Source organism: Lissotriton helveticus, chromosome 3_1, assembly GCF_964261635.1.
Source record: "Lissotriton helveticus chromosome 3_1, aLisHel1.1, whole genome shotgun sequence".
Lineage (NCBI taxonomy): Eukaryota > Metazoa > Chordata > Amphibia > Caudata > Salamandridae > Lissotriton > Lissotriton helveticus.
In genome coordinates this window covers 217,839,064-217,983,242 of record NC_136061.1, presented here as the reverse complement: position 1 = coordinate 217,983,242, position 144,179 = coordinate 217,839,064, and positions in this window count along the sequence as shown.

Genomic DNA, 144,179 nt, shown 5'->3' with positions numbered 1-144,179 from the left:
GTACTCCAAAACGGGGCGACTGTGCCACTGCAACCAAGCTGCATGCCACCTACTGCCTGGGCCCAAATAGGCCACAACAATCTCATGTCCCTTTGCGGTGCAATAGGCCATGTATTAATGATTTGCACAAACCGCTGATGAAGTTATTCTTCGAAACGTTTTGGGGATTCGTAAAATTCAAAAGCATTAAGGAATACGTGTATTGAGGAAATGAAATTACTTGAGAGTAAAATGTAAAAAAAGTATGCGCGCCTCGTGCTGAAAAAGGAGGTGGCAGGAGGGGGAGGGAAGAGAGGAGGGGGCCCGCGCTTGTTTCCCTTGCGGGAGCGAGCAGGAAACATCTGTTTGTAATTATTAACAGATGGTTCCTGCTCGCTCCCACAAGGGAATCTCCAAACGTGCACGCGTTGCCATGGAAAGCAATGCAACGCGTGCACGTTTTTGTCAGAAAGAGGGAATCGATTGCTAAAGGTTTTTTTCCTATGCAGCGCATGCACACTGCGTAGGTGAGACCTAAAAAAGAGACAAACGCCAGGGAGAGAGGGTGGAGCAGCGGCAGTGGCGAAAAATTGGTGCAATCATCCAAGCAAGCACAACATCAAGTGACAAGAGCACAACCGGGTACTTTCATGAGGGTACTGAACACACAAGATGATGGACGGAATGTTGCACAATGGCAAAACATTCACCCCCAGTCACAGATCTGGGTGTAATCCATCGTTATTTTGCTCACCAAGCCACCCCAGTTATGACACGGCCATATGCAAATCAGTCTTGACCCTGTGCCTCATGGGAACAGTCCAGACCGAACTGCCAAGCCATGTCTTCCCTGGACCGGAATCAAGCATCCTAGGACCGGTTTCTGGCTATCAGCCGTCTTCAGCCAGGATAGCTTGACTCCAGTGGCTTAGTGAGCACGGGACCCACATCTGGGCATAGCCTTCCCACATAGGGTGAACAGCAAAACACACAAGATGATGGACGGAATGTTGCACAATGGCAAAACATTCACCCCCAGTCACAGATCTGGGTTTAATCCATCGTTATTTTGCTCACCAAGCCACCCCAGTTCAGACATGGCCATATGCAAATCAGTCTTGACACTGTGCCTCATGGGAACAGTCCAGACCGAACTGCCAAGCCATGTCTTCCCTGGACCGGAATCAAGCATCCTAGGACCGGGTTCTGGCTATGAGCACGGGACCCACTTCTGGGCATACCCTTCCCACATAGGGCGAACAGCAAAACACACGATGATGGACGGAATGTTGCACAATGGCAAAACATTCACCCCCAGTCACAGATCTGGATTTAATCCATCGTTATTTGGCTCACCAAGCCACCCCAGTTCAGACATGGCCATATGCAAATCAGTCTTGACCATGTGCCTCATGGGAACAGTCCAGACCGAACTGCCAAGCCATGTCTTCCCTGGACCGAATCAAGCATCCTAGGACCGGTTTCTGGCTATCAGCCGTCTTCAGCCAGGATAGCTTGACTCCAGTGGCTTAGTGAGCACGGGACCCACGTCTGGGCATACCCTTCCCACATAGGGTGAACAGCAAAACACACAAGATGATGGACGGAATGTTGCACAATGGCAAAACATTCACCCCCAGTCACAGATCTGGGTTTAATCCATCGTTATTTTGCTCACCAAGCCACCCCAGTTCAGACATGGCCATATGCAAATCAGTCTTGACCCTGTGCCTCATGGGAACATTCCAGACCGAACTGCCATCACACAGATCATGAAAGGAGCAGGGTGAAGAGTTGCTAAACTGCTCACAAAGCATACTTTATATACACTGTCACAAAGCCAATTAAAAAACTGGATATTGAAGAACAAGTCTAACTCCTTGAAAGCTAGTGATATAATAAATAAATAAACTGGTGGGACTCTAAGCTTATGTATGTCAACATACCTACATAGACAATGACTTCTGTATTGAGCATGACACTGCGAATGTGATGATACTGTGTGATTCTTTTCCGACCACTATTCTGTTATCTGTTGCCATGTCATGAGTTTCACCGTCACCATATTTGAAGTGTATTCTTTAGTCTGAGTTGCCAGTTGGACTGGCGACAACTTCTACCGCGAGCCAGATATCAAGTTCACTTTTTGTATCCAAGGTGTTGCAGTATCAGGAACTTTCCATCATCACTAAAATAAATTGCTCTTAGGCAACTTATTTTTCAATCAGTCAAAGTAAGCTTGCTGGGATTTATATATTTACTGTCATGAACTCCAAGTGTTAGCATGCAGATTGTGCGATAAATGAAGACTAGCTGAAAATCTCTCTCATAACTTTGAGTAAGTTGCTAGTTCTCCACCTTCCTTGAATCAGCGGTCCTTTCTAGACTATCAGAACAGAAAATGTGCTAAAACGTGCCACAATAGTGACACTCCCATACATTTTTCTCAGTTAGGCATCTTGGCAAACAATTGGATAAGGGATATGTAGAGAACCCAGGCAGCCTAGATGGATCCAGAGACACAGGTTAAACCCTGGATATCTATCATCTCGCTAAACTGGCTTCTACTTCATTCCAAGGTATTAGTGTGTCTCCGGAAGCCTGGCGCTTAATTCACAGCCCCTCACCCAATGGTCTGTACAGTGGCCGCAGCTTCTTGGCTCTAGGTAATGCTAACGGAGCACTGATTGCACAAACTGACCGGAAATTAGCCTGCTTCCGCCTTATTACAGTTAGGTTAGGCAACTGGCAGCCATCTACATCAATTTTCTTGAGGTTAATACAGTCAACATAGACTTTAAAAACCTATATTTGTTTTTCTAGACTCAGTCAAGATGCCCTATGCCAAGGAGCCTCAGGAATTGAGGTACTCTGTTGGCACAGTAATGGTCACTGGGAATATTACCAACATCTCTAATCCTAATGATCATCGTGAAAACAAAATCCAAAAGCTACCAGATTCTGGGGGCCACGAGCATCGGATGAACAAGAGATAAATGTCTCTGACTAAGGTAAGGCTTTGGGTTTCTGTTGACAGGAGAAATTCAGACATCTGGATGGGACCACACTGGACCTTAGTTAGCAAAAGAGGTAGAAGAGGAGTGACAGATTGTAGCTCAAGGTCAAAAGGGTAGAAAAGTGTCCTGTGGATCTCTGGTAATGAAGTAGTACAATGAAGGTGCAGATTGAGATAGCCCATACAGGATCAGTCCTCAAAGATCCTTAAGTGAAGGTAGTGACTGTTGTCGGTCAGTCATTGACTTTGTTGACCTCAAGCCCCATTTCCCTGTTCGCCCCACGGTGCACCTTCAAACATGTGCACTGTGTGCAAACAGGGACCATTTGCCCTGTTAGATTGAAGTGATTGCCCTCATGGCAGCTGCGAACTCGTGCTGTCCAGGGTGCAGTGCATTCAAGTGAAATATGGAGCGACTGCTCCTAAGCCGCTCTGTGCATTACTGTGCAGGCGGCACCCCCCTGCACTTTTAAGAGGGGAGAGAGATCTCCTTGCAGGCGGGTGGAGTGAATGACTGCACCTGCCTGCAAGGGGATGTTTAAGGGTCCATAGGACCGCTTGCCCCCACCAAAGGTTTGCCACCAGGGGGCGAACTGACCGTGCGCACAGTCAGTGCACCTCCTGACAGCTTCTTTACCTCTGCACCTGTGTCCATAATATGGCGCCATTGCAGAGGTAAAGAGATTCCCTCATTCGTATGGGCCACGCCTCCATGCAAATTAGGGGACACCCTCTTGAGGTAGCATTGGCGGAAAATGTGCACCAGCGCCATCTGTATTACAGCAGAGGGCGCACAATCTTCTGCAGCACCTTCTGTAATACTAAAGTGCCCAAGGGGCGCACAAAGCGGGCACAAACGCCTGTTCTGCCCCCGGAGCGCTTCAGTAATATGGGCCCTGGCCTACTCCACAGATTACTTGCTAAGCAGGCAAGCTGATCTTTACTGCTAGCTTAGTGTCTTCCCAGGTCAGGCCTTCAGACTAGCTTTTCTCGCTCATACGATAGGGCAAAGCTTTCTGCAGGACAATCATTCAGGCTTAGTCCTATCCTAGTTAAAATAATTGACCAAGTCTTCTTTCCAGAATCATAGTATTCACATTTGATATGTGGAGTCTCTTCCTGAGTTCAAACCTCCTTTCAAGTACTGGCTGTTGGTAGTCCAATATTTGTACAAAGGGGGGCCATGGCTGATTCCACCTGTATTACTGGGTGGCCCAACTACAAGTCATAAATACATGGTTGTGCAGGGGTGGGGGATTCAACATACCAGGGAGAACTGTCGCTACTTTTCCTAAACCGGGTGGTGGGGATCCTTTATGGGGCATTGGCTGGCACAGGTAGCATCTCTGTAAGACTTCCAGGGGTGGGACTATATCGGGATCTCTGGCCTACGATATGTTTGGGGGCGTGATCACCTTAGGTCCTTTCAGGACCTTTGTGCAGACTTCCAAATGCCCTCTTTGCAATTTGTTTGCTACCTATAATTTCGACATGCACTCCTAGGATACAAAGGAGAGGTGGAGGAAGTCCTCTAATATTGTCCACTCATGGGTCGCCTGCTTATGGGCCATGTGGGGAAAGGTGCTATCGCCCTGATTTACAAAACCCTGGTTTTACATTCTCCATAGTTGATGGGCTCACTGCGAAAGAAGTCGGAGTGCTGGGTGCGGGGAAGCTGATTGGAGGGATGATTGAATGGCCCCTCGCACACAGGCGATTTCGGCAAGGCTCTGGCCCGTACAATTTAAATTTCTTCAGCAGGTCTACTTACTACTCCTCTAGTTGTGGATGATGGGGACTCGCGCCTTGCCAGACTATGGTAGGTGTTGCGACCCTAGAGGTGACTTTGTCCACATGGTATGATTGTGTCTGGTTATCCAGGCTTACTGGAACAGTAGCATATTCACTAGCCAAGGTAGTGGCGATGCACCGGGAAACCCACTGCGGGTAGCTGTTGCGCGTTACAAGTTAAATAAAATATTGAAGTGTATCCTAGAAAGGCGCTAGAAAGGTGCTATTGGACATAATGGAGGAACTGGGGATTTACTGAGGGGATAGGATACTGATGAGCCGGGGTATGTCGTTGGTTAAACACAATATAACTAAAGAGTAGTTGTCTCCTGTCGCGCCAATGATAATGGCATGGAAATGTGGCATGGACTGGTATGTCAATATGGAAAAATCTATATATACAGGCTGGGCGTGTCCTCGTAAATATGAGAAGTTTTAGGTAGTCTTACCATGGACTAAATGGATAAAACAGGTGGGGTACATTGAGTGCCTCGATAGCAAGGGAAGTGTGGGAGGGGATGAGTGGGCGAGGGGTGGTGAGAACTTTCATGTACAGATTGTGTATTCAGAGTAAGCTACTGCTAGTATTTGTTCGCTATAGAGATTAAACTAAAAATGCTTTTATACAAAAAACAAATGTAACATAAGAGGACCATGTAAAATGTCATATGCCCTTAATGTTGGCCTTCCAATACTTTCAAAAAGAAGTGGCCCAGCAGATGCAAAGCCGACAGTGGCAAAACAAAGATTAGAAATAGGCAGGTTTTTTTGTATTTCAGAAGAATTTTATCAGGGTTTTGGGCTGATTTTAACGGCAAACTGCCTATGGAGGGGATATTTACCCATGTTATTTGTGCCAACATTTGCCAGACGCCGAAATTTGATGATTCAGAGCAGAGATTGAGTCTAAAAGCTGCCATTATTCAAACTAGAGGACACCGGTTTGGAGAGTCTTACGTGTAACAGTGGAGACTCGTTTGGTTTATGTGAGGATTATAAACGACTGAGTTGTACATAGTGCCTAAATTGTGGGTGCAACAACAATCGTCCTGAGGATGGTCTTGGTGAAATAACTTGGGAAAGACCGAAACGTCGACGCTGCTACGCCATTTATGTTTTCATGATGCCATTTTAGGAATCTAAATAATTTGAATAATATGAACTATTGCTGTATGGCTAATCAAATGTATTGGCCATAGTATATCAAAATTGTGGGGCTACTTCTTAACCCCACTCCAGTGGCGACAGCCTATTTACTCTGCATTTGCATCAATTTCTTCATTTGCTTATATTAATCTTCATTTTTAACCCATCTGCTTTGCGCAATATTTTGTTAAATAAACATCCTTCTTAATCCATCCTCAAGCAAGGAGCTGCAAATTTACAAAGTTTCTCATGCTTTGGTGGGCCAAACGAACCTCTCTCCCCAAAACACGCACTGAATCAAATGTATTGGCCATACCTTGGATCAAATGGTGTAAGAAACTACTGTAAAAAAAACGGCTGAATTTCAACAGTAGTGTTTTGTGTTGCCTTAGAGAAATGTGTTTAAACTGATGTATATGTTCCTCAATAATTGAGTTTCATATGAATGTAATGAAGTGGATGAATGAAAAATGAAATATTTTGATAAAAAATAACTCTTTTTCGCGTGTAGATAATTTATGAGTTCACTTTATGTGACAATTAATAATTAATAAGTACCACATTGAATAATTACTCAAGGTTCAATTTCTATGTTTTAGCCTTTACTTTTATGCTGAAATCACTTTCACTCTTGCATTTGTAGGCCCGAGTTTGTACTTGGAAAAAAAGAAACTGCACATTCGCAAAGTGTTTTTTTCTAAAAGGACTGATTTGCTGATAGTGGCATCCAAGCAAGGCCCTTTGACAGCTATTTGTATGAGAGTGTTTGTATCCACAGATATTTTATTTATTTATTTATAAAGTTTTATATAGCGCGATCCCTTGCCCTGACTAGAGTGGTGGTTTCTGCCTGGCTTTGGCGCAAGCCTTAGCCAACCAGAAAACCCATTTCGTGGAACGTTTGAGGCAAATGTACAACTATTTACATTTGAATTTTTTTTCAGACTGTTTTAAAAAAAATATCAACCTCTTTATTGAACGCAAACTCATTTAAAAAACAGAATTAAAACTGAAAATTACCTTTATCTTAAGTGAAGCTTTTTTATCCGTGCTAAAGGTCCTTGGCTGTTATTGCTGAGGTGTTTGCTGCTGTTTGGACCCTCTGACCTGCTGCTTGACTTTGAACCTATTTGCCTTTGCTTTGCTGTATTTATACCCGTGTCTGCATCTCTTTGGCCAGCGGCCATTGCAGTTCTTCAGTTTCTCTCCATTTTCCTGTGAAGTCACTTCCTGTAGTTTACTTCCAGTTGTGCTACCAACCGCTCTAAGGGGGTCAGTAAGACCCTGGTGTGCTGTAGTAAATTCTTTACTAGGAAGGCGGAGGGATGTAGTCTACTGCCCTTGCAAAGATACAGCCCACCATATTTAGACAGGGTTGGTTGGGAAGAAAATACTAGGCCCAGGCACCAAGATAATATCAGTCCTCATTAGCGAACCAGTTAGCCAAAACAAGTGGCCACATTTGCCAATCGGGGCAATTTTGAACTTGTAAAGGCAATCTGTATAGGTATTTTGCGAGGCATGAGAAAGAGTATGCATTTGTGCTTGCTGTAGGGTAATGTTTGTGGTAATATCAGGGAAATCAACAGTACAAACTGACCCTAAAACAGTGCCGCAAACAGTCAAAAAACAGGCCACACACTGACCTTTCAGACCAGCCCTTGGGCACTTCCAAATACCCACCTTTCTGACAGAGAACTCTATGCCTAGGAGGATCTCTGCCACGGCGCCTCTTCTGATGAGAACTCTACGCCTCTGAGGAGCTCTGCCATGGCGCCTCCTCTGATGAGAACTCTACGCCTCTGAGGAGCTCTGCCATGGCGCCTCCTCGGATGAGAACTCTACGCCTCAGAGCAGCTTAGCCATGGCGTCCTCCTCTGATGAGAACTCTATGCCTCTGAGGAGCTCTGCAATGGCGCCTCCTCTGATGAGAACTCTACGCCTCTGAGAAGCTCTGCAATGGCGCCTCCTCTGATGAGAAGTCTACGCCTCTGAGGAGCTCTGCCATGGCGCCTCCTCTGATGAGAACTCTACGCCTCTGAGGAGCTCTGCAATGGCGCCTCCTATGATGAGAACTCTACGCCTCTGAGGAGCTCTGCCATGGCGCCTCCTCTTATGAGAACTCTATGCCTCTGAGGAGCTCTGCCATGGCACCTCCTCTGATGAGAACTCTACGCCTCTGAGGAGCTCTGGCATGGCGCCTCCTCTGATGAGAACTCTACGCCTCTGAGGAGCTCTGGCATGGCACCTCCTCTGATGAGAACTGTACGCCTCAGTGCAGCTCTGCCATGGCACCTCCTCTGATGAGAACTCTACACCTCTGAGGAGCTCTGGCATGGCGCCTCCTCTGATGAGAACTCTACACCTCTGAGGAGCTCTGGCATGGCGCCTCCTCTGATGAGAACTCTACGCCTCTGAAAAGCTATGCCATGCTCCCTCCTCTGATGAGAACTCTACGCTTCAGAGGAACTCTGCCATGACGCCTCCTCTGATGAGAACTCTACCCCTCAGAGCAGCTCTGCCGAGGCGCCTCCTCTGAGCACTCTACGCCTCTGAGGAGCTCTGCCATGACACCTCCTCTGATGAGAACTCTATAACTAGGAGGATCTCTGCCATGGCGCCTCCTCTGTTGAGAACTCTACACCTCAGAGGAAATCTGCCATGGCGCCTCCTCTGATGAGAACTCTACACCTCTGAGGAGCTCTTCTGCCATGGCGCCTCCTCTGATGAGAGCTCTACGCCTGAGAGGAGCTCTGCCATGGCGCCTCCTCTGATAAGAACTCTACGCCTCTGAGCAGCTCAGCCATGGCGCCTCCTCTGATGAGAACTCTACCCCTCTGAGGGGTGCACAGACATAATATCGACTCCAAAATATCGTTTGGACAGAATATCGAGTCAAAAATATCGTTTGGACAAAATATCGACAGGACAGAATATAGACAGCCAAAATATCGTTTTTAAGGTAAGTGAAGTAATATCAACTGTAAATAATAAAGAAAGTGAAAATATGTAAGTATATAATATAGATAGTAAAAAAAATCGTTTTTATTTTTAGGGTTCAGGGTCAGTTTGGGGTTTTTGGGTAAAGGGGTATTTTTAGGGTTCAGGGTCAGTTTGGGGTTTTTGGGTAAAGGGGTATTTTTAGGGTTCAGGGTCAGTTTTCAGTTTTTGGGTAAAGGGGTATTTTTAGGGTTCAGGGTCAGTTTTCAGTTTTTGGGTAAAGGGGTATTTTTAGGGTTTAGGGTCAGTTTTCAGTTTGTGGGTAAAGGGGTATTTTTAGGGTTCAGGGTCAGTTTTGGGTTTTTGGGTAAAGGGGTATTTTTAGGGTTCAGGGTCAGTTTTCAGTTTTTGGGTATTATTTTATTATATTTTGTTACTATATATATATGTTTTAATAAATATGAAATAAAAAAATATTTATTTAACTTACATTAATTATTTAATTATTATAAGTTAATGTAAGTAATTTTAAGTATATTTTAGTAATTAATTATTAATATTAATTTAATTTAACACTGTTTTTAGTAAATACGATATTATTTACAACTATATTTTTGTAAACGATATTTTTAACTCGATATTTTTGTACTTACCTGTTTGTAGATAGAAACTCGATATTTTGACTGTCGATATTTTGTCAACGATATTTTTGATGGTCGATATTCTGTCCCTCGATATTATTTCAGTGATCCCTCTGAGGAGCTCTGCCATGGCGCCTCCTCTGATGAGAACTCTACGCCTCTTAGGAGCTCTGCAATGGCGCCTCCTCTGATGAGAAATCTACGCCTGAGAGGTGCTTTGCCATGGCACCTCCTCGGGTGAGAACTCTACGCCTCAGAGGAGCTCTGCCATGGCGCCTCCTCTGATGAGAACTCTACGCCTGAGAGGAGCTCTGCCATGGCGCCTCCTCGGATGAGAACTCTACGCCTTAGAGCAACTCAGCCATGGCGTCCTCCTCTGATGAGAACTCTACGCCTCTGAGGAGCTCTGCAATGGCGCCTCCACTGATGAGAACTCTACGCCTGAGAGGAGCTCTGCCATGGCGCCTCCTCGGATGAGAACTCTACGCCTCAGAGCAGCTCAGCCATGGGGCCTCCCCTGATGAGAACTCTACACCTCAGAGCAGCTCTGCCATGGGGCCTCCTCTGATGAGAACTCTGCGCCTGAGAGGAGCTCTGCCATGGCGCCTCCTCGGATGAGAACTCTACGCCTCAGAGCAGCTTAGCCATGGCGTCCTCCTCTGATGAGAACTCTATGCCTCTGAGGAGCTCTGCAATGGCGCCTCCTCTGATGAGAACTCTACGCCTCTGAGAAGCTCTGCAATGGCGCCTCCTCTGATGAGAAGTCTACGCCTCTGAGGAGCTCTGCCATGGCGCCTCCTCTGATGAGAACTCTACGCCTCTGAGGAGCTCTGCAATGGCGCCTCCTATGATGAGAACTCTACGCCTCTGAGGAGCTCTGCCATGGCGCCTCCTCTTATGAGAACTCTATGCCTCTGAGGAGCTCTGCCATGGCGCCTCCTCTGATGAGAACTCTATGCCTCAGTACAGCTCTGCCAGGGCGCCTCCTCTGATGAGAACTCTACGGCTCAGAGGAGCTCTGCCATGGTGCCTCCTCCAGGGCCGGACTGGCCGTTGCGGGCACCGGGCAATCCCTCGGTGCGTCGCAAGGGTGGGGGCCGGTTTTGGGCCCCTGGGGGCCGTTTTTGTTACAGGTCCGTTTATGCAGCATAGCTGCAAAATCGGCCCTGTAACAAAATCGGCCGAAAACCAGCCCCGGCAAAGAGCTCAGTCTCAGGGGGGCCGGCCGAGTACTTTGCCGGGGCCGGTTTTGGTCCCAGTCCAGCCCTGGCCTCCTCTGATGAGAACTCTACGTTTCTGAGGAGCTCTGCCATGGCACCTCCTCTGATGAGAACTCTACGCCTCAGAGCAGCTCAGCCATGACGCCTCCTCTGATGAGAAATCTACGCTTGAGAGGAGCTCTGCCATGGCGCCTCCTCTGATGAGAACTATACGCCTCTGAGGAGCTCTGCCATGGCGCCTCCTCTGATGAGAACTCTACGCCTCTGAGCAGCTCTGCCATGGCGCCTCCTCTGATGAGAACTCTACGCCTCAGAGGAGCTCTGCCATGGCGCCTCCTCTGATGAGAACTCTACACCTCAGAGCAGCTCTGCCATGGCGCCTCCTCTGATGAGAACTCTACGCTTCAGAGGAGCTCTGCCATGGCGCCTCCTCTGATGAGAACTTTACCCATCAGTGCAGCTCTGCCATGGCGCCTCCTCTGATGAGAACTCTAGGCCCGAGAGGAGCTCTGCCATGGCGCCTCCTCTGATGAGAACTGTACACCTCAGAGCAGCTCTGCCATGGCGCCTCCTCTGATGAAAACTCTACGCCTCTGAGGAGCTCTGCCATGGGGCCTCCTCTGATGAGAACTCTACGCCTCTGAGGAGCTCTGCCATGGGGCCTCCTCTGATGAGAACTCTACGCCTCTGAGGAGCTCTGCCATGGGGCCTCCTCTGATCAGAACTTTACCCATCAGTGCTGCTCTGCCATGGCGCCTCCTCTGTTTGTACTCCGATTTAGATCTTGGTGGAGAACGGGTTATTTCCAGGCGCGGCCGGCACAGGCAAGCACGGCAGGGTGGGGCGGGGCAGGGCAGGGGGGAAGTCGACAGACGACGGAATAGGATTTATTTTATTTTCCCTATTCTGTCGTCTGTCGACTTAGATTGCCCCCCACCCCCCTCCCACGCGCTTACCTCTGCCGGCGGCGCCTGGTTATTCCGTCACAACGGTGATGATATCCCGTCCACCGAAATAAAATCCCATTATATCATATGGGATTTCTATTTTGTCGGATGGAATATCTGTCACCGTTGTGACGGGCTAACTAACCACGCCCGCCTAGATGTAAATCAGGCCCTTAAGGTTTGCTGAGTCACCCCCATGTTACTCATGGTCCCTCTGTAAACTTTCTGGTTTTGCAAAAAAAAAACTCCCTAAAGGGGGAACTTTATTTTTGTCAAACAAAATCGAATGACCTTTTCCTGCACTTTTCTTTCTGTCTCTTTTTCATCTCTGTTGCTCTGCTCTCCTTTCTGTAGCAGATTTGACCGTTGCCAATGAAAACTGCTCCCAGTCTGTCTGAACCTTTTGCTGAATCATCGCTGGGTTTCTAGTTGTTCACCTGAGGCTTAAGTATTCAGTTTGTCCTGCTTTTGTTTTGTTCTGGTTTGTAACTCGATACTCCTGTCCAGCTTGCTTTCCCTTTCCATGGAACAGCGCCAAGCAGCACTTATGAAACAAGTTTGTTTGAGGCCTTGGCCCTTCAGAGAACTCGCTCTCAGTGTGGCTCAGAGCTCGGTGTATTCTCCCCTGTGTACTTTGTCGACTTTCATGTTGCTGTTTGTCTGCTATTAACCCTTTGTTTACACTTGCCTGTTGTGCTCATCTCATCTGATTAGAGATCTTACGAAAGTGTCTTTAGCTGAGTGTTGCCATCACGCTGCTGCAGTGTGCTCCCTGCCCCAGATGCACATTGCCAGCCCATGGCTTTTAAAAGAATCAATGCTTTCTGGAAGATGTAGGCTTCACTTGCAAGCAGTGAAGATTGCTTATTGATTTAATGCTTGCCAGTAACTACCACATGCAGTTTCTGTGTAGGACTGTGTGAATTTCAAAGCTGATGACATTTGCCATTTGTTCTTGCTCTTGAGAGCAGCGTCCCCAGCAGGGGAGCCAATATGGCCACCCTGGCACTCCAGCAGACAGGTGACACACACTGGCTGCCCTAATGGTGAAGTTTCCATCAAGTACTGTCAGTGGCAAGGCAGTATCATTACCTTATTGCAATTGCCATTAACGTTACTACAGTGCCCTGGCCCTCCTCAGCGTGGACCTCACAAGCATCCCTTGCTCTTCTCATTCCTCACTAGGAGGACCGAGGGACACTGGTGATGCCCATCCCTGCGCCTGTGACTATGGCCCTGCAAGAAGCCTGATTGATGTCAGTCGCCGTGCAGGGATGCGAGTATGCGACTTGCCGCTCTTTCATTGCATTCTCCTTTAACTAGAATGGTTTGCAGTGTCTGGGGAGGTCTTTTCTCTGACTTGTGTGTTTTTACAAGTGTGAATGATCCAGTTGCTTTTGCTTGGGCAGAGGCAGGGGCTAACTATTCTGCCACTCTGCCAGTTCCATGGTAGGCTGCTGGGTAGAGGGTTGATTTCAGGGTAGAGTGTCTGCCAAGACCTATGCATGAGACCATGGCCCCAGTCTCATAGTAGCCTCCTGCACCATGGGGCTGCTTGAATAATGTTGCCATGGCTGGGCCAGTCCGGCCCAGTTTTGGAAAATTCTAGCTGATCCTGTGATGACATAAGAGGCGTTGAAGCAGTTTGATCCATTCTTATATCAGTGTTTGAGATGGAAAGGGGAAGATGGGGGTGCTGAGGAATCCTTTCTAGCTTCAAAACCTACCTTTTTTAGAGGATAACATGTTTGTGTTTAGAGCACTACCCTGGGCCCCTCTCATGCTTATCAAGAGTGGGGTCCCTGACTCCTGGACTCAGACCCGGCCAGTCCAGCCACCCTTCTGTCAGTGGACCGCTGCGGTGAGAGGTAAACCTGATAATCATGGGAACATAATAAGCAACATTGGCTAAAGTATATCCTGTATCAGATGGAAGACAGACAGCAGGTAGAAAAGATGCTTTGAGTGAAAAAGGTAAGTAACAGTAGCCTCACGTAGTAAGTGGCACTGGGGAAAAGGTTAATCCAAGACCTTGAGGGGCAAAGTTAGGCTTTACCTTCCGCCCATCTTTAGGGGATTTGACATGTAATGTGTTCTGGTATTGGTGGCTTGAAAGGCCTCTTGGTCCCACAGGAAATACCCATAGAAACTCACACTATTATGGAGGTTAAACACAACCAGGTCACGGAAACTGTTAAAATGAAACATTAAACAAGACATTTTACTCCTGATATCCTGCAGCTGTGTCTACAGATGGACTTAAAACTGAGCATCAAGTACGGCATTAGTGACAATAGTGAATACAGTTACGCTGGTGTTACTCACAATGAATGATCCATCAACATTGGGAACGAAGTAGTGGAACAATTTCAAAACAAAAGTACTCAAACTTCGATTATGTTTTGAGTACTACACTGACAGTCAACAAGTTAAAACATCAATGTTTCGACCCCTGAACAAATTAAAGGTGGGTTGAGAATATAGTAAGTAGTTATACTTAGGAATTAGCTTCCATAGGAATAGCATCTTTTGACTTGGCTATAAGTTTGGCGTAGTTTGACCAATCTTCATGAAATTTTACAAAACAAATGCCAAAGTAAGTCCTGGTTGTCATGCAAAGTATGGGGGTGGCCCATGCAGTGGGGACCGAAAAATAGGGGCACAAGAAAAGCGTGTGTTTGTAATGTTAATTCCTATAGGAATGTGTTGTTGAACCTACAGCACGAACCTCTGGAAGGAATTACACCAAATTTGGCAGAAAGGTAGATATTGTTACAGAGATTGTGCTTTTTGTCATTTGGTGCAAATCCATCCAGTAGTTTTTAAGAAATGTAAGCTGAAAATTATAAATATATCTCAAGTCACGGATATTTCGCAGTGGTTTCACGATGAATCACATATCCATGCGCTAGCAGGAATTTCCGGTGCTGAAAATTTATGGGAACGCTAAAATAAAGGGTCAGGGCGAAGGTACTCTGACCCCATGTTTGAGAAATGGGTGTGATCATGATACAAGTTATGTGTCCTTAATAAAAAAAATGTAATTGTACACGATATTTGAGACAACCCCATGACCTCCGGTGCAGCCCCCCCGTGTGCCCTCGCAAGGATATTGAGAAGTCCATGCAAATATTGGTGAAAATGTATACAAAGAATTAGTGAATCATTAATGCGCATCTTTATAGAGATATTGAAATTCTGATAAATGTTTTATGGAGTTATTTAGACAGTGATTTATTTAGTGAGTGTGAGGCTTAGAATTAATTATATAGTCATAACTTTTTAATGTGATGGTGGCTATTGAATTCCTGCTTTTGCTTTCCGCTTTCGCAACATATTCACTGGGATTGCGAATACAGATGTCATTGCAATTTCCGGCCTCACTGCGAAAACGAAAATAGGTTTTAGAAATGGTTGTTCTAGAAATACACTAGAAAAACATGAGTTTGAAGTGTAGCCCCAGTGTGTAAAATACTGTAATGTGTGTTCATATATGTATTTTTCACTTTATGGAAAAGGCGTGATCATCACGGTTAACGGCGATGTCGCGACATCCTGAATAAAAACGGAAAATGGGTCTTATTTTTTTTTTTTTTAAACAATTTTTATTGCAGGGTTATGCATAACATACAGTGCTATTTCAAGTATCATATAGTACAGAGTTACCGTACATCTAATGCTTCTCAGTTGTGTTGGACACAGCCATGTAGCCCTCATCCCGGAGGCAGGGCGGCGTCTTTTCGCAATACAGTGCTCTCTTCGGGCCGCGCCCGTCACCAATGGAAAATGGGTCTTAAAGATGGATTTTATAGAAACTTAGCACCAAAACATGAGTTTAAAAATGTTTTTAAAGGATCACTGACATAATATAGAATGCCAAAATATCGAATTCCTATCTACAAACAGGTAAGTACAAAAATATCGAATCCAAAATATAGTCTGTAAAAAATATAGTCAGTCAAAATATCGAATTTTTTTAAATGTCTTAAAAGTAATTTAAAATTATTGAAATAATAAATATAATTAACTAAAACATGCTTAAAAATACTCAAATAACCTTAAAATTAAGATATAATTAATTTAAGTTATTAATAAGAAATGTACAATATTTTACCGTAGGATAGCAGGAGGGTAACATTTAATATTACCACTCCAGTGAGTGCAACAGTAGGGAAAGCGTTGGATAGCGTAGGGGTAAAAATTACTATTCCCACTCCAGAGAGTGCAACAGTAGGGAAAGCGTTGGATAGCGTAGGGGTAAAAAATACTATTCCCACTCCAGTGAGTGCAACAGTAGGGAAAGCGTTGGATAGCATAAGGGTAAAAATTACTATTCCAACTCCAGAGAGTGCAACAGTAGGGAAAGCGTTGGATAGCGTAGGGGTAAAAATTACTATTCCCACTCCAGAGAGTGCAACAGTAGGGAAAGCGTTGGATAGCGTAGGGATAAAAAATACTATTCCCACTCCAGTGAGTGCAACAGTAGGGAAAGCGTTGGATAGCATAAGGGTAAAAATTACTATTCCCACTCCAGAGAGTGCAACAGTAGGGAAAGCGTTGGATAGCGGGAGGGTAAAAATTACTATTCCAACTCCAGAAAGTGCAACAGTAGGGAAAGCGTTGGATAGCGTAGGGGTAAAAATTACTATTCCCACTCCAGAGAGTGCAACAGTAGGGAAAGCGTTGGATATTGGAAGGGTATAAATTACTATTTCCACTCCAGAGAGTACAACAGTAGGGAAAGCATTGGATAGCGTAGGGGTAGAAATTACTATTCCCACTCCAGAGAGTGCAACAGTAGGGAAAGCGTAGGATAGCGTAGGGGTAAAAAATACTATTCCTACTCCAGAGAGTGCAACAGTAGGGAAAGCGTTGGATACCCACAACTTGCTACAGAAAATAAATTTAGAAAATTAACATAATTAACAATTAATCAACGAATACAAATTAATTGGCAATTAATCAAAATTAATTACCAATTAAAAAATAACAATAAATTCAAAATGAATACCAATAAATACAAATATTTAATTAATTACAATTAAATTACTTCCCACCCTATTCCCCTATAAACCCACAACGCGCTACAGAACTAAAAAACTAAATTTAATTAAAAATTAATAATAATTGCTAAAAATTAATATTTAATTTAATATAATTAAATTACTTCCCATCCTATTCCCCTATAAACCCACAACCCGCTACAGAATTAAATTACGCAAAAATTAAATAACATAAAATTCATGACTTAAAATACATTAAACATACATTACAAAAATTATTATACACTTTTCACACATATACTAACATACAAAACACTTTTAAAAAAATGATATTATTAAAATAACCGATGTATTTAATGCCTATATTGTATACTTCGATATTTTGACTTCTATATTTTGATAATCGATATTACTTACCTTAAATTCGATATTTTTAACCACTATATTGTGTCCATTCGATATTTTGTCCATTCTATATTTTGGAATCGATATTATGACTGTTTACCGTTTTTAAAGAAGCATGTATATAGTAATATGTGTAGCTCAAGGGAGTTTGGCATACAAAAGTGTGAAGACAATTAAGGCATGCTGTGGTTAAGATGTCAAAGCTAATGAGAAAACACAGGATGGGACCTGTTCTAGTTATCGGCAACACTGGAACCTTAATCCACCCAAATGAAAACCACCATTCATCTAATTATAAAATTCAGCTGCATTTTGGTGAAGGTAGTGCTGATAAACATGTCGTTTTCAGTTTTTATATCTCAATCATAACCTACCTCAAGGTATGATTGTCAGTAAATATAGAGGGCCTTATTTACAAGATTTAGCAGTACGGCAGCACCGCAGACCTTCTTTCTGCACTGCCCTACAGCAAAAGAAAAGTGCAGGAATGCATCATATCTATCAGATACAGTGCATTCCTGTCTTTTCCCTGCGCTTGTACACAATGTGCTGCCTTGCGTCAAGGTTTATATAGCGCGGGGGGCGCTAGGAGGCGCACTGCGGAATGGCTGCCTGCTGAGACAGCTCCGCCGGTCGAGTCCGCATAATGCCCTTAATTAGTAGATAGAAGAGTAATTTCACCTATCAGCTGGCAGAAATGTACATCGGAAAGTGAGGAGATCGGAGGAGTAGCAGTAATTTTCAGTCACGGCGTGTCCATAAGGAGAAAATTGACCTCGGAGTGGCAAGACCAGGCTGCGAGTGACCCAGACAACATGGCGGCTGTCTGATGCGGGACCAGAAACGGCAGAGCGGAGAACAGCTAAATAAAGGATGCTATTACTGTTCCCTTGGAGGTATCGGAAACGAGCAGAATAACCCCCGAGAACCGGCGCACGCAGAATACTAACGGGACGTCTTGTCGGCAAGCATCAAGGGAGATCGGGAAAAAGTGTACGGACTACCCAGTGGCCGGGACACGTTAGCAAGTAAGAAAACGGTGAGCGGAGGCGGGCGGGAGTATCATAAAAGTAAGGCTTTCACTGGTTCCACTGTACTGATGTCCGCGAACTGCATCTGACGGGACAGCAAGAGAACATGATGCAGCCGCTCCGCAAAAACTGTCATTTTTAGATGAAAGCTCTAAGGCACAAAATGGCGGCCACAGCAAAATAGCGCAAAAATAGCGCGAAGTAACACATTGCCCAGGGAAGAAAGTAGCGTTATTACACAGCATGCGGGCTCAATGACACTAATCATAAAATGGCAGAGGCTGCCAAAGTGAGCATCGATAATGGCGCGAAATGAAGGGAATAGAATAAATATCGGACCTGCTCACGAAATGCATCAGAACATGTGATGGTGAGAGACACGCTGCATACTACGTTAATATACAACAGGAACATTAGGGATTACAAGCAATGCGGCATCACAACATAGTTTGATCGCGACCTACGGAAGAGGTGTCCTTAAAGGAAAGCAATCCAATCTGATTCGTGGCCTGAACAAGGAATACAATAACAAGTGCATATGGCGCTGTCGAATGTGAGGACCACAAACCCCCAAGATCGATGGCGGTGATGCGAAACCACATCTAACTACTGGCTTCATGCGACCACTGGATAACTTTACATAAGACTGGCCTTCCATACTTGCTCCGTGACGCATGTCAAGCTACGATAAAGGGGTAGGCCTGCTGATTTTCAGGGTTACCGACGCAACGCAACGGTGAAAATTCGCTACTATTAACAAACAAGGGCCCTGGCAAATATGGGTAAGCCAGATAAACAACAACCGAAACTCAATTTTGAATCGAGGAAACCACCAAAAGGCGCGGCGTCGCTATCAGACACAGAATTGGAACAGGGCCCTACGTCAAATGGTACAATGGAAGCTGTTCTAAAAGTGATTCAATCAAGCCTACAAGATATTAACGGGAAACTCGACCATCTAACTCAGCGAGTAGACTGTATGGCTGTGAAGCTAGACAAACAAGGGGAACGATTGGACATCGCAGAGGTCCGCATTGAGGTGGTAGAAGATGAAGCACACGCAACTGCAAGCAAATGCACAGGAATGGAAAAGGTGCTAGATGTAATAAAGAATAAGGCGGAGGACTTGGATGCTCGCTCGCGCCAAAACAATATTCGCATAGCAGGTGTGCCAGAATCCACAGACACTGGTCGGCTAGAGAAGTATGTGGAGGACATGCTACGATCAGTGTTTGGGGAAGATAGCTTCTCAAATGTTCTAATTGTGGAGCGAGCACACAGGTCCTTAGCGCCACGTCCACCCCCCAGTGCGACCCCGCGCCCAATTGTTGCGAGAATCTTAAACTACAGAGATAGGGACACAGCGCTCCGGTTGGCAAGAGAAAAGAAGTAAATCTCGTATCAAGGGAATAACCTGGAATTTTATCCGGATTTCACCATGGCAGTACAGCAAGCTCGAAAGGAATTTGCACAAGCCAAGGCCAAGCTGCGTGAGCTTAAGGTGGAATATGCCATGCTTTATCCTGCCCGGCTGAAGGTAACGTGGGAAGGGAAGGCGACGTTGCTACATACTCCAAAGGCAGCGCAGGAATTCATCAAGAAAATCACCTCTAAGCGCAGGGACCGTCGACGATAAGAACATAATCAGGATTCAGATTAGGACACCTTCTTTGCCTATGGCAGACTGAGTATTGCGACCTGAACTCGGAATCAGAAGAGGGTATCTTTTACTATGGGCATTGAGGTGAGAGGTTCCTACCCACTATCTGAAAACGGCATAATACTGCTAGCCTGCGACAGCAGTTGAGGAAAACAGAACCCCGCAGTAATAGTGTGGAATGAATGCTTATTGTTGCTGTCTTTTGAGGACGACACAAAGGTAATAGCAGGGGCACATGGCTGATTCTAATGGGATTCATCTACTGACTCTTAAATGCCAGGAAGGGTTCGTTTTAACATTACCATCTACTAATTTTTGCGCTACATTGATTTTGTTGACTTGACCACATCCACCATGGTGGATGGAGTTGTGAGCCACTAGCAGACCCTCCAATGGGAATTCCCCGACTTGGTTATGTTTCTGTTGTGGGAAATGCAGGGGTTTGTCTTTGGCATGTTTGGGGTGCTAAAGTGGGAGGCGGGTGGCGGGGAGTGGGCAGGTTATAAAGATCAGAGTGTTTAAGATGCAACGCCACATTCCTAGGCTGCTTTGAAACTAACTGTTGGAAGAATACCATTGCTACTAATTTGTGTACTGAGAGGAAAGTCGCCTTTGACTATATTATTGCATTGGGACAAAAGTTTAACATGCGGACATGGTTGAGGATAGATTAAGGCCGATAGCCTTGAATCTCTTAACGTGGAATGTCCGTGGCCTTAATAATCCAAAGAAGATAAGGCGCATGTTTGCATATCTGGATAGGATGCATGTTGATATTGTTATGCTTCAGGAAACTCATCTAGCTCCGGGTTCTCCCTGTAAGCTGGGACATAGGTGGGCGGAATCCTGCTATCATTCAAGGTATTCTTCCTATGCCAGGGGGGTGACCATACTGATAAAAAAGGCACGAATTTCTCAGTTGAAATAGCTGTGGAGGATTTGGTGGGACGATATGTCATTCTTATCGGGGTGTTACGAGGGCAGAGGGTGGTTCTTATTAATATATATGGTCCAAATACAGATGCACCTGAGTTCTTTCATGAAATTTGGCAGCAATTGCATGATGTGGCAGATAGGACGATCATATGGGGAGGGGATTTCAATTTGGTGTTGCATGAGAACCTAGATAGATCGGGTACGGCTGTGGAACCACACAAGAAAGCTATGCGTAAAATGAATGACATAATGACAGAACTTGCGTTGCATGACATATGGCGTACGAAGAATCCGATGGGTGCAGAAGCAACGCATGTCTCTGCTGTGCACAACAGTTGGTCCCGCCTAGATTACTGGATAATTTACAACAAGGGGTGGTGATGGACAGAGTCTCTGAATTAAGCAGAGTACTCTCACCCAGTCAAGAGATCAGGACTAGATCCAACACCGTTTTTTAGCTCATTGCACCATCCCAGTTTCAGAACCTGGCTGTATGCAAATTAGTCTGTCCCTGGCCCAGTGCATCATGGGAACAGGGCAGACCAGACTACAAAAGCCAATTCTTACACTGGGAAGGAAACAAGCTTCCGGGGATGAGCTGGGACGGGGCAGTGAGCTAAATAACGGTGATGGATCAAGCCCTGATCTTTGGACTGGGTAAGAGTGGTCTGCTTAATTCAGACACTCTGTTCATCACCACCCCCTTTTCTGAATCGTTTTTGGCCACTATAGGAGTGGCAGGGTATACTCAGACATGAGTCCCTTGCTCACTGCTCCATCAGGATTCAAGCAAGCCGGGCCGACGACGCCTGAAATGGCAGAAACCGGTCCCCGGAAGCTTGTCTCCTTTCTGGTGAAGAATTGGCTTGGTAGTTTGGTCTGCCCTGTTCCCATGATGCACTGGGCCAGGAACAGACTAATTTGCATATAGCCAGGTTCTGAGCTGGGATGGGGCAGTGAGCTAAATAACGGTGATGGATCAAGCCCTGATCTTTGGACTGGGTAAGAGTGGTCTGCTTAATTTAGACACTCTGTTCATCACCACCCCCTTTTCTGAATCGTTTTTGGCCACTATAGGTGTGGCAGGGTATACTCAGACATGAGTCCCTTGCTCACTGCTCCATCAGGATTCAAGCAAGCCGGGCCGACGACGCCTGAAATGGCAGAAACCGGTCCCCGGAACCTTGTCTCCTTTCTGGTGAAGAATTGGCTTGGTAGTTTGGTCTGCCCTGTTCCCATGATGCACTGGGTCAGGAACAGACTAATTTGCATATAGCCAGGTTCTGAGCTGGGATGGGGCAGTGAGCTAAATAACGGTGATGGATCAAGCCCTGATCTTTGGACTGGGTAAGAGTGGTCTGCTTAATTCAGACACTCTGTTCATCACCACCCCCTTTTCTGAATCGTTTTTGGCCACTATAGGTGTGGCAGGGTATACTCAGACATGAGTCCCTTGCTCACTGCTCCATCAGGATTCAAGCAAGCCGGCCCGACGACGCCTGAAATGGCAGAAACCGGTCCCCGGAAGCTTGTCTCCTTTCTGGTGAAGAATTGGCTTGGTAGTTTGGTCTGCCCTGTTCCTATGATGCACTGGGCCAGGAACAGACTAATTTGCATATAGCCAGGTTCTGAGCTGGGATGGGGCAGTGAGCTAAATAACGGGGATGGATCAAGCCCTGATCTTTGGACTGGGTAAGAGTGGTCTGCTTAATTCAGACACTCTGTTCATCACCACCCCCTTTTCTGAATAGATTACTGGATAGGCTCCAAAAATGTGTTACACTGGACTACCGATGTAAAACACTTTCCAAAGACATTATCGGACCATAAACCTGTATTTCTATCGATCACACTACCCCACTGTTTACCCCCACCGTATAGCTGGCGCTTTAATGCGAAGGCACTAACTGACACAGTATACATGGATATGCTCACAAATGCAATAACTGAATTCTTCCTCCTCAATGAACCCACCCCGGACGACCCGGGACTACTATGGGGGGCCTTTAAGGCAACTTTACGGGGAGTATGCTTGAGCACCACTGCAGGTATCTTAAAAGATATTCGCCGACAATTAACTTTAAGTGAGAACAAATTAAGAGATTTGGAGCGTGCATATGAGCGATCCCAAAACCCGCATCTCCTGGGAGATATAAGAGAGGCGATGACCGAACATCAATCACTAGCTGAGGATGAACTACGGTATAGATCGAAATGTGCTAAAGCTAGAATTTTTGGTGAGGGGGGGAGACCTGGGAGGGTGTTGGCATCAAAAATATGCGAGGGCCGTGCTGCGCAGGCAGTGCTGCAGGTGGAGAGTCAGGATGGGGAGATGCAAACCACTACTGAGGGTATACTGCGAGAATTTGTTACAACGTACAGTACACTTTATAAATCGCGACACACTGCAACCCCAGAAGAGATAATGACATATATGGAAGATGTAGCCATTGCGTAGCTTTCAGACACTAAGAGGCAGTACCTATCTCTTCCGATAACAGTAGAGGAAGTCACGGAGGTTATTAAATCGTTACCCAATGGGAAGGCACCAGGCCCTGACGGGTTTACATGTGAATTTTATAAAACATTCGTGGACTTGCTAGCACCACATTTAGTGGCTATGTATGGGGACGCATTTGAAAAGGCAATTCTCCCACCTACCCTCCGTGAAGCAATACTGATAGCGCTATTAAAACCGGCGAAAAGCCCTATATACTGTGAGTCATACCGGCCGCTGTCACTAATAAATGTAGACTCCAAAATATTAGCCAAATTACTGGCGGTACGCTTACAACCTCTCATGACAGCCCTGGTATTGCCGGACCAATATGGATTCATACCGAACAGGTCCACGACTCATAATACTAGAACGCTTTTTGCATTAGCACATTATCTAATGCCATCCACTAAAGCAGCGGCAGTGATGTTGGATGCGGCCAAAGCGTTCGACTCCATAGAATGGCCGTACCTCCTGACAGTCCTTAAGAGAATGGGGTTCCCTCCAATCTTCCAGAAGTGGGTCCAGTGACTTTACACCAAACCCATAGCCCGAGTTCGCATTAATAACTATGTCTCTGACATCATCCCAATAGAACGTGGAACGAGACAGGGATGTCCACTGTCACCGCTATTATTCACGTTGGCACTGGAGCCCCTGGCTTGTAAAATTAGGCAAGGGTACCACTATTCGGCTGTGCAATTTCTAGAGCGACCGTTCCACATATCTATGTACACGGACGACATGCTACTCTACGTACGGGATCCTGAGTGCAATTTAGCCCCATTGCTGAGACAATACATTAAGTTTGGACGGCATTCTGGGCTCCAAATAAATTGGGACAAATCGATTATAATACCCCTCACAGATAGCACAACACCACACACCACGGACTTCCCTCTTGAATGGCAGCAAGACCCAGTACGATATTTGGGTGTATGGTTTCATAGAGACCCAGAACTAGTTATACGTGAAAACTATGGCAAAGCGGTCAGCAATATAACCACCAAAATTGAACGTTGGGTCTAACTGCCTATATTGTTAGCCGACAAGCTAGCGATTGTCAAAATGGTAGAGCTACCAAAATTCCTTTACCTGTTTAATAATATCCCTATCACCCCACCTGCTGAAGTGTTCTGACAGATACAATCGTTACTCATCAAATTAATATGGGCAGGTAAACAAGCGAGGATTGAGATACGGGCTTTGACACTACCATACTCCAGGGGAGGCTTTAAAGTACCAGATCTTCACCTATACTATCTATGCGCACAGGCCAAACATGCCTACCATTGGTACCATTGGACCCCCTACCTAACACACACTGCAATTGAGGAGAGTGATACACACCCGATCCCACTACAAGCGGTAATAACACATAAGAAACCCCCACTACACAGTAAGGATATCAACACAGTGGACACCACAAATGCTGCGTGGTCTCAAATAGGAAAAATGGCAAATAAAGCCCCTATATACGCACCTGCACTTCCATTACAATATCATCCCAACTTATCTGTTACTCAAGAAAAGGTGGGTATGGGTCTACTGCGACAGGTGGGAATTGAAGGGATGTTCAAACAACTGCATGATTATGACTATGTAAGAAATCAAACACTCTTATTCCAATTCACCTTTTATAGACTCCAAAGAGCGATCAAACAGCATTACCCTACTTATCCAGCGGAACCTCCGCAATTAAATGCACTGCAACTAATCATCACATCATCGAATGATAAAAAGCTCATATCCCGTCTCTATACAACGGTTCAAGATGAGATAGCAGACACGACACATAGAGCATGCGCGAGGTGGAATGAGGTTTTAGATACTCCACTTTCAGAGGAGGAATGGCAGACAGCCTGTTTGATAACTGAAATGTTAACACCTAACGGTAATCTGAGAATCTTACATTATAAATATTTGCATCAAACCTACCACACACCAACTCGACTTCATAAGTATGATTTAAGGCCAGATGCACGGTGCAAAAGATGTGGGTGCGAATCTGCAGATTTTATACATTTGGCATGGAACTGTCCACTTGTGCTAAAATACTGGGGGAAGGTTATAAAAATGTTAAGTGATATCGTTGGGATATCCATTGATTGTACAGTTCGTACGTGTCTACTAGGCCTCTTATGTAATGTCCGGGCTACAAAACGCAAATTTTGTTTAATTGCAATATTGCTGGCCAAAAGGCGAATATCACTGTCTTGGGATAGTAAAACTATGCCACAAACAAGCCAATGGCTACGGGACATGGCGTACTGTCATGAAAAACTACTTACATATGAAGAGGAACTGCCGTCAGGATCACGTCCAAGAGATTATTGGTCGTATTTGGTTGCATATATGCATAATAATACCAATGTATAAATACAGGCGATAACACTCTCTGTACATGACGATGTTGTATATTTGGACTCGTAATGGTATCTTATCTATACTACGTAAGACAATGAGTATGATGTCAGGATGTGGGATGCGGTAACATGATGATCTGTATGTTCTTTTACTTGAATATGTTATACTTGAAACGACCAATAAAAAGAATTTTTAAAAAAGTTTTATATAGCGCAAACTCGATCTGAAGGTATCTGAGCGCTTTACATGAGCACAAGTTGCGTTACATACAGACATATTCATTATTTGTTAGGCACTGGGAGATAGAGGGCCAGATGTAGGAGCCCAAATACCGGTCGGTAACGGCCGATTTCGGCCGTTACCGACCGGTATTTAGGAATTGGCATGTAGGGGCCAGAATATTACCGATTCTGTAAAATACCGAATCGGTAATTTTACCGATTCGGTAAATCCAAATGTAGGTGACACTCCTGAGAGTGTCACAGGCCCTTAAGAGTCGGTATTTTACCACCCAATCCTATTGGGTGGTAAAATACCGAATCCAGGTGTGCACCTTAGGGCATGTATGTGTGCCACATGTCACACATGCCTTTACTTCGGGTGCTAGAGGGTGTCAAAGTGACACCCCGTGCACCCTTGCAACATTCGGTATTTACCGATTCGGTAAATACCGAATCGGTATTTCCCATTGATTCCTATGGGCTTCACAGTCCATAGGAATCAATAGGAAATACCGATTCGGTATTTACCGAATCGGTAAATACCGAATGTTACTGATTCGGTATTTCTATTTTAAAAATTAGCTACATCTCCCCCCTTCATATTTACCGATTCATTAATACCGAATCGGTAAAATTCGGTATTTATGAGTCGGTAAATGTCCCTCACCTACATCTGGCCCTAAGTGATTTGCCCAGAATCACAGGATGCTGAGCTTCTCTGCCGAGTCTCCAACTCGGTTCCCCAGCTTCGAGGTTGACCGCTCCAGCCGTTAGGCCACATCCTTGCAGGGAAGATTGTTTTTGTGCAGGAAGTGAAATCTTCCTACAAAAAAACAATCACAAGAGGCTTTCTTCCTCTTTCTGTGTGTGCTGCAGAATGCAGCGCACATAGAAAAAAGAAAAAGGGGGAGAAGTAAAGGTACTTCTCCCCGTTGTGCCTCAGAATTACGATTCCTCGTAAATCTGGGGCAGTGTCAAAAAGCCATGGGTGCTGCTGGGAACGCCAACAGCAACACCCATTGCATGTCCCTTTAACGCGGAAAACTTTGTTAAAGGGCACACTATTTACAAGGCTGCATTAAGTCACGCAAAGTGGCTTAATGGTGCCTGGTGATATGGAGCAGAACCACGCTCCACCCGAGTGTCGCAAAAAGTGATGCTCCCGAAGCGCAACCTTATTGTGAAAAAGTCCTATAGGTTTATGTACGGCTAATGATAAAAACATGTTATTTAGAGCAAGTATAGTAATAAAAAAAGGCTCACATGTTTATTATTACAGAGCAAACGTCAAATTCCATAAAATAGCAGGCCATAACCCATATATCCAGGTCAGGGGAGAGACCGGTTCTTCTGGTTGAGGGAGGCGAGAAGCATCAGGGCCTGCTGGAGTATTCAACTCTCCACAGTCAGAGCCGCTCCCAGCTCACACCCCACAGTGATAAGCAAGTGCAGGGAGCAGTGCAAGTAAACTAAATACCTTCACATTAACTGAATGCAAAGCCATCGTTGATCACCTCAAATGTCTCGTTTCGAACCTGTGCTTATCCCACTTTAGTTGCAAACAATGATTTGCTCCCGATTAGAAATCACAACAGATGTGAAAATACCACACTTTTTGCCCGCGTACATTTCTAACAGTAAAATATGGAGGAATTTGTGCGGAGGAACCACAGCCACGTTCTGTTTTCTTTGTAGCATTAATCGGGAAAACAGTGCTGGCTTTAGGGTGGTATGCTGGGCAAGGCGCGGGGATGCCACTTAAAGATATGAATGGCGGGGAGGACAGAGCAGACAGGTGAAGTGAGACAAGATCAGCCTGCAGAGATCTTTGTGTGCCCAGCAATCTTCAAGGGAGGGTAACAGTAAGATGACTCTGTGTGTGCTGGAGAGGTTTGTGTTTTTTCTAGTCACCGTTTTGAATCATCATAAAGTAGCACAGCATGTTAATGCGCCTGCTGTAAAGCACAACCTGTAACATGCAGATCACTGATACGTTTTATGTAGATAGCTCAGTGGGGTACTTCTTTTGTCACAGGGATACTTTTGTTACTTGTAATTAATAAGATACAGTCCTTCAAAAGCAGCACAGTAAGCTATAATCCAGCATCAAAGAGCTGCATGCAGACTGCAAGGCTGAGGTTTAGAACCTGATTGCTTTTCCTTAATCTTTCATTATTTTAAGGTTGCTTAAAAGGGGTCCTTTGGGTAATAATATATGCTTTTGTTAAAAAACTTTTTTGGGCATTTTAATAAGAAGACACGATACAGAAGGAAACAAGTAGGGAGAAGAAAAGGTTAAATAAAGTCATGAACAACTGCATGATGTGTACATCAACGTAACACTTATGTTTGCTGTCAACAGCATTTGTAGAATGTCGTTAGCTGTAGGCCATACCCAGAGAGTGTTGCGTAAGATCGAAGCCTCAATGTATGGGGGAAGTTGTGAGTCTAGAGAAATGCACACAGAAAAATATGTAAAATGCACACATCTCCACAAGTGTGTCTGAAGCCATATCTAAGGTGAAGTGGGTAGGGGACAGGAGGGGGGGAGGTGGAGTCATGAGATTCATTATGAGTGGTGGCAAAAACCTAAGTAGTGCTTACAAGGGTAGAACCTATGGCCAGGGTAGAGATTTGGAGGATTTCCCTTTAGGGGTGTGTGCTGTGAATATAATCAATCAAGCGTATCACAAATACGCTGGGAGGTTACCGGGCAATCTATGTTACTAGATTGGGGTATGTGTGTAGTTAGATAAGAAACCCAGGCCCACCAAGTAGGGCAAGATTCATTGTTACTAGATTTCCAATGAATCAGTATTACTTTGATAGCAATGGAGAGTAAAAGGTCAAGGAGGAAGAGACCCGTGTCTGGGAGATCAATTGGGGGGTCTGCCAGATAAGGTCCTAGTAAGATTATTGTAAGGGATAATGAAATAGTTATTCTAAAAATGTTTTGTAGCTGTAGGGAGACATCGTGCCGGTAGGTTTGTAGGTGAGGGCAAGAGAAGCACATATGTTCTTTGTCGCCAAGGGATGAGTCGCATGCCCCGCATGTGTTGGCGTCCTTCAGTTTTAATCAAAACAATTTTGCATGGGTTCAGTACATCTAGTTTGCGGCAAACAATTTGGTCTGGGTTAAGGAGTTACAATCCCTTTAGCTGCCCATATCGGCCCAATGGTGAGAGAGTTATGAATATGTAGTTTCTAATTAAGCCATAGTGATGTCAGAGTTGATTTACAAATATTGGTTGCCAGTGCGCATGCGCCGAAAGTATTGCGGATATATTATCTTTAATGATTGGCCAGGATTGGTTAAAGGGTATTGTGACATAGTCAGAAAGGACAGGAGTGGAAATTGGTGGCAGATGGAAGATTCCATGTCGGAGCCAAATTATTTTTTTGAAAGAATTAGTTACAGACCACTGATAGCATGGGAGGCCAGGTAGGCCATTTGGAAAGAGATCCAATTGGGGAATTTGCAGTCATCAACTTTCGTGGGCATCCTCAGTTTTTTAAGGCTAATTCTGGGCGTTGTATTCTCCCAAAGAAAGAGTGAAACAGCTGTATCTACTTTAAGGAAGAAATCTGGGGAAAGTCGGGTTGGTAACATACTCTATAAGAAGTTAGCCAAGGGTGAAACCATCATTTTCATAATCTACCCCACCTAGATATATGCTTCAGTGACCATGTTAACAATAGGTCTTTTATTTTATGTAGGGGTGTATTTTAATTAATAAAAACAGATTCAGAAATGGCAATATATTCTTATTAGTATATACAACCCCAACCACTGTGTTGCTTTTCAAATCCTGAGTTTGTATTTGTCCAAAACAAGCACTCTTAACATACAATGCCTACATCTTGCAGCCCTTGAACACTTAAATAAAAAAATATGTGTATTGATTTACACAAGTGTATGATTCTTTGTCTCTGTATAATATGACTATGATGTAAAGCGCTCTGATGCCCTACACTGGGAGTGCTGTGTTATAAAAGAAATAAATGTGAGAGAAGTACTATGAAGCCATAAGGTGCAACGTTGGAGTGTGGTAGTGTGGGAACCTGTGGAGAAGGTGGCTGGAACTCAGAATTAGGAAGTAATTCGACTCCCAGTAAGTCCTGCAGCAGACGTAATTGGTATTGCCTCCCAAAAGATTGTTTCTGGATATGGCTGGTTAATGGCATTATAATGTGTTTTCAAACCGGCCAAGCTGGTTCACTCTTGAAGGAATTGACAACCATGTCACCTTTCTCCATGCAATTTTAGGATTAGTTTGTCACACCTGAATAGGTGTCAAATACCGGTGCTAAAGCGGCTGATTCAAAGTTCAGGGAGAACATGGCAGCCTCTGGATAGTATATAGAAAGGTTGCAGAGAACTGTAACACCACAACAGTAGTATCACTGCTTGAACCCCAGGGGCCTTTCTGCTAAAACATGGCTGCCAAGTAACTCAATCTAATGCGTGAAACCTTCATCCAGTCCTGGTGTTTTAGCCAGCTTCTGCCTTCTTTATAATTTTACAAGTGTAGCTGGAATGTACCATCATGCAAAGGGCTGTAGGCAAAAAAGTGAAGAGAAGCTGTAGTTGTCACTCATGACTTGGGGTGATGGCAGGTATTGTATGCTACTTTACCAGCAGACCACTGAGTGTAAGCTTTAAGTGTTATTCAGAGGATTACATTTCTTATGAAAGTCTCAACTAATGCCACACCACTGACATGCTGAGATTCGAAACCGGGATAGGACAAACAAAGGAGGATACAGGGTCATAGTTGTGAGCGAACCCATGAGGGCCTGGCCAGCCTATATTGAGGGTTGCCCCCCTCCCCAAATTTACCTTGTCAGCTGGCAATGCTGCTAGTTCTAATTGGTGTTGTAATGCCACTGCAATCAGAGGAAAAGCAGACCTGCTCTTTTGTAACAATAATTTCTAGCAAATAAGACTGTTGTGTTCCTTCACACTGAAGGATCAATACAGCTGCTTTGCAAGGTCAGCTGACATAATAATCTTGGAATGGGGATCTAAATATGGTAACACAGGAGTATGCTCTGTTTCTATAATATATGCCTAAAGCAGTTTTTGTCCTACTTACATATGACATTTCCAGGATGAAAGTTTGGATATGCGATTTTGTCATTTTCAATTTAGAAATTATTCACAAAGGCATAAAATCAAGTCTAAGTGGTTGCTGTGATATATGTGTGGACCATAAAAGGCCCTCTGGCATGTAAGTTATACACACACAGTGCTTTCATAGACAAGCAAAACTATGGTCATTTAGGCTTTGCTAGTTTCCTTCTATAGTTTTGCATAGATTTTCACATTTTATAAAAGTCCCAAAAATCGTTCCTTAGAAGTATGCATGGATATTTAAATAAATGTTTATTTAGTAGTTCATTTATATGGGCAAAAAGGTTGAAAAACACTATACGTGAGCTATTACTTTGTGGGTGTTCACCCTATTCCCAATATCAAATCCTGAGTCCATTACATGGAACACACGACATGAGAATCTATTCCGCTTGCAGATTCTTGATTCTAAGAAGGTAATAAAAACAATTTCCAATCTATGATTAATTTTTTCGAATGCGTGAAATTTGCTTACATTTGGTTTGGAAAACAGGTCTAACTCCGTTTCTTTTAATCTACCAGTAACATATGCCTATTTATTCCTACATGTGGAAGGTATGACTGCAGAAGTTAGATAGATAATGGGCAAACCTAACACTCACAAAAAGGCCTAATCTCTTCATTTTGTAAGTTATGATTCATGTGGCAATACATGCCACATTGACTAATAGTGCAAGTGTTTGATTCCATCGTTGAAATTACAAAAAGTGTGTCTCCTCATCCCTCACTTGGATGGCATTTCATTACTTTAAGAGCACTGAGATGTGCCCACAGAAAATGAAATATGTAAGTGAACATTAGCCCTTCAGCAGAATGCAAGCACAGAGCTCTTATTTTCTTCTCTTTTACATTTGTGCAATGATGAGTATTTAATTACTTATTAGTCACATAATATCTGCCTTCAGGTAAGAAGTGAATGTATGGTCTCAAGGAAAACCACCTGTTGGGAAGTGATGATAATGCTCCAAACAGCCCTTTGAAAAGTGGGAGTCTAATTCATGAAAGTATTCAAGGAAATATAGTGTTGATGATCAGATGTGTTGTTACTGTCCATGAAGGAATAGGTGCTCTGCTGAGAAATAGTGGGCGCGGCTCTCTTGTTGAAGCGTGCAAGATAGACCAGAAATCTCTTACAATGTGGTGTGGTCTGCAGGTCACAAGATCAAATCCTGGAAATGTCACGTCAGGCTTTCATAATTCAAAGAATGTGATATTGTTTAGAGTTAAATTGGGTAAAAGTAACATCTGTCATTAATAGCACTGAGAAACAACAAACATTGGGCTCTGGTATTAAGAGGCAAGAATTGTATTATATTACATTGTAACATTTCTCTAGCGCATACTACCTGTATGTGGGCCACTGAAGCACTTGGACGCATATGTTATGATAGTGACGCGTGTCGCAGCCCCACTGAGAAATGTTAGTGGTGTGTCCTATTGCAGCTATTAATACCGCACCACTGCCATGACAAGGTAGGTAGCCGTGCTGAGAAGAGTTTGTGGTAGCAGCCCTTCTACAAATGTTGATATTGTCCAACCAAATGTCGGCAGTCCTGCTGATGGTGTTACTGGCCTGTGAGATTAACCAACATTTCTGTAGGACTGCTGGATCTGGGGTTGGTTTGGATGCCCCACAGTGCTGATGGCCAACGTGAATAGGAGAGCAGGGGATATCAGGGATTTATGAGAAGGCCACAGCCTCTACTATTGTTCCAATCCCAGTGCTTAAGTGTTTAACCCCTTAGGCGCGGCCGCGATTCTGCGCCTGTGCGGCGTTTTTCGTAGTGGGCGGGTTCATGACGCCCCCAGCCATCATCAGCACACGCCCACTGCGGTGCATGACAGCACCGAAGCGGTTAATACTCCACTAGCTCCTGGTCTTCACTCTGGTCCCACTCAGTTTGATAGAGTGAAAGGTGACTGTCCTCTTGAATAATTAAAGATGGGTTTCGGGGGGGATGAGCAGAGGCTACGGCGATGCTCATGCCAAATTAAAAGACTGCGGGTCAGATTTTCTAGGTTCTCATGCAGAGCAGTGCAGCAGCAGTAAATGCAGTGCTGCGCTGTGTGAGAAGGCGAGATAGCAGGACAGCATCAAATTGACTGAAATACAGCATTCTCCTCCCCCTCCCTAGCTCCGGCACTGAAACCAGCTGCCGTACACCACAGAGACACCTTTGAACCATGGTGCAAGGGTGTATATGTGAATCTAGCATAGGCTTTGTACTGGAAGGATACCCTTCAAGTACAAAATACCATGCATAGACTGGCTTCATCCCTTTTCCGACTTTGTATGTGAAGCACAGGTACAAAGTCGGAAAAGGAAGGAGAGATTAAAGCATTTCTCCTTCTTTGCGCCTACTTTAAAAGGGCACCGTTTTCTGACCCTATCCCCTGTCTACTTTGTTTAGTAAATTGAATTTAGTATCAGAAACGTTGTGTGATTGCATGGGGACGCTCATGCTCTGCCCATGGTACGGCCCCTTGGCGCTATGTAATGATAGCGATGCTTTGTGTTACTTTCATATTATGTACAGTGCTAAACAAGTTTAGCGCTGGAAAGTAAATCCCCCAAAAAGATTTTGCGCTAATTTGTGTCACCTTTGGGATGCAAACACAGGGTAAAACCTTATTACATCTCCCCCTGAGAGTAGAATCTGCTCTTCTGTCGTTCTCTGCTAGTCCACGCCACCCCAGGTACAATAAGGAGATACAGGAGAGAGAGAACGGGGGGGGAGAAATAAGCGGAGATAGAAGAACATGAGACAGACAATGAGAAAGAGGAGGTTCAGGAGAAGGTATATATATATATAAAACTGACAAGGTAGTGGGATATTAAACAAGGGAAGGGTGCATTGGTGGTATTGGTGCTTTACATGGTGTTAATAAGAAACTGATAAATGAATTAAACTTTATGTCCTTGGAGGAGCCAATAAAATATTTAAAAAATAAGGGATAGGAGATAAAAAGCTTAAACGTTTGTGCTTTACATGCAGGGAAAATGTGAAATTGACAATGGCATAACAATATCTGATTTGTATGTTGTGACGAAATTCTGACATTTCAGTGTATGTTTCACACTGATGCAATTAAAGGTAATGCATAAAATACAAATAGCATGGCACCATTAGCAACTGCCCTGGCATCTAGGGCAGTGAGGAATCCACACCACCTCCTGCACCATCACACAGTGAGCAATCTCCTTGTACAATAAGCAAACCCGTCACATTTAGCATTAGTAATCACTCAATACATCCTGACTCACTGAACCAACCTCTGACATATTTGACAACTGACACTTAGAGCACTGAACATCCTATTATTAGTAGCACCTTGAAATGTTAAAATAACACCCACATATATTTTGGTTGCGGCCTTATATATAATGTTTTTCTTCAATTCTGATGGTAATTTCCGGTACAGAGAATCTAATGGGCTATTAACTGCTACCGGAACAGCAAGGAGAATTTTGTCCTTGCATATTGATATTATTTTTCTGTGCATGAGATTTTCCTGATAGCCACTGTTTTTTCTGCTGCGCACTTATATTCACCTGCTACACGTTCAGCTTTTTTCATGTGTTCAGTTTTTTTCACAGGGCTTACATGACGTGCTTCTAGCAACAAATAGTATTTCAGAGTACTGTTTAGGACTCTGCAGTTATAGACAATTTCATTAGTTCCCCTTGAAAATTGTCAGCCAAACCTAGGTATTTTAGACATAATGGGCCTGATTCACAAAGATTTGGCTCTAGGTGGGAGTGACTTACTGTTGTAGCACTCTCAGTTTACTGTTGAAATCAAGGCATAAGGCAGGGGAACACCTGTCTTCAGAATTCCAGGAATAAGGCAGGAGTACTAAAAGAGTTTATCTATATACACATATCCCGGCACTCCAAAAATTAACTTTTGCAGTCTATATTTAAAGCAAAATACTCTATGTGTTACCCCAAATATCACTGGCAATAAACAAAGTTAGGTTCTCAAAATAAAGTGAATTTTAATTCAAAGCTGTATTTGAGACATCATATTTTCAAAGATATCCACAATACAATTTTCAAAAGAATTCAAAGAAGATGGACCAAGTAAGGACATATATCCCCCAATAACATTGAAAAGGCTAAGAACAGTAGTTATGTCCTTTTCATCCTGGTCCACGATAAGAAACAGCCGACACGTGTTTCGTCACATTAGGTGACTTTCTCAAGGCTTTAACCCTAATTCCAAAGGGTATTGGATACGACGAGGTTTCTAGAGTTTGCAAGATCATCAAACGTCTAAGGCAGTAGCCCAAACTTTAGCAATAATATATTAGAGTCCTCCCAAATGTTATATAGATGCCTGTACACACGATCCAGTCAGTGGTGTAACGAAACTTGAGGGGGCCCCCCTGCAAAGCACATGGAGGGGGGGCCCCCCACCCCCGGCGGCACGGCCCACCATGTACCACTTTGGGCATGTGACAAACTCAGCCAGGGTTGGCTTTTCAGACAACAGCAGTTTCCATTGTAGGATTTTGAAGCTCATGTTTATGATGTGAAAACGAACCTGCAAGTGTAAAAAAGCATATTGAGGTAGCTTAAAAGCCAAGACTGGCAGAAGGTGTAACATTGACACGGGGGCCATGTGGCAGCTAAACCTGTGATGACATGGGCCCACTTGACACCTAGCCTGGGATTCTCTGGTCCGAATTCTCAGCAGTACAAGTTTGGGTGCATTGTACTCTCTCTGCTCATCCTTTAGCTTTTCACACTAAACTTTAAAGAAAGACGAAGTAAGGGGCCAATGTACTAATACCTGTTCACAAACCTGAAAGTGCCAATTCCACATCAACTAGTTTGCAAATAGCCAAGCAATATGCTATGCGAATTGTGTTCAAAGATGTGGTATTGTAAATTAGCCATTTAGTTGCAAAGTGGCCTTTCTAATGAACGTAAATAAGGCTGTTTGTAATTTGCATCTCACTGTGATGAGCTGCAAACGCAGATATGGTGGCCTGCAAGAAACGGCAACCTCTGTCCCTGCTGCTACATTTCGAAAAGGAGAAACATTTTTAAGAGCCATCTTCCATTAAAGGGACAAGTCCTGTTTACCAAAATAAAAGACACTCGCCTTTGAGAATCAAATACCAGCACAACTGTAAGCGTGAGTGTGGATATCTGATCATTGGTTATCGACCACAATTGAGGTTACAAACCACTGATACATGTGAGAAGGAACTCCCGTGTCATGCTATTCATAATTGCGATATGGAATCAGTCTCAAAAACATTTTAGTGAATCGGAAAGGTATTTCTGGTTTGCCAAAGTGTTTTTGTATATCCTAAAATAATCAATCGATCCCGAAAACCTTTATACGTTTTCACACATTGAAGGTGTTTGATGCACACTTGTGAAGCACAAACCTAGCTACAAAGCAAAGGAGCACTGTACATAAAGGGGGTACAAGCCAAGAGGATTGGCAGGGCAATAGTGAAAGATAGGGAGACACATGGAGGAGAGAGAGAAAGGTGCATAGATTGTTATTTATTTGTATGGGGAAAATTATAGTTTGGACTGACAATCTACAATTTTTAAAACAAATCTTACAACTTGTCTCATTCAAAAGCCGCAAAAAATACACGTTCCACCAGTGACTTCTAATTACTTCATGTCAGCAGGACACACCATGTCTCCAGCTAAGGGCTTTTACTTGCCACCATAAGTCGGTCTGGCTGTTAAGATTTGTTTTAGTCCAACGGAACCAATGATTTGCCTAAAAAAAAGTCCATGGGCACGAAGCGACCTGGAAACCTGAGGCATCTCATCACTCTAAAACAGGATGACGTTATTTTCTCCATAATGGGTTTTTATCGGTCTTATGCTCACCAGTGTTAGTGTTCTTTTTTTATACAATTGTAAAGATTTTACTCATACAACAGTATTACCTTCTGGCACCCATCGTAATATAAGGCTGACCCCCTAATGGCGAGGTTGTCTCCCGATGCCCCTGCTGGTCTAATGCTGTCTCCACATCACAACCCATTGCACCTGACAGCACTAGGCACATATCCGTAGTGGGGTTAATGGACACCCCAGAGCATCTTGGGTATTAGTATAGAGCGTATACCAGTCCTGGGGAAATTTGAGGGCCCACAAACAACTCAGAGTACCCCTAGCACATATGTATATGGCTGTTTGTAATTATTCAAGAATTTGGAATCATGTTAGTCTTAAGAATTTTTAATGAATTTTTAAAATACTTTTTTACTTTTTACAAAATTGAGGCTGGACAGGTGTCCACTACTTATAAAGGATATGCACTTTTAACATGAGCTGATAAGCACTGACAATCCATCGGTTAAGATTATTGCATTTGGTACCTTATATAGTTTAGGACTTTTTTTCCCCTAATTGTGATAAAATCTAATTATATGGAATAGGATATAGTTTAGGAGCTGCCCAGCCCCTGCAATATGCCAAGTACATCTCCCGGCATGCTTAGCGGTACAGACATGTCTCACATGACGCGCTTGCAGCGCTTAGTAACTGCGACCGCCCAGCGGCATGAGGCAGCACTATGGAGGAACTGCCCTAGGTGCAAGACTTGGGAGCAAATTTCATCTTTTTTTAATCTTTTTAGATTTTCCCCGCGGTCTCGTTTTTTTACAACCATGCCATTCCTACCCTTTTGTAATGGAAGATGAGAGACACAGTTCATCTCTCAGAGGTGGCAGGCCACGGGCGGAATGCGGGATATTATTTATTTGATCCTCCACCGTGAGCGCCTTAGTAGATAATGACCTGAATTGTACGGGGTTTGGAGGGCACCGGGGCAGATTAGTTTGATTGACATTGAGAGATGAGTGTGCTCCATGATGTATCATTGTAGTTTAGATCTCTCATAGACTATGTGACACGGGTTGAGTGATATACTTGCAACTACGCCCTGCTGACTGTGTATGCTTCGCCAGATAATCACTACACCTGAACGGGGTCGGGGGCACGGGGTCATATTTCTGTAAGGCATTTTGTAGCTGTGTGATAAGTCTATAGACGTGATTTTGCTTTGCACACCTAGGGACCGTGGTGCTGGACCCATGTGGAGTAAAGGAAACACACGTGGATGGTTATGTTAACAGTTAGAGACCATAAAATCCCCACCGAATCTTGGGGGTGTGAATAGGTGAACTGCGGCAAAGGCGGTAGTCTCAGTATAGTCAGGCACAACTGAGGAATTTACCCATGAGGCTTCAGCATCTCCTCCTTTCAATGTGGTTTGTGTGAAGCTCAAGGAGGTGCTTTAGTGGCTCATTTTCCACAGCAACAGGTGCATACGGGAAGCTAGGAAGAGATTCCCTAACATCTGGTCTCATGATCATCCTTTTCTCCCAAAGAGCACAGACTAGGCCTCGGGCATGATTTTCTGGGAGAAAACGACAAAGGGAGACAGACATTTGCACAGCAGTGGTGAAGAGCAGCACTTTATTCAGGGTGCTGTGATTACTGCTACCAATAAATCTAGCCTCTCACTGAACATCTGCAGACATGTTTATTAGCACCTAAGCCTTAAAACTACTAAATCACAGACCCAAATATATACATATTTGATCTGAAGTAGCTCACACTGAAGTTGCCACCAATGTCAATTCAACTACAAAATACCCCATTCAGTGCATCTGTGGCCAAATGTTTTGATACAAAATATTATTTTTCTCACACAAACATAGGACATTCCGGAAGGGGGAGCACCCTGTTTCCCATACCAGCACACACTTCAACAGCAGACCACAGCTCCAAAAGTGACTATTTCATGTTAATGACCACACATTTATACATGTAGGTCCATCTCCAACAACCAAAGTACAGCGAAGTCCCCAGCAGGCGTCTGTTCTTACTCTTCTGAGAAAATCCCTTCTGGCAGCAATGGGAATGCCTACACTTTACTACTAATTCTATAAACCTCCTGTTTGACTGAACTTTTGGGTAAGGGTTGTGATTGCTAGCCAGAAATGGAATTTCAATGAGGTGCCCTAGACTTTGGCGGTAATTAATACCATTAACACAACTGCTCCTCTGCTTTGGAGGCTAGATTCGAACAACATTCTAGTCTAGACCTTACTCAAAGGAAGAATGAAAATATATTTGAAGATTCTCTTTACTGGTGTCAGAATTCGAAAAGTTATATATTGCTTCAGTCAGCTGCAGGTACTCAATACTGACGGGGAGAGAGTTTAGAGAGAAAAACATCAATATTATAACAGACTGGGATGCAAGGCATAATTCAGCAGCAAATATGCCCCTCATGACAAAGGAAAAGGCACACAAGTACAGGGAACTGGAAAACAAAAATCTGAATCAGAACCCACTCCACTCTTCGATGGGCTTAAAGCGGCTGCTGGTAGACATTCAACACAGACTTGAATGTTTGGCTTCATATAGAAGTCCTTATTCTCCCTGACAGAAAACAACAATAGCCAAGACTGTTTTGTTAGGGTTCACATAGGAGCAGCCGCACACAGTGCTTGGTGTAACAGTCACTACCTAGAGCTTAACTTGTGACAAATTTGGACCAGTTTTAGGGTTCAATCACCATAATAAAACCAACATGCAGCAGCTTGGATACAGGATTAGGCAAACAGGTATGCTACGTGTCATACAACAAGAGCAGTACACACTACCTAGGCTAACAAGTGCCATAAGATAAATAGAAAAGTGAGTTACTACTAATAGTTATAGTGATCTTTCTTGAACGTTAACATTTCCTCCTACAAGGATCAAGAAATGTACATAATGGAACATTTTCCGATTCTTAAATGAATTTTACTGAGAAAACATGCAAATCCACAAGCTGTGGGTACTGTTTGTAAAAATCCAATTAAACTCACACTTTGATGGTAAAGAGCCTAAAAGATGAGAAAGCAGGAAATAAATTAAATTCTAATGAGAAAAGTGTGTAATTGTCACTTTAAAGCACCAATGAGTAGCATTGTACTAGAATACAGAGTGGTATCAGTTTAGCCAGTTCATAAGGTCAGAGTGGGGTAAAATCTACTAATTTTGTGCAATGCTTCCACTTGAATGGGGACTTGGGCGGTGTGCTTGTGAATTCAAAGAAAATACCCATAACGAGAAAGCTAGTATTACAAGTACACATTGTTGTCTACATCATAGTTGTCTCCATCATGGGGTCTTCTCTGATTGATAATCAGGCATATCAAATAAGTGCAGCTAGCTTTGCCTGGTAAGATAAGGGTAAAACAAAGCCACACGACAAGCAAGAAATCAATTAAGGAAATACGCTGAGCAGAGAGATCTACAAAGCTGCTAGCCTTAAACCAAGAATCCAAACAATAACTAGCCTCTTCATACTTTGTGGGTTGGAAAATTCCTCAAGCGAGCAATGACTGTCTCACCTCTCATTGAATGAGCCCTGAGTATTCCAGAATGTGAGCCTCACGTTTTTACACTGTAACTATTATAGGCTTGCCCAGTCTGCTTGCTTGCTTCAGCTGCGTACTGCGTCTTCCTCAGTCCTCTGCTGAGAGTGAGGGGACCCTGCCTGGAGGAGTGTGGGGGCCCCCTGTGGAGGCCTATGTTAATACGCCCCTATATAATTAATAGTTAAATTGCAGCCCATCACCTTCAACGTCAGTGGCGTGCCGTGCGCGCACTGTTTTAACCTCTACCGCGCTACCGCGTTTTCCCGCTGTGCGCTGGAATTTCAAAAATGCGCGGTTTGTGACAAAGCCAGCTCGTCATCCGCGTAGCGCAGCTAACGCCCATGATGAGCTGGCTTTGTCATCAGCGCTGAAGGGGTTAATAGGCCTGGTTTGCTGTCTTCCTCTGCCGAGGGTGAGCGAGGGGGCCCCTGGAGCATGGGGGGCCCCTGCAGGGGCCTGTGTTAATACCCCCTGTTATTTAATGTTTAAATAGATCCCGTCACCGTCCGTGGCGTGAGAGCACACTGTTTAATTTTGGTTTGCTGCCTTGCTTGCAGCAGCAGCCGTCTTCCTCTGCTGAGGGGCCCCTGGAGCGTGAGGGGCCCCCCGCACCGCGGGGGCTGCGGGGTCCTGTGTTACGCCCCTGGATCCAGTATGCCTCACGTTCGAGCATTCTATCGTTTAAACTCAGTCCTGCCAAGTTGGCTATGACGAGGCCTATCATAGCCAACTTGGCTTTTCTAAACGTTCACTTTGTACAGTAATATCGTTTCCACACGGATGGAAAAACCTTCACATCATACTAATCATGGCGAAACTTTGAGCCAGTCTTTGAATCTCCTGAGCCTTTTAACAAATAATATACGATTTGACTAAGTTTAAATGATAGAATTAGGGTTAAAGCCTTGAGAAAGTCACCTGATGGTACTAAACACGTGTCGGCTGTTTCTTATCGTGGACCAGGATGAAAAGGACATAACTACTGTTCTTAATCTTTTGAATGTTATTGGGGGATATATGTCCTTTCTTGGTCCATCTTCTTTGAATTCTTTTGAAAATTGTATTGTATGTTTGGATATCTTTGAAAATATGATATCTCAAATACAGCTTCGAATTAAAATTCACTTTATTTTGAGAACCTATCTTTGTTTATTGCCAGTGATATTTGGGGTAACACATAGAGTATTTTGCTTTAAATATAGACTACAAAAGTTAATATTTGGAGTGCCGGGATATGTGTATTTAGATATTGTGTTTCAAAGTGAATGCTTTGGCAGGACCTGTGAACTTGAGCATCCAGGTAGTAGGGTGCATATTTATCCCGAGTGGCACCAACCCTAAATGGTTTTTTTATTTCTAAAGTGACCTTTGAACACATTACTTTCTGACCCGATCTGATTTTACATGTGTGTGAGGTGCGCCTCCTTTGCATTACTACCAGTAAGTGTTGTTTCACTAAAAGAGTTTATCCCACTTTCTCAAAGCCATTTTGTTGTTAATTTGGCCCAGAATTTGAAAATATATGCTGTAATAGACACATTCCTTGAAACGAGATGGAGCAAAACCAAAATACAATCGGGATGATGATACCATGTAATTCATGGCCAAAAGGGAATTACCATCAGTACATCTGCCTGATCTTACTATATCTATAGAGTACTGTCAGGAAGAACACGGATGGGGACTGCGTACCACACAATCGGGGGCTCGACCCTCGCCTGATGAAGAGAAAGGAGCTGGCATCCATAGGGTTAACGAATTTCTCACACCCTCTCCTCTGCAGGATGACGCAGAAAGCGTCGAGGCCGACCACCAATCACGGACAAGGGAGGCGTGGAAAAAGGACTCCTCGCTAGAATACGGTGCGAACCCCGAAGCCATCGAGGACAGAGGACACGAGGACGCCAAGGAGGAAAAGCGGGAAGAAACCAGGACACCGGGCCTCCCTGTGGAGCTGGACGAGGAAACCTCAAGGACCGACCACATCTCAAGCGCTGCCGAAGAACCGGAGACGTGGAGTGAGGACTGGTGGATACCCCCGGGAGACACGAGTTTGCCACCGTAACTCTGGAGAGTTACGGCTGTGGCAGTGAGTAAAACAGTAACCGGGGATATTAAGTGGGAGAAAAGTGGAGGAGGGGGCGAACGTTGGGTTGAAAGTGAGACAAACCCAGGCGGGGTGTTGTGAGTTGTGATGGAATGGTCCCTGCTTATGCCTATGATTTTTTTTGTTTTTTTGTTAGTGTTTGTCGCCTCGTGAGCTTTACGGGATGCTTATCGTTTCTCTCATTTATGCCTTAAGTTCTGATAAATATTGATGTGGCACAGACCCACAACCCCAAGCCTACCACAATTCTTAGATTTAAAGGAAATGCTTGCATCTTCACTCAGATTTTTTCTTTCGTTGACCCGTTCTATACCTGCACTCCTCTCCCTCACGTGTCCCACCTTCCTCTCTACTGTACAGCACCCTGAGCACACAGAACGGTGAAAGGTATCAGGAGGTGCTCTATAGCGCAGCAAACTTACCGCCACTTGTATCTTGTTTTCCTTTGAGTATCCTGGGGAATCACAAGTGGACATGGAAGAATCCTATATCTGAAGGCGAAGGTCCTCTACTCACGACAGACCAACCATATCCACATCTGGAAGGACTGTACCACAGATTCAAAACCCCAGCAGCGTATCAAACGTTTTTTTTTTGTTTCGTTTTTTTCAATCACCAAAGTGTCTATACTATGAACCGCAATATATACCTTATCACAATTGCACATCCAATACGGCCCCCTAGTTTTCATTTCCGACCCTCCCTCCGAAAAGTACCTTGATTATTCACAGAACTGGAGGAAAGGCATATAACAGTTCCAGAACACAGGGAAAGAGCATCTGCCCCTCTACCTCCAGCTTTTGGAGATTGAGGTCCCGATTTAGTTGCTTGCGGTCAGGCCGTCCTCTGCCTCCTCCGCCAGGGCAACAGAGTATTTTACTCTGTCACTCTGGAAGAGGCCCCGACTGCCAAATTAATAAATGTTTGTTTGGCCAGCAGACATTTAATGCATTGACAGGAACCGCTGTCAAGGCGGTACCTATCAATGCATTGTAACTTTGCCGTACAGCTCCGTTAAACATGACAAGACATTACAGGGCTCATTACGAAACTGGGCAGAAGTCCATCCGACAGCTTGTCCATGGCTGTCCACCTGACATCTGAAGCATCTATCCGACCGCCATATTAGGATAGGCAGTCCGACCAATACCTACAGGGGGAATCCACCCGCCTCTGACAGGCGCAAGGAGCCTGTCATGGCGGCGGGTGGATCAAAATATCTAAAATGGATGTGGTGCTCAGGCACTGCCGTGGGGATTACAATATACCTTTCCGACAGCCTTTTCATGTTGGTGCCCCCATAAACATCCAGGCACCGTTTGGCAGGCACTCTACCGTATAGTGCCTGCTACATGGTGTATGGATGTTTCAAAAGTGTATTTGTCTTATTGCGGCTTGCCGTGAAGTTGGTCGCATCCAAATAATGGTGGTGGGATTGCCAACTCCTTGTTGGGCTGTCCCGTTTCCATTATGATGACGGTCGGACGCTCATCTGATTGGCATCGTAATGAGGCCCTACAATCTTTTTTTTTTTTTTTATACAATGCCCCCCTTACAATGGGAGTTATCAACAATTTTTTTGTTTCTACTGCCCCTTACTGCAACGGTTTTCCTGGCAGTGGTGGGCAGTGAAAACTGACATGTATGTCTGCCCATCTAAATTAGGTGGGCGGACATACAGGTCAACCTCTGTGGTCCTCACTTCACCGGGCCGTCTGAAGATTCTAACTACTGCGGAGACAAAATAGGATCTGAAGTTGTTACACCAAAGGTCCACCCACTTTTAAATCTGGCGGGCGGACCATTATATTTGCGGGAAGTGTACTCCATTGCCGTTATGAAGGAGTACCCTTTCTGCCAATGTATAAATCAGGCCCTAAATCAGTCTGCCAAAGTTGGGAGGAAATGTGTTCTTTGTGAGCAGAACAATATCCAGCCATGGTGCTCCAACTCTTTCCACAAGGTGACTTAGTCAAAGACAAGAAGAAAAGATCTAACTTTGGTTGTTTGCAGGCGCACTCTACCCCTCAGGAAGGTACGTTTAAAGTAAAAGATTGGATATACGTCCCCACCGAAAGGCAAATCTTCTGGACTCACTGAGATAACATGTTCCTTGCTGGTGATTGACATAAGACCCGACAACTTGGTTGGCATTCTGAAACTTTACCCCCTGACGTTTCCCAAAGGAAAAGAACTGGAGAGAGTGAACTGCTTTAGCTCTCTCCAGTTGGATGACGTGGCACTCTCTTCTGTATCCAACAGACCATGGGTTGACATGTCACACAGTGTGCCCTCCAGCTACTATCTCACACTGCTGACATTTGTGGTCACCACCACCTGCAGAGAGCACCTCAAAGGGAGACCTCTGTTTAGACTGCTCCAGCTACTGTTGGAGAGTCTGCCTCAAGAAATCTGTTACCGAATCCCAAAAAAAGACAGAAGGCGATGTACCAATGGCTATAGGTGTAGACGTGCCTAGAATAGAAAAGTTAGTATAGACATTGAATCCTTAACCAGTCCTGAGGTTGAAAATTGCATGCGATAGTTGGATCTCACGGTCTCTTGTCCCCATTTGTCTGCATTAGAGCTCTCCCAAATTTTGTGAAAAGCGTGAGTCTTCCTCCTATCGGTACTTCCTGAAACTTCAAGGCATAATCATTCTTTTGGAGGGGCGGGTTTGAAGACCCCTTGGCAATAACCTTTTCCTCGATGAGGCTGGAATGAAACCTTTTAAACTGCCAGAGGACCAAACAACCTTTTCAAACCATATCCCTGCCTCCTTGCTGAAGGACAAATCGGAATCATTAGTTTCCTGTCTTCTACTGACCTTTTCAGTGAATCCTCTCATTGCAGACAAACAGGTTGACTCTTAGAAAAGCAAGTTTATCAACGTAGCTTTTGGAAATGCACCAGCCTTTCAAAACCTCATCCCTAAACGGCATCAGACCCTGAAGCTGCAGCTGCGACACAAGTCTGCTGTTTCATCACTGATGAAGTACAAAAAATCTGCTCAGAAAGTGGCCTGCCAGCAACTGAAAGCCTCATAAAAGTGACTGAATCAAAGTTTTTATAGGTTCAGTTCAATGGAGCCATCAGAACTTGAATAGGACCTCTTCTCTGCAGAATCCACTTTTCTATCAACTGGATACACGGAGATGATGACACCTTGTGGTGGTAACCCTAACATCAGTGAATTTACTTTGCGCATAGAAGGAAATTCTTCAGAAACATTTTGAAAAGGATGTTCCCTTATGAAAATTCTGGTCAGGGAATGGCTCTCCATAAACTTCCATTCATGTATTGAGACTTTATGTACAATATTGTGACGAGGTAGATACTCCAGTTCCTTCCTTTGATACTATCCCAAAAAACAAACTTTTAAAGAAGTTGCTGGTTCAGGGAATCATACATTATCTTTTAGATGAGATATAAATTCTGAAAATTCTCTCCCTTGAATATAGAGCTCCAGGATTTTTTCTTCAGCATCTAGCTCATCAAAGTGTTCATAGTAACTAGGAGCTACTTTCAGGACCTTAGGTACAGATGCCTATTTTGCTTGAGAAGCAGAAGCAACAGTTTTCTTTACAATCTGCATATCTTGCGGACAAGTGGCATTTAAAAAAAAATCTTTTTATTGGCATTTCAGATTGCAATACAAACCAGGCCACAGCCTCATCAACTACTGTAGGCAGTTAAGTGGGAAGAGAGAAGGGAGGGAAAAGGAAAGGGGGAGGGTGAAAGAGAGATGCAAGAGTAGAGGAAGAAATACATTTGTCATGTAGAGGTTATTTCATAGAATCCAAAGTTGGCTATCCTGCCAAACACCGTTATTACTGACATTTCACAAGCAAAGTAAATACTCATTAGAGTCATCTTTATGAAGGCACTATCATAAGCTTTGTTGAAGCCATGTGCTTTCTCCACCGGAGTCTGCAGAGCAAAGGACCAGTTATCTCCATGATATTCTTGTACCCCATACGCCGATGCGTCACCTCAGGTCAACTGGGGCACACTTGGTTAAAGTCGCTAAAATCCAAAGAGCAAAAATGGATGCGAGTTCATTTGGTTATTTGGCAGCCAAAATACTGGAATCCATTACCTCTTTTTCTTCGAGTAGAGCCATTGGAGAATGCTTTCCGAAAAAGTTTGAAAACTTGGCTCTTCCATCTCTGAGGTTTTGTGCCCGTATTGCCCGGGTTTCACTCTTTTTTCCCCTTCAGCCGTCTCTTTTACGTAGTGGTTCCTAGCGCGGAGACACATCAGCTGGTGTAACCAGGCACTTTATAAATGGTTTATTATTATATATTATTATTATTACGTTGGGGCTCACATCTCAATAACGGGCCCACTATACAGCCTGTGCTGAGCTACTCTATTTGAGACTTCCCTAGAACTATCAAACTGTCCTGGTGGTGTTGAGACGTCCCTCGATCTAAAGTACATCAAAAGAGGCTCCCATATATCTTTGGCGTGGGTCATAGATGGCAGCAGTTCCCAATAAGCAGCTAATTGTTCCTGACAGGAACCTGCATCTTGCAGCTAGTGTTCAGCTCGAGAAGCGCCCATCCCAATCAATGCTTAGCTTTTTGGCGCTTAGCCAGTATAGAAGCAAATCGGTCAAACATCTATATTCCAGTGGTACCTCTTTAACATACTTCAGGAGGCTCACTATTGGTGCCTGTGTTAAGGGATGACCAGTGATTTGTTGTAGGGTGTGATGCACTGTGTTCCAGTAATCCACAATTTTGGAACATTCCCAAGCAAGATGCAAGAAAGAAGCCTCGGGCATCAGGCAATATAAACATTTCGCCTCTTCTCTCAGCCACATGTGGTGTAGTTGTATAGGTGTGCGGTATATTCTGTGGAGGAATTTAAAATCTATGAGACGTAGTCTATAGTTGGATGAAAGAGCTGTGGTTTGTTCGCAGCAATATACCCATAGTTCCGTCATTATGGGTGGGTCAGTGTCTGCCATCCATTGAGTCTGAGCTCTGGGGACACATATCAGCGCCTTGTCTTTCATGATGGTGTATAGGCGTGTAATCAGCTTATGATGTGTGGCATTGGTTAATGGATGTTCCAGGGAGTCTAATATGGGTGGTGATTTCGGGAATGTGCTCTGTAGTGCTTGACATGTAGCTTGCAGCTGTTGGTATAGAAGGACATGCATAACCGTTGTATGAGGGTCATCAGGCTGCGTAGGTGTGGGAGGAAAGTGACCCTTTGGGTATAGGTCCGCGAATGTGTTCAATGTTCACTTGTGTGCTTTGGGGTTTGCACCTAATTTCAGCATTGCCGGTATCATTGGGTTGTTGGCTAACGGAATGGAAGGGTCATACATGCATGAAGCTTAGCGTGGCATCTCAGTCCATACCAAGCCCATCGCACACAATCCACTGCAGTAACCCCCACAAGTGCAAGTTTGTATGGGTAGAATAATGACGTGGACAGAGGGTTCAATCAGTTTCAACTGCCACATGTGGTTGAAATTTGGTAGGATTTAACCAAAAAGGAGTATGTTGTGATTGGGCAAATATAGTGCACATCAGGTGCATTAAGCCCACCCTGTCGTAGAGGGAGCGTGAATATCTCCCACACTATTCTGGGTTGTTTACCGAACCATGTAAGTGAAATCAGTTGTGAAAAAGTAGGTGGAAGAAATAGGCAGGAAGTGGCATTGGATATTTATAAATAAATATAAGAATTTTGTCTGAACCACCCGTTTTAGCCATTGTTACTCTTCCTGATAGGGGAAGATGATTCCATACTGGAATTCTGTCCTCTAAGGGACAAGGAGCATTTCATGCAGCCGCTTGATGTTCTGCAGCAGAGAAGCATGAAGAGTGCTCATCCGGCTGTCTGTACTTCCTGGAAGATTTGAGGTTTTTCAATTGCGGAGATTAAGCCACTCAAAATGCAAACACCAAGCACTAGTTCCTCAGTACAAGCCAAACATTTTCTATTTTGGCCTGATGCTAGAAAAAAAAAGATGTCACGCTTTTGTGAAGTCTTGCTGGACTACAGATATCATTAGATAAGGCAAACTGGCAGCCACATTCACCAACAACGCGTTACCTCAATCCGCCAACATGAACCAACTTAAACACCACCAGCAAAAGTCTAAAGGAAGGGGAATATAAAAAAAAATGTCTCGACAAGAACAGCTACAACATGTCCAACAATATGATCCATTAAAATATTTTCATAACTTTTTAGAAGGATCTAGTGGATCTATAGACTAAAGCATCCACCTTCAGCGATATGTGTTTGGCCCCATTGGCAGATTCAAAAAGCCTTTCATTCTTCTACAGACAATAGAATAAGGACCAATGAGTTGGGGAAAAATAAACATCTATCAGTCAATAGTGTCAGAGACCTCCAGAGGGGTGAATGCACACTCTGCAAATTCTCTGTAATATAATGTTTACTTGCTTCTGAGAATGACCCATAACTTGCTCTCTTTGAACACATCTGTTTAAAACCCTTATCACTCCTATCAAATGCCTTTTTCCGTGTGAACTCTGACATGACAAACTTCTATGTCTTCTACTTTATATTAAAGTGTTTAGTAGTCAGATGCCTGGGCTAGGTTCAGACAGGGACCAAGCGTTCATAAAAGCTATTAAACCAGCTCTATATTGCAAGTGTTGCAAACAAGCCTGACCCTCCCTACAGATCTTTGGTCGGGTGGGTCTAACCTCAAAATGTTCGAAAAACTGTTGAATCCAAAATGTGCCTTTTACACCACATATTTTCACTTTCTGGGCACAATTCACAAAGTTAAGGCTGTGAATAAGTATTCTTTTATTACACCTGGCTTACTCCTGGAATTCCAAAGAAAGACAAGATTACCCCTGTCACACTCCTCGATTTCAAGAATACGCTGAGAGTGCCACAACAGTAAATCACTCCCACCTATAACCAAAGCTTTGTGAATCAGACCAATTGCGTCTAAAAAAAACTAGATTTGGCTGACGATCCTCAAGGGTAACTCATGAAAATCTCTGTGACTGCAGAGTCTTACACACTGCTCTGAAATACTATTTCCTGCTAGCAATACATCATGTATGTTCCTGTGAGAAAACTGTGAACACAATAGAAAACGCTACATTTATAGCAGATAATTGGATTTGTGCAGCGGGAAAAGCAGTGGCTATCTGGACAATTACATGCACAGAAAAATAACACCAATTTTAAATATTGTGCAAGGACATTTTATCTATTGTTTTGTCCTATACTAGTCAATAGCCCCTCAGAATTTCTGTACCAGAAATTAAAATATGGTCAGAACTGAGGCAAGCTATTGTATGTCAGGCCACATCCAAAATATATGTGGGTGTTGTTCTAACATTTCAACATGCTACTAATAATAGGATGTTCAGTGCTCAAAGTGTCAGTTGTCAAATTTATCAGAGGTTTGTTCAGTGAGACAAATGTAACGGGTTTGCTTACGGTACAAGGAGTTTTCTCACTGTGTGATGGGGCAGGAGGAAGTGTGGGTGTTGCTCAGTGCCACAAATGTCATAGCAGTTAATCATGGTGCTAAGGCCTTTTCATTTTATGTATGTTTGCATGTATGCATTGGTATTTAGATAGCACAAACGTAGTTGTGAAGCAGTGGCACACTGTACATTACATGAGGGTTTTGAAGATGATCTACAAGATTGTGTACATCAAGTGAGGATAACACACAATAACATTTAGGCTAGGGGAGACTAAGTCATTTGCCAGGTTTCAAAGGTCGTGTTTCAAAGGTTCCAAAGATGGCCACTCAAGCAGCTAAGCCACATGTCCTCCTCTCCTTTATTCATTACCATTATGTTATTCATTATATAGCCTCAATTTTAGAGACGTTATGTAAAACAAACTGACATGTCAGCATTTCTCTACATGCCCCTACTATATTAAAAACACATTTTATTAATTCCACATTTTCCTGTATGTAAAGCACAAATGTCCTAGCCATTTATTTTGGATCCCTTCTTTTTAAATCTTTATTGGCTGCTCCAAGGTCATGAAATACTATTCATATGCCAGTTTTTTATTGACACCAGTATGTAAGGCGCCAGTACCACAGACACGCCCTTCCCTCATTTAAAACCCCACTGCCATGACAAATTTCTATATAGCCCTTGCCCTGCTACTTCCACTCCTCTTTATCATGCGCATCTATCATCTCCACTTCCTTCTTTCGCCCTTCTCTGTTCTCTCCTCTCCCTCGTCATTGTACCTACAATGGTGGAGGAATAAGCAGATTCTACTGAAAAGCTCTTAATTTGATATTAGCAAGGACATCCCTGTCGAATGCCACAACATTTATTATAGTTACAGTTAAGATAGTTTGGAACTTGACCCTTTCAAAGAAAATAACTGCACTACTTACCAGTTCAAAACTCAGTGAAGAGCTGAACGAACTCTGGAAAAATCAATTGAAAGGATGGCTGGCGGACAGAGACATGGGAATAAGAAATGAAAACCATCAGCGATCACTTATTATCACGAACTCTCAGAACTAAGCGTTTACCTTGTGGCAAACAGTTTTCCTACAATCCATTTAGCAAAATAGTAAGTTTAAAGAAAACATTCCGGAGATCCTTGCAACATTTACTCACTACTCCATAAAGCACAGATTGTTCTAAAGCCATTAAGATACTGAAGGCAAACTGTTAAAAAACTGTTATGAAACTTAAAATTGCTGAAGCTGATAAAAAATGGGCCATACTGCAATGGTAACTAATGACGTGAAAAAAGTTTGACACTTAGGTGGAACCGGCTACGATTATGACATTCCATCAGACAAATAGGAAATTTATCCTAAGGCCTACTTTATGAGCCACGATTTTCCAACATACACATCATCATTATATGTCTATAAAGGAATAGAGACATCACAGAAGGAGCTGGCAGTTTTAATAACTCAAAGTAAGGACTTAAATAAGCTGGATAGCACCGCTAAGGCAATATTGAAAATGGTCTCAAGCAAGGCTGTGTCTTAGCCCCTTTGCTTTTCTCTTTATATATTTCTGATTTAGGCATTGTCATACAAAAATTAGAACACATTCCACCAAAGCTCAGAAACTGCTTTGTTAGGTAGCTTGCATATGCCGATGACCTCTTAATTTGCTCCCAAACCCTAGTGGATTTACAGCACCAACTAGCAGCCTGAAGTGGATTAAATCAGAACAACAGCATATCGGCGTATATTAAGAACACAACAATCATACACTTTGGCTAGAAACCATTAAAATATAATTGAACGGTGGGTCATCCTACAGGAGAGATAGTACACTTGTATGTTTACTTGGGGTTCTAGTTGGATAAGCAACTATCTATGGTACACCACATGAACAATATAACAACAAAATTCTCCAAAATAATTTGCACAAACCTATGGAGGACGAGCCATTAGGCCAACTCTAAAAGGTTTTAGGGCAATATTGGTCCCACTTCTGTCTCATGCTTCAATAATAATAAATGAGAAGAAGATGGATAAACTAAACACAATATTTTCCAAAATGTTCAACTTCTATTTAACCTAAGAGGCTAATCACTGCAAACAATAATTTGACTTGAATTAAATCTGCATGCAATCCAGGGGGATTTTTTGTCTTAAATTTTTTTTTTTTTCTGGGACTGCGTGGGTCTCAATGACATTCAGGCTCTTTGTGCGAGGAATGGCAAGCAAGGGAACCCCTTGTTTCCACCGGAAGACTTTACGTAAGGCTCAGCAAGCACACAAGCAAAACCCCACAGCAAGGTACGCTGCGGTGGTTAAGTATATATATAAATGTTGCAATACAGGAGCTAATGATTGTTAAGGATCAAAAGGAATGGTCTAACATCTTCCTAATCCTTAAGGAAAACAACTAGGCCCATTTTTGGGAACATATTAACAAACTAAAAAACTGTAAAATCACAAAGGAAAACGGAGTCTCGGAGGGGGCATGGGTAAGACCGGACCCTGGCACTCTATCACACTGCATTGTCAGCAGCAGCAAATCTAAACCCAGCTTCAACGCCAGAACTAACAACTGCTGACATTGTCATTAAAATAATCAGGCATATGAAAAAATGGAGCGCTTGGGCCAAATGGCCTTCAGCTAGAATATTTCAATATGCCCCGTAAGCATGGTTTAGACTTTTAACCCCTCTCTTTAATCACTCCTTTCTAACAGCAACGGTACCGGATGCATGAAGGGGGTCTATCCTGTGCCCTATATACAAGAAATGTGACCATACCAAAGTTTCAAAATACCACCTAATTGCGCTTTTGGATCTGGAGATTAAAGCCTATGCTCGTGCCTTACTTAAACATCTGGAGGCATGGGTCTTAGAAAATGAAATCCTGCCTTTTTTCCAGTCAATAACAGAACATAAGTGATCCTTGAGGATTCATTTAACTTTGTTTTACGTTTTAAATTCGTCACATAAGTTAACACAATTCCATAGAACTCAAGAAGTTTTTATCAAAAAGGTTGTTTTTAATCTTAGACTTAATCTTAAAGCATATTCAAATACCTTTTCACAATAGAACATAGGATAATATTCCATAAATCACATCATGTATGGCAACCAAATGACTACTGCCTCATTCTTTACAACATATACAGTAGTGTCTGACACCTTTTGTACAAAAATACATGGACAATATAAACACTCAGCCATATATTGCAATTAATTCATTTGTATAAATGCAGTTCAATAAGCATTCACTGATAGTTATATAAACAAAAGAAGTGTCGTTGCTTCAACGTTTCGGTCTCATACACGGTAAATCAAGTCCACAAGACCAACCTCAGGACATATTTGCACCATGAATCTAGCATAAAACATACAATATTTACATATTCAGAAAACATATTTTATAAAAACTTTGAGTTCAAAATATGTATCGTCTGCCTCCACCCAAAGTGAAAATTAGGCGCTCCTATGTGTACAAGACACCAGAACTAGTAAATTCCACCTATAGCTCAGTGTGGTAAACCAAGGATCACTTATGTTCTGTTATTGAATATACCCAGTTCCTTAGGGAATAGTGGGTTGCCCTATTGTTGTGTTGGATTTGAAGCGCAGACGCTGTCTGCAAGGCCCTTTATAAAACAAGTTGTTTGTTGTTTATGTATTAGTCTGTATATGTATAGTGATACTTTGTGTCACTTATTTGTAAATAGTGTATAGCCTTTTTATATAATTTCCAAATGTCAGATCAAGAAACTCTTACCTACACCGATGAATATATTGCTAGGATAGCTGGGGGGCCCTACCTGTTAGGTCCACGAACTGGTACCATAAGTCACAATACACAACAGACTGCACTACGAAACAACTTAGAAAGACTACATAAGAAATTAATAAGAACTGAATTGCATGCCAAATTCTTGATGGACGGTCTAAATAATTACATCATTCCAGTGGGGTTACAGGTGCGTAATATCCCAGTCATTTTTGTGGACGACGAGGACTTTAAAATAGGTTTTAGCTTTGTTTCAAATAAATGCTCACGAAGCTGGATGGTCCTGAGCAGTGAGACTGCCCTAAAATATATAGACATGTTAAAAAGTGAAATAGCTGACTTAGAGAAACAAATTCTAGAAGATACTACATCCACAGACACTCAGGAATTTCTTAAAAAATTGGAATCTACTATAGATGATTTCTAAAGAAACAATATATTGAAAAAGACTGAAAAACATCAGAAGGACATAAAGAACTACGCTAGGGAACGTACATATCTTGATCTAAAGAAAGATTTTTTTGCACAGAATCCGAATCAATTGAATTGGGCACCTAAGCACACCACTTTTTCAGATACAGCGTCTTCAAGCTCTGACAAAAATAATAGTCGAGGGAATGCTTCCAATTTTAGATTAGGTAGAGGACAGAACCCTTCTTTTTCAGCGAGAGGCCAAATACCTCAGAGAGGCCGAGCTCGGAACACTCGGAGGGGTTGGTTCAGGAACCAATATACTCCTGGGTTTCGCCAAACCAGGAACAGTTACTACGAATGGTAGAGTCTACATCTGGCGAGAATCTCTCCACAGTAACTAATCAGAATAATCCCACACTGGATGTAGCACCTATTTTTAATTTGTCAACACATGAGCTGAGAACTAAAGAGATTGACGTGTTAAGTCACAGATTATCATTTGTGCCCACTGATAGAAATGATTCATTCATTACTCAGGTGAAAATGTATAAAGTCTTAAGGACGATATGCCTGAAACATTTCTTTAATAAGACCCCATTGGGAACACAAAAGAACATCACAGGATTACGTTGCTCCTCTACATTTTATCCAGCAACCAACCTTATGCCAAAGGAACGAATTACCTTTGAAAATGTTGTGTTGACTGAAGTTGTACAAATTTTCTGTGATAGAAAATATGTCAGATATAATTTTTCAAAAGATGAACACCTGACTCTTAAAACCCTTGCCAGTCGGGATGAGATTGTAATCAAACCGGCTGACAAGGGTGGCAGTATCATTGTACAGGACAAGACTGATTATGACCTGGAAGTTTTGAGACAGTTGAATAATGCTTTGCATTATGTTAAATTACCCAGAGATCCAACTGATAAGATCAGAACAGGAATTCTTAGTCTTACCAGCTCCGGCCGTGATGGCCTGTGGTTAAGCCAAAAAGAATTTGACTATCTAAATAAGAAGGACTTTTCGATCCCGGCGTTTTATACGCTACCGAAAATTCATAAGGACAATGTAAACCCCCCCCGGTAGACCGATAGTGGCAGGGTGTCAGTCCATTTTACAACCATTGGCTGAATATGTGGATTTTTTCATTAAACCTTATGTGGCCCTCACTAAATCATACACCTGAGACAGCACAAGTGTGATCTCCCGATTAGAAGGACAACCCTTTGATACACATATGAATGTCCTCGTGACGATGGACATAGAAAGCTTATATACAAGCATACCGCAATCAGAAGCCCTCAATGTTATCAGAGAAGTTTTAGATAAAAGACCTTGTCCTCATCAGGTTCCGACAGATTTTATTGGAAAGTGTGCTAAAATTGCATTGGAAGAAAATGATTTCATTTTCGGTGGAGATTTCTATGGCCAAGTAAAAGGCGTGGCCATGGGAGCAATTTTCGCTCCAGATGTAGCAAATTTGTTTGTAGCCTCCTTTGAAGAAAGAGTTATTTATAATAACAAACCCTTTCAGGGCTACATAAGAGAATATCTTCGATACATTGATGACGTTTGTCTGATATGAGAAGGTTCTGTCTCAAGGTTAAAGTAATTTCATTCATGGCTAAATGAGCAGGACACCAATCTCCAATTCACAATGGAATACGATAACAAGTCCATAAACATCTTGGACTTAAAAATCTGGAATGATGAGGGTAAACTTTCTACAAGTATTTTTACCAAGCCTACAGCGAGGAATACTCTCCTAAAATATACAAGTCACCATCCACGCAATTTGTGTGACAATCTCCTTTTTGGACAATTTTTGCGGATCAAACGTAATTGTACCAAAAGGGAGGATTATTTTAAAGAGGCCAAAGTTTTGCAAATAAAACTGGTAATGAGAAACTACCCCTATAGACTGGTGAAACACTCGATGAAACAGGCCTGGTACTATGATCGACAGGCTCTTCTACAAACTAAAATTCATCATGAAAATGAACATGAACCCATTACATGTGTAACCACGTTCGGTACTGAATCAAACGCAATCAAAAAAATAGTGACAAAGAATTGGCCCCTTATACAGAAAATTGCACCACAACTTAAGTCACCTCGTTTTGCCTTTAAAAGAGCAAGAAATGTAAGGGATTACCTGGTAAAAGCGTACAGAGAACCAATCCCTAGTACATTACAAAATATGTGGGGATTAATGCCTGTTGTTGGTCATTTCCCATGCGGACATTGTGCAGCATGCCCAACTACGTCTATGGTTAAGTCATGTGTTTTAAATGGAAAAGATTGGGTACTGCGAGAGCACTCTAACTGTTTAACCAGAAACTTCATTTATTGTAAACAATGTCCTTGTTGCCTGTATTATATAGGCTAGACAACACAGGAAGTAAAAAAACGAATAATGTAACATCAGTCCCGTATTCGTTGCAAAGTTGCCACAGCACGGTTGGTGGCACACTATTTAGAAAAGCAACATTCCCCTTTAGGCATGAAATGGTTTGTTTTGGAGACCGTTAAAAGTTCAATGTGGATCGTCTGTTTATATTCAAAGAGAACAAGTGGATTAGGGCAGCTAAAACTGTGGAGAAAGGGTTGAACACGTTTGTGGAATGGCAAACTTTAGCAACCCTGTAGAGTTCTTTACAGTGAAATTGGGCTGGAGTGTGATATTGTCACACTTATTGTATGATAGTGTATCAGTTAAAAATAGGGGTCTATGTTATCCTGACTACATGGAGCTATGTGTGCCCGATTGTATGTTCAACAAATTATCAACTTGCGGAGGTTGTTGTTGAGTATAAATACCACTGGGCTATGCAAAGCACGGAGACTTTTTGAAACATTAGATTTTTTGAAAAATTAGATATTTTTGAAAAAGGAGATATTATGTGCAATCCTGTAAGCCGATTTAGTATTAATGCCATGACTGCCACTGGGCTGTTTATAGAGCGGAGGCTTTTATAAGTAAAGTGATCAGGGGCCCGATGTAGGTAGCCCTTTACCGATCGGAATCGGCCGAAAATACCGATTTTCGGCCGTTTCCGATCGGTAAAGGGCTATCGAGATGTAGGGGCACATTTTCGGTAATTTTACCGAATCGTTATCATTTCCGAATCTGTAAAGTTACCCAATCGGTAATATTTACCGATTCGGTAATGATGACGATTCGGTAGAACTACCGAAAATGCAATGTAGGTAGCCAATGTTCCATCAGCACATGGCCTACAGAATCGGTATTTTACCATGGAATACAAATCCATGGTAAAAAAACGATTCCTGTGTACATGCACATCTGTGCATGTACACATGTGCCATGTGACAGACAGACGTGCCCTTAGGGCATGTCTGTGTGCCACATTGCACACATGCCCGTTTTGGGGGTGCTAGAGGGTGTCAAAGTGACACCCCCTGCACCCTTGTGAATTATTTAATTACCGATTCGGTAAATACCGAATCGGTAATGCCTAATCATTCCTATGGGCTTCAAAGCCCATAGGAATGAATGGGCATTACCGATTCGGTATTTACCGAATCGGTAATTAAAGAATTGTTAAGGATTCGGTAACGAATCCAGATGTTGGGACCTACATCCCATTTACCGATTTTTGAATACCGAATCGGTAGGATTCGGTATTTCAAAATCGGTAAATGGGATTTACCTACATCGGGCCCTTTATGTGTAAAGTTGGAAGTTGATTTAAAACAGTACATCGAGTAGCATGTATGTTGCCTGACAAGCTGCTGGATTGTATGGAGCGTCAGGCAGAAAAGTTAGTCCCAAAATGGCCGACACGTTTTCTGACGCCTGATCACGTGGTGCCAGAAGGGTCATAGAGCGTCTCAGACGCCGCGACCGTACTCGGTCAGTTTGTCGAGCACGGGACGGAGTGATACAGTTTTCTCCAAGTAAGTTGGCAGTTCTCGATATTTGTTAAAAAACAGATGAGTTTCGAGGAGCAATGGTGAACTCGATTGTAATTTCTGCTTGTTGTGTTCACTTTACAGATAAATATTTGCAGATTCTTGTGCAGTCTTCGCGTGTGAGTATTGTGCTCTTCTGGTTAAACGCTCGAATATTGATTAAATGATTGAACTTTTGTCCTAACATGCATAGGATATCAGGGAGAGTGTGACTCATTGGCATTCATGTGCTTAGTTTATAGACCAAACAATAAAGTGGCGGAAGGTAAGATAAGTTGATTGTCACAAGTGGTGATTAGTGATGGTTTCAGCTAGGTAGATATGGAGTCATTGATTGTTGGATGTGGTTGTCTTTTAGGACACTGCGGTTCAGGTCTTAATTACCTGGCGTCCCTGTGAGTAGAGGTTTTTACATTTTTTGTGTGTGCCACCAATGTAAGGGGTAGTGTATTTCACCAGTGGCAGAAATAGATATATATAAAAACATAAAATACATGAGAATTGGTGATGGATTTTGGATGAAAAGGGTTTTACACCGTTTTTTTTACCACACTGAGCTATAGGTGCTGTTTACAAGTTCTGGTGTCTTGTACACATAGGAACACCTAATTTTCACTTTGGGTGGAGGCAGACGATACATATTTTGAACTCAAGGTTTTTATAAAATATGTTTTCTGAATATGTAAATATTGTATGTTTTATGCTAGATTCATGGTGCAACATATGTACTGTGGATGGTCTTGTGGATTTGATTTACCGTGTATGAGACCGAAAAGTCGACGCAACGACACTTCTTTTGTGTATATAGCTATCAGTGAATGCTTATTGAACTGCATTTATACAAATAAATTAATTGCAATATATAGCGGAGTGTTTATATTGTCCATATATTTTTGTACAAAAGGTGTCAGACACTACTGTATATGTTGTAAAGAATGAGGCAGTAGTCATTTGGTTGCCATATATGGTGTGATTTATGGAATATTATCCTCTGTTCTATAGTGAAAAGGTATTTGAATATGCTTTGAGATTAAGTCTAAGATAAAAACAACCTTTTTGATATAAACTTCTTGAGTTCAAAGTGTTCACTTATGTGACGAAATTAAAATGTAAAACAATGTTAAATGAATCCTGAAGGATCACTTATGTTCTGTTATTGAATATACCCAGTTCCTTGGGGAATGGTTGGTTGCCCTACTGTTGTGTTTTTTCCAGTCAAGCAGCTGCATCTACAGTAGATAACATTACAGCACTATCAATTTTTAGCGATACAAAGAAATGAGTTGCCACTTTTTCGGTCGAAGCCTGCGTTGCAGCGCATGCGCTGTCGCAGGCGAGAGTTCTTGTTAGCAAGAAGGGGCATGAAACCACGCCCCTTCTTCCATTGGCCGGCCTCGCCAAACTGAAGCCTGCCACTGGACAAAGCCCGTGTTCGGATGATTTGTCCGGCTGTGATCCCACCTCTCAAAGACTGGGTGACGTGACTTACGGTGTCGCAAGCGTATTTTCTAAAATATCGCCATGGCAACCATGAGTCAGGTCACCAGTCCGGGAGGGGCGGGATTCATTATCGCGTTTCCGGCGTTTTATTTTTTTTGCATTTTTGCAGTCATTCCTGTGCGTTCCTCGGCGGTGGAGGAGGTAGGGGAGAGGCGGTGCTGGTTTTTTAATGCGACAGAGTGTTTTCCTTGTCTATTGAGCACTAAGTCATGTTGTTCAGAAGCGTGTATACTTTTCATTTAAACAAGATCACAGTCGGGCAGATAATTTGAACAATTAGGATGTGAAAGCATGACACGCAGTAGCAGTTTATCGTAAAAGTAAGTTGGAGAGTCACCGAAGGATAGAAATTGAGTCATGTTTGTTCATTTTTCATTATTAACTCGTGAATCATTTCACTTTATTTAGAATACGGCGGCACACAGTGCTTTTGATTGACTGGCTGAAATGCCAGAAACCGGTCCCCGGTAGCTTGTCTCCTTTCTGGTAAAGAATTGGCTTGGTAGTTTGGTCTGCCCTGTTCCCATGAAGCACTGGGCCAGGGACAGACTAATTTGCATATAGCCAGGTTCTGAGCTGGGATGGGGCAGTGAGCTAAATAACGGTGATGGATCAAGCCCTGATCTTTGGACTGGGTAAGAGTGGTCTGCTTAATTCAGACACTCTGTTCATCACCACCCCCTTTTCTGAATCGTTTTTGGCCACTATAGGTGTGGCAGGGTATACTCAGACAAGAGTGCCTTGCTCACTGCTCCATCAGGATTCAAGCAAGCCGGGCCAACGAGGCTGAAATGCCAGAAACCGGTCCCCGGTAGCTTGTCTCCTTTCTGGTAAAGAATTGGCTTGGTAGTTTGGTCTGCCCTGTTCCCATGATGCACTGGGCCAGGGACAGACTAATTTGCATATAGCCAGGTTCTGAGCTGCGATGGGGCAGTGAGCTAAATAACGGTGATGGATCAAGCCCTGATCTTTGGACTGGGTAAGAGTGGTCTGCTTAATTCAGACACTCTGTTCATCACCACCCCCTTTTCTGAATCGTTTTTGGCCACTATAGGTGTGGCAGGGTATACTCAGACATGAGTCCCTTGCTCACTGCTCCATCAGGATTCAAGCAAGCCGGGCCGACGAGGCTGAAATGCCAGAAACCGGTCCCCGGTAGCTTGTCTCCTTTCTGGTAAAGAATTGGCTTGGTAGTTTGGTCTGCCCTGTTCCCATGATGCACTGGGCCAGGGACAGACTAATTTGCATATAGCCAGGTTCTGAGCTGGGATGGGGCAGTGAGCTAAATAACGGTGATGGATCAAGCCCTGATCTTTGGACTGGGTAAGAGTGGTCTGCTTAATTCAGACACTCTGTTCATCACCACCCCCTTTTCTGAATCGTTTTTGGCCACTATAGGTGTGGCAGGGTATACTCAGACATGAGTCCCTTGCTCACTGCTCCATCAGGATTCAAGCAACCCGGGCCGACGAGGCTGAAATGCCAGAAACCGGTCCCCGGTAGCTTGTCTCCTTTCTGGTAAAGAATGGGCTTGGTAGTTTGGTCTGCCCTGTTCCCATGATGCACTGGGCCAGGGACAGACTCATTTGCATATAGCCAGGTTCTGAGCTGGGATGGGGCAGTGAGCTAAATAACGGTGATGGATCAAGCCCTGATCTTTGGACTGGGTAAGAGTGGTCTGCTTAATTCAGACACTCTGTTCATCACCACCCCCTTTTCTGAATCGTTTTTGGCCACTATAGGTGTGGCAGGGTATACTCAGACATGAGTCCCTTGCTCACTGCTCCATCAGGATTCAAGCAAGCCGGGCCGACGAGGCTGAAATGCCAGAAACCGGTCCCCGGTAGCTTGTCTCCTTTCTGGTAAAGAATTGGCTTGGTAGTTTGGTCTGCCCTGTTCCCATGATGCACTGGGCCAGGGACAGACTAATTTGCATATAGCCAGGTTCTGAGCTGGGATGGGGCAGTGAGCTAAATAACGGTGATGGATCAAGCCCTGATCTTTGGACTGGGTAAGAGTGGTCTGCTTAATTCAGACACTCTGTTCATCACCACCCCCTTTTCTGAATCGTTTGATTGACTGGCAACGCTCTTGTATCGACTGCTGTTTGAGTAAGTGTTTTTCAGCTTTCGTGCACAGAGAGCCCGCTAGTTATAGGGCTGGTACTGAATGATATCTTTTTTTGCTTTGCAGTGAAACTTATAATACCAATATTGTTGGTTCATGTGATTACCGGGTAGGTTTTAATTTGTTTAAGGTGTTCTGCTTAAAGCGGCATGTTTTCAGCACATGGGTGTTTAGATGTGAAGCGGTGGCACATGGAATAATGTTGCATGGAAATAAAGACCTCCATGTTTTGTGGGATACGTGGAGCACTCACTTGGGAATATGTTTATGATGGAGGCAACACCAACACACAACACATTTTTATGGTGTACGCAAGTGCTCTTGAGCAACAGCATGCACTAATGGAGTCAACTTGATGATGATGATGAAATAGCTTGGGAAGTTCTTGAACTTTTTGTTGTTATAGTATGGTTAAATACATGGATTATTTGTTATTTGTAGAGTTTCCCTTGACGAAGGGATTCCCAAAATGCATTGGGAACATGGCATTGGAAACTTCATGTTGAATTCACGAATATTAGAAAGTCACGAGAAAATTATAACATTTACATTTCATGGTACACGAGAAATGTGTCAAATGATCCTTTTGTGTTATTGTTATTATTGTGGACAATTTGCTGATGTACTTGGAAATCAGTTAAATTGAAAAAAGCTGTATAAAAATAATATCACTTAAAATAAGTTATTCAATGATTGCACCTTATGGGCATGAGCAGTGGTGCACCTTGACGCATGTGACAGTTTGTACACCTCAATTTGTGGATAATTTTTTCCTGACAGGAGCGGGTAAAGGTTTCAAGGTAGCACACAGCAGATTAACAGTTGAATCACAGATTATCTTCATTATACTGAACACTAGGTGTGCAGGTAATATCCACAGTCTGACAAAAATAAACGTGCCAAGCGTAACGTGTGTGTGAGGCAAAGCACCCTAAATGTGCAGGCAAACTAAAATACGAGCAAACTAAGCGGGCCTCAAAGGAAACACACGATAAAAGAAAGGAGCTAGGAAGGGAGCTCATTTTATATTGTTTTCAATTTGTGGGCATGCTTAGTGTTGCCTAGGTTTCTGCATGTGCAGGACTTAAAACATTGATCCACACGTATATGTGCACTGCTCAGGAAGATGGCATTCAAATCGCAGACCAACAGCACTATCAATGTGAACCCAATCCCCTGAACTTTCAGCAGCCGGAACCATCCGTGAAGAGGAGACCATCCGTGAATTCCCACTGACTTATGGGATGCTACCCTGCCATCTCGCCGACTACTGCTGGGCGTCAAGATTCCCCGTGTGCGTTCTTACGATGCCTGACAAATTTCTTTTCCGGACAACCACCAGCTAGTGGCTGCCATCCCCTTTCTACTGCAAGTGTCTTTACATTTTTGATAGAAGGCCTATGTTACAACTGTTTCCTGAAATTAGACTATTATTTGTTTGCCTTTGTTCTGTATTACTGTACAGTTTTCCATTTTTGTTTAATTTTTGGAGCAGGGTGCCCGATTAAAACTTACCACCGGATGCTCACTTTTAGGTCATGCGCATACGCTATTGCTGCGATGGGTATTATTTACAGTAAAGGTCTTAGAGTCTACTCATTGTTTACCATTCGGTTGGCTTGATTGCTACTCTTTTTTGCTACTTCCTAATTGGCCAGGTGTCACTTCCATTCATCTGTGTGGTGCACAGACCAAGCACAGAGTGATTAATTCTAAATAGAGTCCTTCTGCTGCTCCCGTTGTAATTCAGGTACTATTCCCCACCTCCTACCTCCACACTCCCTCGGTCTATCTCCACATCCCTAGCCATAACAAACAAGCATTTGCAATGCAATAAGTCTCGCATTTGCAAGAGTTTAACCTATTGGCATTGTAAATGACAATGCCTTTTATTGATGTTGTAAAAACTAACACGTAAATAAAAGGCATTGCCATTTACAATACCAATAGCTCCAAAACTCGCAGTTGCGAGACCAATTGCATTGCAAATGCTTGTTTGCTGTGGTTTTAGTGCAGCATTCACCAGGGTTGACCGGGCAACCATATGGAGGAAACTCGAAGCTTTGGGTTTCCCTTTAAATCTGTTACGGGCTGTAATTTCATTGTATACGGGGACATGGGTCCGCGTGAAAACAGGAGCCAGCACCGTAACCCCAAAATAAACACCTCCTGGGGCTTAAAGCAGGGGTGTGTTCATGCACCTCTCCTTTTCCATCTATATACTGCTGATTTGGGGAGGTCTATGGAGGGCGGTTGCTTAGTACCCTCCAAGCTTCAGACTTCTTAACTCCACATCATCAAATACACCAATGAAATTTTGATAATGGACCAGAACAAGGCAGAACTCCAGCGAGCTTTGCATGCCCTAAACACCTATAATGGAAAAAATCAGCTCAGGCAAACCAAGACAAGACAAAGGTCCTCATTTTCTGAAGATACCTAAATAAGAAGCATGTTACATGGCACTTGGATAGTTTTACTAATAACACCGCAAGGAAATATAATTATCTGGGAGTTTGTATATGAGAAGTGTGGCTCACTGTTTAGAGGAGGCTGACCCGGACGCTGAGATCAGACCCGGGACCAGGGTTCAATTCCCGACGAGGCAGGGTCTTGAGCCCAAAATGTCCACGGACTTGGTAATTCTCGCTTCGGTGCCTACTCGAATCACAGGTTCACACTCTGCAACTCTGGGCAATAGCTTGCTTAATCTCCACTACGGCCCCCTGCGGCGGGATGCCTGGCTTTCACCTTGGGGATACCCAGTAGGGGCTATCTCACAGGGAAAAACCAGGACGGGTTCCCAATGCAAAGCGCTTTGAGACCTGGCGGTGATATTGCGCTATATAAAAACCTATCCATCCATCCATCCATCCGTTTGCAGAAAATGCTAAATCCGCTACACGTGAAAGTTTGAAAAAGAAAGGAGCAACAATCACTTATGGGATCATCCAACTGAATTTGATCCTCAGTAGTCCGTCAGCTGCTCCTATACTCAGGGTCACTAAAGCAACACTCCTCCCAGCCCTGCAGTGGAGCTACTAAGCTTACCCAGGAGCCTTTGCACCTCTACAGGAAATTATTTCAATTGCCACGCTATATTCCATGGTCAATATTAACATTAGAATTTAAGCAGGCTAATCAGTCTCTAGACTGAAAAGCTGCTCTAATAAAATATTATATCAGGATCATAAATGTCCCAGACAATTGATTAAAGGCATACTGAAATTCATCTTTGAGACCCCAGATAACTTGCATCATCATTATCTTCAGTGCTCCTTCGTGTCTCTCCAAATAGAGGATATGGCTCTAAAGAACATGGACGTACCCTACACAGCCTGGAAAAGAGTAATAAACAAACAACTGAGGAGAATCTCAATGGAACAGGATTTGAGGCTGTTAAATAACTTGGTGTCTGTACATCCCTGGAACAGCTTTTATTTGGTGGGGAAGAATGTATGATGTTACAACGCATACATTTACAACGCATGCCTTTACAGTGCAGTTTTTACATCGCAACATCCTTTACAACGCACTCCATTACATCGCATGACACTACATCGCATTTTTAGAAACTACCTTTACAACGCATTCATTACATCACATTATACCCTTACAACGCATACCATTACATTGCATTTAAGGTAAGTTTTGGATAGTATAGGGGTAAAAATTACTATTCTAACTCCAGGGGGTGCAACAGTAGGTTAAGTGTTGTATAGTGTTGGGGTAAAAATTACTATTCTAACTCCACGGGGTGCAACAGTAGGGTAAGTGTTGGATAGTGTAGTGGTAACAATTACTATTCTAACTCCAGTGGGTGCAACAGCAGTAGGGTAAGTTTTGGATAGTGTAGGGGTATTATGCGTTGTAATGGTATGCGTTGTAATGGAATGCGTTGTAATGCCTGTGTTGTAGTGACATGCGATGTAGTGTCATGCAATGTAGTGTCATGCATTGTAATGCCTGCATTGTAGAGACATGCGTTGTAAAGGAAGTTGTGATGTAATGGAAGATGCTACAAGAACTGATGCTTCTAAATGAGTGGAATTACAAGAAGGATATTTCCTTAACTAACCAAAAATTAATCAATAATCTTATAGGCTCTTCACTGAGTCTCCGTGAGAAATGGCAGACAAACATCAGGGAATTTGATGACACTGAATGGCAAGAAGCACTAGAGCCCCCACCGGAGGTGGCAATACCCTCTAGACTGCGACTGGTGCAGCTTAAAGTGCTCCACAGGATATACCTATCCGGGGCAACGTTAGCCAAAATGGGGAGAGATGACACCCAGCTCTGTTTGCGGAAATGTGGGGCCACGCTATGGAAGAGTCCTAAAATCAAAGCATACCGGGAGGCAATCATGAACACAAAAACACACGTTATTGTGGCCCCGGTACCACCAGAACCCAAAAGATGCCTCCTTAACATATGGGAAGCCTCAGACCTCAATCCGAAAACCCAAGACAGGCGACACAGGGCATGGTGATCGCAAAATGCAATATTGCCAAACATTGGGGAGTGTAAAATTCACCAACATATACCGAATGGTGTAACGATATGGACTGGGTCATGGGGGAATATTTGTATCTTACCGCCTCTGTGATTCTTGCCGGAAGATAGCTAAACGATGCATCGTACTGTAAAAGACTGCAGCTTCTACGAAAGCGAATATGTACATCTGGCAAACTGGTTGTGACATAAAAGGTCAGGTTGTTGTAATCATGTACCTAAATATATATCAGGTGATGCTTCCATGTGATATGTTCATTAAAAATGTCAACATGTAACATGCCACCCAAACAATTTCTCCAGCAAGGCAGGAGGGACACAAAGGCACTGTTCCAGGTAGGCTCCCTGGCACCTGTATTCTGAAATGTATGTTGACTTTACGCAAGCGGCAGGTACGCCTTTGCTTTAGAAAAAGCAATGGCACAGAAGGCAGTAGGGAGGATGGAGAAAGGGAGAGGGACTGATCAATGTGATCCACCGAACAGGAATGGAAGACGGTATGTGTGCAAGATAAAAAAATGCCACGCAGGGATAGGTTCAAACTAACACAGCTTAATGTCCCACCGCACACAGATTTGAATCACCACTACTAAGGATGGCAAAGGTCACTTGTGCAAACAAAGGGGTGTAGAGTGTACACATTTGATTTGGGAATGCCCCAGAATGATTGAGTTCTGGGATACCCTTGTGACTGGGCAGTGAACTGATTTAAACCTCCTTTATACCTCTGCATGCCCTCTGGAGCAGATAACCGAACTCAGACGAGGGACGATGAGTGTTGGAAATGGCCCTTTTTGCAGGGTTATCCTCAAACTTTTTGCTTCTTCCTCCTATTTTTTCCTGACCTGCTGTTGTTGGTTTTAGGACTCTGGGCACTTCACCACTGCACATGCACTCTGTGTAAATTGTTATTATGGATTGGTTCTTCCATGATTGGCATATTTGGTTTACTAGTCAGCCCCTAGTAAAGTGCACTGAGTGGGCCAGGGCCTTTAAATCAAATTCTACTAGTTGATCTCCAGCACTGATTGCGCCACTCACATGAGTAGCCCTGAAAAGGTAACTCCGACCTGCCACTGCAGAGTCTGCGCACAGTTTGTGTAACTGCCATGTCGACTTGGCAAGTGCACCCACTTGCCAGGCCCTAACTTTCCCTTTATTTACACGTGAGTCACCCCTAATGAAGGACCAAGATACTCCTGTGGGCAGTGTGCCGTGTATGTGAAAGGTAGGACATGCACTGATGTGTGTCACATGTCCTAGTAGTGAACTACAGTGCATTTTGTTTTTCACTATTGAAAGGCTATCTGGCCATAGAAAACCATGGGAGTTAATTTATAACATCTTATAAATATAACTTCCCATTGGGACCAGATAGGAAAATAACATTTAGTATGCCTGAACTCAGAATGTTAAAATGCATCTTTTAGTGAGGGTGATATATACAATCTGTGTTTGAAAGTACCACTTTTAGAAAGTAGGTATTTTCTTGCTTATCCATCCTGTGTGCATCTGCTGGGATGTGTGTTGCCTGTCTGGCTATGGATTGACAGGGGCTGGGGATGTGCAGTGGTTACAGAGAATCTGGATGAGTCAGGGCTGGGCTGACTAGACCTGGGCTGCATTCAGAGTTGTGGGAGGAGTTGTCACTAGCATCTGAATAGGCCCGGTCTGCATTTAGAGTGGTGGGAGGAGATTTCTGAATAGACCCTACCTGCCTTGGACAATGCTGTCATCGCCTCCTGCTGGTAAGCTGGGCCAGAAAGGACCAAACTGGTTTGGACTAAGCATAGACACTCTCTGCCTGAGAGGACAAAGGATTTGGGGCTGTAAAAAGTGGGGCCCAACCCCCTAAGCTCCCTTGGAACCAAGAAGACTGCCAAGAAGAAGAGCTGGAGAAGCTGTGAGGAGAGGCTACCACTTTGCTGTGTGCTTACTGTGTTGGCCTGCAGTGGCTGCTTCTATCTTGGGCAGTGAAAGGACTGGACTACGCTTTCTGCAATTTCATTTTGTGACTTTCTGAAAGGGCTGGAGGTAGAGCTTGCCCCTGTTCAAGAAGTCCCAGGAACAGCAAAGACTTCAAGTTCTTCTGCCATCTGCACTGGGGAAAGTGTGTTTTGTGCTGCAACAAAAGAAAAAGCAACCCGACGCCGTCTACGACGCCGGTGCCGACTTGATGCCCTGAACAACGATACTACTTAAGAAACTGATGGAAAGGAAATACCCAAAAAGGCTGCTGAAAAAAGCGATGAAGAATGCCTGGTATACCCCCAGAGAAGCATTATTATCACCAAGAACCAAGATGCAAAACGCCCCCCTTGTATGTGTCACAACGTTTTCCGGGATTACGACCGAAGTCCAGAAAATTGTTAGAAAAAACTGGAGTACAATCAAAAGTATAGAATAGAACCATTCCATAATCAACCAATCTTTGCCCTGAAGAAAAACAGCAGCATTAGAGACAAACTAGTGCGGGCTAATACAAAAATCAAGAGACAAGAAACATCTATACGGACTATGCTAGCCCTACCCCCAATAAAAGGGCACCGGAAATGTGGGAATTGCACCTCATGCGAAAGCACTCTTGAATGTAATCGATTCACATATGGCAATAAATACATACAACACGATGAGTTTATGAACTGTAATACACATAACGTAGTGTATGGCATTGTATGCCCTTGCGAAAAAGCCTACATTGGCAAGACAAGCCAAGCAATTAAGAAAAGGATCACACAGCATCGATCAAGAATAAAGTGCAAAACACCCAACGCCCCACTAGTTGCCCACTGCATAGAAATGAGCCATAATTCTAACGACATGAAGTGGACTATTTTAAGGAAGATAACTGGAAACAACATTGACGTCAACCTCTCAAGAATTGAGGCAAAGTTCATACTATTCCTGGACACTACCAACAATGGGTTGAATGAGATGTCAGAAATTACTCATTGCAACTGAACAAACACATAAAGACTAGAGATAAGAAAGGAAGACACTGAGGACTGACTGATAACAGTCCTCTAATACACAATGTATTCAAGGGACAGCACTGCAAAGGGCCATCAAATATGAGGTTAATAGAAACACACACAACGTTCTGTCAAAAGTCATCAGTGAGTTCGGTACCCCATGCCCCAGATTGAAAGGTACAGATACCGTTGACAAATCACGATCGAGAGATAATCTACCACCCGTCATGAGATGGCGCAAGCATGTAAAGAAACTACCCAAGATTCCACCATGCCACGCATGCGCGAAAACTAAATGACAAGAACTACTGGGGAGTCCAGCCGACCACGCATGCGCGATTACATCAAAATAACGAGAGACCACGATCAAAAAGTTAATAGAAGCGCACCATAATGAGGTCTCAAGCGACTTGAACGGCGGACACCGGTGAGGAAAGACCCGTTAGTAGAACAAGAAAGAACACGTGAGCCGAGAGAAGGAGCCGCGCTGTACCTATACAGGTAATTGACATGTGGTGAAAGTCGAGAACTAGAAAATTCGAAACGACCCACAACGTACGAACTAACCGGGTGGTCAGCCCAACTTAATTACTCCAAGAAGCCAGCACCAACGGCACTATTTACCATACCATAGGCAACAGATTGTGATAAATCACAGGACCACTAACAAACCGCGGGCACAGAACATGAAAATAATTACAGATTGGCAATTGCGGGAAGGGGCAATACACCGATAAACTCCCTCTTCTACTTTTCAGACACATAAACTCCCTCACAAACAGAGAAATGAAAACGGCCGAACACAGAGGCAAAGACAAGATCAATATCATCAGAATCGGTAGGTCACTAACAACCACCAGGAATTACAAAAACATTTCAGGGAGTGAAACCTGCCTTCTAAATAAACCCTCTCTTTGACAGAACAAGAGTGAACAATCCACTGCAAGCTATATAAGACCAGAGAGTACACCAACATCATACACTACAAAAGAAAGAGGTACGTAATAGGGTACTTAACCTTCTCACTTGCACCTGTAAATAGATGTACACACGAGACTTAAAACTTCTTCCCCTTGATTGTTTCTATACCGAAATTGAAATTTGGCCTACACTACATTGACTATGCCCTGAGGAAGACCTCACACATACTAAGAGGTCCAGAAATACAGAGGTTGAAACGCGTTGGCAATATCTATAGAGGATTAGAGCACAACACATTCCGAAAGATGATGGAGAATTAAATATGTGGAGACTGATTGTCTGAAACCACAAAGATTCCTATAAAGAACAGACTCTTAACTCTATCAGGACCAAACACTAAGCGCTGCCAAGCAATAAACAGTGTAGAACTGGCAAGAAAGTAGGACTTTCCTTATAAGAATCAACATAGGATCAACACTTGGAACAATAAGTTTTTGTTTGTGATTTGAACACCTAAATATATGTATAAATGTGTACTTATTTGTTATTTGTAAATATTGTGTGGTGTATATATTTGTGTGCAATGAATTGAGATATGAAATATAAGTAAGGTATTATATAGACTGTAAACACACCTAACCAAAAAAGGTTGTACATAAAACAAAGAAAAGAGTAATAAGATTAGTAGAGTCAATAAAAGGTACTTCTGCTATCAAAATAAGAGTTTATGATTTATGGTGTTAGGGGTAAAACTTCATGCCCTGAAGGCACCACCGCACCCCAACCCTAGTCTCAGCGACTACGTCACCTAACACTGCCACCGAGCCGCTGCTTGCACCACGACCTGTGGGCACTGCACTCCATACCGCCTCGCTTCACGCCGTCGCCCTGATAGCCCCGCCGACGCTCCATGCCAAACTCGATGCCGCTGCTTGCACCTTGGTTTGAAGGCACCGCTCATAAGTTGCACAACGCACCGTCCTCATCCAACACCGCAGCTTTGGCCTACAGACGCTGGCGCCATCGACTCTTGTTCATCAGCCGATGACAGCGCTTCAGCAACGATGACGCAGCTGCTTGCACCGTGATCTGCCAGCACCGTGACGAGCACCGCATCACTTTGCACCGCAGCTGGTCTCACCGTAGCCGCTGGACGACCGTCACTGAGCCGCTGCCTGCACTTCGACCTGAGGGCACCGCATGTCGCACTGCTGCACTTTGCACTTTAGCCCCGATGCCTGCCGACACCGGTGCTCCCAACTTCAACCACGAGAAGTTCGTGCTGCAAGGCTTGTGACTTCAACGGCCCAACGGCTTCTGCACCGACCTCCGGAACCAACGGCTGCAGACTCCGGGATTTCGGGGCTCATTGATAGGTTGCCGACGCCCTGCATTCCTAAAGGTACTGTTTTGCGGGTCTTCCCGACACCCTAGCTGGCCTGCGACGCCGCGGTGAGCCAGAACCGTTTGGATTTGTTGTGATAGCCCCAGACGGAGCTATTGACTTCAAGGAACTATATTTCAAGTCTATTTTGATGACTGAAGATTTCTAAGTACTCTATTGTGGATTTTTATCGGGTTGGTCTTGTTTAAGTATATAAAATGTAGGATATTTGTCTAAAACTGGTGTGGTGTCCGTTTGTAGGGTTTTCACTGTATTACTGTTGGTTATGTGCAAATACTTTACACACTGCCTTTAAGAAAAGCCTGACTGCTCGTGACAAACTACAAAGGGGGTGAGCAGGGGTTATATAAGGAGTGTAACTCCCTTATCCTGACTAAAAGGAAGAGTCCCTACTTGGACAATGTGCAAACCATTGCCAATCAGAGACCCCATTTCTAACAATGAGACACAGACTTGCCCTTTGAAGTGAAAAAAGGCATAAAACCAATAATGAGTAGGTTAAGCAGCCCACTGCAACTTGAGAAGTGGCACTTACGGATTACCAAATAGGAAAAATTGGCAGCGGCCTGTGGGCCCCACTCCTTTTAGGAGCCCTGACATAACAGATCAAAATTGGTATTAAAAACGTATTAGGAGATAATTTGAGAGGAGGGCCCACAACTTCGACTGCCTAGGGGCCTCCACAGGGTTTAATCCGGCACTGGGCTAATGGATGTAATATAGAGGTGGGTCAGAGATGGAGGCAATACTCGTGGGTGAAAAAAGGCAGGATGACTGGCTAACTTTTTGCTCTCCGGAGAATGTATATTCATTCTCTGCGATACCCACCACACTTGACCCCTACCCTGAAGATCTCACCACCTAGAAGTTCCAATACAAGTAACTTCTGCTCCGTTGCAGTACAGTAGCGTTATTGTATTGTATTGTGGCATCTGTTTAGTGTTGTGTCTCGGGCCACACGTGCTATCGTCAGTGGGTAAGTGTTATGATTTGAACCTGTGTTGTTGGTTCTTGAGACATCGGTTTTAGAACGAGGGAGGTTGGGAGGCAGAGATCAAAGAGGGAGCTGACCAGCGGCTGGGCCCGCACTTCCTCTGTCACTGGGGTTATGCTTTAATAAAAGGATCACATCGTTTCATCTTTATAACAATGGCGACGATCAAAGCATAACCCTAAAGAAGAACCTACACAAATCTAACTTCAGAGACAATTGAGACGTTATTTGTGCATTCGGACTTCTCGTATTCTATTGTTGAGAGGACAATTGATTTGTTTGAAATGAAGACAGACTTTTAAAGGAAGGCAGCTCTACCTATTCCAGTCCTTTACCGATGTAAGTCACAATTTTTACTTCAATTTTGAATGCAGGCTGCACGTTTTCAGCACGTTTCATATTGTGTTATTCAGCCTTCAATGTTATTCACGTCTTGGGAAAACTATTACTGGTAAAAGTGGCATTTCAAGTATTCATTTGGAACATTATTACTTTCAATTGTGATGCTAATGTTTAAAAAAGCATTTTGCACTCATCGCACGAGTAACCAAACTTTTCATCACTTTGCATCACCGAAAGTACGCAGTCACTACCAGTGAAATTGTTTTTTTTTAAAGAAATTGTTATGGAGTAGAATTACCTTCAAGTGTGGGGACGAACGTTGGAATCCGCATCTTACAACCTACGCAACATTCTAACACTGAGTGCAAGAGCACCCCGCCTATGCGCTTCTGAAGGTTCGTCATCACGTGATCTCACGTAACACGACCAGACATAAGGTCACGTAAACAGGTCACGGTATGTGACTCCATTTTGAAGTTTAACTTAGTTGCCATAGGTACTGTTACGGTACTTGAAAGAAAATATGAGAAGACGTGTCGATTTTTAATTATCAGTGAAACGCTCACTACAGGATCAGCTCTTCTACCAACGGACAAGACGTGCACATTACTCATCAGTGATAGCACACTGTGTGTTATTACGATTACTAAGGTATCTATCGTACATACGTAATCATCAGTGATAAGCACACTGCGTGTCACTATCGTCAGACAAATACTTTTATTTTAAGGTGACATTAGTAAACTAGTGCCTTTTGTATTTATTTACATTGTCTATATTTTTAATTCGTTGCTGATTTGTTTTAAATTGTTTTTCAAAATGTACAGTATTACATCTTAACAATTGAAGTTGAGTTAGGCATTTTACTGAAAATTTACACAATCCTCTTTTGGTATTAGATATTGTGAAATTGGTGTGCATTATTACTTAATTGGTTATTAATACTACAACCTTCCAATATGACTACTATTACCATAAATTTACCCGCACCGCAGGCATTTATGGTTAAAGATGGGGAGGTGTCCAGCAAAAGATGGGAGGAGTGGAGAGACTATTTAGTCAATTATTTAGAGACTTTTGAAAGTAAAGAATTAACTCCAGAGAGGAAAAAGAAAATACTTTTACACTGTTTGGGTCCTGGTGGATTAAGAGTCTACAACAGAATTGAAAAAAAGACCACAGGTGGAAGTGAAATTAACGTTTTTACACAAGCTATAAATGACCTTAACGCGTATTTTGCCCCTAATGTTTGCAAAGCAGTGCACAGGTTCAATTTTTATCATAGGAAACAAGAACCCAATGAAAAAATTGAAGACTATATAGCCTCACTCAGTAGACTAGCCTTATCGTGCAACTTCAGACCTTTCGAAGAAGAATTGATTGGTGACCAGTTAGTGATGCATTGCAATAATCAAAATCTACAAGACAAGCTATGGGTCAACGGTCACCCCAGTCTAAAGGAGATTTCAGCTATAATTAGTAAGGCTGATTTAACCTCTAGGTGTGCCAAAACAGTTGTTAATAAGGTAAAAGTGACTACGGCGATGAAATGATTAAGATTATTAGAATGCCTAATCAACAAAATCCTGAAAAAACAAAATAGAAACCTAATTTCAAAGGGAAAAACAAAGCAAAAGAAGTCACCACTACCAAAACGAAGGATGTTAAAAGCGCTTGCTTTCGGTGCGGTAGCATGTCACATCTCACAAACGGCAGGAAATGCCCAGCTCTAGGCCAGAGGTGCGCTTACTGTAAAATGTCTGGACACTTTGCACGAGCTTGCAGAAATTCTAAAAGTGTAAAGCGTGTGGTAGATGAATGAGAAGAGGAGAATGATAGTAATGAGGCAGAATATTGTGAGAATATTGTGTGCTGTATTAGTGATGATGAATCTTCAAGCCAAGGTAAGACTAGGAAAAAACGGTATGTGACATCATTGCAGGTGGTATTACTGTAACCTTGACAGCTGATTCAGGTTCCCCCATACACGATCATCAATAGAAGTAAGTGGGAAGAATTGTTCAGTTCAAAAATTGGTCATGACTTGGATTCACCGGATATACACCCTGTTAGTTACACTGACAAATCAATTGATTTGATAGGGTTTTGCAAACTCAAATTTGAATTTAAAGGGAGGGCAGCTAAATGTAAACGTTATGTTTCTAAGGTAGGACCCTTTGTATTGGGCTGGTGGGACCTGGGTGAATTGGGTATACGCCTCGATCCCAATAGCCCAGACCCGGTCCTGTGTATTGACCATGACCACTCTCGCTTGGTCATGTGTGAAGAAATGTATGAGAGATTTCCTAAAGTTTTCTCGGGAAACGTGGGAGAACTAAAAGGATTTTCGCATAAAATTATTCTTAAAGAAGGAGCAAAACCTTGTATTCATAAAGTTAGGAATATCCCTAAGGGTGTAAGAGACGAAGTACAAAATGAAATACAGAAACTTGTGGATAGGAACATAATTGAATGTATTGAATCTTCTGATTGGGTCGTTCCCTTAGTGGTCGCACGCAAGGCCAATGGCAAAATTCGTCTGTGTGTGGACCTCAGGGAGCTCAATAAAAATATATTTATTGATGTTTTCCCTTTACCTAAAATTTCAGATCTGCTCTCCTCCACAAAAGACATGGAATGTTTTTTCATTATCGACTTAACTTCCGCCTACCACCAGGTCCCCCTTCACACTTGAAGCAGACATTTAGCGGCTTTTGTCACACCATTTGTGTTATTTCAATTTAAACGCGTACCATTTGAGTTGGCATCTGCCGCTGCAATGTTTCAACATATCATGTTTACAATTTTTAAGGAAATTAGAAGTGTGCTCTTCTTTCAGGATGATATTCTTATCATGGGTAAACACAAAGATGAACACGATAACCTTTTAACAAAAGTCTTGCAGCTACTAGAAATGAAGGGCCTGACAGTCAAAAAATCTAAATGCAAAATTGCAAAAAGGAATGTAACTTATCTGGGCCACGAGATTAGTGCATGTGGCATTAGTCCTAAATCTGATCTGGTTGATGCAATTCTCAAAGCATCAATTCCACAAAATAAAGATGATGTTAGGTCCTTCCTGGGGCTTGCAGAGTATTACTCGAAATTCGTAAATAACGTTGCAGAAAAAATTTACTGTATCAGACAGTTATTAAAACAGGGTAGTGACTTTCAATGGTCAAACGAATGCCAAATGATTATGGAAGGTATACAAAAGGATATTTGTTGTGCTCCACCATTAAAAGGGTTTGACCCTAAGCTGAAAAGCTTCATCACTACTGATGCCAGTGGTAAGGGGCTTGGAGCTGTCCTTTCCCAACTGCAGAAGGATGGCTCAGAATGTGTGGTCGTTTTTGCTTCAAGAGCTTTTACTGTTACTTAAGAAAATTACTCAGTGATAGAGAGAGAAGCACTGGGCTTTTTGTGGGGTCTGAAGCATTATAAACAGTTGATATGGGGAACAAGTGTTACCTTACGAACAGACCATAAACCGCTCACTAAAGTTCTTACTTCCTCCGGACTTGATAATGTTTCACCCAGAATTTCACGCATTTCAGCACAACTTCTAGACTTTGTGTACAATGTGGTTTATGTACCAGGAGTACGTAATAGAAGTACAGATTTTCTAAGCAAGAGTCCTCTTCCTGCAGTTGATAAATGTGAAAATGATTGGGACAAATGGTTTGTTGCCAGTATTTTTAACAATGAAATAAGGAGTATAACCCATAAGGAGTGGGGAGAAAATATAGCCTCAGACCAGGATATTCAAGATGTGTGTCAATTTGTTAAAAAAGGGTGGCCAGAGAAACATAACATTAATAAAAGTTTAACTCCGTTTTGGGAAGTAAGACATGAATTGTCTCTTGAAGATGGTTTATTACTCAGGGGTGGCAAACTAGTCCCACCTTCAACTTTCCGTGAGAGAGTTATCAACCTGTGTCACGAAGGCCATTTGGGAATTGTAAAAACGAAAAGTAGAATTAAACATGAGTATTGGTGGCCTGGCATTGACAGGGAAATTGAGAAAGTAGCACAAGAGCGTTATGACTGTGTCAATTCTGATAAAAGTGTGACCACGTGTAAGACCACCTTACACCTCATTGTGGTCCAAAACATGCCGTGGGAAAGAGTTGGGGTTGACATATTTGGGCCTGTTAGAGATATTGATGATTTGCAAAAGTACATTATCTTAATTGTAGATCATTTTTCTAAGTGGCCAGAGTATAAGGTGGTTGAGAAAGTTGACTCAGAAAATGTTTTAACATTTTTGGGAGAAGTTTTTAGTAGGGAAGGTCTTCCCAAAGACCTTATTTCAGACAATGGTGGACAATTTATTGGAGAGCAGTTTAAGAAATGTATAAATGACTCTGGCATTATGCATAGAACCACCTCAGTTTATCACCCAGAAGGAAATGGTAGCGTTGAACGATTTAATAGAGTCATTAAAGGGATTACCGAACTGTGCAATAGCAACAACAAAGACTGGGAAGATGAGTTAAGAAAAACTGTGCGTATAGAGTAACTAAATGTGATTCCTCAGGGTTTTCACCTTTTGAACTAATGAGAGGTCGCTCTCCCCGCACTAAGGACAACATGGGTTGGTTAAGTTGCACTAAAAAAATTAATTGGTCTGTTCAAGGCGTAAGACACTCTCTGGAGGATAATCAGAAACAATGGAAAGAAAAACTCACCAAGAATAGAAGAGGTGTTGCACTAAATGTAGGTGATATTGTTAAGGTAAAAAAAGGGAGGATTGTTTCTAAGGGTGAGAGTAAGTATTCCTCTCCACTCAAAGTTATTAAAGTACTTTGTAATTCTGCTCTATTGAGCGATGGTAAAGTGTGGAATGCAAACAGAATTGCTTTATTTAAATGTAACATCAATTCACAGCCTACAGAAAAGAGATAAATGTAACATCAATTCACAGCCTACAGAAAAGAGATACGATTGGGTTGAAGATGGTGATGGTACCACCTTTGAATCCCAAAGTTTGAATGATGCTGTGGAAACTTCTTGTAGCAAAGATCGATTAGATTGTACAACATCTAGTACTAATATTGATTTCTTGCCTATGCAAGACAACATGGTGACAAACAAAGGTGATTATGTTGTTCTACGTTCCAAATGTATATGCACCAAACCAAATAAATTTGAAGATTATATTACTCATATACATTGACAATTTGTATTCCTCAGTGTTTTTTTGTTTTTATTTCTTGTACTATATTTTTTTATTTTTGTTATTGTAAGGGGTGGAGAAGTGTTGTGTCTCGAGCCAGATCCTTCCTGGCTCGAGCGCTACACTTGCTAGCATCAGTGGGTAGGTGTTATGAATTGAACCTATGTTTTTGGTTCTTGAGACATCGGTTTTAGAAGGAGGGAGGTTGAGAGGCAGAGATCGAGGAGAGAGCTGACCAGCGGCTGCGCCCGCACTTCCTCTGTCACTGGGGTTATGCTTTAATAAAAGGATCACAACTTATTTAATGGATCGTTTCATCTTTATAACATTTAGCACTTATCTATGTGGGGCCCTGGAAGAAGCGCTTACCCACAATTCAGAGCAAGCTGCACAAAGGGTGTGTGGCTGGAAGGGTGTTGTTTTTTGGTTTCAGCCTGTGTGGGAAGAGTTTTCATTGCGAAGTTCCTGTGTTTGTCATCAATAAAAATGACATGATCAAGCCTCAAAAAATAGATATTAGCTTTCAAACCGAGAACAGACCATGCAGGGAAGATGAAGGATTCAAAGAACAGAAAAGCTACTGAGAGCTGTGCGACAAGAGGCATAGCAGCCCTTTGTTTTTGTTATTATTGAAAAATAAACATGGACTCATAGGTCCGGGGAGAACCGAGTAACCGAACCCGGCTCTGCGTGTGCGAGTAAATACAGATGAACAGTGGCGGAGGCGGCGGCGGCTGCGGCCTACCTCGCGGCTGCAGCTGGCTCTTCCGGGCGTGGCTCTCTCGGTGAATAGCTGGGACCGCGGTCCTGCCATCCAGCACGCGGCACCCCCTCCTCAGCCCCCAAAAAGGAGGCTGGTGTTGAGCAGGGTGCAGGCTGCCTGGGGTGCCGAGTCCTGCGGGAGACCGACTTCAAGGCAGCAGCTTGGGGAGGCGAGGCTGTGAGGGCCGACTCCTAGGAACGCCCGCTATCTCGGCTTGATAGGGAAGACTCACTGTGGACGAAGCCGCTCAATGCAGGTAATTTTGGTTATGTGATGCATTTATTGCAATCCGAATGGTCTGGTACACTTTCTTTCGCTTCCACTTTTCATTCACCGCTGTTTCCACTGTTCCTCATCCCGCCCGCCCGCCTTTTATGTACTGGGGCCTCCGAGGGAATACCAAACAGCACTGGTTTCTCTCAGAGCCTTTTCACCTGATTTTATAAAACTACGCAACATTGATGCATCACTTTTTGTGCGCCATTTTTCCATTAGAGAATCGCTGGTGGGAAATCAAAATTGACAGTGCTTCATGTGAGTTTGTAATGGGCTTATATGTAAAAACTTGAACTAGAGCAAAAAGCTTTGCTCCTGTTTTTAACGCTACAACAAGGGGTAGATTATATTTGGGGAATTCAGAGGCTGGAATATTCTACTAATACATTCATAAACACAGGATAGCTCTGAGTCCCATAGATCACACTATTCTTATTTTGCCACAAACAGTCCTTTTTTATTGACTTTGGGCAACAAATTAGTTGCAATAATGTTGTACATGTTGTATAATGTATATATAAGTGTATTTGTATATAATTGTTTTCATATACTGAAAAGAAAGAAATATCCGTGGTGTAAATAACGCCAAACAAAAAAAAGGTTTTGAAAAGAAAAAAACATAAATAATGTGTTGCCCAAAGTCAATAAAAGGACTGTTTGTGGCAATATAAGAATAGTGTGATCTATGGGACTCAGAGGTATCCTGTGTTTATGAATGTACCTGTTTTTAACGCGGCGCACTTTATAACCGAGTTACCCACAACCCCCCCCCCCCACCCCCCTCCCCAGTGTGACTGTAGAGAACTGGGTCAGAACACGACGGTGACGTATAATGAACTCAACTCTGCAGGCTTAGTGTACTTCTCTTTACGAGCTAGTCTGTTGGCTGTGCTTTGTAGCTCCCTACAAAGTTCCATGTAACTCCCTACACGACCTGCTTTATATTTTGTTCTCCTACTCTTATGGACGTGAATGCCTATAGATGCCTTTTAGGCGTTATGCACTCAAATGTCTGCGCATTTGTGTCCTGCACTCACACATGCCCTCAGACACACGTTTCTCAACATAGATGTGCAAGTTGTTTTTTTCTCCTCTCCTCCCAACCTTCACAATGCTCTCACAATTCCACCTCTGACCTTATTGACATGCCGTGGAAAATGCGACGTATGTTGTATCCACCACTCATTGGAAGTGTCATATACTGGGTCTAGAATCATGTGCTATTGTCTGATCTGATGTCGTGGTTCTGCTTTGAGACATTTGAGAAGAGTTTGGGGAACCCTTTGAAGATGATGCTTGCTGCTGTCCTGTGACTGGTGAGGCTTGAATAAATTCCTCCTCTGCCAAAATGTGCACGTGTGCTGTCTTCAATTACACGAATGTATTATCAAGCTGTCTATATGACCTACAGGTGTGCCGCTCCCCTCCCTTCCTGCCAATCCCTTTTACTCCTATTTTTAGGTCAATTCACAAAGAGCATCTCTTCAACAAAGACTTCAGCGTCAGACTCACACACACATGTCTAAACCTACACCCATAGGTTTCTACTACAAATTATGTATATTTCTGCATGTGTAGAAGGCTCATAAAAATCCTCAGGGGTAAGCCAAGCCCTAAAAGCTACTTAAGTTATTTATTTCCTGGCATACTCGAGCAGCTCATCACATGGAGTATGTACGTGTAAATATACATTTACACTGTTAACTCTTTTCCATGTACATGGAAATACTTTTTTTCATGAGTAGCAATCCCTTCTTCTACCCCCCTCCCCCTCCGCCCTCTTAAATCTTTGGGGTATATTCATCTCCGGTTTGCACTCTTCATCCACCATTTTGTTTAATCATTGAAGATGAATGCATCATGATAAAGATGCATTCACTGGTGTGAAACATCATTGGGAGTACCCTCAAACCCATGACTTAGTAGGTGTTCACCGCATTCCCAGTTCACACCTCCGCCCTTTGAAGATCTTTGTTCGGACTTTTAACCCTCAATTTACAACTGTAGGTGGCACGATTTGCATGGTAAGAAGTTTACTCTGTCAGCGGAAATATTTTCAGATTGTTGATTTAATTATAGGATGGATCCACTGTACCATTCATATTACACTTTAGTTCACATTAGTAAAAATGTTTTTCGAATCTGACTCTGAGCAACCGTAAGTGTAGACTTACGCCAACTGACTCCCTCAGCCTCCTATGCGCACCCTCATCCAGCCAGCTCCAGCCATGGACCTCCAGCTCCCTTAGTATGTGTCAGTCATTATAACCAGTCCCTCATTCTCAAATCCAAAGAAAGCATAGTCCATCTTCTGGCAATAGCCTGGATTATAATAAAGGCTCGAGTTTTTACAGATAAATACAAATAGAAAACCATCAATTCCTCTGTCTGTTTTTTCTAAAATATGAAAAAAAAAACTGAAAATTGTTTTTATTTTGAGCTATTTTATTACAATAACGGATGCTCAGATTATTCTTTCTTAACTTGCTATTTTTATTATACAGCTACAAATCACAAACACGATACTTACCCTGGGTTACAAACTACCTTTGAGAGGTAGTGAAACCACCAATCAGTTATGGATTTAGTCTATATATAGTTATAATCAGGAATTAACGTAGTGAAACCACGAATCAGTCATGGATTTAGTCTATATATAGTTGTCATCAGGAATTAACAGCCTCTTTTCTTGCTGCTGAACCACAAGTTAAATACTCTTTGTTACTCCTCTCCCTATTTTGTTGTTTGCCATTTCCTTAAAATGTTTTTTTATTGTATATCTAATAATGTGTTGTGCTTATGTGGGATGTGTTTCACACGGTTGTGCTTTTAATTGATTTTGTTTACGTGGGGCCGATTTTGATGTTGGCGGACAGAGTGTCGTTTGTCAAGGGTACAGAGTAAATGTACTGATCCTCCTTGATGGAGTGAGTAGCTGTCTGCCAATTTTTTAATGTCCACCAGCCCGTCGGACGTTTAAACCATTGACTGGGACCGCTATCAAGGTGGTTCCTGTCAATGTATTGGAACTTTGCAGCATGGCAAAGTTTCAAAAGTTTGTTTATTTTCAAATACAAAACCCCAAAGTGGGTACTTGTTTTTGAAAATAAAAAAGAATGCCCCCTCGCCATGGAAGTCATCTCCCATTGTAAAGGGGGCATTTTTACTTTTTTACTGACCTTACTGCTAGGGTTTTCCTGACGGAGACGGGCAATTAAAACAGCTATATGTCGCCCATCTAAATTGCCGGGTGGACATACAGCAATTTCTCAGACGGCCGCGAATCCATTGGGTCATCAGAGAAGTTTGACCAATGGGAAGATGGAGTATTCTCCACCATTGCCAAACTATGGTTCGCCCGCATCTAAATTTGGCAGCCTGACCATTATGTTGGCGGTAAGGATAGTATGCTTACCGCCAACATATAAATCAGGCTGTGTATCTAGATAGATTTTTGGACATTGTTTTCCTATTCTCCATACTTAGGCTTCAACTATATTGGCACACTATATTTCATGCTCTGACGTTTTGTTTAAAGACACTACACTACACTACACTACAATGACTAGCATGCATTGCTATTGCAGCATGGATTCAATACTGAAGCAGTTTATCAATTATTTGTTCCATGACTGCCCACGTGCATTATTGCTTGCACCTGGGATGAAGAAATTTCATGACATTTTTGGGAGAATGCACAAAAGGATAATTATAAAAATTATGACCCCCCACTAATTTCAACAATGGTAGGTGGAATAATTATGGTATTTTCGTCGGAATTGTGATTAGCATCTCTTACTTTGACTATTAGGACTATTTTATACTATTTTGATCACAATCTGTTTTTACCTTGATGCTGGCGCTATTTGTAAGAAATTGCATGGTGATTTATATTGTACTGTATTTGCCAGACTTTTATATTAGTTAACTGTTGTTGAATCTGATTTTAGGTATTCTGTGGATTACTAATGGAATTTTAATCACTTCATTTTTTGCTGGGTATGAGGGAGTGGGAATTGCGGGATGTGCTGTACCTGTTTGTATGACTTTTTCTTCCCAGCGGTCCGGTCCAGAGACATTTTTCCTTCTGTCTTGGAAGCCTCCATCTTTGCAGGCAGCGATCTAGTTGTTGGAAAGGGGATGTCCTGACCCCTTATAAGAGGAGCCAATGTGCGGTGCAGATGGTGCCCCAAAGGTGCGCCTAAGGCAAGCCAATCTGCGCAAGTCTGTGCTCTGTCCTCACTCAGTGCCAGCCATTTGCTTGCTAATTACCTACTCTTCACATGAACTCTGCTCTTCCCGCCCTTGGACTTAATGCAGAGGTACGTGTTGTCTTATCGGCCCCCAGGATATGTAGGAGAGTTCCTCAACCCTCTGGGATGAGATCTTACCTAAATACTTTCTCAAATTTTCCAGTTTCGCAGTCCTGGGTGACCTGAGTGTACATCTGGACCTGGCGACTGACCCTCTCAAGGCAGGATATTAACGGGAAAGAAGTCCTCCTGGAATTTGAAGCAATTCATTAAACAACCTTACCACTCTGCCGGTCATATTCTGGATCCTATTTGTTCTAATTGCAAGGTGGATCTTACAGACCTCAAAATCATTGGTTGTTCTGATCACCTCATTATATATTTTGCCTGGAGTTTTGAGCATTGTTCTTCATAAAGAAGGCCTAAGTTTCCCCTCTCAAATAGAAATTGGTCCAAAGTTACTAATATCATCATTAAGTCTTTCCTTGGAAGGCCCTTGCTGAGAAGTAGCAGGAAGACTGACGCAATGGCTGGTAACTCTTGGCTATTAAACATGGCAAACACCTTAGCCCTAGTTAAAGAGCAGAAGTCAGCTAACTCTACCAGAAGACTTTCATCTGCCCCTTGGAGGTGAATTAAGAGATCTGCTTAAGCACAGCAAACATTTAGAAAGGGCCTGGATAAGGTGCTATCACCAGATGATCCATGTTAGCCAGAACAGCTCAATTCAATCGGCTACTGTACCTACCTGCTGGAAACAGGCCAACCTGGTGCCCTTATTAAAAAAGCCTTTGACAGATTGAGCTATACTGAGCAATTTCAGGCCAATTTCACTGTTAGCAGCTTTGTCAAAGATGTTGGAGAAGTTTATCAATGGTCAACTATCCAAATATTTAGATCAAGGCCTGTTGCTGTACCAATCACAGCAAGCTTCCCTCCTCACTTCAGTACAGAGTTAGTTCTAGTGAAGGTAAAAGATTCCATCAAGCTGGCTGTGGATCAAGGGAAATAGACCCCACTGATATTACTTGAGTTATCTGTGGCCTTTGACACAAGCATCCTGGGGCCGGTTTCAGGGTATCACCCCTTATCAGCCAGGCTAGCTTGAACAAGTGGGACAGTGAGGAAGGGACCCGCATCTGAGCAAACCTAGTCCATTCAGGGTGAAAAATACTGCAGCAACAAATGATGCATGGAATGCTGGATAAATCAAACATTCACCCCGAGTCAAGAGATCTGGGTTAAATCCATCTTACTTTTTGCTCACCATGCCACCCCAGTTTGGACCTAGGCATTTGCAAATCAATTTTGACCCTGTTCCTTATGGGAACAGTCCAGCACGAACTGCCAAGCCAGGTTCTTCCTGGACCGGAAACTAGCATCCCGGGACTGGATTCGGGGTATCGCCTCTCCTCAGCCAGGCTAGCTTGAATACAGTGGGACAGTGAGCAAGGGATCCACGTCTGGGCATATCTATCCCACTTAGGGCGAAAAATGCTGCAGCAACAAAGGGTGGACGGAATGCTGAATAAATCAAACATTCACCCCCAATCAAGAGGTCTGGGTAAATCCAGTGTGGCGTAGTGAGCAAAAAAACATTGGATTCAACTGAGATTTCTTTACTGGGGGTAAATATTTGATTTATTCAGCATTTCGTCCATCATTTGTTGCCGAAGCATATTTTATAAAAGGGGCATGACACAGTACCTGCATATATTTTTGAAGAAAACACAACATATATGTGTAATAACACATTAATAAGTAGTACATACCAGTCTCCACTCCGCCAGGGACTCAATCCATCAGGAATTTGCCACTAGGACAACGCCAGCACAACAGGTGAATCTAAATAGGCTCGGTGCAAACACGCCGGCCTGAAGGCGATGTAGTATTATTAGCCAGTAGAAGAATCCGCCGCGTCGATGGAGGTGCACCGTTTACGTGACGGAAAACAGTCTGTTGATGTGGATGGCGTTTCAGCCAGCCCACATCTAAATATGGCGGCTTGGACTCCGTTAGCTTGATGGAGTACTTGTAACCGCCGCCACAGAGTACTAGGGGAGTGTCGCAATGATCTAAATCAGGCCCTGAGTCATCATTGGGGCCTGTTGCTAATAGATCATTGCCTTATATTTGAACTCAAGATTGACTCACTTTTACAGGGTCCTCTTACTATGGACATGTTTTGCAAGATGGGTCACATTTATGCTTTTTCTCCTTTTGTCGTGAGTTTCACATGCCTGGCTCAGATTCCTAGAAAAATACCTTGACTTCTCTAATTACCCCAGTGTGGATGTCTCATGCTTGGTTCCCCAATCTGGATGGCTCAGGCCTGATTCTTATCCCTCCTTAAAATGACCATAGAAGTTCTGTATTGCTTCCATTGTACCTCACCTCTCTAAGATCACCACAGCTAGAGGCACAATCTGATCCTACCAGGTAATCTACAGCTGATGGCTTCGAAACGTGCTGGCTTTATTGATCACCGACAGGACTTCTACCTTCAGCTGCAAGCTTCATAAAATCTCCCTGAACCCTTGGTACCATCAAGACTTACAAGAAATCTTTTTTTTTTTTTAAATATTTTTATTGCGAAACCATAGAAGGCACATGTTCTCATAGCCTATTAGGCCAAGCAAAGTCAGGATTATCCAAATGCAACGTTCAGGATAAAAACACAGCCATATAGGCCCACATCCCGGAGGCTGGGCGGCGTAGATTCAGCGCATGTGTCAAGTAAACTTAGCCGTACAGTAACAATACGTATACACCATTGTATTCGCTGGTTTTCATACACTCATCCCTTCTCCCATGTCCTCCATGTAATCCCACTCCTATCCTTCTGGACAGTCACTTGTTTCTTTTTTTTTTTTAAATAGAACACTGTATTAACATAAAACAAGAAGAACAAACCCCCCGTGCGTGGCATCATTGATAAGTACGTAAAGAGTCAGGCTATCCATGCGAGGCCCGAGAAGGCGCAGTCATTATAGCTAGGAGAAGACCTCCGGTAATCACAGCAAATCACAAAAGCGTATCAAGGAACATTAGTGTGCGACTAGTGGGGCACTACCCCGGACCCGGGCCCTCCAACCCGCCTCCCTCCCCGTCACTCTCGGATCCAGAACCCGTAGGGGTGAACAACTCGGCGCTGGTGGCATCTGAATTATCATCCGTCAACCCCTCCATACACATCAACCTCCAGGCAAGCAGGTCATCTTGTAGTTTCCCATCTCGGCGAGTGCGCCGCATCTGTGTCTCCTCAGCTAGGGACCATTCTCTAGCATCTCTCAGCCAGAGGGATATCTCGGGAGCCCTCTGCCCCATCCAAGTTATAGCTATGCGCCGCCTTGCCAAAACTAGTAATAATTGTAAGAACTTGTAGGACAAGTTCCTCTTTTTAGGTTTAGGTACCAGGGCCAAGAGACAGTGGAGCGGATCCAGCGCAATCCCGAGTTTTGTAGTACGGCCAATGCGGTCCACCACCTCCCTCCAAAAGGCACCAACCTGCGGACACTCCCATGCTAGATGGAAAAATCCCGCTGTCTGCGCTCCACACCTAGGGCAGTTGTGCCGCCTATCTGCAGATATGCGGTTCAGAGAAACTGGGGTCATATAGGTGCGGTGGACAAAGTTAAAGTGTATCAGCTTGAATCGCGCATTACACAAGACTTTTCGGGTCAGAAGCCCAATACGTTTGCGCTGCTCCAGCTCCAACTCCACCCCCAAGTCTGCCTCCCAGGCCGCCCAGGACGGCGCGGTCAGTGGGGTCGAAACCCTTCGCATGGCTGAGTACAGTAGGGAAATTAGCCTTCTACCTCTACCACATGATAAAATGATGTCGAGGGTGTGGGTCAGCGGAGGTGCCTCCGGGAACTGAGGCCACGTTGCTCTAGCTATTTCCTGGAGCCCTCTATAGTGGAGGTACTGCCCCCTGCTCAATCCAAAGAACTCCGTAGCTCGTTCAAAGGACACAAAAGAGTCATCTGGATAGAGGTCCGCCAAAGTCTCACACCCGCCACTCCGCCACTCCTCCACTCCTGGTAGGACACACTCTCCTCCACCCGGAGCACCGGGGCTAAGATCCACACCGGCAGCACCCTATGAAAGGGGGCCCGTTTCAATACCTTCTCAACGAATCGCTGCCAGATTCCCGCTGTATGTCGTACCACATAGGGCAAAGCCTCATCCGCACCTCTCCCCTGCATCAGGGCCTCTCTCAGAGCCTTCTCGTTTGCTCTGCCCTTCAGTAGCTGCAGTTCCCAGTTCTCCTCATCCGCAAACCACCTTGCGTCCGGTAGGAGCTGTGCCGCGTAGTAATAAAGGTCAAATCGCGGGGCCTCAAGGCCTCCCTCTTCCCAGGATCGGGTCACTGTGCGCAGAGCAACTCTGCTACGCCCGCCTGCCCTAAGGAGAGACGTGAGGAGTGAGTCGAGTGTATGAAACACTCGGGGAGGAAGCGGACACAGGGTATTCTGCAAGTTGTACAGTACCCTAGGGAGCATCACCATCTTGGCGATCGCCAATCGTCCCATAAGGGAGAGAGGAAGCGTGTTCCAGAACGACACAGACTTGTGGAGAGCCCGGAGCACTCGGTCGATGTTGTAAGCCAGCAGGTGCTCGTCAGTCGGGGCCACCTGAATGCCGAGATAGCGGAACGGACTTACAAGAAATCTTAGCAAGTTTAGAGTTGGTTGGTGTGGAAAGGAAACACTATCTCATTTTAGTAAATGTCTCTATAGTTCTCAATTTCCGTGCCTCTTTGGCATCTCAGTGCAAGTCTCTTAGGACTATTAATGGCTACAGATAAGCTATTTTGCTAGCTATGGCTTTATAAGCACAAACACATGGGGACACATCCTTTAGTCTGTAAATTGCTGATGGATACCAGATATTCCATCCTCTAAACTGTTATTCCTCAACATGGATGTTAAACTAATTTAGCAGTTGTTCCAAACATGTCTTGACAATGACTCCCTATTATTGTAAAACTAAACTCATTAATGTGCTTGATTTCCTTTAGAAAGAGTCTTAAATGAAATGATGGGGCTCCCAGAATATCGACAAGGCATCATCCACCTTCAGTGGGTGTTACAAGACACCTGAAGAATTCCTCCACTAGTTTTCTGTATCCTTGTTTTTTTCTCATCCAAAGTCCTTTGTAGTGGTCTTATTATGAATTATAGAGAATGGAGCAAAGAACATCCTCATCTCCTTTGTCATATTTCAATAAAAAAAGCACATGCTCCTATATCTTCTCCTACTTTAGCCAGATGGGCTAAGGCTATGCCTTTGGCTGAAAAGGTATAAAATCCTTTGAGGCTCATTCCACTAGAAGAGACATGGCTTCCAGGACATTCCTAGATATGCTGATTGGCCAGAGTATGAATATTAAGGATGTTTGATTACAAACCGGTGACTCATGCCTATTTGGTAGTAGTGAATGGGCTTTAAACAAATATAATGATCCTCTATTTTTGTATTAAAACGCAGATTTTCTTGGCTAGAATAGAGAAGGAAAGTCATGATTTTCATAAAGATATGAATGCAAATATTATCTCTCCACTATCTATATCTTGTCAGATTTTTTGTTTCCCTCCTATTAAATGTCCCATACTACAAATGTTTTTTATTCTTTCAGCTGTAGTTGCTACAACTGCTACAACTCTGGGTTCTTTCTAAAGCTTCATCTCAAAAGGACACCTGGAAATCTCAAGAGTCCAGGCTCTGGATATTCCTGACAAGTATCTAGGGATGCGAAAAGAAGTTGTTCTGTTGTTTTGGTATGGTTTATTCGGCTGTTTTTGTTTAATTCATGGAGTTTAGTTTGTCTTCCCATCAACAAAAGAGCCGGTTACTTCCTAGTGACTGCTATATAAAGATTAAGCTCGTGACTGGGGGATTCACTTCCCCATACCATGTACTGTGTGACCCAGGGGTATAGTTTTTTGTGATTTGTGGCTTCTATTATAAAAATAGGGACTTAAGAAAGCTAAGCGTTTACCTCCTTGTCCCATGCTTCTTTGTTGATTTGTACTAGGAACTATCCAGTGTGGGTGCTGTAATTGCTAACCTGATGTTTGTCAATGTTTTACATTAAATAAAAATATAAATTAAAAAAAGGACAAGTAGCCGGATGTGCAAAGGTTTTTTGTGGTGGCATAGCCTGCGATTTACAAAATCACGTTTGTTGACTGATATATACTTTTTGACTATTGACAAAAACATTTTACAAGCTGGAAACCTCTTACTCACTCATAAAAGGGCTTTTCACCCTCTCTGAATAACAGATAGCAAGGGATGTGAAAGGGTTGTGCCCATCTATTTAGTTTGTGACCTCAAATGCTCCCATTACTGTATCTTAATTGATTGCAATGTGCTTGGTAATATCACAGTGTCATTTTTGGACTCAAGTGAAAGGGCAGTTGAACAAACCTAAGCCTTGGTTTTGGAATGACAACAGTTGGGGATGGAGCTGGATCTTTGGGGAGGTTGGCTTAAGGTCAGTCAGTTGTCTACCTTATAGAAGCACCATCCTATCAGGTGTCTTGAGATGAGATGCATTTTAAAAAGAAGAGGGTGCCTTCTAATCAGGGTGGCTTCAAAATGCTGTGTATACGTGTTTGAGGCGGGGGCTTACATTCCACAATGTACCTTGAGGGAAGGGTTACTTCTCACTTTCAGCCTTTCACACTGATCCAAATATCTGGTATTGTGCTTAATCTGGCACTCATGCACTTTCTTCTGCCCTCTACAGTTATGTCACAATATCAGAGTTAAGTAGATTCATTGGAATGTTAACCCTTTCCGTGCGCCCGTTGGCCAACGACCGTCGTGAGCACTATCTCCGTTGGCCGACGTGGCCCTGCCCACTCAATTAAACCACCGCACCGCGGCGTAATTGCCGCCGCAGTTAAGCGGTTAAGAGCAGGACAGTCAATTATGATGCTCAAAATGTAGTCCAAAAATATCAGTGCAAGTCCTTACACACTTACTGAACGTAGTAGATAGGAGACTGGCCCAAATGTCATCTTGTAATGAAAGAACAGGCGAGGAAACTGAAACAAGCATTTGCAATGCAATAGGTCTCACATTTGTGAAAGTTTAAGCTATTGACATTGTAAATAATTAACACATAAATAACAAGCATTGGCATAGCCAATAGGTCTCGCTTTTGGGACCTTATAAGGGTTTAGCCATGCAACACGATGTTGTTTAATCAAGGATATTGTGCTGGATTACTAAACACTTATAATGTTCTAAAGGCAATACCTATCGGTAATGCATTGGGAGGCCTTATAAGTGTTTAGGTAGAGCTATTGACTTTGCCAATGTTTCTAAGCTGTGCATTAGAGAAGTGTGGCTGCTGTGCAGCATGCTGAGAAGTTGTCATTAAAAAGTGTAAGAAGCACTGAGTGATGCTGTGGTGTCGTTGAGTGATGCTGTGGTGTCGTTGAGTGATGGTGTGCTGGCCCTGAGTTATGCTGTGTTGGCGTTGAGTGATGCTGTGCTGGTCCTGTGTGATGCTGTGGTGGTGCTGTGTGATGCTGTGGTGGTGTGGTGGTGCTGAATGATGCTGTGGTGGTGCTGACTGATGCTGTGGTGGCATATAGTGATGCTGTGGTGGTACTTGAGTGATGCTAATGTGTTCCTGAGTGAAGCTGTGCTGGCCCTGAGTGATTCTGTGCTGGCCCTGAGTGAGGCTGTGCTGGCCCTGAGTGATGCTGTGATGGTCCCGAGTGATGCTGTGGTGGTCCTGAGAGATGTTGTGGTGGTGTTGCCTGATGCTGTAGCGCTGCAGAGTGATGTTGTGGTAGCATTTAGTGATGGTTAGGGGGTAGTGAGTGATGCTGTGGTGTTCTTGAGTGATGCTGTGGTGAAGGTGAGTGATGCTTTGGTGTCCCTGAGTGATGCTTTAGTGGCCCTGAGTGATGCTGTGGTAGTGCTGAGTGATGTTGTGGTGGTGCTGAGTGATGATGTGGTGGTGCTGAGTGAATGTGGTGGTGCTGACTGATGCTGTGGTGGCATTGAGTGATCCTGTGCTGGCCCTGAGCGATACTTTGGTGGGCCTGAGTGATGCTGTGGTGGTGCGGACTGATGTTGTGTTGATGCTGATTGATGCTGTTGCGCTTTAGTGTGATGCTCTGGTGTTCCTGAGTGATGCTGTGGTGGTGCTGAATGATGTTGTGGTGAAGGTGAGCGATGCTGTGGTGTCCCTGAGTGATGCTGTGGTGTCCCTGAGAGATGCTGTGGTGGTGCAGAGTAATGATGTGGTGGTTCTGACTGATGCTGTGATGGTGCTGACTGATTCTGTGGTGGTGCTGAGCGATGCTGCGCTGGTCCTGAGTGATGCTGTGATGTCGCTGAGTGTTGCTGTGGTGTCGCTGAGTGATGCTGTGGTGTCGCTGAGTGATGCTGTGTTGGTGCTGAGTGATGCTGTGGTAGCGCATGATGCTGTGGTGGTACTGAGTGTTGCTGTGGTGTTCCTGAGTGATGTTGTTGTGGTGCCAAGTGATGCTGTGGTGTTCTTGAGTGATGCTGTGGTGATGCTCAGTGATGCTAAGTGATGCTGTGGTAGTGCATAGTAATGCTTTGGTGTTACTGAGTGATGTTGTGGTGGTGCTGAGTGATGCTGTGGTTAAGGTGAGTGATGTTGTGGTGGTGCTGACTGATGCTGTGGTGATGCTGAGTGATGCTGTTGTGGTGCTGAGTGATGCTGTGGGGGTGCTGAGTGATGCTGTGGGGGTGCTGAGTGATGCTGTGGGGGTGCTGAGTGATGCTGGGGAAGTGCTGGGTGACGCTGTGGTGGTGCTGGCGAATGCACCATTAGTCAATCACTGGATATCATATCATATCACATATCACTATAAGTGATCTGAAATGGAGCATTCTGTAAAAAATGAATAAAATCCACGTGGTGAGACCTTGAAAGAGTACTGATGCAGAGAGAAGCACAAATAAGCAACTTTCACACATGACAGAGGAAAGTCCTCCATCTTGGGTTCCACCTGGAAAATTCGGGCAGCAAGTGCCCCTGCTCGTCAGTATAAGCTTGTGAAGCCCGGATTACTGCGAGGGTCACCACCTCATACTTTTAATTTCACAACCCTAATGGGGGAGAACAGAGAAATCAGAACATTTCTTGAGGAAGGTGACCGTCTTTGCGGCTTCTCACTGTTTACTTCCACATTTTCACTCAGTTGTGTACTACGTTAAGAATTCACAGGACGCTCTTAGTTGCATGAGGCTCTTCAATCAAATACAATAAATAAGCACTGGTAATGCCAACAGGTCTGGGGTCAATAAGCCAACAGATGCAGTATTAGCACTTTACAATGAGACACCAGAGAGGGAAACAGCAGGGGCAGCCATCTGTAAAGTAGTCCGTCTTGCAATTTAATAGTAGTGGAGTAACGGAGGAAGACAAACTACAAATGGCGTTAGGTGAGAAATAGCTATTTAGTCAGACTGAGGTGAGATGGTATTGACAGTCTCCAGGCAATGTAAGAGAGGCTGTGCGATAAAAGCCAGCGGCTGAAAGAAACGGACCAGAAACCCACTGGGTATATTGCTATCAATATGTCTGTTTGGCAGCTGTGCTCTCAAAAGTCAGACCTACCAACGTCGAAGTAAATCTCACATTGAACACACAGCAAGTGAAACCTTGAGAGGAGCTAACCCCGCCACAGTCCTTTGCTATTCTCATGCCACCGAGCGTTAGCATAGGAAAAGCCTGTAGTCAAAATGAAATAAATAACTTCCTTGGTACGACATTAAATTCTATGCAGCAAAGATTACGTCAATTAAAAGGCAATTTCCTGTGAAGGTAAAATATGTCAAAATACAGAGTTTGCACCCAGGTACAAGAGAGACAACCTGGATGACAAAGTAAAGTTATATGTTTTCATTTTACGGCACTCAGTCACATTATTCTTAGTGCTCACCACCACAGAAAACAAGCATTGGTCAATGTCAGCAGCCTAACGCAGAGAGCAGGAAGCGGAGCTGCAATGGAATGCCAGTTTCAATGACATCGCGCTACACAGTCGACTACTTGAAATCTAGTGTCAGTCAACTGAGGAAACGTCTCGTCCCTCAGGAGCCCCGTCCGGAAGTCCGGAAGACGTGGCGAGATTCTGCTCTCGATAAACACTTAATTTTCTGAATGTTGAGTGGCAGAAGCGCATGGAGTCGCTCCTGTGCTTTCTCACAATTACTAAATAATGTCACTGTGGGGGAAGAAAAGGAAATCTCACTTATCCATCGTCTGGGCTTGACAAGCAATTGCAGGCGGCGTCGACAGATTTGATAAATTCTCATTTTGCCTTCCGAGCTGTCAGGTAATACATCTTCCTATTGACAGCACTACAAGATTTTCATGCAGGAGGGAGAAGGCGGCCGTTCTTGCCGGCTATTAACGCAAAGAGGAATTTTTAAATGGACAATCTTAAACAAGCATTGGCCGCACGGCCGTGAAAGCGAAAGTGATCGTGGTGAAAACGATTGCAAGGATGTGCACGGCAGCAGATGGCATCTGCGCGCGTGCATTGAGCCATCACAAGCCAGATGCCAGCTGTGCACGTCGCGTGCGCTTGTGCGCGTAACAGCAAGCTGGTGGCTGGCAAAAGCAGCACTTTTAAAAGCCAGCTAATACATTTCTCGCCAGAGCAGCGCATGTGCTGGCTCTAGTTAGACCTAAGAAGCATTGTCATTTACAATGCCAATTGCTCAAACTCTTGTAACAGAAGTAAAAGTGTCAGTCCTCATGGAAGGTTATAAATGAAGACAAGGCAGTACTAAGGAGAGACTAACACGCCTTTTAACGAATCAGAAGCCAGCATTTACGACATTGACACACGCTAATGACAAATATGGGCGGGGTGTGGGTGGGGCTTCAAGTCTATACTCGAATACAGCATGCCTCGCAGAGCTGCGCATGCGCTGCCCAGGCTTGACCTAAAAAGGGACAAAACATAACACCGTTACACCTGAGCAACTGCCAAGGACCTACTTCCACATGATAAATAAAAAGAGGCTGTCACAATTACTTCGAAAATCCCGCCTTTTTAAAACTTGAGAACTATAAAATGCTGCTATATCTGGCAATTTTGCAAAAGTGGCTATTATCTTTCACTTATATTTAAAACCTTGCTTATAAATGACTACCTTGCACAGTGATAATTAAACTACATGAATCCACATTTGACGAACTGCCACTTTCATCAGATGAACGCTGCAGCTTCACTGAGATGACGGGCAAGGTCAGGGGCAACATACAACGATCGAGGTGATACTGGAAGAAGAGCAATCACAGTATATACTGACTGACAATCCCTTCCTTCAGAATTGAACTCAAATTTAGGAGGAGAACTGTCTTTTTGTATAAATGCTTTTAAAATGTTTTATCTTGGCACTACAATGATATTACTGGTCGAATTCAAAAAAGGTCTAACTGCACAAAAAAATTGCCACCATTGATAGTTATCACTTATAGCTCGGAAGCTTAAAGTGTTATCTCCGGTGCCCTGTACCTCATTGCAGTTTTAATTCTTTTTTAATACCATTCCAAAATTATGTTAATTGATACGTATAATGACATGTATATGCAACGGTTTTTTATAATCATGCATAATAAACTTACTTACTGTGCAAATCTTAAGCTAAAGCTCTTCCACAACAAACAAACCTGTTGAAGAGACACGTTGGTTTGTTGGGCAAGAGCTTTAGCTGCTTTGAATGCCCCAATCTCAGAACTGCAAGTAAAGCATGCATGTTTCAGCGCTGTGGAGGGAAAGCGCTCAATAATACATGTGCTACTAACAGTGTTGAGCTGGGGCATTTGTTGGTGGTAATAAGCTTCATAGATACACTCCTGGGTTCAGCAATATTCATAGCTGTTTGGAAATACTTTAATATTATAAATTATTTTGCGAGATTTACTTTGCATAATTGCTGTGTTGCAACGTTCTGCAATTTAGTAATGATGTTGGCCCTCATTACGCAGTAAGGGGCACATGCATCATTGAAGGATTTTGCACTTCCTAAATTGCGAAAATTAAGGAATCGCAATTTAGGAATTGCAAAATCCTATGCATCAAGAAATCCTAAAAGTTTTTAGGATTTCTTAATTTTCGGAAATTGCGGGAATGGCATTACATTGATTCCTATGAGCCTAGAGGCCCATAGGAATCAATACCTTTTTGCGAATTTTTCTTTTACGAATGACATTTTGTTGATGCATTGCAAGGGGGGTCCAAAGAACCCCCCCCTGCACCCTTGAAATGTTTGTTTTAGTGCAAGTTTCACACACACATGTCCTGTGTGTGTGTAACATGACACTTTCCAAAATACATTTTTGTGCTTTTTTTCAGAATTTCGCAAATTAACACGAGGGTCAACCTCGTGTTAATTTGCACTTCCTATTTCAAAATTCGCATTTTAAAAAAAATTCATGCATTGCATTTAAGGAATCGCACAAATGCGATTCCTTAAATGCATTCGCATTTTTAGGAATTGCAAAAAAATGCGGATTTTCAAAAATTGTTTCATGCATTCCAAAAACTTATTTAGGAAGTGCAAACGGCCGAATTTACCGATTCGCACCGTTTGCACTTCCTAAATAGGTTGATGCATGTGCCCCTAAGAGCTGAATTCCGATCCTTGTGCAAACACATGTTTGCACAAAGATTGGTATTACAAGCTAATTGTTAATTATTACACACTCCCAGTTTTCCCTTGATAAATTCCAGCAGGTCAAACCTGCTAAAATGTATCGGGAGAGGGAAAAATCTGTAAACCAGGCAAAATATGCAGAATTCGTCGTGTGGAACTGATTTCACATTGTCTGTCTCATTTTCCTATTGAAAACTCAGACTAGAAAGTTCTTACCACACATGGTAAATACCTTACTTTGGGGTAGTGATATTTACCCTGTACACCCTATTCAGACAAAATTATAATGAGAACCTTAAAATAGGTCAGGAGCAATGCAGGACAATTCTGGTGGCTCATCCTGCACTGTTAAAAATTAATTTAGGATTTAGTAACAAAATCCACTCATTGTTTTTGTTGAATTCAAACCGAGTCATAAAAGCCCCGTGGCTCAGCTCATATCAACACGGGGCCCTGTTACTGTAATGTCCGATTTAAGGCTAAGCAGTGCTCATCTATAATCTGTGTATTATTGGGGATTATATTGTTTATTCTTCGGGTAGTTTTCCATGCATGTTATTTGAATTCCCCTTTGGCAAGAGCTGAATTGGGGTACCACCCTGAGCTGATTTGGGCATCAGCATAAACTGATTCTGGAAATGTTTATTAGCCTGTTTTTAGGTCTCGCCTGAACTGTCTCTTCAAGACATTTAGTAAGTAAGTGGCTTTTAAAAGGCTTTTGCTGGCCTACAGCTTGCGTTCACCAGCTCGTGCACAGCTGCCATCAGTGTTTTTATTGCTGTAATCAGGCTCCTCTGCTGGCACCCCCTCCCTTTTCCCCCTCCCTCCTAGTCAGCTTCATTTGTGTCATCTAGCTGTGAATCATGCTCCTCTGCTCACACTGCCCCGCCCTTCTCCCCTCCTCTTCGTCAGTTTCATTTGTGTCTTCTATCATTGTGAATACTCCTGCTTCCACCAGGCACACACACCATCAGTCGTCAGTGCACGCTTTCCCCAGGCACACACACCACCAGCCGTCAGTGCACGCTTCCACCAGGCACACACACCACCAGCCGTCACTGCACGCTTCCACCAGGCAAACACACCACGAAGCCGTCAGTGCACGCTTCCACCAGTCACACTCACCACCAGCCGTCAGTGCATGCTTCTACCAGGCACACACACCACCAGCAGTCAGTGAAAGATTCCACCAGGCACACATACCGCCAGCCGCCACACCACCAGCCGTCAGTGCACGATTCCACCAGGCACACACATCACAAGCCGTCAGTGCACGCTTCCACCAGGCACACACCACCAGCCGTCAGTGCACACTTCCACCAGGCACACACCCCACCAGCATCAGTGGACGCTTCCACCAGGCACACACGCCACAAGCCTTCAGTACACGCTTCCACCAGGCACACACACCACCAGCTATCAGTGCACCCTTCCATCAGGCACACACACCACCAGCCGTCAGTGCACCCTTCCACCAGGCACACACACCACCAGCCGTCAGTGCACCATTCCATCAGGCACACACACCACCAGCCGTCAGTGCACGCTTCCACCAGGCACACACATCACCAGATGTCATTGCACGCTTGGACTGGGCACACACACCACCAGCCGTCAGTGCACGCTTTCACCGGGCGCACACACCACCAGCCGTCACTGCACGTTTCCACCGGGCACACATACCACCAGTCGTCAGTGCACGCTTCCACCAGGCACACACACCACCAGCCATCAGTGCACGCTTCCACCAGTCACACACACCACCAGCTGTCAGTGTACACTTTCACCAGGCATACACACTACCAGCCGTCACACACTACTAGTCATCGGTGCATGCTTCCACCAGGCACACACCACCAGCCGTCAGTGCACGCTTTAACCAGGCACACAGCACCAGCCGTCGGTGCATGCTTTCACCGGGCACACATACCACCAGCCGTGAGTGCACGCTTTCACCAGGCACACACACCATCAGCCGTCAGTGCACGCTTCCACCAGGCACACACACCACCAGCTGTCAGTGCACGCTTCCACCAGGCACGCACACCACCAGCCTTCAGTGCACGCTTCTATCAGGCACACATACCACCAGCCGTCAGTACACGCTTCTACCAGGCACTCATACCACCAGGCGCCAGTTCACGCTTCCACCAGGCACACTCACCACCAGCCGTCAGTGCACAATTTCACCGGGCACACACACCACCAGCCGTCAGTGCACGCTTTCACCAGGCACACACACCACCTGCCGTCAGTGCACGCTTTCACCAGGCAAACACACCACCAGCCGTCAGTGCAGCAGGCAGGCTCTTCTCAGAGTTTCTTGGTAAATATGTGTTCGATGCCTGTGAGGGAGTGGGTCGAGTTTCCTTAAACCATGCTTAGTATGCAGGTGCGGTGCATGAACTCCTGTGTGAGTGAGTCATGCTGCCTGGGGCTCACTCACTCCACACTTGTAAATTGCGCCTGCACCAGGCTTTTTCTCATTTGCAAAGTTTGCGCATGCGCACAGCCAGGCAGCCCCCACACCCACGGGAATGACTGCTTCCTACAATCAGAATGGAAACAACATTCAGAGCAATGCAAACAAGTTCATTTGATGCAAAGAACTGTTAACAAAAACCATGTCCAGCTATTGTAAATCTGGCAACTTAAACAAAACAGCAACAAAAAACAAACAAGCATTGGCATAGCCAATAGGTCTCGCTTTTTGGACCCTATAAGTATTTAGTTATGCAGCAGAATATCCTTGGTGCAATAACACCATCTTATGCATGGCTAAACACTTATAAGGTCCCAAATGCGAGACCTATTTTGGGATTATCATCTGCACATTAGAGTCTGGTTTGCATGTTTTCATAAATATTATTTGGTGTGATATCCTAATGCCCTGGATTCCATGAGTGTATTTGGAGGGCTAATTCCCTGCTCTCCGGATTATTATCAATTGACTTTGAGAATGATATGTGCTGAGCCACGGGGCTTTTATGACTCAGTTTTATTACAGAGGTGGGCTTTGTAGGCTATCCAGATATGTTAGGACATGTGTATTGGAGATTATCATGATATGTTAAGGAAACAAGTATTGGAGGTTATCATAAAATTTTGTACAGAAGTTGATATTGGAGTCTTTGATCTGACTCTATTGTTCATGAGTAATTATCATAAATTGATTATGTCGTGGATGAGTAGTTGGTGGGGGTTATCATGTCTTGGTTGTAGGGTTGACGGGATGATTTGGGAGACTATCATGAGTAGGTACTGCACAGCCAGAAACTGAATTTAGCAAAACTTCCCTCGAGTACCACATAAATTGCAAAAATACCTATTGAAGGCTAAAATAATATGCAATGTTCAACATGGATTATTGCAAGGGTTGAGCAAGAATTGATTTATTGAGAACTTGACTGGGCCTTATTTGTGATTGTGATGTTATCTTTAAGTGTAGGTACCTACTCGCCGCTGCCACCAAATGTTGGAAGGTGGTTTATTAGTAGGTGCAGGTAGGTACCTACACTTAGTAATAACACCACAATCATAAATAAAGCCCAGTCAAGTTCTCAATAAATGAACCCTTGCTCAAACCTTGGTAGGTTGGCTGCGAGCAGATGGGTGTGTTAAGCATTTAAAAACACAAATACATGAAATAAGTAAGACAACACACAATAAAAATCAAACACCAGTTTATAAAAATAGGAAATATAGTTATGATTAAAATGACACCAAAACAACAAACATCCATTTTAGGGAACCAAAAATATGAAATTTTTAAAGATTAAAGTTAAAACTAGCGCTTAGAAGCAAATAGTGGGGCAAAATGGCGGCCGGAACTCGGCGGCTGTATGGCGTCTGTCGGAAGCCCCCCTTCAGAGAATGCGAAATATAGCAATTGACCCCCATTGGGATACTGTATAAACACCCTACTTATTATGTGCTCTCTGCGGAGGCTTGGATACTGCAGATATTGGCACATGCTGTCGATAGCAAGCCTTCTTTGAACGCGACGATCCGTCCAGCAAACACTCTGGGATTTCCGACACCGGCTCCTATGCTCTCTACGTTGAACGGATTCGATGCCGCATAAGCCCGTGAGAGGTAGGAACCCTGCGGCAACACACAAGGATCGTTGGTGGCATTGAACATGTAGAGCACTCCAGGGGATGTGATAGGGGGGAAAAGATTTTCGGATCACTCAAGTAGATTTGGGGGAGAGGAGATAGAGCTTAGTGAATATTCCTTTAGAAGAAGCTCCATAGGAAATGTAGAAACTGATGAAAGCAAGATGGCGGGGGAGCTACACTATATAAGACTCCTGATATCTTGAGAAAGGAGGCATTAAAAATGGGTCTGATTTGCGGTATTCTTCCTGACGTCTCCTCGATCTGTACCAGTATGATCGAGTAGACGTGAAGAAGAATACCGCGAATCGGCCCCGTTTTTAATGCCTGAGCTCGTACAAAACATCAGTAATGTAAAAAATATGATTACCCATGCTATATGGTTCCTCAGCAGAGGGGCGATTTATTGAATAACAGGATATCATGCTAACTCAGAACGGGTAGAGCCTTTTTATAAAATAAAGAGTACATTGGAAGAATAATTGAAAAGAATTCTTCGAATACATGCAGGTCTAACAGGACTCTTTCTTGAGCGAAGTCTTCATGAGCAGATTCATCTATGGTGGGCTAGCTTTGAAGTCGTTTTCACTTGAATTATTAATATCTGTACCCCTACTATTAGGTGAAGGATATTTTGTGTTGTGAAGGTCCTGAAGAAAGTGGCCTACACGTTACACGGAAACGCTCGTTTACCATATTACAAGTGCCCAACCCACGACTTGGTCATGGAGAGTTGTCATATCTGTATCCCCTTCTGACCAGGATGTTTATGTGTTTTTCTTCGGGTTTTTTGCCAGTTTGATTGGTGTGAGTGAGTGGGAAAATGACTCGGTGTATAATGGTGGAGTGAATAGTTTTGTAGTAGGGGTCTAATGTTGCAGTATTAAATCAGCAGAGATACAAAACTGTTTATTCAAATGGAAAAAAATTGTATAAAAAAGAAAAAATCTACGTTTAAAAAAAGTGATCTTATGAATATGCATGTCTTTTTAAGTAAACTTTTCTAAACTTTTGATATTATCTACCGCCAAAAATGAATACAAATAATTGTTGTATATAAAAAAATGTGATTGTCTTTCAGTATTGGATATGTAACCCATTGAGATTCATTTCTAAAAGAAAAGAAATAGAGGTCTAGAGGGAGACATATTATTCTTTGTGTTTTTGATATCCCCCCCCTTTTTCTACCTGACCTTTAGTTTTTTTCTAGAGGGGAGTCTCTTTTCTAGAAGATAATTTGGATGAGGCAATGACCTTTGATGAACACAGAGTTGGCCACATGGCCCACCCCATTGGTGGTATGTGGGGACCTGAATATTCATTTAGATGTGAATCACTTGTACTTTAAAGAAATGGTATATCAAGGGCGAAAACCAAAGGTGTACAGGGCTTTAGAACGATTAGTGGAAGATCATGACTTGGTAGATATATGGGACAAACATAAGACCCCGAACCCAACATTTACCTTTTACTCGCACCCCATAACAAGATTGTTCACCTGGACTGCTTCTTCATGACTGCTAGTGAAGCCAGTAAAGTTAGAATTGAGATTTCCCCCAGAGTTATATTGGATCATTATCCGCTAACTCTTACGGTACCTGTAGGCGACATGGGTAGACCAAGGGGCACATGCATCTTCGACAGGAAGCTACTAGCAGGTGTTGCAGGTAACCCTTTAAACTTTTCTACCTGTTGCTGTACAGGAAGTCCACTCCTTATCCTTTAAGGCAGGCAAAGTCCTTTTGTTCTGAAGCCTTGTGAGTGCAGCAGGTGCAGTCATTATGAGTGCAGTCCCCTCTTGAGCAGTGTAAGGGTCTAGGAGGGCAGTCCTTCTTTTCCAGATTTTTCTTTTGGGTCTATGAGGGTCCATAACACAGGCCAAGGGTCCAGAAGCTCTGATTTACCTCTTGGAGGTTGGGGACTATAATCTCCACAATTCACCTGGCTGTGATTCGCACACAGCCAAGGTATTACAGCCTGGGTGGAGAACATGCAAAGTGTGCAAAAGGTCTGGCCAAACATTCATGAGGACTTACATAGTGTCCACAACTCCACCCCCTGCTCTGAGAGAAGAGCAGATCCGTCCGCCCGCCAAAACGCCCCAGCAGGAACAAATAAAATGATAATAACGTCAAGTTATTATCATTTTATTTTTCCTTTTTATCACTGCAACTAGCAGTGGGGCAATGCTCCTCTGCCTTAGCGGAGGAGCCACCACTTCTGGCCAATCAGGACAGGCTACTCTACAGCTGGATTTAGGCACATCAAAGAAGCAAGTTCTGTAACTTTTTTCTATCTTAGTTATAATAACTCAATCTTGGTAAGTTGTTGGATTTATTCTAACTATTATTTAGACACTTTGAATTCATATTTTAGCTCACTCCTGTCAATAGTTCGACTTCATTAAAAGTTTAATAGAACCTTCCCATGTTAGCCAATGGAACTAATGTACTACAAGGCCTAAAAAACTAAATTGTCAGTTTTGCCCTCACCAGAGCATATACAACATCTCTTATAATGTCCCTGCTTATAGTTACAAGGCACCCGACCCCTGGGTCAACTAGGGGAGACGTTAGGGGTAACCTATATGTAAAAATAAGGTAATTTAAGACTTTGGAAGTACCTTTAATTCCAAAGTCGAGTTTGCATATAATTTTAATTTAAAAACAACCTGCAAATCAGGGCTGACTTTTAAAAGGACAGCAGGCAGCACATCAGTGCACACTTAAGTGCTTAAAATCAGCTGGGCATCTACATTTACAGGTAGGTTGCAGTACCAATTGTAATTACACCAAAATGCCATATACCTTTTAAACAGAGCACTGGCCCTGGGCCCGGTTAGCAGAGTCCAGGGCACAATTAGAGTCAGAAAACTAGCATCTAGTAGTCAAAATGAGGGCAAAAGTGAGAGGACACTCCAAGAAGTCATGGTTTCTCACAAATACCACTACCAGGGCATGATCGGGACGGGGTTTGTAGACAGAAAGGATTGCTGGGACCATGTTGCATCAGGTGAGTAGTGTGGAAGCCTAGATTGGAATGAAAAGTAAGGTGCAGAAGTGTAAAACATCATATTCAGCAATAAAGGCAAGACTCCAGAGGACCTTCATGAATGCCACCTAGTGCCCAGATGGTAATGCCTAACACCATATGCTATAGACGTAGTTCCTTGATTCTGCAGTGAAGTGACATAAATGGTACATTTAACAGTCGGTCTACCACTGCTGAGGGGCCTCTAAGACATGCTATGGCTCATTGAGGTTTGCCTTTTGTTACCAGGCATGATGACTTTCAGACCAGTCTCAGAGATGAGCTGCCTAGATAAGGGAAAAACCCACAAGTTCTTGTCATTCTCTTCCTCAGCAGCTTCTGTGACTGGAAGAAGTGGGGCAAAGGTGATGTACATACCTTTCTGCTATGTGAGGGCAGCAGTTGACAGACAGGAATCTAGAGTATGCGGTGTTGTGTGTAATGTAGTTTTGTTTGTTTCTTTGCAGTCTCTAACCCCCTCCCCAGTGCTGCGCACGACCAACGGCCGACGCAGCCCCGCCCACCTAATAGAACGCCCACACAGCGGCGGAAAAACCGCCGCGGTTGAGGCGTTAAAAGTGTTTGTTAGAACTTTCATGATATATTTATCTATCTTTAACTGTTTTAGTGCTCAGTCATTGTTGATGAAATGTCTGGGAGTTAGCAGATGCCAGTGGAATATGTCTGATGCCCTTGAGAGCTGGTTATATGTAACACACTGTTCATAAAGTGAAAAGCTCTCAAAAACAGTGCTTTTTTAGGTCTCGCTTAGCGTTGCTGCGCACATGTGCAGCTCGCTTGGCAAGATTTATTTCAGATGAGTAGTTTTAGAAAAAGGCTTTAATCCCCGCCCCTCATTTCCATTGGCCAGCGTCACCGGTTATGCTAAACGGTGGCCTGCCATTAGAAATTAGCTTTCTGGGTTGCCTCCCTTTGACTTTTTGGGTTGGCCCACCCAGACTTGCTCTCCTGCTTCACGGCTGTCAAGTAGCAGTTTCTTATCGCAAGAGGCGTGTTATGTAAATAAGCCCTGGGCCGTCTAAAAAGGAGACAGGGCACCGTGTGTTTATTTTTGCATCGCGCTTTCACTATAAAGTGAAAGCGTGATGCACAAATAAACCGTGGGAATGGCGAGCACTTGTACTTTATAGTAAATGAACTCGCGGGCATACATTCCCTTGAAGAGCCACAAGGTGGACTGCCGTAAATACAAATAACACACAAAGGGTTGGCCAGGTCATTTGGCTGGAGATTTATCCAATTATGAAAACTGTTTTTTTTTTAACCGTTAGAGTTAAGCGAATCAACAGATAAAAGGCAACCGTTTCGTAGCAAAAGTAACGGAGCGTTTTATCCAAATACTATACAGGTTTCTGTATGCGTGTCTACAGAGAACTCAATTAGTGTTTTACTTAAAAAATGAAAAAGGTTGGAATACATTAACATTTCGCAAAATCGACTATATATTTTCCTTTGAGTTGTAATTGTAAGATGGCTGCTTGGCTAGCGATGGGGCGCAGACTGACTCGACAACGAACATGTTCCCTCTTTTATGTTGGACGCGCCCATGACAGGACAGGCTGTCGTTCGCTTTTCGACCGCTGTGGCTGCGGAGTAGATCGTGGCCGAGTTATGGCGGCAAACTTCTAAGAGATCTTCAGGTCCTTCGTTGTCATTGAATTCAAGGAGATACAGGAGAAGACAATGAACAGGTATCCCGAGAGAGAGGGTGTTGGAGAGCAGCATGGGGTTGTTATCGAAGTGGTAGTCAGTTGGGGTACTCAAATGTTGTTCAAAGCTGTGGGGGGAAGACGGAGCTCGGCGGGGAGCTAAGGTCCAGAGGAGAGCGGTGTGATGTAGCTTCGGGGGTGGGATATTGGTTGAGCCGATTACCAGTTATAGTTATCTTGGACGGAGAGGCTCAGGGAACGGCGGCCGTTCTTGTGTGTTCTCAACCCCAAGAAATGCTGCATTTTAACTGGGGTGGCAGAGTGGGCTAAAGAACGGTGATGGATTAAACCCAGATCTGTTGACTGGGTGTGAGTGTTTGATTGGTTCAGATTCTCCGTTCATCACCACCCCCTTTTGTACCGCTTTGTTCGCCATAAGTTGGCAGGGTATGCTCAGACGTGAGTCCCTTGCTCACTTTGCCACTGGATTCAAGCAAGCCTGGCTGAAGACGGCTGAAATGCCAGAAACCGGTCCTAGGAAGCTTGTTTCCGGTCCAGGGAAGGCATGGCTTGGCAGTTCGGGCTGGACTGTTTCCATGAGGCACAGGGTCAGACTGATTTACATATGGCCATGTCTGAACTGGGGTGGCAGAGTGGGCTAAAGAACGGTGATGGATTAAAACCAGATCTGTTGACTGGGTGTGAGTGTTTGATTGGTTCAGATGCTCCGTTCATCACCACCCCCTTTTGTACCGCTTTGTTCGCCATAAGTTGGCAGGTTATGCTCAGACGTGAGTCCCTTGCTCACTTTGCCACTGGATTGAAGCAAGCCTGTCTGAAGACGGCTGAAATGCCAGAAACCGGTCCTAGGAAGCTTGTTTCTGGTCCAGGGAAGGCATGGCTGGCAAGTTCGAGCTGGACTGTCCCCATGAGGCACAGGGTCAGACTGATTTGCATATGGCCATGTCTGAACTGGGGTGGCAGAGTGGGCTAAAGAACGGTGATGGATTAAACCCAGATCTGTTGACCGGGTGTGAGTGTTTGATTGGTTCAGATGCTCCGTTCATCACCACCCCCTTTTGTACCGCTTTGTTCGCCATAAGTTGGCAGGGTATGCTCAGACGTGAGTCCCTTGCTCACTTTGCCACTGGATTCAAGCAAGGCTGGCTGAAGACGGCTGAAATGCCAGAAACCGGTCCTAGGAAGCTTGTTTCCGGTCCAGGGAAGGCATGGCTTGGCAGTTTGGGCTGGACTGTTCCCATGAGGCATAGGGTCAGACTGATTTGCATATGGCCATGTCTGAACTGGGGTGGCAGAGTGGGCTAAAGAACGGCGATGGATTAAACCCAGATCTGTTGACTGGGTGTGAGTGTTTGATTGGTTCAGATGCTCCGTTCATCACCACCCCCTTTTGTACCGCTTTGTTTGCCATAAGTTGGCAGGGTATGCTCAGACATGAGTCCCTTGCTCATTTTGCCACTGGATTCAAGCAAGCCTGGCTGAAGACTGCTGAAATGCCAGAAACCGGTCCTAGGAAGCTTGTTTCTGGTCCAGGGAAGGCATGGCTTGGCAGTTCGGACTGGACTGTTCCCATGAGGCACAGGGTCAGACTGATTTGCATATGGCCATGTCTGAACTGGGGTGGCAGAGTGGGCTAAAGAACGGTGATGGATTAAACCCAGATCTGTTGACTGGGTGTGAGTGTTTGATTGGTTCAGATGCTCCGTTCATCACCACCCCCTTTTGTACCACTTTGTTCGCCATAAGTTGGCAGGGTATGCTCAGACGTGAGTCCCTTGTTTATTTAATTATTTATTTATAATATTTGTAGAGCGCGAACAAATGCCCTATGGCGTCTCGGCGCTATGGATGAAGCAGAGTGAGGAGATGAGGGAGAGGGGGACTATTGGTTGAACAACCAGGTCTTTATTTTTTTCCTGAAAGTGGTCAAGGTAGGAGATGACCTGATGTCGGCATCAAGGGAGTTCCAGAGTTTGGCTGCTGATACAATGAATCTGCGATCGCCCCATGATACCGTTCTGGTTCGCGGCACCGTCATGAGAGATGCATTCATAGATCGTAACGATCGTTTGGGGACATGAAACGCCAGAGGATTCAAAAGAAATCGAGGGCCCTGTTTATGTGAGGCTTTATAGGCAATGCAGAGGGCTTTGAATTTTATCCTATTTTTCACTGCTAGCCAGTGGTAGCCTTTGATAATTTGGGCGATGGGTTGGAATTTTGGGGTGCCTGAGAGCATTCTGGCCACTGCATTTTGTATGGACTGTAGCTTTTTGATGACTTTGTGTTGGGCATTGACAAGAAGACCATTACAGTAGTCTACAGAAGACATCACAAAAGCGGTGACTAGGGTTTTGCCAGAAAAGGGAGTATCTTTTTTATGGTTTTGAGTTTATAGAAGGATGTGGAAACGATAGAATTAACATGGGCGGAGAAAGTAAGTTTGTCGTCAATGAGTACTCCCAGGTTTTTTACTTTAGTGACTGGGAGGGGAGGGGGGCCTAAGTCGGAGGGCCACCAGGAGTCAGGCCAGGTGGGGGTGAGCTTGCCAAATGTCATGATCTCCGTTTTGTCGGAGTCTAGTTTTAGACAGTTTGCTGTCATCCAATTGCTGATAGCTAGCATGCCATGTTGGAAATTCCCAGCAATTTTATCTCCATTATCCTTGATGGCGAGGACCAGTTGGGTGTCATCTGCGTAGGATGTTAAGCTCATCCCCCAGTCCCTAATGACCTTGGCCAAATCTGTTACGTAGATATTAAATAGGGTAAGGCTGAGGGATGAGCCGTGAGGGACACCGTAGGGTAGCGTCATTTGTGTGGATGGGAAGATTCCCAGCTGGACCGTCTGGGTGCGGTGGGCCAAAAAAGATGCCAGGAGATCTTTTGCTTTAGCTTGAATGCCTATAGCGTTGACACGGTCGATCAAGATGTTGTGATCGACCGTGTCAAAGGCCGCAGTAAGGTCCAACAAGATGAGCACAGCCGCCCCTCCTTGGTCAAGGGCAGTTCTTATCTCATCAATGGCTTTGATGAGGGCGGTTTCTTTGCTATGATTTTTCCGAAATCCAAACTGGGTGTCATCAAGGAGGGAATGATCTTCAATATATTGAGAGATTTGGTTATTCATCAATTTCTCTGCAATTTTTGCTGGAAATGGCAAACTAGCTATGTGACGGTAGTTGTTGGTGTTGTCCGCGTCGAGATGTTTTTTTTTTTAACAGGGGTTTGATTGCAGGGTAAATCCCGGTATTGAACATGGCATTGAAGATGTTGGTAAGTTGAGGTGCTATGATGTCAGAAATTGGGAGGAGAATGGCCGGTGGACAAGGGTCCTTGGCTGAGCCTGATTTGATGGCATTCATGGCATTGGCAGCAAGGGTGGGGTTAGTGTTGTGAAACTGCAAAAAAGTTGGGTGGGTCTTCGTAGTAGGAATGGGAGGGGAATCTTTGTTAATTTTGTCAGAAAAGATGGTGTATATGTTATTTACTTTATCAAAAAAGAAAGTAGCTAGGTTATTGCAAAAAGCTTGGGAAGGTTTGGGGGTCGATTGAGGGGGCAGGTGTGACAATTTAGATACAAGCTGATAGAGTTGCTTATTGGAGTTTTTGGCTTGCTCAATTTGGGAGGAAAAATAGCTGCTTTTTGCATGCAGAATTAAGGATTTGTAGTGAGTGAGTTCTTTTTTGTATATTTCCTTTTCTTCACGGGAGTAAGTCTTTCTCCAGTGCCTTTCTTTGTTTCTGCATAATTGTTTCTGCTGCCTGAGGGCTTAGTTAAACCAGGGTGCTGAGGGGGCACTCCGATTTTTAGAGGTGGATTTAGTAGGAACTAGTTTATTCATGGCTGTGGTGAGCCATTTAGAATACTCTTCGGCAGATATATTGGGGTTGTGTGAGAGATCTGTCATCAGAGAGGGCAACAGTTCTCTGAGTTGCTGGTTGTCCAGGTTTTTCCATGATCTAAAGGTTTGTAAGGGGCGCGTGTTGTAGCCGGGGTGAGAGAGTGAGTCAGATACAATTGTGAACATTACCGCGTGGTGATCTGACCATCCTAGAGGGAGGACCTTTGTAATGTTTATATTTTTGTCGTTGGTAAATAGACCATCTAGAGTATGCCCGGCTTCGTGAGTACTACCCACAACCAGTTGAGTGAGACCGAAGGATTATAGATTAAATAGGAGGTTTTTTGTATCGTTGTTTGCAAGGTTTTCTAAAGGAAAATTGAAATCACCTAGGATGGTGGTGGAGTTGTCAGTGGCCAGGGAATCCATCATTTCGGTGAAGGTGGTTAGGAATCGTGTTTTGTTGCCTGGTGGTCGGTATAGGAGGACACCTTTGAAGCGTTGGGAAGGACCTATGGCTATGGAAAATTGCAGTGCCTCGCAGGTAGATAATGGGACTGGGCTGATGGATGTTTTTAGTTGGCTCCGGTAAATAATGGCAATTCCTCCCCCTGTTTTTAACTTTCTGTCCTGCCTGAGAATGTTATAACCCTCTGGGGTGGCTACCAGGAGGTCAGGTTCTGACGAGGGGTTAGTCCAGGTTTCAGTTATAAACAGTAAGTCAGGTTTGTTGAAGATGATGAATTCTGCAATTTCGCCTTGCTCACTTTGCCACTGGATTGAAGCAAGCCTGGCTGAAGACGGCTGAAATGCTAGAAACCGGTCCTAGGAAGCTTGTTTCCGGTCCAGGGAAGGCATGGCTGGCATGTTCGAGCTGGACTGTTCCCATGAGGCACAGGGTCAGACTGATTTGCATATGGCCATGTCTGAACTGGGGTGGCTGAGTGGGCTAAAGAACGGTGATGGATTAAACCCAGATCTGTTGACCGGGTGTGAGTGTTTGATTGGTTCAGATGCTCCGTTCATCACCACCCCCTTTTGTACCGCTTTGTTTGCCATAAGTTGGCAGGCTATGCTCAGCCGTGAGTCCCTTGCTCACTTTGCCACTGGATTCAAGCACCCCCTTTTGTACCATTTTAACTTTGGACCCACTTCAAGTATGAGGCTGAGCGCGCCCGCCCCTCTTATTCTGATAGGACGGGTCCCCGAGAAGTGGTACCTCCTTAGGTCTTTAAAAAATACAACATTGAGTGCATTTCCATGAGAACCAACCAAATGGAAATACAAGCAAAACAGAGTGCACATGTGCTTTTTTGACCGTAATACTAGAAGGTCCATCGTTGCATGGTTTCGTTAATACAATCAGCCACAATTAGTCACGTGTCCTCAAAGGAGAGTTCATATACATTTTCAGCATTTTATTGCAATTTTACTAACGTCCGCGGTTCGTACGTACCAAAAAAGTGTAAGACCATGCAAGCCGTTATTCAAAACAGCTCCTTTTCTGCTGCGCGCTACATCAGTCCTACCTGATAATCAGTATCCTTATTGCTTAGCAACAAGAGAAATGTCAGTGTACTATGTCTTCAGGATAAAAGTTTTTCATTGTCTATGTCTGTGAAGAAATACGAAACTAGGGTGGAATAACGTGCTTTATGTATATTTTTAACAATAATGTAGGTTAAAAGTAATACCATAAGCATAATCTCGTTGTCCCTAGGCAGATTAAATTTGTAAAATTGGCGTCCAGAATCTGCCACATTGTGTGCATTAATTTGTTAATTTAATTCCTCTGATTAAACTGTGTTTAGCTGCTATATAATTGCACTGAAGAGGAAATCACTGGCCTGTGCCTCTGTATAAATTTAACACATATGCTTACAATATGAATGTGTAAACTCTGGTGGCAAGTGCTGTAATGAATTCCAATGTTAAAAGTGAATGGGTATTTTGATCAGCATTCTCTAGTTTCCCACATAAGTAGTTTACCCAGTCCTCTTTCTGTCTGGCATACAGACAGGCTGATTTGTGGTGTCTAGCTGTAATTTTGCTGCTGCCCACAGCAACATAATTATACACTATCACAAGTGAACTTCAGTGTCAAGATCAGGCCTCTCTCAGAGTCTGTGACCTTCCGCCCCAGCAGTGTTCCCTCCCCTTGAACAGTTAAGCCTGGTTTGTGAAATAATCTGCTAGACCTCTTCACAAATCCTCTGGTACATGTGTGCTTTTCCAAATCCAAATCCAAAAATTCTTTATTTCGGCCACATGGGCCATAAAAGATGCAATAAAATACAGTACATAAATACACAGTAAAATGGAATGCATGTATTAGAGAATATTTACATATAAAAAGGCTAGAAGGTCTGCATGAGGTAAGGAAACACAGTGGCACCAGTTCAGGGGGACATTTTCTTCCTTATTAACCAAGCTGCCATTAGGAATTTTGATACCGCAAAGACAATATGTCCCAGGGTATTGGTTTTCATAACCCTGTATGCTTGTAGGTATTCCCGAAAACCCAGGTTTCGGCACAGCGGTGCAATCCAACGCTTCCTGGGATTTTGGTATGCGTGGCAAACAAACATTATGTGCAGATCATCTTCGTTCTTGGTTTTACAACAAGGACAGAATTTGTCACCCCCAGTGAGCCATTTGTGGGTAAATACTTTGGTGGGGAGTGTGCCAAACCTCCATTGCAGGAACAATTTCCTTGCCAAAAGAGGAAAAATAAAATCCATAAAAGGTTCAAAGAGGTAAGAATTTTTGGACTCCATAAAACGACTCGTCAGGGTGCCGGTACTATGAGCATTGTCCATGTCAGCCAGATTTTTGTTTTTGTACAGCTGGGCAAGAGTTTTGCGTGTGATCCTTTGACAACCCTGAACTGGATCATCCCAGAGGTCTGGCAAGTTCAAACTGGACAATTCTGATTTAATAAAAGCCAGCCAGGGGATTTTGTTACTGCCATTCAGCCTCAGTACATGGATAAGGTCCTGTCTATAGTGATACAGTTCCTCAGTGGGCCATATCCGATGCCAGAACTTCACGGGTTTGGATAGAAGATCTTCAGCGATGGAGTGTAGGCCCAAATCCAATCTTAGGGGGAGGAGTGGCGTTCCCTGCGGGAGAGCAAGTAGGCGTCTCAAGAATGTATTTTCCACCGCTAACAATGCCTTCCCTGCTTTGTAACCCCACAGCTCGCTGCCATACATGGCTGCTGCCTTCGCTTGAGTTCTATAGGTTTCAAGGGCCGGGCTTACAGGCTTAAAGGTGGATTTATTTGCCACCTTCAGGAGTGCGCCCGCTAGCTGGGATAGCTTCAGCCTTGATCTCGCTATCTGGCAGTCCCAGGCCAGGTTTTCTTGTAATGTTACCCCCAGATAGACAAAGGTCGAGACCCTCTCAAGACTAACTTCCCCCAGTTTTGGGTTGGGTCTGGTTCTGGCAGGGGGGTTGAAGATCATAAACTTAGTTTTTTCTGTGTTGACCTCCAACCCGTGTTGCCGACAGAAAAGGCCAAAACCATTTACAATCCTCTGGATCCCCATGGGGGATTTGGAAAGCAGGAGGGTGTCATCAGCAAACATGATTGCCGGAACCCTCCTGCCTGCCAAAACCGGGGCGTCATTGTCTTCGACAGTGTCAAGATGTTGAATGACACTGTTAATGAAGAGGCAGAAGAGGGTTGGCGCCAGGACACAGCCCTGTCTGACTCCTCTAAGGACAGGGAATTTGCCTGAGAGCTTACCATCCCTCCCACACCTTACTTGGGCATAGTTGTTCTCGTGGAGCCTGGTGATAGTACTAAGAAGGTGTGGGGGCACTCCTAGCTTCTGCAAAACCTCCCAAAGTTTCCCTCTAGGGACTAGGTCAAAGGCTGACCTCAGATCCACGAAGACCATGTACAGTCTTCCACCCTCTATGGTGACAGTCTTCCAATATAGGAGAAGAAGGCGGAAGATCTGATCCATGGTCGACGTGTTCTTTCTGAAGCCAGCCTGAAGGGGAGTCATGATGTCATTTTCCTCCACCCAGTCCAGGAGGTGATTAAGGATGAGGCGCGCAAAGAGCTTTTGGGGGACATCTATTAGGCTAATGGGCCTGTAGTTGGCGGGGAGCAGAGTAGATCCCTTCTTGTGGATCGGAACAATCTCTGCCCCCAGCCACGACTTGGGGATTGACATACCTCCTAAGATGGCATTAAAAAGAATAAGGAGGTATGGGCCCCAGATGTCCAGATGGTGCCTAAACAAATCCCCAGGTAGCCTATCTAGGCCCGGCGCCTTCCCCGCTGATAGTTGCTTCAGGGCTGCCTCCACTTCCCCCAGGGATAGTTCCAATTCACGGTCCTGTATGCCACAAGGTGCATCCAGAGCTGTGACAGGACAAGGATTGGTATCTTGATAAAGTTCCCCGAAATGGGCCTCCCAAACCTCGGGGGCAATATTGGGTTCTACTGCATTTTTGAGTTCCCCTGTGCCATTATTAACAAGGGCCCAGAATTTACGGGAATCCCTAACTTTTAGGGCATCACAAAGATCATGCCAGTGGTTCCAGTCCCACTCGGTCCTGGCAGACGCCATCACTGTTTTATAGTGTTTCCTATGGGCACGCACCTTGGCCTTGTTTGACCCCTCTATTATTGCAGCAATGAGCTCAGACTTTGCTGCCCTACAAGAGGAGGTATACCAGGTGGGAACATGGGTCTTTTTCTTTCTATTTGGCACCAGCGGGTGGAATACCTCAGCCAAATCTCTTACAAGACCCTGGTGGATATCACCCAGTTTCTCATTGTATTCCGGGGTTCTTGGTGCGTTTAGCAGTGCATCCACCTCCATAAACCTTGGGATTGCCAACCCGTATAGTTTGCTAATGGCCTCTTCTGAGCTCACAAGTTTTCCCCACTTAACCCGTCGCCTGCTGGTTGTAAGAACCAGATCCCCCTCCTCTCCCCCTGAGTTTTCTATCACTGTTCCCGCTACATGGGGAGGCCGCTGGATATTTAAACACAGGGCATTATGATCGCTATCTGACCTGTTTATTACCCTGAAATCGTGGACTTTAGGCCAGAGTGAGATATCCACCATGATGTAGTCTAGCCTCGACTCATGACCCCTCCTATTAAAAGTGCACACTGAGGGAGTATCGGAGATGGTGCGCCCATTACAAGCCCTCAGTGCGTAGTTCAGGGTAAGGGACATAAGTTGTATTACAAGGGGGGACCAGGCTTTAGGATATGGGGAGGACGAGGGTGGAACTCCCCAATGGTCATCTTCAGCCGTGAGGGCACCCTCCGACATGCCCTCAAGGGGTTCAAAGTGGCAGTTGAAGTCTCCTCCAAGCACCACCTTGAGGTCTCCCGGCAGCTGCCCCAAGAAGGAGGAGAGGTCGTTTAGGGTGGGGGATTCGACAGGCGCGGCAACCGGTCGAGAGTAGACATTCACAATGGCCCATGATGGTTTGCCAGGCCATGTGAGCCGAACACACTGGATGTCCTGCGAGGACGTAAGTACCTGTTCCGCCTGACATCCGGTGTGACTCGCAATCCAGATTGCCAGCCCGCCCGACGGCCTCCCCCTCCCCCCCCATTTGGCAGGAATCTCAAATACATCAAACCCATTCCTGATTACAGTGTCCCGCGCCCACGTTTCTTGAAGGAGGAGGATGTCGCTACTGGCCAGTAAATGGTCCCACTCCGGTGTGCCTTCCTTGTTTGCAATACCCGCTACATTCCACGAAACAATTCTCAGGCCCTGGTCTGTGGGTAGAGCACCTTGACCTACAGTGGGGGATTGCATAGGGACGGTGGGTGGATAAATTCCTGGCACGATGGTAGGTGGACCAGCCAGCTCGTCCCCCCCGGGTTGCAGGATGTGGCCAGCCCCGGTGATGTGAGAAGTCCCCTGTAAGCCCAGACTGTCACCGCTGTTAGGTGGTCGGTCACTAGCGTTAACCTGCGGGGCGTATTCTATTACGGGGGCTACAGTCATTCCCACCCGACTTTGCGCTTTAACTTTAGCATTAACCTGGGAGCCAGGTTCAGCTGCAGGGGCTCTGCTCTCTCCCACCCCCCTGCGAACCTCATCTACCATCTTTCCCGAGCCAGACGAGGTGTCACTGATTTGTAGTCAGTCGACCTGGTCTAGGCAGGAGAATCTATTGTGATGAATAAAGTTTGCCTGGGCATGTGGAAGGTGGTGCCTTGGTCTGTAGCGTGAACCATCCACAGCAAAGCCCACTCTAGTCCACCCCTTCTCCCCCCTTGCCTCTGTGCTACTTGCATTTGGGTAGAAGTACGAGAGGGGGACTAATTCTATGTTGGACTTGTCAGGCCTAGCAAGCCAATTAGAAATGTAGTTGGCTACGTGGGGGCTTTTAAAACTTATGATGATACAATCCCCAGCCCTATTCTTTGGGGTGTGACCAATCCAGGGGATCCTCCTAGCCATCAGGACCTCGCCTTTCAGGTTAGGAGGCAGCGGCCTGTTGATGCTAAGCCAGCTTATCACCTTGTTGCGTAACGAGTCTTGGGGCTCCCTCATATCACCAGTTAACTCAGGTACTCCCACCATGATTACCGTGTAAGGGACCGCTTCTGGAGGCAGGTTGACCACCCTACGCCTATCACTTTGGGGAGCGGGACCATCAGTAGAGCCATTTGTAGGGATCACAGCTCCCCCAGTCTGTGGCGCTGGAAGTTGCTTTGATCTCCTTGGGGCCGGAACAGGGGGCCTGGGAGCCGAGGGCAACAAAGGGGGCGCCTGCAGAACAGGCGCACCGTCCGTGCCTAGCAGCACCGCATTAGCGCCCTGTGACGGTGTAACGGACCGCAGGCTATTCCCCAGGGAGGCCCGGGGGACTGGAGGGAGGTTAGTCGCATTTCTGTCTGTCCCAGGGCTTTTCCTTAGATGACTGCTTTCCAGGGCCTTCAATCTGGACTCTATGGCGTCCAGTTTAGCTGCAATGGGGGTTAACAAGTTCCTCATAATATCAGTGAGTGTGTTAACTAATGAGTCAGTGCTAGTAGAAGTGGAAGTTGCCCCACCAAAAATAAAAGGGCCCGTGTGCAAGGGTAGGGAAGCAAGAGCTGGAGAGCCCGTGCGAATCGGCCTGGACCCTGATAGGTTGAGGTCAGGAGAGGCAGAAATGTCTATGCTGTCAGTCTGGTTTAGCTCTACTGTGTCCACTTTGGCCCTCTTTGCCTTCTTTGCTTTCCTGGACCTTTTCCTTTTGGGGGGGTGTTCTACTAAGCTGCCTACATCATCTATGGGCAAGTCGGCCTGCCCTGCATCTTGCAGGACTGTTCCCCTGCTTTCCGGAATGGTAGTATGGTCAGAGATCCCAGATAGCCGGGAAGAGTTCCTGTCCCTCTGCGTCAAGGGAGTTCTTAACTGCTGAAGGACCGACTCAATCGTCTGGTCAATGCTGTCCAGTAGTGACATGTGGGTGGCATCCAGTGTGATCGGTGTACTCGCATCTGTAGAAAAGGTATCCCCCTGATCCAGAAACACACTTTCCGGGCCCATCTCGAGGTGGGCCTCAGGGATTGACGAGCATATACTAGCTAGGTTACTCGTCTTTGGGAAAAATTTATCCAGAGTGCTTGTACCTTGTTGGGCAGACTTGCTTCGTGAGGTTCTGGTCGCCATGATGGAGTATGTAAGGGGAGCTAAAGAAAGCCCGGGGCGTCAGAGGGGTGGCCCGGTCCGGTCTCTGCCGGCCTCTAACGGCCTAGAACGGCCCGCTCTTTGCCCGGTCTTCGCCCCGGTGACCGCCCCGCGCGCGTCCCGCGATGCGCGTGGGCGAGTTCACCTAAGTATAACAAGGGGGCGTGGCACTGGGAGGGGGCGCGGCGCGGCGGGAAGAGGAACCAGCTGACGATGACCAATGGAATGCTGGTCCTCGCAGTCCCGCTCGCCTGCGCCTCTCACCTCCACTGCGGCCGGACTCTCAGGCGGTGTCTCCCCAGGCAAGCAGACGTTGGCTCCCAGCCAGGACAGTGGCGAGCAGGTCAGCAGGGCAAATACTCCACACGAGCGGCACCCGCGGAGCGGGGGCCGCGAGGAGTTAAGTAGTGGCTCAGGCGGGGGGGCGCGGCACTGGGAGGGGGCGCGGCGCGGCGGGAAGAGGAACCAGCTGACGATGACCAATGGAATGCTGGTCCTCGCAGTCCCGCTCGCCTGCGCCTCTCACCTCCACTGCGGCCGGACTCTCAGGCGGTGTCTCCCCAGGCAAGCAGACGTTGGCTCCCAGCCAGGACAGTGGCGAGCAGGTCAGCAGGGCAAATACTCCACACGAGCGGCACCCGCGGAGCGGGGGCCGCGAGGAGTTAAGTAGTGGCTCAGGCGGGGGGGCGCGGCACTGGGAGGGGGCGCGGCGCGGCGGGAAGAGGAACCAGCTGACGATGACCAATGGAATGCTGGTCCTCGCAGTCCCGCTCGCCTGCGCCTCTCACCTCCACTGCGGCCGGACTCTCAGGCGGTGTCTCCCCAGGCAAGCAGACGTTGGCTCCCAGCCAGGACAGTGGCGAGCAGGTCAGCAGGGCAAATACTCCACACGAGCGGCACCCGCGGAGCGGGGGCCGCGAGGAGTTAAGTAGTGGCTCAGGCGGGGGGGCGCGGCACTGGGAGGGGGCGCGGCGCGGCGGGAAGAGGAACCAGCTGACGATGACCAATGGAATGCTGGTCCTCGCAGTCCCGCTCGCCTGCGCCTCTCACCTCCACTGCGGCCGGACTCTCAGGCGGTGTCTCCCCAGGCAAGCAGACGTTGGCTCCCAGCCAGGACAGTGGCGAGCAGGTCAGCAGGGCAAATACTCCACACGAGCGGCACCCGCGGAGCGGGGGCCGCGAGGAGTTAAGTAGTGGCTCAGGCGGGGGGGCGCGGCACTGGGAGGGGGCGCGGCGCGGCGGGAAGAGGAACCAGCTGACGATGACCAATGGAATGCTGGTCCTCGCAGTCCCGCTCGCCTGCGCCTCTCACCTCCACTGCGGCCGGACTCTCAGGCGGTGTCTCCCCAGGCAAGCAGACGTTGGCTCCCAGCCAGGACAGTGGCGAGCAGGTCAGCAGGGCAAATACTCCACACGAGCGGCACCCGCGGAGCGGGGGCCGCGAGGAGTTAAGTAGTGGCTCAGGCGGGGGGGCGCGGCACTGGGAGGGGGCGCGGCGCGGCGGGAAGAGGAACCAGCTGACGATGACCAATGGAATGCTGGTCCTCGCAGTCCCGCTCGCCTGCGCCTCTCACCTCCACTGCGGCCGGACTCTCAGGCGGTGTCTCCCCAGGCAAGCAGACGTTGGCTCCCAGCCAGGACAGTGGCGAGCAGGTCAGCAGGGCAAATACTCCACACGAGCGGCACCCGCGGAGCGGGGGCCGCGAGGAGTTAAGTAGTGGCTCAGGCGGGGGGGCGCGGCACTGGGAGGGGGCGCGGCGCGGCGGGAAGAGGAACCAGCTGACGATGACCAATGGAATGCTGGTCCTCGCAGTCCCGCTCGCCTGCGCCTCTCACCTCCACTGCGGCCGGACTCTCAGGCGGTGTCTCCCCAGGCAAGCAGACGTTGGCTCCCAGCCAGGACAGTGGCGAGCAGGTCAGCAGGGCAAATACTCCACACGAGCGGCACCCGCGGAGCGGGGGCCGCGAGGAGTTAAGTAGTGGCTCAGGCGGGGGGGCGCGGCACTGGGAGGGGGCGCGGCGCGGCGGGAAGAGGAACCAGCTGACGATGACCAATGGAATGCTGGTCCTCGCAGTCCCGCTCGCCTGCGCCTCTCACCTCCACTGCGGCCGGACTCTCAGGCGGTGTCTCCCCAGGCAAGCAGACGTTGGCTCCCAGCCAGGACAGTGGCGAGCAGGTCAGCAGGGCAAATACTCCACACGAGCGGCACCCGCGGAGCGGGGGCCGCGAGGAGTTAAGTAGTGGCTCAGGCGGGGGGGCGCGGCACTGGGAGGGGGCGCGGCGCGGCGGGAAGAGGAACCAGCTGACGATGACCAATGGAATGCTGGTCCTCGCAGTCCCGCTCGCCTGCGCCTCTCACCTCCACTGCGGCCGGACTCTCAGGCGGTGTCTCCCCAGGCAAGCAGACGTTGGCTCCCAGCCAGGACAGTGGCGAGCAGGTCAGCAGGGCAAATACTCCACACGAGCGGCTTTTCATTTTTATCAAAAGGCTCCAATAAACGCGCCGCACAAATTAAGAAGGTTTCCGTCTCCCGTGCACGCTGGTCGACGCTATTTATTAGATATCAGTTGTCATGCTAAGAGGGTAAAAAAGCTTTTCATCTCCTTGTTTGCTCCAGGGGCTTTAACCCAAATCCCCATAAACCCATGTAGGTATCCACACATGTGCCCTGTTAACTTCTTGTTTCTCCTTGTTAAAACTGATGCCTGTCTGACAGCGGCAGCATGTGCACTTTCTTCAGTTTTTCCATGAGCGGCAGAGAGATTGCAGGTTAGTTTAGGCCCTAAATATGTATTTGTTTACCACCTGTAAGGAATGGTCTCATTCTCAATGATGAATAAAAAAAAAAAAGCATTTGCAATGCAGTAGGTCTCGCTCTTACGCAACATTAAGCTATTGTCATTGTAAATAAAAATGCCTTTTATTTATGTTTTAAAAACGAAAATAAAAGTAAAAGGCATTATTGTTTGCAATGTCAATAGCTCAAACTTGCATAAATGCGAGACCTATCGCATTGCAAATGCTTGTTTTTAGTTTGTCTTGAAATTGTAACTAAGCTCAAATGTATTTGAATTGCAAGATATATCAGCTGGACGAAACAATCAGCCACTGGCTCCCAAACACTGTTGGTTGGCAAAAGAATACTCGCACTTCAGGGCAGTCTGAGCATCTGTCGTAATCCGAACCAACCCATTTATTTGTTTCTGCACCTAAACAATCCCATGCTTAAAATCTCTAACTTATAGGCATTGTTGAAATCAAATAATTGTTAACCTGATTTAATTCTATGTTCCTAACTGTACATTTGGTGCTACATCATTTTGAGTGTCAACAGAGTTACTTTTGATTGAAACAAAGTTTAAATCAATGTGATGATTGATGCATCCTATATATTTGAATGCATGCTATATTTATACCTAGCGGTTTTATGATCTATAGCAGAGGTTATATTATGTGTTTAAAGATGGGAACCTTCACACAGGACATGCAGAGGTTTCAGGACATGCAGGGATTCAGATCTCACCAGACTCTCACAGTTCCGGCTCAGTGGCTCAGTTCTCATCACTGCTTCACAATTTGGGCACAACAGTCCAGGTCACACCACAGCATAAAGATTCAGGGGCAGTAGCTCAGGTCACTCTGCAGGGTCATGAATCGGGATCATTGCCTTAGATCTTACAGCTTCTTCACAATTTGCCCCAAGAATTGCATTGGAGAGTTTGGGGATCACCAAAATGGGGAACTCACATTACTTTTTGTAGTCGTCTTTTTCTACAGACCTACTGCAGTCACGCTGTACTTCGGTCTTCCTGGACAGTCACTCCTGCAGGGTTTTAAGGCCCGTTCCCAGTTTCAGCAGGCAGGCTGGCTTTTTGGTGCCTCGGGATAGGTGAACCGCTCTTCAACAAAGGCGTAGACGCAGGCGATGTCCCCTCACCTCTGGGAAGCTGGATGGCACACATGCACCAGCTCGGACTGCATAGCAGTCCTCTGTGGAACACTGCCTTCCTTCTTTTTAGTTGATGTTTTATTAGAGTGAAACAAACTACAAATATTATAATGCATTAACATTATTACAAATGTTATAGAGAAGGTGAGGAGGGAGACAGTAAAGAAAAAGAAAAGAGCATTGTATTGATAAAAATGTACACAGTATAATGCAAAATGATCACCTGAACATTGTAAAAGCTTTTGAGTAAAATCTGACCTAAATGTACAGTATGGGCTAGTAGGGCCATAAAGATTAAAGATAGAGACTGAGACATTATTAATCAAAATACAAGAGAGTAACCATCTCCTGTTAGAATCAGGCTCTTGTGAGATTAAATGAACATTAAGCAATTTATTTCAGAATGTAGCAACGCCATTGGCGCACGAAAAGAAAACATTCAAAGATTTGATTTCTGTACGTTGTGACTCCTGATTGAAGGCAATATCAGCATCAAGATGTGATAGATGGGTCAAAAGCTGTTGACGTTTGATTGGTGAACCCAAACCCTTGGCTTTCCAGGATACCATTTTTAATGACACAGAGGGGGATATTCTCAAGGACGGGCGATAATTATCGCCAACCCAGGTTAACGTCTATTGTGGAAAACAAACACCGTGTTAACAGCGTATTCTCAACAAGCCGGAAACAGGCGATAGTCTCCCGATAACTTGCCAACAACCGGAAAGCCGCAATGCAGACTGGAGGTGGGAGTCCAGCGCCACAGCAGGAGCTGGATGAGATGGAGGAAATGGTGTCTACAGTCATCAGTGGGGAGACGGTGGCAGGAGTTGGGGGACCGGACACTGCTCAACATGACCTGACCCAACAGCAATAGGGTGAGTAACGAGCAGGGACTGAGGGGATGGGGGAGATAGGCACAATGGCACACTTGCACAATTAAGCATAGCACAATGCACACCCACAATGACTCTGGATCATGTCCCTGATCTCCTTGGCATACTGCAGCACACATAGACACAGCAAGAGGGCCCCCATCGACAATATGCCCAGAGGGGGCCCTCCCTACACATCACTAATCTCACAACAAACCCATGCACATGTGCTGAACCCAGCAAAGCTGCGGGTCCATGAGCCACACTGACAATGCTAGTGACGCTGCATGACGATTAGCATGGCTGAAGTCCAATTATCATGACATGGTGCACGCCACAACACTGAGGTGGCTGAGTGATGACCACATCCGTAAAGGAGCAGGTCACACCCTGACACAACCATGTGCACAAACAACCTCGCACATCAACAAGACATCTGCGGACAAACCATGTCCAAGAGTCCCAAATCCCACCAAGAGCCCAATTTACCCAAGTATGCAACATCTCAGCACTGTATGAGCACAGAAGTGAAAGGTACACCGCCTGAAAGGGATAAGGGCCAGCAAAATCAGAACTGCAGGGGTGAATCCCCCACAATACAGCACACACACATAAGAATCAGAGCACATCAACATTGCCAACAAAGTGGTACAAACTGCAACACTTTCACAACAGAACAGAGGACACAACTACTGCCGCTTGGGTGTAGAAACTGGCCAATCACATTTGGCATAGCAGAAAACTGTGATATGATAATGAACAAGTACAAACTCACATCCATGAAGGTGTATAAATGTTCACTGTCCCGCATCAAATAGGCATTTCCCCCCAACCAGTCACAATGTACATTGTCATGCAGTCTTTTTGTAAACTTGTCCAATGTGGAACATACATGAAACACACTGTTAAACTGCATCTCCCCTTTACATTGCAGAGGGAGAATCAACACCTCTTGCAGAGCAGACCGTGCATCTCTTCACTGATGATGAAGAGGACCTCCACACCATAGACACCAACGCCCTCCAACAGCTCATGGACATGAGTTGTTGGAGGGCAGGCCACGTGGCGATGACTTGCGGTGCACTGAGGTAGGCCCACCTGAAGAGCTGAGCGGGTGTGCAGCCTGCGATGATGCAGTAGGCCTGTTGGGCCAGACTGGAATGTATTTGTGTGAGACCTGCTGGACCGCAGTGTAGGCCGAAGGGAGCAGTCAGCACACACAGAACTCCCTGGTGTCGCATGGTGCACTGGGGGCCTGTTGCGCGGAAGCCAGTGATCGGCTGAGAAGGCTGCCAGGCTCGGGGGCCTCGGAGTGAATATTGCTCCGGCATGTGGTGAGCCCTCTTGGAGACACGACGGTGGCTGTAGGTGAGCAATGAGGCCTGGGTGCACAGGGGAGGGCAATCACCGCTGGGCGCTGGACGGGTGTGGGGACCAGCTGGCTGGGGTGCAGTCCAGGGTGTTGTGGCTTTCTTGGGTCTCCAAGCTGCATGATTAGTAGCTCCATAGCATCTGTTGGTCTTCAGATGTGGCTCTGGGCTGGGCTCCCTTTATACTGCAGGTCAATGTCCTACTTAAGACCAGAAAAAAGAAGCTCTTAAGTCCCTGCTGCTAACGTGCCTTATCGCCTGTTTTTGGACCGCATCGCCGATCTGGCTGGTCGTTGAGAATATCCCAAGTGGTGTTAGCATGAGTTTTTGGACTGGAACGTCCTACTCTTCATATGATTAGTGTTAGTTGTCGCTATCAGCCTTGGTGATGTTTTTAGCTGCAGCTATCGCAGGTTAACTGGCAATGTCGGCTGTTAGCGCAGGCTTGTGAATAGGGCGATAAATCTATAGCCACTTTCGTGGCGCAAAAGTGCTGCTAAATCGGCGATGTGCCCTTGAGAATATGCCCCACAGTAAGAGATTGAAAAAGGTTGTCAGAGGGTGAAAGAAGTACATCAAAGAAGGACCAAGTAAGAAATGGCAAATGACAAAAGTGAAAAGTAATGAGGATAAGAGAAAGAAAAGATGTCTAAAAAAGGGGGATGGAAGTAGGAAAAGAGAAGATAGGGTAACAAATAAGTTGACAATCTCAGAAAGACAGCAGAATAGAAAAATAGCATAAGAGACATAAATGAAAGAGAACATACCTAAAAACAATTTCAAAGAAGGTGGGAAGGTGTTGAAAGTGATATGGGGAAACCAATACCTGCAAAGAAATCTATTAGGTAAGTATGATAAAAAAATTATAAAATTATGTAAAAAAGGTGTATAAAGATTAATGCAACAAGATATACATAACAAATGTAAATATCACCTAGAAGAAAAGGGATCAAACTACAACATGAGTAAAGTAGATAACATATCAAGTCTTGACAGATTTGTAGTTGTCCATAGATTCAACACTGCACTCTTTAAGAAATCTCCTAAAATGGGCGGGGTCATCATGGGTGGAAGTTGTGTTGTTGTAGGTGACCTTGAAGAGACATGGGTGGAACAAATCAAAACGGGCTGCATGGGAATGAAGAGCTGGGCTCAAGGAAAGAAATGCTTTATGTCTGTCAGACGTATTTTTGGTGTAATCCTGGGCAAAGTAAATGTTATTGCCAGAACATCAGCTGATGATCACATTTTAAGTGTATCTGTGTAATCAAGGATATAGAGTATAACACCTCAAGGCCTTTTTGACGTAGATACTGTGTGAGGAACAAGTACAAGTCTGTGATTGTGTTGTATATCTGAAGGAGGTGAGTCTGATATATGTAGTAATTTAGGATTTTTCTTTTTTTAAAATAGGAGGGGATCAGATTTCTCTGTTCCTTCCGACAGACCATAAATATGTACGTTATTCCGGCGTTTTATATTTTCTAAACCTTCTACTTGTTTTTTTAAGCAAAGAGACCTGAGATTGAAGATGAGTGGCTGTATGTACTGTACTAGTAAGTTTGGAGATGTGCTGTTCAGCTGTCAACATTCTCTCCTCCAAACTTAGGGTACTTGTCATTGAAACTTTGAAGGTTCGCATTAGTCTCCTCCATGTAAGGGCATAATGCCCTAATTTCTTCCAATATGAGATCTTTAGAAACTGAAGGAGTAGATTTAGTGGGAAAAGGAGGAAATGTTCCCCTTGTATGTGAAGAAATTACGCCGCTTGAAGGTGCAGCTGAAGATGAACTCTGAGTTATAGAAGAAGCTGAGCATTTCATCTCAAATTGTGATGAGAGAAGGGAGAATGAAGTATCAGAAATATGTGAAAAGCCAGAAGGTGTTTTAATCTGCCCATAAAATGACAAGCATCATTCAATAAAGTCTCAACAGTAGAAAGAACGGCCAGGCCTCCGTAGGTTGCACAAAGGAAAAACGCAAATTAAAGTACGGTATTGTGAATTGCAGCCATAATATTGTGCTGAACAAGATAATCCTGAAAAGATGTATGAAAAGGTGCTGTGGAGGTAAACATACTTCATGGTGTAGGAAAATGATGATTTCAACCTCCGTTGTGGACATTGTGTATGTGGGAACTGCTTCCTCATGATTATTCCATGGCGGTCTTCCTCAGTAATGGCAAGTGCTATGAGGGAGTGAATCACGTTTTGAAGGAAAATGATGGACGCAGCTTCAACCGACTGAAAAAATAATTTTGGTGATCCTCTGACCACTCACATTGTTCAAGCTGCAAGAAAGGGCAGGTGACAGTAAGGAAAACTGCCTTTGTGAAAGAAAGCTCTCCTGTCACTCCACATAGAACTACAGAGACACTGCCATCTTCCTTGGGTGTCTAGCCAACCCCCCAACTCTGCATTCCTTTATCATTGATAACTTGGAAGAGGAACAACAAGCGAGTCAGTGGTTCCTACTTCTACACAGTAAAAGCAGACTAGAGATGTATTGATTTTCTGCAGTCTCAGAACCCGTTCAAAGTGGTTCCCCTTTCAAATATTCTTTCCAGGCTGCTGCCCAGATGCAACCTGAGTTCAGTGACTCTTCTCACAGCAGGGTAGTTTCCAATCAGCGGTACCCACAGCAGAGGCACATAGAGGAGTCAGCTTTCTGCACCTGGATGTTATTAGCTGAACTGAAGGAGTGATCAGGAAAACATGAAGGGCTCTGCCTCATCCAAGAAGGCCTCCTTCACCTTGAACTACAAAGCCTGCAGTACTACTCTTCACACCCACTGTCAACCAAAGGACAGTTATTCTAGAAGACTTTTCAGGAGTTCCTTGCTCAGCATAATGGTATTCACATTTCTAAGGGAGACTTGTCAACTCTCCTCTCATTTCATTATCTAAATCCTCTCTCTCCAGCTTCAGGGATGCCAGCAATCCACTTCCACAGTTTTGGAAACATCACCTCCATCTTTTGCAAAAGGCTGGCCATGGGTATCCATGGCTCTGGTTCACTCATATACACTATGGATGTAGCACACCATCTACATACACAACACAGTAAAAGGTCTGTTCACAACTATTTATTAACAAAACATGGTATGCTGCCACCATGACTTTATGTACTAAACCCAAGGCAGGGACATTAGTCCACTGCCTGTACAACAAGAGCCTGTTTGTTGTGCCCCTTTAGGTCACAGGACAGGTACAGGTCTTTCTCGTGTCATGGGACAGGCTTTAGCCTCAACACACCCACTGGATAAAAGTGAAGCCAGGAACAAAATGTAAAACAAACAAGATACCTGATATACACAGTCAAGCGCTCAAGGCAGAGGAACTTGGCTGTACACCGTGCCAGGGACTTTCCTGTTCCAACACGAATATTTGGATACCTAGATACCTAGAGATTATATAAAATAGTATTGTGTTATATAAGAGTAGTAATTATGATTATTATAATGATCATCCTCATGATCATTATTGTAAATTACTAAAATAACCTGTTTGGATAGTTTCATCTACATAAGCTTCTATCTTATCTTGTTGATGCTGTTGTCTTTAGCCCACAGTGTGACCATTACTTGTGCATGTACTGTGATTTCATGTCGATGCTGTTAGTAATTACCTTTATTGAGATTGTAACTTGGTAATGTGATATTTGGTCTGTTACCTGTTCTCCTATCGCATAGCTGGCCTATGCCTTTCTAATCTACTCCCAATTTCTTAGTTCATTTCTTAATAAGAATAGTTTTCTGTACCCTAGTCCTACACGCAATGTCCCTAATACAAGTTATATCTCTCTGCCATTGGGCCCTGTACCTCACTAACTAGGTAGTACAACAACCTCAATATATTATTTCCTATATCGTTACAGTTGCTGCTTATGCCACCTTTCTCTTGAACCCCTCCCCTTTAAACGCCCGTCCTACTGCCTCACTAGTCCCACGTACCTCAACCCTGTCATGGACCCAGAAGATGTTGTTTTGTGGAACGCCTTTCTAGGCCCAACAGGAAACAACTCATTGATAATAAACTACCACACAAACCTAACCAAAAACGGCAAGAGAAAGCTCAAACATAAAATCCCCCACCTCCAAGAAACCCTTCTCACCAGCAGATTCTTTTGCCACAACAAGGGCACCCTACTTAGCGACTTCATCTTCTCAGCCAACCGGTGTGCCAAATGGAGGAATGTTCTCTCCTCCTCACTCAACAACACCTTAACCAAGAAAATCCTTCACGGCCATAAACGTACTATTGCGCCCTCCGCGCTGTACCACGGTAACAGCACAAATATCCATCTACAACAATGGCACCATACTCATTTAATCCTCAGACCATAAGTTTGAGCTCTTCTGCAGTCTTTTCTCCTATCGAAAGCACAAACTCAACATGCCCACTCCCCTTTCTATCCCCTTGCCTGCCCTCTCCTACTCCCCCCTCAGATAACCTCCTCTCCCTGACTAATCCACTTACCCATACTAAACAAAAAGATCCACCCTCAGATAGACTTAAAAGCCATGTCCTCCCAGACTAAGAATGTTTCCTACAATGGTGGGAAAAACACACAGTTTGTTTAAATACCCCTCACACACCAAAAGGGCCCTTGGTGTCATGCTTCATCATAGGGGTCTTCCCTCCCCTCTACAGGACAGGGCGCGCTACGACCTGCGGCTATGCGGGAGCACTATTGTTGTGAGACAACTATTTGTTGTTTAGGAGTGTGAGTGGAAGGGTCAGGAGTGAATGGAAAGGTGAAGTTAAAAAATACCTGGCTCGTCGGTCATAAAAACTTGAATATACCTTTAAGCCTGTATTATTAAGATATGGGGAAGGAGGTATGTCGCCTCAATGAGCCGTGCCTCCTATGTTTGTCAGCATGTTTCGAAGCCCTCCCCTGGCTTCAACTTCAGGACCAAAAGGATCCCTCCTACACTCACTTACTAACGTGGTGCGTGTTTTACTAAGCATGTGAATTTCCACTGTACTTCATACAATACCTAAATAGGTATCTGTCATCGTTATCTGGAAGATACAATTACTCTTTGGAATAAATAGATCAACTTCGTTGGCATAGAGTGTATGCTTTATGTTCTATGTGTGTTTGTCTCTGTAAATGTCATTTTTTTCCTTTTTTTTCAACAGCAGGACACGCCACTATCATTTTTCACTATGATTAACGATAAGGAGTACATTGTCACACATCACTCTTTTCTTGCAGGTCACTACTTGTCACGATGGATGATGTAATAGTCTTGCATTTTAATATTATGCCGTTTTTCTTCCAGATAACGATGACAGATACCTATTTAGGTATTGTATGAAGTACAGGGAAATTCACATGCGCTATATATTTATACAGCTCATAATACCTGCTCAAAGGTATCTTAACGTTTTTCTGACCAACAAGCCAGGTATTTTTTAACTTCACCTTTCCATTTACTCCTGACCCTTCCACTCACACTCCTACACGACACATAGTTGTCTCACAACAATAGTGCTCCCGCGTAGCTGCAGGTCGTAGCACGCCCCGTCCCGTGGAGGGGCGGGAAGACCCCTATGATGAAGCATGTCACCAAGGGCCCTTTTGGTGTGTGAGGGGTATTTAAACAAACGGTGTGTTTTTCCCACCATTGTAGGAAACATACTTAGTCTGGGAGGACATGGCTTTTAAGTCTATATGAGGGTGGATCTTTTTGTTTAGTATCTATAGACCGAAACAAAATTACCTCAAGAGACTCATCGACAAGGCTATAAAGAGGGTAAGAAACAATAACAGGGACTCCCTGTTGGAGGATAGGGTTACCATTGAGCAGGAAGGAAAACCTATCTGTGTTACCACGTTTAACACACATTCAAACCAGATCACGAAAATCATTAACGAGCACCGGAGACTCCTCAGCTGCTGTCAACTGAACATCCCTAAACCCATCTTCCCACACAGGAGAGGAAGAAATTTGAAGGACATGCTCGTCCACACTAGACCAAGGTTAACTCCACCAACAACACCAACAGGCCTACTACTACCACCAGTGCAGGGTCATCACCCATGTGGCAACTGCAGCACATGCCACCTTACCTGCAGAAGCAAGTACATATGATTCAGAAATGGTGGTGAGTGGGACCAACGAGGTTTTACGAATTGCAACAGCAAGAATGTTGTATTTATGATCACCTTCCCATGTGGCCTGGAGTTCATAAGAATGACCACCAGACCCATCAAGGTTTGCATTGGGGAGCACAGGAGCAACAATCGGTGCGGGAGGAGCACAACCAAGATGTCGACCCACTACCTGACCAGCAAACACCAGGTGGAGGACTTGAAATGGACCGCGATTGAACAACTGGATGGCGAAAGTGCCCTATTTGAAAAAGAACAGCGGTGGGTTTTCCGCTTTGGGACGCATACCAATGGGCTCAATGACCACATACCATGGTACGAGTTCTCCTGAGGAAATTTCCTGTTCCTAGGTATATGTACGTACACTCCCACGAATGCTGAAACACTGCCCTTGGGACCTACTGGATCACTTCATTCAGGATAAACACAAGAGCTGTGGTGTAGGCCGTTGGGTACTACTAAAACCACAGGCTTGAAAAACCGCCTGGAGGATACCCAACCCCTAGTGTCAGTAACCGCCCCCAGGTACGATGGTCTTGACAGAACACACACAATCAGCACAGTGTACACCTAACTCGTACTGATTAAAAATTTGGTCTGGACAGGATACGTGTCTTCATTTTTACTGATCGATTCTTTACTGATCATGTGACTGAACAAGAGTCATTTAATTAAGCATGGGACCTCTGCCAAGAATACTAACACTTCCCTTTACAACCATATTCATATCTTGGTAGATTTATTTTTTATTTTTCCGTTTTTTAGTTTTCCCCACGTGAGGGGGTAAGGCCAATATTGCGCCAACTCCAATTCAGGTAACAACGTGCCATTCATAAGTTGTTAAGTCCACTATTCTGCATTTTAGCACAATACAGAATACAGGTTGGCGGTCTAGTCTTACTCTGCTAGTATCACTTCCGGGTGAATACCAGGGTGCACATTTTTACGGCGGTTATGGGGGTGGAAATCAGAGGCTGGCGCAGTAGCCTAAAACGACTCAGGGTTTGGAGCCTTTGCATACAGTGAGCACAGCGTCAACCTCACACTGTTGGTATCACTTCTGGGCGACACCAGAGGTTGGCGCACTAGCATACAGGGACAAAGGGGATTCTGGGATACCTTCTGGTGAAGGACATGTGTAACACCTTAAGCCCGTAATCACCAGCGGGAACAACAATTTATGGACCCCCCCCCCCGAATCAGCTCCATTGTTCAGCTGAGGAGCGGGGAGGCCAGACATGGCGGGGCAGTGTCCCAGGAGCAGTGAGTACGGCATAGCTGGGGAGCAATCTTGATGTCGATTAGGTCTTTGACCGACACGACTACTTTGAAACAAATTGCTTTTTCGTCTTTCCTATTTTATAGATTGCAACTACAGGTACCCCTCCCACCCGTGACAGGCTCATGAGGCATTTTTTCATTTACGATCAAGTAGGTTAACATTTGTGCTACCTGGATGCACTTTTCTCCCGCAGAAGCATAACATGCAGTGATATCAAGTATGTGTAGTAGTACAAGTACTCTTTGGACTAAATAGATCAAGTCCGTTGGCATAGAGTCTGTGCTTTATGTTCAATGTGTGTTTGTCTCTGTAAATGTCTTTTTTTTCTTTTTTTTTAACAGCAGGGCACGTCACCATCATTTTTCACTATGATTAACGATAAGGAATACATTGTCACACATCACTCTTTTCTTGCAGGTCACTACTTGTCATGATGGATGATGTAATAGTCTGGCATTTTAATATTATGCCGTTTTTCTTCCAGATAACGATGACAGATACCTATTTAGGTATTGTATGAAGTGCAGTGGAAATTCACATTCGCTATATATTTATTTGCACTAACACATATCGCAGGATAGATTAGTAAAACACGCACCACGTTAGTGAGTGTAGGAGGGATCCTTTTGGTCCTGAAGAAGAAGCCAGGGGAGGGCTTCGAAAAATGTTGACAGACATAGGAGGCACGGCTCCTTGAGGCAACACACCTCCTTCCCCATATTTTAATAATACCAGCTCAAAGGTATATTAAAGTTTTTCTGATCGACGAGCCAGGTATTTTTTAACTTCACCTTTCCATTCACTCCTAACCCTTCAACTCACACTCCTACATGACACATAGTTGTCTCACAACAATAGTGCTCCCGTGTAGCCGCAGGTCATAGCACGCCCGTCCCGTAGAGAGACAGGTAGACCCCTATGATGAAGCATGACACCAAGGGCCCTTTTGGTGTGTGAGGGGTATTTAAACAAACTGTGTGTTTTCCCACTATTGTAGGAAACATACTTAGTCTGGGAGGACATGGCTTTTAAATCTATCTGAGGGTGGATCTTTTTGTTTAGTATCTATAGACCGAAGGAGGACGTTTCCACCTCCACTGCTCGTGTCGAGCAGTACCTCTTTGCTCCGCTCTTTGTATTTTTTACTCCACATACCCACCACCCCCCCACTCCCAATCGCCTTCCCGGTTGTTCACCCATCTATCCACTTCCATCTATCCACTTCCACCCCTGTTGCCATTCGCACCCCCCTACTACTGAGAATTCCAATTTCCCCCTCACAATCCCCATCATGACACCACCAGGAACATTCCCTACTCCCACGCTCCTTTGCACCAGCCTGACATCATTACTCCCTACTCCATCACAGCCCCTGTATCCACACTTCCAGCAATAGACCCCATTCACCCTCCACCTCCTTTTACCCAACCACTCCCAAGGCTCCGTTGATTAACCATACAGACGCCGGCTCTCTGTCTCACTTGGGGACTCCTCCTCACTCTATCGATCCCCGCAACCTGGAACCTCTTAGCTATACACCCTATGACTTCATGCTTACCACTATAAATTCTGAACTGCATCTGATCTTAGCTGCCTTTCTCAAACTATTTCATATCACCACCTTCTGCAAACACAATTGTACCCCTGCTTACGCAGGGAGGTCTCAGCCTTCTTGTAAGATCACTCCCTTCCACAGTCGTTCCACCTAACCCGTTAAGCTAGTCAGATAGCTATCAGATGATGATCTGCGTGACCTCCTAGACTTCTATAACACTTCCCTGGCTGATCTCTTCCATCCTGCATCAACAATTGATACTATCATCTCCCCTGCTTACAAAATTTGAGACTATCATCTTGCATCCCCCAGGTAATCCAGTCCTAAGACTAGGTCTATAAACTAATCGAACGTCACCCCAGCTCGCCTCACCCACATCCCCTCTAATATGGCTTCCTCTAACTCACCTCTGAAATGTGCATTACTAAACTGCTGTTCAGCTGTGAAACACTTGGCGGATATAGCTACTCTTATCCTCGACCAGGACCTTGACATTCTCATGCTTATGGAAACCTGGTTAAATGAATCCTCCGTCAACTCCTTGGGCATCTTGGTCCCCCCAGGTAGGTCATCATTAGTTTAGACCGCCCAAGGCGCCCTGAGCCTTGCCTGGCCTGTATTTACAGAGTCTCGCTCTCTGTGAACCAATCTTCCACTTCGTCTCTTCCCTCTCATGAGTACCTTAAAATCGAAATCTTCACCACAAACAACTCCAAATGCTCCCTCCACACATTCTATCACCCTCTTGGAGATAATCGCTCTTTCATTGACCAGATAATGGAGCATATCTCCACCAACGTTGACTTTCACACCAACCAGATTTTCCTTGGTGACTTCAACATCCAGTTGGACATTATCAATGACCCACTCATGAATTGCTTCAAATCCTTTCTCCAGGACCTCAACCACAGCCAGTCTGCAATGGTTCGACCCATGAAAAAGGAGGCACCCTTAACCTAATCATAGCTAATTAGAACACTGCACATGTTGACACTATTCTCCCTTGTGATTGAACTGACCACCACTGCGTCACATTATCCCTGAATTTAAAAGCACTCACCTCCAAGGGCCAATCTAAGAAAGGCAAACACTGGACCCTTAATACCCATAACATTAACTCACTCTCTCTCTCTACTGCGAGCTGTAAAACCTTGCTCCCCCTCCCACAGTGACCTATGCCCAACACCTCACTGATTACTATTCCAATTCTATGTCAAACATCATGGATACTATAGCCCCTAAACAACTGAAAGAAACACTATCAAACGATCCAACCCCTGGTTCGGCAGTGGTTTTAATGAAGAACGGCATCAAGGCTTGCTAAAAGAGCATGGAGACACCCCCCGTAGACAATCTCATACTCCTGCGTCAAAGACGCAATGCCTACAATAGGCACACCAGGAACTCCAAAACACGTTCTTTCAAAATCAACTAGATACTGCTTCTAAAAGACTTTAGAAACTATTCGAAATCATCAGAATGTACCTGCAATAGCATTCCTGCTGCTTCAAACAACAAAGCACCCCCTTAACTGTGAAACCTTTGCTTCCTTTTTTGCTGACAAAACGTTGTTAATCACCAATGGCATCCAGACCGATCTCAGTCTTTTACCACCCCAACAGCTCCTATTCCCCCACACAGTGCACCTTGAAACTCGCCTGTATAACCACCTCCTCTCGCCCAAAAATGATGCCTCCTGGCCTCCCTTCATAACCTACTGACCTTCTTGCAATATTCTAACCACTTCATTGATCCCCTCCCCTGTAAGCTCCTAAATTAGTTCATTCCCCTCCTACTCCCACTTTGGACCAAGATATCCAATGTCTCTTTCTCCCTGCCCGACTGCCTCAATATTGGTCAGGTTACCACTCTCATAAAAAATAAAAAAAACTCTGACCTGTCCGACCCCAACAGCTACTTCCCCATATCCTGTTGTATATGAATTTAGGACCCTAGTGTAATTTTCCTGATTCATGCCCATATATAGGTATAAATCACCATATCCTTATATAGGCATAGAAATCATAACCATATTTAGACTTAGCCTATGCAGTCCAAATACGGCAGGGCTACTTCCACTAGTTCCGAAAATCCACAACGATTTCTTGGAAAAACCCGCCTTCAGCAGTCAGGGACTTCCCCTTCCCCTTGCTTGAATAATGATTTATCCAAGAACTCATGGAGTTTTCAAAAACTGAGTCTTTGATGACGTTATTATGTCCAACCTTACGTCAAAGAAGGCACCTTCTAGGTACAAATATGCCCACACTTGCCCAGGCAAAACACACGTGGTTTGGAGCAGTTAGACTATCTACTTGCCCGACGCGGCTAGCCGCACCAAGTGCCGAAGGAAGCCGACCCTCCAGCAGACGCACTGAGAGAGATGCTGTCTTTTCTCTTGCCGAGAAATCAAGCTCCAGTGTTCCCAGGCTACCCTTGCGGGTTGCAGGGAAATCAAGTCCTGCGAGAGAGATACAAGACCTCCTTCATTCTGAAACCAAGGTACGGAGCTGATTAGACCCTTAGAGAATTCTTGGATAGATTCTTGCAAAGAATACTTAAACTAAGCTACCCCTCACTTACTTCTTCCCTCGTACTAGACCTAGGTTAGGTACACCAGGGTAGGCATATTTTAGAAGCACCAGTTGAGTACTTTTAGTCTCTATTTATTAATGTATGTATTTTATGTATTTTATGGCTTAGAAACCATATCATGCTTTTACAGTTTTATTGTATAATACTCTTCGTACAGTACACAAACGTACTTTGCAACCAGTATTACGATTGTAGCAGTTCATTTCTTCTGCATGAGAAAGAAGACTGTTCAATAAATACTTTTATTGAAAACGCCCGTCTCTATTTCTCTGCACCTCTGGTGAAACGAAGCATGCACGATTGACTGAGTGAAATAACTATCTATTGTTTCCGCGACTCTAGTGATACATTTCTTATTCTTGGGAAACAAAGTTGTCATGTTTATGCGGTTGTCAGAAACTAATCCCTTCTTGTTTATTCGAGAAAGTTTCTAGTGACCTCTGAGATAGCTGGCACTCACAATTAAGTCTAGTATATTCGATAGAGACCTAGTAGACCTCAGTCCTACGGCAAATCTATAGGATGTATTATTCCAATGCGCGGAGCCTATTGGGAATATAGGAACTACACTACAATCCAACATCCCTACTCTGGCCAAACTTCTAGAAAAATGTGTCTAATTACAGCTCCTTAGTCATATTGAACACTCTCAAGTCCTCAACCAGTATCAATCTGGCATCAGTTTGGGTCACAGCATTGAAACGGCCATGGTCCATATTGTCCATATTGTCGATGATGCACTACGCTTGCTTGACTGGAATGAATCTTGCCTCTTGATCCTATTGGCTCTGTCAGCAGCCTTTGACACCATCAACCATGGTACCCTGCACAAAAATCCCACCTGCCAGAGGGGGAACATTTGCTGAGCTGCTCCCCTATGGAGGGCCGGGTGCTCATGGATCCTATGCCCGTTAAGGCAGTCAAAAAAATAAAGAATAACTGGAAGACGAGGAATGGGGGGAGGCTATGCAGAGCCCCAGGAAGGTAGCCATACAAGCCCGTTTTTGCTCGGTGCAACTCCGCGTATTACATAGGTCATACTTCTCTAGATCCAGATTACACCAGATGGGCAGCTACGAATCGGCTGCATGTGCCAGGGGAAGTGGTTACATAGGTACGTTCTATCATACAGTCTGGCACTGTCCATTCGTCCAACACTTCTGGAGCAGGGTTACAGAGGTGAAGAAGGTAGTCACTGGACTGACAGTCCCATTAGAGTCCAACTGGCTCATACTGGGTATTGCAGGGGGAGAAAATTTGAATATATATGGGGGCTTAAGCTAAAGACTGAGTGGGAGAGAGGGGAGAGTAAAGGACTATTTTGTCCCAAATGTAGGTTGTGGATAACGCTCTCCACTGCACATGACGCAGCACCCGGGGTTGGGTGGCTTAGAGGTACGCTAGCGATCAGAGATGTTCAGGCCCCTGCGAGTGGCTTAATATGACTATATCTGCTGTTGAATTGTAGTTCGTTAACTCCAAACAACTGCTTGATAAAAATGAATTTAAAAAAACATGCTACTCTGCTCTACATCCTGGAGCAGAGGATGGGCCTCGCTGGCGCTGTTCTAAAATGCTACCCCTCCTTTCTACACAACAGAACAGAGCTTTTTCTCAAGCACACTATTTCCCAGCAGGCCCCACTATCACTGAGCGTCACCCAAGGCTTTATCCTCTCCCTGCCATTGTTCAATCCCTACATGGAACCCCTAAACGATGTCCTCACATGCTCCCACATCTCCTACCATATGTATGCTGACAACACCGAACTCTACAAGAAAGTAACCTCTCCTTAGGACAGCCACACCCTCAATACCACCCTAACATTAAAACAGCCATGGCTGACTCGCAATCACCTCAAACTCAATTACCTTAAAACTGAATTTTTACTGATCGTTCCACCCCCCTCCACCCATAATGTCAAAGATTGGTTTCTCCATCTCTCTGCCCTCAATTGCTCAACACACATCGTCGACTGCACCAAATCTTATTGTATCACCCTAGACAAAGACCTTTCCATGCATAAAACTCATCAGCGCCATCACTAGAGGAGCCAACCATAAGTTGTATATCCATAGGACAGTAAAACCTTTCCTCCCAGCAGCTGACCTCAGAACTGCAACACAGGCACTTGTTCTTTCTAAAGTAGACTGGTAGGGCTAGCCTTGTAGGCCTCCTGAAAACCTCACTTACTCCTCTTAAGGCAACTCTTAATGCAGCAGCCAGAATCATCACAGGTTAAAAAAAAAGTGATCACATCATTCCGGACTGACGATCTCTGAATAGGCTATCATTTGAGGCCAGGATGCATTTCAAAATTGCTTGCAAGACTCATAAAGCATTGCACCACAACACCCCTTCCTACCTTTCCCAGAAACTGACCGTTTCGGGCAGGACCAGATCCTCCAGAAACACGAGTTCCCTACTGCTCAAGCCTCAAAAATTCAAGAAAAAGAAAACCTACTACCTACAGTTCCTTCTCAGTGCTGTGTGATATATTGAGTAGAAACAAAGTATGAATGACAGTAGAACAAACCAATGGAGAAAGAGGTTAAGTCAATGCCCTTCTATGTATGTATCCATGTATTCCTTTATGGTTTTCTTTTAGAAAACATGAGGGTGGCAAGACTGCTAAAACTGTGACTCAGACTCATAACACACACGTGCCAATTGATAACCCACCACTCATTTCTTTCACTCTGTTTCCAAATGGATAAAAGGAGGATAATGGGAGAAGAGACCAAGGGGCATATGTAGGTAGCAGTTTGCAATTCGCAAACGCCGAAATTCGGCGAATTTCAGCGTTTGCGAATCGCAAACGGCGTTTTGATATGTAGGTGCATATTAGCAAAATAAGGAATCGCAAAAATTGCAATTCCTTATTTTGCCCAAGCATTTAAGGAATCGCAATTTTGCGATTCCTTAAATGCTATGCAGGAGTCAATTAAAAAATGCGATTCAGGCTTAAGTATTCGCAAAATACCACCTACTCCAAGTAGATGGTATTTTGCGATTTCCTTTAAAAGTGCATTTAAAAAAAAAAATTCAAAGTGCCATGTAGCGCACAGACATGCCCTTTGGGCATGTCTGTGCGCCACATGTACTTACAGGCACATTCCAGGGGTGCAACAGGTGTCCTTTGGACACCCTGGCACCCTTGGAATTGCGATTCTCAAATTGCGATTAACTCATAGAAAATCGCAATTTGAGAATGTATCCCCCTTCATTCCTATGGCCCTCTTGGCCCATAGGAATGAATGGGACACTCATTCCTTAATTGCGATTCGCAATTTGCTAATCGCAATTAAGGAATATTAGGTAATCGCAAAAACATTGCGAATTATTACCTACATTCCATTTTGCGATTCTCAAATAGGGATTCCTTAAAAATCGCTATTTCAGAATTGCAAAATGGAGATTACCTACATATGCCCCAAGAGACTCCGTAAGGCTGTGTCCCCATCAGTCGCCAGTCCCAAAATGCCAGATATTGGTCCACAATCCTGCTCCTTCACTCAGGGGGCACGGCTAAGTCTAAGTTCAGAAAGAGATGCTGACTGTACACCCAAAACATGCTTTTTAGGTCTCGTGGCGTTAACCGCGCGAAAGCGCGGTCTCGCCAGAGACCTATTGTGAGCGGCTCAGCTTCCCAGGAGACAAGAGCTGGCCACGCGCATCTTCCAAAAGGCGATCGGAGCGGGCCGGGCGTGCGAGAACGTGCTCGCTGTGGCCATCTCCTGTCTCCTGGGAAGCGCAAACATACACAGGCACACCTCCCCCTGCTTACGCATGCGCACACACAGAGACACACACACGAGCACACATACACGCACGCACACATACAGAGACACCCCCCGCCGCCGCACACACATACACACACGCGCGCACACACACACACACACAAGCGCACCGAGCCCCCTTCCCTCCCCCTACAACCTAAGCCCCACTTACCGCCACTCCGGACTTCTGCAGCCTCCGCGGGGCTCTCCTCTGGCCAGGCACTCCGTGGGCCCGTGCCCGGGCTTCAGAAGACGGAAGTCCCGCCCCACCACAGGTTTCAGTTTCGCTCACGTCTTGTGTATCTTCTTCCCGCGGATTAGCCCCAGTGCACATTACTTTGGGTACAGGAATCACTGGCATTCGCAACACGGATTCTGACAAAGGGTGTCTGGGCATTACCAGAACATGCGGCAGCACTAGAACAGGACGTAGATACAAGATAGGCACAGAGGAATCCACCTGATCATTGTAATATTGCCATTACACTACACTTTTATAAGAAAGACATACAGCACTATTCCGCATCTGTCAGCTTGGTTTTCAAACCAGCACCCAGTCTAGATTTAGTTTTCAACTTGGTGTAGGACTCGCTGTTTAAAACATTCACCAGGTACAGCGTAAACCTAGATCACCCATCCGTAACCGAAGCTGTGATTAATAACTTGTGTAACGAACACAGAACAATTAATGCCAGTGAGCAACTCCCCGCAGCGGTCTACATACCTCAGCGCTGCCATGCAGCACCGTTTTCTGTTTCAGCACTGAGACCTATGCTCAGCTCTTTCAGTGAGCCTTAACCCAAAGCCTGTAGCACCTCATGCCATGTCTGCACTGGCATCCCTCACTGCTTTGTCACACCACTTCATTCTGGAGCTACAAACCCCCCTGCTGGTCCATATGTGTGTTTGTGTGTGCACCTTTATACTGGTGTTTCACATGTGCCCCAAATCATTCCATTTTGGCTGTCATTTGTGACCTACAAGTAACAAAAGTGCTCCTTTTGGGGGCAGATTTGCACCATGATGCAGGGATGCACCCTGTGACTCAAGTCCCACAACATGGGCAACATTTACGTAAGTGGGAGTCACCGCCCTCCATGCTTACATGATTGATTGATCATGGACATGACACTTCTGTGTGCAGGAGGTGTTGATTTTCCCTCAGCAATGTGTAGGGGAGATGCGATTTCACTGTGTGTTCCATGTATGTTTCCGCATTGGCGTAATTCACAGTCAGACTTCATGTCAATGTACATTGTGACTGTTTGTGAGGAGATGTCTATTTGATGCGGGACAATGGTCATTTGTTCTACGTCACGGATGTGGGGTTGTGCTTGTACATTGTCCTCTCACCATTTTTTCTACTCTGCTTTTATGGTGCCTTTTCCCGCATGACGTATGGGAATTGCAGTCCTGTCGCTGGTTTTCGTATTGCGATTGGCCTCATCGCAACTTTTTTTGCGTTCGTGTTTTGCATTTTTGCGGCACCACGTTGACTTTATTGCGGACATTTGACTCGTTTTCGTGGGCTTATCGCATGGTACCGCCGAGTTGTGAATACAACGTTAACATGGCGTTATTTTCTTTATAGACTGCGATGTGAAGGTTTGCATTAAGCTAATTTTGCGGATAATTATCACACGTTCTTGAGAATATCCCCCTCTGTGTGATCTGCAGACCACTGGTCAGAACCGTAAAAGGCTGCACAGTGGGTTTATACGTTTGTTGCAGAGATTGAGGGTTTACTTGTAGGTCACATTGCTGGCAAGATAAATAAGTGGTTGTTGCACTTGATGTAAACACATGCACATTATGTACAAGACATGAGTTTGATTCTCCAACTCAAACTTTCCTTCTTTTCAGGGAATGAAATGAGCACAATCATGTTGGGTAGTAGTACTTAGCGCTGATTGGAAAGGGCCATATTGTGGGCTAAACACACTATCACCAGAACATACCCGTACACTCAAGTGGGTCACCACTGCCTGCATCAGGATGTGCTACAAACTGATCTTAACGTGGACAGAGTTTAGACTTGCAAGATCTGTTTCCCAAACTCAGAGCAAACATTGTGAGTGTACGAGATCTGTGTAACTTGTGAATACCTGTCCACTGGAGCTATATTAGGAAAAGGATGTCTTCAATTCTGAAGTTAATCTCTACCCTCCACAGGGATACCTGAAGACGCACCTCACTTCCTGCTAATACTCCCAGGTGAGTCACTGACAGTAGTCCCCCGAAATCATTTGAGAGAATAGTTTCCAAAGGAATGTATGGTGGACGGCCTGAGCTAATCAGGGAAATATACAAAACAGCTTGGATGACCGTCCCGAGGTACCAACGGACAGAGCGGTGCCTCCTTTACCCTGAGCTGTTGCCAGGTGGGGTGAGGTAATTCCCTCAAATTCTTGAGATATCTCAAGATATACGAGTATCGCTGAGGAGGAATTGTACACACCATTAATCAGGTGTACAGGTTGTATTGTTTCCAACCAGTTTAAGTGTATTGACACATTTTATTTTTTCACTTCTTGCAGTAGCAGAATTTATTTGATAGGTCCTGATGAAAGCACTGGGCAGATTTTTTGCCCTCATGTGCTGAAACATGATGACCATTTAATCATCATAGACAGCTATCTGTTGAATTGTCTTTTTGCACTTTTTTTAATTTGGGTTACGGTAGACAGGAATAAATATTGGGTCTACCGTGGTCCAATTTTAATTTCACATCTCACTATTGCACTGCATTTATTATTTATTTCCCATACACTTTATTTATCTATTGCTCACATCTGGTAGACCAGATAGATTGTCCTAAATAGTGATGAAAACATCCTCGGGCTCCTCCGTCAATAGGATGGAGATGTAGCCCTTAAAATCACTAGGTTGACTATCAGAGGAGACCCAGATGATGAAGCATGTCACCTGGTTTGGGTGAGTGATGGGAATCCGAAAATGTACTGTATATGTTTTTGGTTATTTACACGTCATGGTAGCTCTTATCGGGAGAAAGACATAAGGTTCTCTATTATTGTGTAGACTTTGGGATATTTTTTTTACATATACAAATCCACCTGGTTTCCAAAAAATTTCTGAAACATCATAGCCCTTCCAACCCATTAGATACTGCAACCGTCCACTTCTAATCATAGAATTCAGAATTGACTCCACCTTAAATTCTGGAGTTTTATCTACTGGCATTGGGGAAGGACAGCTACTATTAACAGCTGCTGCAGGTTTCAACAGGAACACATGTATGACATGATAAAATATATATATATATATATTTTTTTTTGAAGTTCAAAAGAGGACTTTATTAAGGTTTCAAGGGTGCAAGGTAACACAGCTGAATGCCTACAACCCGGAGGCCGGCAGCAATAATCAGTGTTGAAGCACATATAAATACACATTAACAGCAGTTACCCCCTGCGGTTCCAGCTCGATAGCATTACAAAATACCACAATATCACCAGTTGTTCCATTCAATTTCCCTTCCCCCGCAGTGTCAGAGAACTTCATTTTCAGTATAAGGAAATCAACACAACTATGTTGATCAAAGAAACAAAAAAATAACTTCGAAGACCAGCACATATCTGCATCCTTAGGCCACCATATAAAACCTCATGTTATGTACAATTGAAGTGATACACAGGGTCCGGGCATACAGCTCACTTATTACAAGAGTGTTTCAGCACGCAGTTAGGGGAACTCCCCTATGATAAAGCACATCCACAAGTTTTTATTACGACTCCTCTGCTTCAGAGGTCCGCAGGTAGTCAGACAAATAACACCAATAGTCTTTGGGGCGAGAGCTGGCTGGCAACTCCTCCTCGTAGGTGAGTAATCTATCCCTGCAGTAGGACATATCTCGCAGCCAATTCTTCAGACTTGGTACCAACTTACCCCCCCAACATTTAGACACTTGCCGCTTGGCTATCAGTAGAGCCACCGCACAGAACTTGCGTTTCCCTGCTTTGACTTTAGGTAGTAGACCCAGTAGACATACCTTCATAGAGCATGGAACCTCTGTGTCAACCATTGTGCTCAGCGTGCTGGTAACGTCTTGCCAATAATCATGAATTTTATTGCAGAACCAGGCTAAGTGTACAAAATCAGCCTCTTGATTGCCACATCTTACGCAAGCAGAGTCCTCCCTCAGCCCATATTTGTGTAGGCGCATCGGAGTGTAATATGTTTGGTGTAAGTATTTTAGATGGGTGATGCGCAGGTTACCATTAGGTGTCAGTAATTTAATGATCGTGCATGTAGCCGACCATTCAGTCTCTGAGAGTGGGTCTGGTAATATATCACACCATTTGCGCATTGATTTCTCCGAGGTATAGGGAATCTCGCTTTGTGCCACTGTGTACAGTCTGGAGACCATGTGAGATGTAGAGGTCGTGGTTAAAATCATCTGCAGAGTATTAAGGCAGGGCGGTTCTGAGGGGTAATCTGGGTAAAGGTCTCGGATCGCCCTCTGCATCCTATAATATGTGAAATGGAACAACAGTGTGGGGTTGCTAATATAATTCAGTTCCTCTACTGGACGAAAAGTACCCTCGTTATATAAATCCCCAAACTTGTCTATCCCTATTTGCTTCAGAATGCCCATTCCCACCTTTTCAGAGGTGATAGAGATTTCGGGATGAAAGTGCAGGGGCGGAGCCGGAGCGTACAGTGGAAATTTATGTGCCAGTTTGCCCAGCATACGCCATGCATGCGTGGTGGCATCTATGCTATTAATATCTGCGGAGTGTAACGGTGGCCGCTTATGGGTTATGATCGCTGTTAGTGGTATCGGGTCCGCATCTCCCTCCTCAACCGCCGTGTGTGTTAAATAAGGCGTTGGATGATACCAGTGCACTGCGTACTGCGCTTGTGCGCACAGGTAGTACAAATAAAAATCAGGGACACAGAAGCCTCCTCTCTCATAGGGCAAAGTGAGTGTGCGAAGGTCTATACGCGCCTGTTTACCTGCCCAAATCAGCTGTAGTACTAGGGTCGTGATACGTTTCAATACCTCCCTCGGTGGCGTTATCGGGATGTTGTTGAATAAATATAAGAGTTTCGGGAGTATATTCATCTTAACTATCGAGATGCGATCTGCTAATGATAAGGGAAGGTGGATCCATCTATCTACTTTGTCCTGTAATTGTGACAACACTCTACCATAATTGGTACGAATTACCACCTCCGGATTCCTACTGTACCATATACCCAAATATCTAATCGGGTCCGTCTGCCAATCTAAGGGTAAATCAAGCGCGTGTGGTGTTGTAGAGTCCGTTAGGGGAATGATAATCGATTTGTCCCAATTTATTTGCAGGCCAGAGTGACCACCAAACTTCACGTACTCCCTAAGCAATGGGTTTAAGTTTTGCACCGGGTCACGCACATATAGAAGCATATCATCCGCATAGAGTGATATGTGTAACGGTCTGTCCGGAAAATGTAAGGCTGAATGATTGTATTTCTGTCTGATGATGCAAGCCAAGGGCTCCAGTGCTAGCGCAAATATCAAAGGTGATAGCGGACAGCCTTGTCTGGTCCCTCTTTTTATACTAAAAGGGTCAGAGAGGTACCCGTTAACTCTCACTCTGGCCATAGGGGAAGTGTACAGTAGAGTGACCCAGGTCAAAAATCTTTTAGGGAATCCCATCCTCTGTAATACAGTGAAAAGGTAGGACCATTCAATCGAGTCGAACGCTTTGGCCGCATCCAACAGGACTGCAGCCGCTTTGACCTGCGGTCTCAGGTAATGTGAGAGTGCAAATAGCGTGCGAGTATTATGTGAAGTGGACCGAGAGGGAATAAAGCCGGACTGGTCAGGTAAGATCAGGTTAGTCATTAGGGGCTGTAAGCGCATTGCTAGCAGTTTGGCCAATATTTTGGAATCTAAATTTAGTAGGGAGAGTGGTCTGTAGGAATCGCAGAGATCAGGATCTTTACCAGGTTTTAATAGTGTGATTATTACAGCTTCCCTGAGTGTGGGGGGTAGGATCGCTTGCTCAAACGCTGCACCATACATCTCCACCATGTGAGGAGCTAGTATGTCAACACATTTTTTGTAAAATTCCCCATTGTACCCATCAGGTCCAGGTGCCTTCCCGTTAGGCAAGGACAATATGACCGCAGTCACCTCTTCCACTGTGATGGGCTGCGCAAGATATTCCCTCTGATGGTCAGATAACCAAGCGATGGCTATATCATGTAAATAATAGATGGTTTCACGTGGAGGGGCCGTGTACTGCGATTCGTATAACGATTCATAGTTTTGTACAAAATTAGTCAGGATACCCGCCGGGTCTGTGTGAAGTGTGCCATTTAAAT